The following is a 144,179-nucleotide window of genomic DNA, read 5'->3' as shown; positions in this document are numbered from 1 at the left end:
ACAACTAGAACGCTGAGTGCTCAGATCACTCTTTTAGAAATGTAGCAGAGCTTGTTATGGCTGGGTAATGCTCCTACAATATGGATGACACACAACATTGTGTTGTTTTTATTATTAGTTGTGACATTGACCGTTCATCCCTCACCCATTCTGCTGATGCTATGTGCCATTTCTGTGCAAGCTTCAGCATTTATTCTTCTGTAATTTGCACAGGGGTGTAAAACGTACTCAAAAATGGTACTAAAGTAAAATACAGATACTAAATGACTCAATTATCTTTCAAATATGCTTAAAGTATAAAAGTACAACTGAAAATTGTTGCTAAGCTTTGAAAAAAGTATAACTCCTAGCAAAAAAATAGAAATGAGACATTTGTTGTTAAATAATTTTGGGGTTATTTCACCAAATATTGATTTCGTAACTCTGAACTGTCTTGATTCTGAAATTATAACATTGGTACTCTGTAAAACCCAACAGTTAACTTTATTAAATGAAATGAGTGTAGTAAACTCAAAATTGACTGAAAGTTAATTCTACTCATTTAAAAAGAGTTTTGAACTCCGTGTTGAAGGTAATAAGTTGATTAAATACCTCATTACGTCAACTTAATTGGAATAAGTTCACAGTTAACTCAAATGGTTTGCAGTGCAATGGTTTTCCTCAAACCGTTTGAGTTGCCTTAACTTATTTGGTTTTACAGTACTCAGTTGGTTTAAGTTCTCTTCATTTATTGGGTTTTACTGTGCTCAAATTTCTTCATTTACTCAAAGGGATTAAGTTCACAGTACTCATTAGGAATAGTTTTGAACTTAAATGGTTTGTTGCAATCGGTTTCCTCAAACGGTTTGAGTTGCCTTAACTTATTGGGTTTTACAGTGATAGGAATGTCAAAATAATATGTTTTTTTGTTTGTAATAAAAATTAATTTGATAAAACAACAACAATATAATAATTTAACAATATAATCAAATATTTCTGTATTATTCAGCAGTGATTAAACTTTTTGCAATCATTTTATTTTTACATAAGGCATGAAAAATATTTATTTTTCATTTAAAAAAGTTTGATTGTTTCATTTTTCAAAATTACTTTTTTCCCTGAATTATCGCCATTCTTTTCGTTCCTTTTCTTTAATTGGGTTTTACAGTACTCAGTTGGTTTGAGTTTTCTTCATTTATTGGGTTTTACTGAGCTCAAATTGCTTCATTTACTGAAATGGATTAAGTTCACAGTACTCATTAGGATTAGTTTTTGAACTAGTAGTTTGAGTTACCTTAACTTATTGGGTTTTACAGTGTAAGAGTCTAAAAACATGGCACCATTTTAGTTCTTATATTCTCTGGCAGAAAAGAGCTCAAAATCACAATATTGCAATTTAAAATTTAGAATAAATGCCATCAGTAGTTTATAGAATAAATCAAAAATATATTTTACTCAAACACATAACAACAAATCATAAGTCCAGAGAACCTAAGCATTTTTTGTGGTCTCTTTATTTTTCCACAGTTGTTTATCAAGCTAAACCAATGCTGTCTAGTAAAATAGTAAAAAAACTATTTTACATTTTGTCAGAAAAGTGTTTATTCATACAAATTTGTACAATTTCATTTATGCAAATACGTAACAATTTTAAAAGCCAAAGTAACACTTTTCTTAATGCCAAATGCAATTGGGTGTATGAGAAATTCATACTAAAATTTGTACCAAACTCGTACTGAGAAATTCGTACCAAACGCGATCATAAAAATTTATAGGAATTCACCACCACTCAAAAAGTCACGAACTGCAGTGAGATTGCATTGGTCAAAACACACATAACTGTTTACCATATTTAATGTAAACAAGATGGAAAAACTAAATATATATAACTAGTCTACTTTTTAGGTTTAAATAAAATAGTTCAGAGTTAAAAGTTTCCTCTTCACAAAAGTCAGTTTGATTTGTAACAGCTAAAGTACAAAATTACCCAAAATAATACTTCAATACAGTAATGAAGTCAAATTACTAAAAGTATTTCACACCCCTAGCAATATGTTTCAGAACTAACGTTGCATAATCCAACAGCGGCGTTGAGTGTGTTTCTATAATGATGATGACCACATTGGTTTTCTTCTATAATCTCAGGGAGAAAGCCGATCTCGCTCTCCACCCAAACGCTGGAGCACCATCTTCTGAGCCCTTCTCTAAGCAGGAAAACACCGAGATGGAAGAGAGTGAAACGGACGAAAAGCAAAAACTTGAGAGGGAGGATGTCTGCCCTACAGACTCACCAGTTGCAGCGAGTTTAACTGACTAACATTGGCCATCTTCGCTTCCTAGATAGAGATACAATCCAAGTATCTGTTGCTACATGCCTGCAGGGTTACAGAAGCACGTGTTGACTGTATGTGTGCAAACTTGCTGTAATAATTGTCAATGGTCAGGTGATGCAAAACGTCTTGTTGTAAGTCTCCCTTCTAAATTTAGCTCAATATATCCCAAAAACAACCATCATCCAATAGGTTTGACACAATTAGACAGAATATTTATTTTTTTTAATTCCTGAAACAACCAAATGAATCATTCTGAATTGGTCTTATATGTGTTTTACACAATGAATTGCTTTTATGCTATCCAGCATTTGATGTGTGGCATTTATGTTATGTTATACAGCCTCTCCATGGTTTTGTTGAGATCACTGTTCAACCTCATGTGATTTGCATTTGTGTATGTTTGTGTTCACTGTGGTCTTTGTGTTGCATTATATATTGGTTATTTACTTTATACCAGGAATTTGTACATAGGAATCTTTATTGAGTTTTAATTAATGCAAAAAAAAATATGATGACCAGTTAACTATATTAAATTTGATTCAGTTTGACAAATGATTTAGCTCTAAATCAGGACCGTGCCTTACAATGATTAAAAACAGACTAAAAACACAATTTTGTGAACTAGGGAATAGATTCTAAGCATGTATGTGGCTTGGATTGTATGCCCTCAGATGTTGCACTGCAGTATGTGTGTTAAAACTGTCTGTAAATGTTGTCTGCGTCATTACATGTGCAATTTTGGTGTTATTTTAGAAAGGTCTCGTAATTACCAGGGGTAGGATTAATATTTAAATAACAGACATGCAGAAATCTAGGACAAAGAGTCAGTGGGAGCATAAAGGGAAAGGGTATGAAAAAAGGAAGGAAACCTGAAAGTGCAAGATGGATAATGTGGGAAATGCTAAATGAGGACTTCTGAAAGAGTTAGGTGGAGTTTATTCAGCTGTTTTTTTCCCTTTTTCTGTGTTGTATCTTATGTGTCTTAATAGTGTTCATTGTTCCGTATCTCATATACTCTTCTTGTATGAACTGTTTCTGAAATAGTAATGAATAAACATTAGGTCAAATATTCTCCCTGTCAGCGCTGGATTTTTCTTCAAAATGGTGCTACTCTTTCTAAAATACACAGGATATTCTGAAGTGGCCAGGTCTTCTAATGTAATATCTTTAACCCTCTCTAGTAATGACAAATAAAGAATCAGAAATGTATGCATTGTTTGTGTGTATGTTGTTCATCCTCTGAAAGTTCTCTGAAACATGTCTCAGGAGTGTTTGTGTTTTTTTTTTTTTGATTGCACACTTAGAAAGAAATGATGACACATTTTATGGTTATGAATATACATTATATGGAAATACAGATAAACATATACAGTCAATCTTTAAAATATATTTATAGCCCTGGTAAATTCTGAATTAAAGTTACTTTTATTCAACCAGCAAGTGTATTTTTGACCACAAATAACACAGGCTTCTGCCTAAAGATAACAAGACAATATACAAGAGACATAATTGTGGAAAGGCTTATATTTATATTTGAACAAAAAGTGGCATGTCCAAAATTACATAGCCTGTATTGGCTATTACAGCTCCCTCCAAAGATTCTCAATTGGATTTAAATCAGGACTCTGGCTGGGCCACTGCAAAATGATGATTTACTTCAAATGTTGACTCGTGCGTGTGTGTGTGTGTGTGTATGTATATATATATATATATATATATATATATATATATATATATATATATATATATATATATATATATTTATATATTAGGGCTGTCAGTGTTGACAGTTAATGCAACTGATCTAAAAAGGTTAATGCATTAATATTTCTTTAAAGTTTGAATTATACCAAAGTTTACTTATTGTAGTGAAGTACTGTCTTTGGGCCAATGACATTTTTGCAGATGTTAGCAAAATGTCAGTGAATATAGGGTCAACCAACCACATCAAAGAACTGAATAAGTGCAGCAGAGCAAGCTAACAACTGCAACGTAAACTCATTACATCACTGAATGGGTCGTCACAGACTACAAACTGTACCATGCCATTGACAAGAACTTTTGTTACAAGAAAACTGTTACAAGAAAACACTGAAAAAGCTCAAAAAAATAAAATAAAATAAAAAGATCAACAACGTGTTACGGAAGCAGACGGACAAACAAGGGGAGTAAGTATAAATGAGGTTTATTACAACAGCAGAGTAATTTGGATAATGATTGAGAGTTGAAATGGAGTTTGGATGAACTGATGATTCTCTTTGCCAGATGGGATGACAGACACAGAAGGATGACCGAATGCACACACCAGAGGACTTGCGGGGAAGACAGACTGACGAGACACACAACGTTGACAGGACAACTGGAACACTGGACAGACTGGAATGAAAACAGAGATAAGGTAAGTATATTTGCTGAGATCGTAGGGGAGTGAAACCTAGGAAGTGGTTCACTCAGAGTCCGCTTCGTAGGAACGAGACCGGACAATGAGTGAAGTGAGGTGTGTGCTTATATAGTGAATGGAAGTGATTGGGTGCAGCTGTGCGTGGTTAATACTCAGGTGAAGGTGCTCGGTGCGTGATGTTGGTGGAAGAGCCTGGCCAATCCGTGACATTACCCCCCCTCCCCAGGGCCCGCTCCTGAGGGCCTGAACCTCCGACGTCGTGGTGGTCTACCTCGTCCTCGAGGTGCTGGAAATTCTGGGTGATTGGAGTGGAACTCTTCCATAAGTGCGGGATCTAATATATCGGATCTGGGGACCCATGACCTTTCTTCTGGGCCGTATCCTTCCCAGTCGACGAGATATTCAAGCTGACCACCACGACGCCGGGACCGTAGGATGTCCTTGACCTGGTAGATGGCCCCTTCTTCTAACATCAGTGGGGGAGGAGGTTCCTCTTCATGGCCAGGCTCTGTGGAGGGAATTAGAGGATCGTGAAAGGGTTTTAGGAGGGACACGTGGAATGTGGGGTGGATTCTGTACTGTGGTGGTAACTGTAACTTGTATGTGACGGGGTTGACCTGTTCCAGGATGGTGAAGGGACCAACAAATCTGGGACTTAATTTTCGGGAGGACAGTCGCAAACGGATATCTCTGGTGGAGAGCCAGACCTTCTGTCCTGGAGTATAGATGGGGCCTGGAATCCTCCTCTTATCAGATACCCTCCTTGGCTCTGCGTACTGCCCTCTGGAGATGGTGATGAGCATCGTCCCAGACTCTCTCGCTCTCCCGGAACCAGTAATCCACTGCGGGGACATCAGATGGTGCGCCATCCCAGGGGAAGAGTGGAGGTTGGAACCCTAAGATGCACTGGAATGGCGTGAGTCCGGTGGTAGGTTGCCGCAGGGAATTCTGGGCGTATTCCGCCCAGCCCAGAAACTGGCTCCAGGAGTTTTGGTGACCGTGACAGAAGGTCCGGAGGAACCGCCCCACTTCCTGAATTTTCCTCTCTGTCTGGCCGTTGGTTTGGGGGTGATAGCCAGACGAGAGGCTTACGGTCACACCTAGGAGTCTGAAGAATGCTTTCCATAGTCTGGATATGAATTGGGGTCCTCGGTCCGAGACTATGTCCTCTGGTAACCCAAAATTTCGAAAGACGTGGTTGAACAGGTTTTCGGCGGTCTCTAGGGCTGTGGGTAGACCTTTCAAAGGAATCAAACGACAGAATTTAGAGAATCGATCTATGATGACTAGAATGCAGGTGTTACCTTCAGACAATGGGAGGTCTGTCATGAAGTCAACTCCTAGGTGTGACCAGGGGCGGTTTGGGATGGGCAAGGGATGGAGTTTACCAGCAGGTAGATGGCGAGGACTCTTCGACATAGCACATTCTCTGCAGCCTTGGACGTACCTTCTCACATCCCTCGCCATGTTCGGCCACCAAAAGCGTTGGGATAGCAGCGAGAGGGTGTTGTTGGCCCCAGGATGTCCTGTGCCCAGAGATGTATGGCTGGAATGAATGAGATCTACCCGTTGGTTTTCAGGGATGAAGCGTCGATTGGGGGGACAGCCCGGCGGAGTTCTGGATTCTGGAGTGGCGTTTACTGTAGGAGCGGACCATTGGATGGGACAGATAGTGATCTGATCGGGAAGGATCTTGGCCGGTGTCTCAATAATTTCATGCTGGTCGTGAATTCTGGAAAGTGCGTCTGCTCTGATATTCTTTGAACCTGGTCGATAGGAGATAGAGAATTGAAACCTGGAGAAGAACAATGACCAACGGGCCTGACGAGGACAGAGTCTTTTAGCATCTTTTAGGTATTGAAGATTTTTATGATCTGTGATCACCTGGAACGAATGTTTGGCCCCCTCCAACCAGTGTCGCCACTCCTCCAGGGCGAGCTTGATGGCCAGAAGCTCTCGATTTCCGATGTCATAGTTCCTTTCCGCCGGGCTGAGCTTCCGGGAGAAATAGGCACATGGATGGAGTAATGAAGGAGTACCGTGGTACTGGGACAGGATGGCTCCCACTCCGGTGGTCGATGCATCCACTTCGACCACAAACGGCAAGTCAGGATCAGGATGAGTCAGCAGTGGGGCTTGAGTGAAGGATTCTTTTAGGTTTTGGAAGGCTGCGGCGGCTTCGGGAGGCCAGGGTAGTGCTTTGGGTTTATTTCTCAACAGGTTGGTGAGCGGAGCGGTGATAAGACTGTAATTCTGGATGAAACGTCGGTAGAAATTCGCAAATCCTAGGAAACGTTGGAGTTCCTTTATGGTCTTTGGTTCGGGCCAGGAGATGACGGAAGTGACCTTCCCCTCGTCCATACGAACCCCTCTTTGATCGATGATGTTCCCCAAGAACTGAACAGATGGTGAATGGAAGGAGCATTTTTCAGCCTTGAGGTACAGGCGGTGTTTCCTGAGGGTTTTCAGGACCTCCGCAACGTGGTGGCGATGTTCGGCCTCACTCCGGGAGTAAATCAGGATATCATCTATGTATACGATGACGAAGAGATGGAGGAACTCCCGGAGAACTTCGTGGATGAAGTTTTGGAATACGGAGGGGGGCGTTAACCAGACCATAGGGCATGACCAGGTACTCGTAGTGTCCAGTAGGGGTCACAAACCCAGTTTTCCACTCGTCCCCCTCACGTATTCTCACCAGGTTATAGGCGCTGCGGAGGTCCAACTTGGTGAAAATTTTGGCAGATCTGAGTTGTTCCAGGGCCGCAGGGACGAGAGGAAGGGGATACCGGAACTTGACTGTACCTTGATTTAGGGTTCTGTAATCGATACATGGCCGCAGCCCTCCATCCTTCTTAGCCACGAAGAAGAAACTTGAGGCAGCAGGTGACGTGGATGGACGGATATACCCCTGACTCAGAGCCTCATGGATGTACTCCTCCATTGCCTTGGTCTCCGGAAGGGACAACGGGTAGATCCTACCTCTGGGCATAGGAGCATCTGGAAGCAGGTCTATGGCGCAGTCCCATGGCCGATGTGGAGGTAGCTGGGAAGCTCTCTTGGGGCAAAACACATCCTCGTATGAGGAGTAGATCTTCGGGATCTGAATGGATATTTTCTCGACAGGACTTTCGACAGACGTGACGTAGACGGTAAGGGGTCGTTGAATTGGTAAGGGTAGATCGGGAAAACAGCTGGATCTGCATTCTTCTCCCCATCTCTTAATCTCTCCTGTGCCCCAAGAGAGGATGGGATCGTGCTTCACCAGCCACGGGCGCCCTAAGATGATATCCATCGATGCACCCTCCAGAACCAGAAATTGAATCTCCTCTTTGTGGAGCAGTCCTACTTGGAGATTGACGGGTTCACATTTTCGATGGATACGTGCCTGAGAATGGATATCGTTGGTTATGGGCTGAATCTGGTAGACGTGCGTCGAGGCTTCGGTGTTAAGCTGTAGTCGGCGACAGAGGGCGTGCGAGATGAAATTTCCTGCTGACCCGGAGTCGATGAGGGCTGTGACTGAAACTGAGACAGAAGGGGTAGTTAACTGGACATTAGTGGTGAGAGGATGCATCTTTTCAATGGGAGAACTGAACAAACTCACCACAGAGCGTGCTGGACGAATGGGACAGTCCAGCCTGACATGTCCTTTGGCACCACAGTACATGCACAGACCCCGGGTCAGCCTCCTCTGTCGCTCGGTGATTGTGAGTCTACCAGATTCTATGATCATGGGTTCTAGTTCTGGAGGGACGGCTGGCTCTGGCGAACGGAGGAGGGCTTGGGATACCGGTGGAGGATCATGCTGGTAGACCCTCAGACGATCGGAACAGCGCAGAGAGTGTTGGATGAACTTCTCCAATCCCATTGTGTCGTCGAGGGCGGCTAGCTGTAACCGGAGGCTGGGCTCTAGTCCGAGCCGGTAGGTTGTGAGGAGAGATCGCTCATTCCACCCGCTAGCAGCAGCCAGAGTTCGGAACCTGAGAGCATAATCCTGAGTGGACATGGCTCCCTGTTTGAGATGGTATAACTGTTCTCCAGCTGCTACTTCGGCATCCGCGCGACCAAAAACCTCCTTGAAATATTGGGTGAATGACTGAATGGAATTTGTTACCGGCCCAGACTGTTGCCAGATGGTTTCAGCCCACCGAAGAGCCGACCCAGAGAGAAGGGAGATGATGAATGCGATTTTGGACCGATCTGTAGGGTATAACTCGGGTTGCATAGTGAATACCAGAGAACATTGTAGGAGAAATCCATTGCACTCCTCCGCCCCGCCAGAGTAGGGCGCTGGTCGAGCCATGGGACTGGATGAGTGGGTGGACGGTGAAGAAGTGCTCGGTGCTGGTGGTGCTTCGGGAAGTGGAGCAGATGGTAGTAGCACTCTCTTCAATGAATCCACCAACTCCTGAAGGGGATCGTGAGTGCTCATGCTGTTGGTAGTTCAGGTCCGGTCTTCTGTTACGGAAGCAGACGGACAAACAAGGGGAGTAAGTATAAATGAGGTTTATTACAACAGCAGAGTAATTTGGATAATGATTGAGAGTTGAAATGGAGTTTGGATGAACTGATGATTCTCTTTGCCAGATGGGATGACAGACACAGAAGGATGACCGAATGCACACACCAGAGGACTTGCGGGGAAGACAGACTGACGAGACACACAACGTTGACAGGACAACTGGAACACTGGACAGACTGGAATGAAAACAGAGATAAGGTAAGTATATTTGCTGAGATCGTAGGGGAGTGAAACCTAGGAAGTGGTTCACTCAGAGTCCGCTTCGTAGGAACGAGACCGGACAATGAGTGAAGTGAGGTGTGTGCTTATATAGTGAATGGAAGTGATTGGGTGCAGCTGTGCGTGGTTAATACTCAGGTGAAGGTGCTCGGTGCGTGATGTTGGTGGAAGAGCCTGGCCAATCCGTGACACAACGGTTTATCAAATATTTAGCTCATTTAATATTTAAATCCTATATTTAAATCTTTCAATTAAGCTAGATTATTCAGAGACCATGATTGAGATTAGTGAATTTTTTAATTGATGGAAAGCCCTAATACAATCTCACCGGCCACTTTATTAGGTACTGTTAATTTAACTCCAATATCTAATTAGCCAATCACATGGCAGCAACTTAATGCATTTAGTCATGTAGAAATGGTCAAGATGAACTGCTGCAGTTTAAACCGAGCATCAGAATGGGGAAGAAAGGTGATTTAAGTGACTTTGAATGGCATGATTGTTTGTGCCAGATAGGCTGGTCTGAGTTTTTCAGAAACTGCTGATCTACTGGGATTTCCGCGCACAACCATCTCTAGGGTTTACAGAGAATGGTCCAAAAAAAGAGAAAATATCCAGTGAGCGGCAGTTCTGTGGGCGCAAACACCTTGTTGGTGCCAGAGTTCAGAGGAGAATGGCCAGACTGATTCGAGCTGATTGAAAGGAAACAGTAACTCAAATAACCCCTCGTCACAACCAAGGGGTGCAGAAGAGCATCTCTGAATGCACAACACGTTGAACCTTAAGGCGGATGGGCTTTAAAATTGGACAAAAGAAGATTGGAAAAACGTTGCCTGCCTAATGAGCCTCAATTTCTGCTGCGGCATTTGGATGGTAGGGTTAGAATTTGGCATCAACAACATGAAAGCATGGATCCATCCTGCCTTGTATCAACATTCAGGCTGGTGGTGGTGGTGTAATGGTGTGGGGGATATTTTCTTGTCACACTTTTGGCCCATTAGTACCAATTGAGGATCATGTCAACACCACAGCCTGCATGAGTATTGTTGCTGACCATGACCATCTCATTATGACCACAGTGTACCCATATTCTGATGGCTACTTCCAGCAGGATAATGCACCATGTCTAAAGCACAAATCCTCTCAGACTGGTTTCTAGAACCTAAACCAATTCGGTACTAGAACCTAAAAAAGTGGCCAGTGAGTGTGTATATACAGTATATATACACGTATGTACATTTTATTTCATGCAGGTGAGTGGCCTTGACAAATCACCAGTAGGAAACACTCTTTTCCTCCCCATATGTGCCAGATACTTTGCATTTCTGGGAAAACACTGTACAATTGTGAATGTACTTCACACACCTAGACACCTAGTGGCCTAGACAAACCACCTGTAATTATGTTAACAGATAAGTATGTTTACAAACATTTTTTTACCTTTCTTCCTAACCAAAGATTAAAAATAAGACACTCAAATTGCATGCCATGCCAACTGGCCATTTTATTGTGTTGAATTTTAAACACTGAAATGAAAGAATAAGAGTAGAGAAAGAAAATTACTTATTTAGGAGATTCTCTCTGGAGTGAATGTTAGCAGAAGAATTGCTGTGACCTTTGCATGGTGTTCATCCTGGTCAATTGTGTACAAGATGGACAGACACTTAGAGCTTTCACTTGAAATGCCCTTAGAAAATAGGTCTCTTGAAAGGTCGCTGTAAATGTCCATAAATTGTTTCAAAATACTTTTGTGTCAATTGTCAGTGAGTACACATTAGCAAGAAGATTTAACCCTAGATTTGATAGATCGCACAAATGCCACTCATTTAATTTGCTACAAAGCTTAACAAAAACTTTACTGACTAATAAGCCCTTATTTTATGAAATAAGTTGAATAATGTAGTTATTCAAAACCCCTCCTTATTATTGACACCAGTGACTGTTGTACAGTACAAGAGATGTAATTCAGTGCACTAATATACCCTTGGGAAATCCCTACATGTATATCATTCTTTGATTAGAAACAAAAATTAATCCACCATCCATACACACCATCCACAGTGATGTATTGAGTGTGTGATTTAGAGAATGACATAGGTGAGAAAACAGCAGTAAATATTATAGAAATATACACATTTCCGCAAGCTCTGCAGTTCACCAACATCATGTCGATATATGAGTTCACTGAGTATAAAGATGCATAAATTGGAGATTAGAATTAGAGAACCTACAATTTCCTAAATATCAAGGTCACAGCTAAGTCCTATTTATCTTATCATTACTAAAAGAGCCATTTTAAGCAGTCTAAAGTACAGAATATAATGAAAACCCACATGAGATATTAAGAACAAGACTGATCAAAACTAGAGAAGATTTTCACAGTTATTGGTTTTGATCTTATTTCCTTAATTATCTGACAAACTTTCCTTAACAGGCAGCTTCACTTTACTGTTATCACTTCTAAAAATCACTAAAAGTGAATAAGACCAGAAGTCTCAAGCCAAAAAGTTTCCAATGGCTGGCCCGCTCATATGTGAAGAATAAAGTCAATTCATCTTGTCCAGATGAAGGCCAAAGAAAGAACCATTTTAGCCATATGTATTGGTTGCTCCACAGAATATTAGGCTCAAATGTCACTAAACCATTCAAATACCGCCAGAAGGCTGGTCATCCATGAAAATCTAATGTAAAAGAGGAAAGAACAATGCAGAGAATTTCAATGGTCAATTGGTTCAACACTGCAGCTGGAATGTCTCACCAGTACAGCCCTAAACAAGGTACAGGTAAGGATCTCAACATACAGTGACTTGATGTTTAAAAGGCCAAGTCAGGACAGCCAACAAAGGATTCTGCTTGGTCTTAAGCCTTTTCGATGGGTTATTTTCTCTTATTATGATGGCAAAGATTGTGGACCTTCATCAATGAGGGGTGGATCTTTTGAACAAGCCAACCCCCCCCCCCCCCCCCCCCCCCCCCCCCCCCCACCCCCAATCCTCGTTGCCACACTGGAGAATTCTGGTAATATACTGGTAGCCTAATGTGAAAACTTCTCATTCCGTAAAATTTCTGGTAATAATTTTCATCATATTTAACTTTCATCATATTTTGAACATAATAATACATACAAAAATTATAATAATCAAATGTTTATAAATCCTGTCATTTTGATATTCTCTCTAGATCTGCATAAGGCTGTTTGAATCTTTGCTTTACACAATTTTCCATACCAAAATGAGACCAAAGCATGTCCCAACATCTACATGACCAGATGATGATGAAACCAGGGTGAACATTTTAGCAAAACAATGATCTTAAACACAACCAAGGAATTTGTTCAGAAAATAATTACTCAGTTGGTTTCAGAAAAGAAAATAAAGCTGCTAGAATTGCCTAGCAAATCACCTGAACCGAATCCAGTAGAAAATAAGAACTAAAGATCAGAGTTGATAGATGAGACCCACAACATCAAGATGTGTGCATGTGTGTGTCTGTGTGTTGTTTTAAAATTACATTTTGCATTACGCTAACTTTAAAATAATGCTAACATTGCTCAAATGGTATATTTTCACATATCTGAAGCATTTCAAATAACCATTTTCACAACCAAAATAGATTTTTGATTGATTAAAATCCCACAAGCCTGCTGAGAATGTCCAAACCGCACTGAAAAATGATTCAAGGTGGTATTTCAAACCTAACCAAAGATTTCTTCTCTCATTAAAACAGCCTACATGTGAAACTTGCCTGGAAGGTGTCTCAGCGGATTCGTTTTGAACTGGAACAAAAAGCATTAATTTTTTGAAATACCGACTAAAGTGACACAGACCATACTTTGTACAAAGAAAAGTACATCTCTAATTCAAACAGCATTAAGAAATCGTCTTTTATTAAAATTAAAGAACCGCAAAACACAAGAACTAAATGAATGCACAACATGAACTAAACGAATGCGCCTCTGGAATGATCACGTGAATACTTCACTCACAATCACATAATATTTCATGACTTCAAACACACTCTTGGGACCTGAAGGGTTCACAAATGGACTTTTCATTGTACAAGCGAGGACCTGCAACGTACGATTCTTTGAACATGATCCCACACATTTTTCCCCTCAGAGTCCAAATAAATAGTAAAAACCCCAGGCGTGATCTACCCGTGAAAGAGGAGGATGTGTCAGTGGTTCCTTTGAAGAGAAAATGTTTGATCTGTTCTTGGAATATCTACAGTATATCCCATGTTAGCGTAAATCCATTATTCTGTAGCGCATGGCAACAGGTGTTCTAAAAAAAAAGCGAAACACTGCTCTCTGTTGGCGTAACTGTGACGTGCATGTTTAAAAGGAGAGCGTGGATGCTGCTTTTGTGAATATGAATTATGGCTTTTTATTTGTCCTGAAAAACGTATACGGGACAAAAAAATGCATTTTGAAAATCGTGATTTGTTAAAATTGAAGCTCTAACATTGTATTTTTTGCTGCTGTTGTTGTTGTTGTTGTTGTTTAGCATAGCTCCTAGTTCAAAAGGTGTTAAAGTAATGTTTTTAAAAATTCTTATATTTCCAGTATTTAACAGCGTATACACTGCAAATTTTTTTTTTCTTTTTTCTTTTCTTTTTTTTTTTTGCTTGTTCAAACTACTTATTTAAAATTAGCTGAAACGACAGGCTATGCAGTGGCGCAGTAGGTAGTGCTGTCGCCTCACAGCAAGAAGGTCGCTGGTCAGTTGGCGTTTCTGTGTGGAGTTTGCATGTTCTCCCTGTGTTCGCGTGGGTTTCCTCCGGGTGCTCCGGTTTCCCCCACAGTCCAAAGACATGCGGTACAGGTGAACTGGGTAGGCTAAATTGTCTGTAGTGTGTGTGAATGAGTGTGTGTGTGATGGGTTGCGGCTGCAAGGGCATCCGCCGCGTAAAAATGTGCTGGATAAGTTGGCAGTTCATTCTGCTGTGGCGACCCTGGAATACTAAAGGGACTAAGCTGAAAAGAAAATGAATGAAACAACACAATTCTTGAGATTTTTGTTGGGACAACTTAATTGTTTTATATTCAATCTACTTAAATTTGTAAAAACAACTAAGTTTATTTAATTCCTTCATGTTCTCCCAACACAAATCGATTGTGTGGAACCCAGAATATGTTTACAGTGTATGTTCTCATAACTGCTTGTTCAAACTACTTATTTAAAATGAGCTGAAACAACACCATTTTTTATTATTTTTGTTGGGACAACTTAATTGTTTTATGTTCAATCCACTTAAATTTGTAAAAACAACTAAGTTTATTTAATTTCTTCACGTTGTCCCAACACAAATCGATTGTGTGGAACCCAACATTTTTTACAATGTATGTTCTCATAACTGCTTGTTCAAACTACTTATTTATAATAAGCTGACTCAACACAATTATTAAGGTTTTTTTGGAACAATTTAATTGTTTTATGTTCAATCAACTTAAATTTGTAAAAAAACTGTTAAGTTAACTTACAGTTTTTCTCAGTGGCTTTGGTGCATTTCTCACAACACTATTTACATTTGCACAACAGTTCATTCATTTCTCAAAACAATTAGTACAAACTGCTGCAAAACCTAGTTGATAACCTGCAAAAGTGTGTCACTTGCTCAAAATGGATAGCTCATTTCTCAAAAGCAAGTATTCATGTCAATGAAAGTGTCAGTGTCATCACAACGAAAAGTTCTGACACCATTGTTTATGAACAAGATAGTCAAATGTTTGTCATGTTTTCATTATGACAGTTTACTCTGTAAATTTCTTCCAATGCAAAAAAGTCAGATTTTGGTGACACTTCCTGGACATGCTCAAGACAGCACTATATAGTATTCGCACAGCCATTTGAAAACTACAGTAAAGTTAGACATCACTGCATTTAGTTAGATATTTGAGTACAAGACACTGAATATGTATGTTGTACATGTTTTACTGCATATGCTCTTTGGAATTCTAATTTATTCACAGCATTGTGCAAAAGAATAAATGCACATGTATTTACAACAAACAAAAACTTCCTTTGGGTAGAGCTGAGCACAACTGCAAACAATATTGCAGTACATATTGGAACTGAACCTACAACATACATAGGTATATACATACATGAAATAGTTTGATAACAAGCAGGAAAATTTATGGGCCAATGACATGACCACATTGAAATGGTTTATATAATAGAAGCTATATATTGTAGAATATTGTTAGAAGGTCAAGGTTTCATGTTCATTGATTCATATTTGGTTTTAGCAAAAATATCATATAACAAATACACTTATTTTCTATGTTCAAATGGAAGGAAAATACAAAGCTTAACCATTTTTTGAGAATTGATAAAGCTAATATTATTGCATTAATTACCATTATTACAATATTTATTTGAATCAATTGCCACTTTATAAATAATGCTCTAAATGAAATGAATACAAATAAAAAAAAGCTTGTATACGCTAGCGTTGTGATTGTTCCTTTTGACTTTCAGACTGCAGCTCTGCCTCTTTTCCAGATGGCCAGGGGAGAACTGGTCCCTCGACTGACCCTGTTTCTCCCGTCAATTTTCGTCGCTCTTCAGTGAATAAACTTTCAATATTGACATTCAAATTAAAATAAACTGAATCAGTTTTTAGCAAACCAGAACTAGCATTCTGCCACTACTGTGCTTACTGCTTTACTGAATGTTCCAGAAACTAAAATTGTTATTGTCATCGATCTGACTAATAGCGGTTTTGACACGAGAAATAAAGGAGCCATGACCTAATTAAAGCAGAAATACCAGATGCAAAAATGCCAAATAAGAGAATTGTCATTCTGGAAATAAACTATGCCTTTATATATGACCTTTAACAACAGGGACCCTTGGAATCTAAACGCAAGAACTGCTGTCTTATCTTCAACCTGTTGCATTTGCTTCATAAGGTGGTTGTTATGACTGTGATCAACCACTAGAGAGCATCAACGCCGAGCACAGGTTTATCTCAATATTCAGGTCAATAAAGCCTACTAGCCTGTTTTTTAATCCGTTGACTCAGGTATCTATCTGTCTCTGTCCGTCCGTCCGTCCGTCCGTCCGTCCTTCCATCTATCTATCTATCTATCTATCTATCTATCTATCTATCTATCTATCTATCTATCTATCTATCTATCTATCTATCTATCTATCTATCTATCTATCTATCTATCTATCTATCTATCTATCTATCTATCTATCTATCTATCTATCTATCTATCTATCTATCTATCTATCTATCTATCTATCTATCTATCTATCTATCTATCTATCTAAAAAAAGGCAGATGTGAGTATAGCAGACTGACGGGGCTGTTTGTTGTCCTCCGGGGGCCGGATTGCTGCTGATAGCGGTGAGGATCTGCCTGGCCTGCCGCAGGGAGGGGGGGAAACTGTTGTCATGACACATCTCTCCCTGGTGGAGGAGGGGTGAAGCACTCAGGGATTTCCAGCGAACCAAGACTCCACACCAGCCCGACCATCTGCCCGCGCCCCTGCGATCCCTCTCTCCATCTCAGCCCTCCCTTCCTCTCATTCATCCTGATTCTCACTCCTGTGGCAAGCCGTTTGGACATTTATTCATGCGCAGGTCAGGATGCGTTCTTGCTCATTCAAATTGCACTCGTTAAAAACGCCATTTCTTCATATTATGACATAATTTCTGGAACTACTGAGATAATATCAATTCTTCTTATTAATAGTAACGTTATCATTCGCAGAAATTGAATATAAGCAATTAAATTACAGCTACACTGTAAAAAAAAAAAAGATAAATTAGTCATGACAGCATATGTTTTTAGGTTATTGTAACTTATTAAACTAAGTTAACCATGTTCTAACTTAATTTTATAATTTATGCACGCTGTTTTAAGTCAATTTAACATAATGTTAGTTCAATGGACTCATAAGGTTCATTTGATTCAGCCTAAAATATTAAGGCAACCAGGATTTTTTACAGTGTAGCAAAATATAATGAAATCATGTGATATTACAGGGGTGTCACTGTCCAAAATCAGTCCTGGAGGGCAGGTGTCCAACAAAGCTTAGTTCCAACATCAATCAGACACACCTGGGCTAGCTAATCAAGCTCTTTAATTTTCTAGAAACATCAATGCAAGTGAGTTGAGGCAAGTTGAAGCCAAACCCTGCAGGACACCATTCCACCAGGACCAAGTTTGGGTACCTCTGATGCATTAAAAAAATTAACAACACACTTTTTTGACCATAAATTACATTTCCATTACAATTTCTTTATTCCTAGAAGATATCTAAAATGAATTTCTTACGCTAATGTTGCGTTTTAAACAAATGTAGTGAGAATCCATAGACTGAGTAACTCATTTGTGGAATATTTAGAAAATTCCAATGTGTTTATAGTAAAAGTGATGTGAATTATGCATCATTTGTGTAGCCCAGCAGACATTTGCTTTTATTTGCACATTTGCATTGACTTTGTATGTGATCTACTCGCACAAATACTTAAGTTTGGATTTGGTGTGACTGTGAACCCAGCATAAAAACCAACACATAACACTATCATTATAGTTCAATTCAATTCAATTCACCATTATTTGTATAGTGCTTTTACAATGTAGATTGTGTCAAAGCAGCTTCACATAAAAGATCATAGTAAATTGAAATAGTGTAGTTCACTTTTCAAAAGTTTAAGTTCAGTTCAGTTTAGCTCAGTTCAGTGTGGTTTAATAATCACTACTGAGGGTTCAAACACTGAAGAGCAAATCCAACGATGCGCAGCTCTACAGATCCCGAACCATGCAAGCTAGTGGCGACAGCGGCGAGGAAAAACGTAACCAATTGGCGAAGGTGAAGAAAAAAAAATTGTGACAAAGTAATGATATTAAAAATAAACGATTTTACTAGCAGCAAATAAAAGACCAATATCAATAACCAACAATAGAATTAGTAACCACACATTTAACAATATCAAAAATAAAGGTGTTTGCTAGTAAGATTCCTATTTCTGGTTCGTGACATTGAATTCGTGATTTCAGCAACTGATTTTAAATGGGAGCTTATGTTGATATTTAACTAGTGAAAATAAAATTCTTGATGCCAATTTTAAACACTCCTACTAGTTGAATTTTAATTCCTGATAATGATGATTCAAGAATTATTTTAGGTGAGTGGTCACATTATTATCGATATAAAGAATTAACAATATTATAGTGGAAATGTGAGTAATGAAACATCAAAATACATTGCTCTGAGTACATTTTGTTGTATGTTTCAGATGATAAATCCACTAGAACAGGGGTGGCCAATTCATTTTTCCAAGGGCCACATTAGACCCTGGGGCAGATTTAGAGGGCCAGGCCAATACAGTTAATTTATTTTCAATAAAAAGAAGAAAAAAAACAAAAAAACATTCTACACTCTCAGAAATAAAGGTACACGAGCTGTCACTGGGAGGGTCTTGAAGGGTCCATATTGGTACCTCAAAAGTATCTATTACTTTAAGAGGAACACTTTTGTACTTTTTTAGGTACTAAAATGTACCCTTGAGTTATTAATGTGCACTTTTTTAGGTACAAATTTGTATCTTTTGAAAAGGTACAACCCCGGTGACAGCTCTTGTACCTTTATTTCTGAGAGTGTATGAAACTATTCAATAAACATTCATAAAAACTCAAACTTAAAAAAAAAAACAACTATTTTACACAGTGTTTTAAGACCAGCATGGCAATTTCAAAAATGTAACAGTGTTGTTTGTTTGATTGCTTCATCTATTTATTTATTTATTTATTTATTTATTTATTTATTTATTTATTTATTTATTTATTTATTTATTTATTTATTTTTATTTATTTATTTATTTATTTATTTATTTATTTATTTATTCATTCATTCATTCATTCAGTCCTTCATCTATTCATTCATTCATTTATTTATACTTTTTTTTATTTATGTTCAGTGAGAGATTTAGCCTGTGCTAATCTGAGGTAATCATTCTGCCTTTATTACTATGTAATTCCATATAAAGTGTGAAGCTGCCTGGTGTGTTCCTGTCACATGCCTTATGGTTCGCACTGAAAGGTTTAGATTTTTTTCAACTCGCATCACCTTGAAAACATGAGCATGACAGGATGTGCATGCGCTATTTGTGAAAGTCACTATATCAGACTTGCGCATTGCAAGGTCCTGTAAAATGCTGGGCCGTAAATGCTCAGGTCTGCACTAGTATATGCTGTCTACACTGCAAAAAAAGATCTTGTAACTAGATTTTTTGTCTTGTTTCTAGTCTAAATATCTAAAAATTCTTAAATCAAGAAGAATTTTCAGAACAATAAAAACATATTGTCTTGTTTAAGAAAAAATATGCCAAAATGAAGTGCACTGAGAGATTATTTTGCTTGTTTTAAAGAAAGACAAGACAATATGTTTTGCTTGCCTATAGAAAATGCCTCTTGATATAAGAATTTTTAGATATTTGGACTTATATATACATATAAACTGTACAGCAAATATAAAAGAAAAGAGAACTGTGATCACATGTAGATTTACCTTGATTTTACATAGCTTTTATTTGAACACTCATACAAAGTGAATTACCAAGCAAAATGACCATGCCAGAAAAGTTGTCCATCTGAAGATATTCATTTGTGAATGAAAAATGAAATTAAATGAAAAAGTGGTTGCAAACAATTGATATGGGCTGAATTTAAACCGATAAATTAATTTAAACATTAATAAATCTGATTTGTTTGTTTAGATTTGGCCCATATAAATTGTAGACTCAAGCATGTACTTCCAATAAGCCTGTGGTAAAGAACTCATCTTGCAAGTAAATAAAACTAAAAATGGCTTGCCATACCTTCCTCCCCCTCGCTCCATGTCTGAGAGGGATCAGATTTGCTGGTTATTATAGGCCAGTGTGGTGTGTTATGAATCTTTTAGACGTGAGGTTTCTGAATGAAAACTAAGAAGCTGTCATTACTCATAAAAGAGAGGTGGTGCACACACAGGTGTATGCACTGTCATTTTGCTGTAATGTGGCTCTGAAGAACATGTTCTTCATAGCCGCCAGCTTGCAGATGAATAAAAGTGTCTGCAGAATAAACATCTGTTCTCTTTGTCAGTCACCTGTGGCTGAGGCGGCACTCAATCTGTCGCTCTGTTGTCTATCATTATCAGCTCAAATCAGCTAGCTTACAGGTAAAGTTCTCTCTAAGTTATGACCAAATGTGCTTGTAACATTAACATTTTTACACTCCGAAAAATAAAAAAAATAAATACATAAAAAGCAAAAATGTTTCTTTTTAGGTACAAATAGCTGTTATAAGGGGTTTTATACCTGAAGTTTGTCCTATCATCTTATGTTTGTTTAACATTCCTTTGAGGTACAAACTTTTTTCCTATAGACCGTTTTGAGGTATGTAAACAATAACAATGGTACCAACATACAGCATTTCCTGTTTTACATTTTTAATTTCTATAGCTTTTGAGAATCCAAAAAGAGCCACATATTGAGAAATAATGTTATGATAGATGTTTTAACATTAAGTTCTGATTGAATTGCCTCTTGTTGCAGTTAGGAAATAATTTGATAACATGGAGGAAATGTTTTGGGCCAATGACATCACCACATTGAAATGGTCTATAACTATTTTAACTATAACTAAAAATTATACACCTTAAACAAATATTTTGAGTGGATGCTCCTTGGGCTACATTTAAGGACAATAAGATGTTCCACAAATCGTTATAAATTTACTTTTATGCCTTATGCAATTCGGTTACGTAAAAAATGAGGTTGATCGATGGAATATTATTCCTATTTTATTTTATTATTTGAATTTTTTTCATTATAAATTAAATATTTGTATTATTTGTATTTTTTACTTTTTAGTTTCTGTTTGTGTACTTGATGTAAAGTGTTTGAGTTTTTTGTGTTAAGTGTGTCATTTTTGTTATGCCAAGTCAAGTCTTATGAAGCTCCACCATGTCCAAACGAATAGCCCCAAACTATACACTGTGTATAAACATAAATTTGCACTTTTTTCCGTTTATTTATGCATTTGAATTGCACTATATGTGACCATGATCTCTCATTCAATGATTTTATTGTTAAAAAGTTTTAAAAGGTTAATTTTATTGACATTTTAATAGTTTGAAGTGATGTTTGCAGTGGTGTAGAAAATCATGGTACAAAATCCTGGCAATATTCTCTGGTAATTTACATAATTTTTGACTTGATATAGATATATATTATAAATATTATACATTTTTTCGATTGTCTACAGAATAAACCATCATTATACAATAACTTGCCTAATTATCCCCACCCTGCCTAGTTAACCTAATTATCCTAGTTAAGCCTTTAAATGTCACTAAGCTGTAAAGAAGTATCTTGAAAAATGTCTAGTAAAATATTATGTGCTGTCATCATGACAAAGATAAAATCAATCAGTTATTAGAAATGAGTGATTAAAACTATTATGTTTAGAAATGAGCTGAAAAATCTTCTCTCCATTAAACAGGAATCGGGGGGGGGGGGGGGGGGGGGGAAATAAACAGGAGGGCTAATAATTCAGGGGGGCTAATAATTCTGACTTCAACTGTATACATATATATATATATATATATATATATATATATATATATATATATATATATATATATATATATATATATATATATATATATATATATATATATAATAATAATTATTATTATTATTATTAAAGCATGGAATTATTTATACACTAATTAATGGATATTCTTACAGGATTTGTAGGATTTGTTCACAGAGGAACAAAATTGTACCTTTGTGGTACCTTTTATTCTGAGAGTAGAGTTGTTTGGTCTTTATAATACTCTTAAACAAATTAGGAGACTTTTACATTTTTCATGTTTTTTAAAGTTTTATTTCGATGTAAAACCAGCATTTTACAACTATTTAATTATTTCAATAGGGTGAAATAATGAAAGGATGAATTATGAAAATATACAGTTTTACTACAAAGAATTTTATTATTGTTTCATAATAAATTAAGTAGAATATTTTACACGTGTTTTTTAAGCTTGATTCTTAGTTACATCTTGTATTAAGACAAACAAAAATTAAAAGTTGCTATTTTATAGGTTGATATGTCTATGAACTATACTCTCATTCCGGTGTAATAATCAAGGAACTTTGCTGGCTGCAGCAGGTGAAATTGTATGATTCAGTGCCTGAAAATAGTCCCCAGCTAGCTAGGTAACAATGCTATGTCATTTCACAGAAGAGTCAAGCTTTAAATAGGAAAATTAAATTAAATCAAAACCATTTTTGAAATATTTAAACGAGATGCTAATGATCTAATCAGATTCAATGATTTGTGCTTAGCTAAGCTAAAAGTACTCCTGCCACATGAAATGATGTTTGCTGTTTGTTCAAACTGCTTTTAGACTAGTAGTTTTTTGGGGCAACAACTTAATTGTTTTATGTTCAGTCCACTTATATTTGTAAAAAAACAAACAAACAAAAAAAAAACCTACTAAGTTAACTTAATTCCTGCATGTTGTCCCAACACGAATCGATTGTGTGGGACCCAGCAGTTTTTAAAGTGCTCAGACATGAGCTAAATAGATTAAAAAATGATAAAACTCAACTGTTTAACTCTTGATGATTTTTTAAAAATGAGGTATGTTAACAGATGTGTGAATGATTGTTAATTCATTTCAACGAATTAATTAACTAATGCAGCCTTATTTCAATGTGTCAATTTCTCTTATCAGGATTATATTCTAACCACAAAACCATCAATGTGACTTAAGGACTTGTAGTAATAACATCCCCAGTGGCTGTGTGTTCTGCTTCTGCTCTCAGGTAATGTCATAAACAATGCAGGGCATCGTTTTCTTTCCAGCCTGACACAGCAAATCTATCAGCCATTATTGGCCAGAGCTCCTGAACTCCCATGACAAGAAAACACAAACCTCTTTATTCTCTTCTTATGCTGTTTTTAATAGAGTCGATCTCCTGTCCCAAAACTAATTACAGGTACAAAAGAGACACTGGCAGATGAAAAGCACCTGCGCTTTGATGGAAGATGAGAGGCTAAATAAATGTGATTTGTGCAGTAATGGATGACTGAGGAGTTTCTGCTGCATCTCTAAGTTCTGAGGGTCAGTCATTGAACAGGAGTAGATTTTTCTTTTTCTAACCAGCATGGAGTCGAGGATTCAGGCTATGCACACAAAGGCTGGAGGTTCAATCGCAGACTAGCAAGGGCCCCTAGAGAGTTCCCGAGATCATCATTTCACTCAGTGCCCTTGAGCAAGGCCCTTAACCTGAAGGGGCTCCAGGCAGACCCTGTTTGCTCTCAGTGAACACAAAAATCTCTTTAGATTTTTTAGGAGGGAAAGAGAGGTATAACCTTATGAAGTACAGAACGGGTTATAAATCGAATATTTTTATTATTATTATTACTATTAGTAGTAGTAGTAGTATTAGTGCTAGAACATACAGTGTGGGAAATCAACACGTCACCATTTTTCTTAGAAAACATATTTCTAAGGGAGCTGTTGACTTGAAATTTTCATCAGATGTTGATAACAACCAGAGAAATCTATATATGCAAAGAAAACAAATCTAATCTACAGAAAACGAATCTACATTGAAACGACATGCAAAAAGTTTTGAACACATGAAGAAAATGAGGTTTAAAAAGGCAGTGAAAGCCCAGTAAGCAGCTGAAATGAAGTGTAAATTAATATTAGCTGCTTCAGTCCTACATCTACGTTATCAGGATGATGAAGATGAAACCACACTCTCAGAAAAAAAAATGGTACAATGTTGTACCAAAGAAGGTAAACTCTTGTTACTGGGGCAGTACCTTTTTATGGAACAGAACTGTACCTTAAGACAAAGAAACAACTTTGTACTAATGCAGTTTGTACCTTTAAGGACATGGTTTGTACCATGGAAAACCAAAATGTACCTTTGGTTTTTAAAACCTGCAGATACAATATTGTATCAAAGGTACAATCTGATCCATGAAGGTACCACTACAGTGACAAGACACTTTGTACCTTAACAGTGCCAAATGTGTTCCTTCAAGAACTATTTAAAGAATTTTTGCTTGATCCAAAATGTGTCAATTTATTTTCAGTAAATATAAAACATCAAATACATAATAAACAATGTTTTTTTAAGTTTCTTTTTGTGTAAATGCAGCTTTTTCATTTACAATAAAGAATAAAAATTACTTTAACATTAATCAAAAGATCTATTTTTGCTAAACATTTTACAACACTTAATACAAAAATGTTACAGAAATACATTCTCCCATGTACAATATAAAACATTTTTTCTCCAATGTTCACACAATACCTTTGTAATCACTTTAACGTTCATATAATTAACTTATTTTTAAAATAGAAATAGAATTATGCAAAAGTATTGTAACAAGATGTTTGATTAGTTTTACAATACTAAAATGTCTGCATGAATGAATGAATCTAATGCTATGTCAGCGTTAACTCTTTAACACATTTAATTTATTGATTAATTGATTATTATTTATTACCTAAATAGCTCTAATCACAAAATAAATAAAATAAAATAAAAATATTAAAATATCAAAACAATATAACAGGCAAACTTTAATCAAATCCTAATAGTTTAATACAATTAAAAATGTTTCTCTAATTATTAAGTTTAAGTTTTTATTGATTAATTGGTATTTATTACATGCGTAAAAGGCCTGCAATCATCAGACCTACAATCAATCAAATAAACTAAAGGGAAAAAAAGCCAAAATATTTATATTCTGCAACTTGCACCATAAAATGTAAAACAACTACACACCATAATCAATGCAATCATTGAAATCATTTGTAATCATTGCAGTAAAACATGATAAAGAAGATAAATGGTGCCCAAAATGGGTCTAATTAATCAATGTTAAAAATAAATAAATAAATAAATAAATAAGTTACCAACACTAATTTTTACATTTTTAACTTTCTAGATCAGACTCGGAACTTCAGATGTTCAGACTGAGCCATCATTATTTCTCCATCAATATTCATATTTAAAGACAACCTCATAAACCATCTTCTCTGAACATATGAGACATAAACTACATATCTATTCATAAACACAATTACATTCAAAATAAATTACTGCATATTAATAATCGCATAAATCATTTCTGATGCCACTATGTATGGAAATTCCCAAAGAGGATATGCATTCCATAATAATAATCGCATAAATCATTTCAATATTATTGAGGCCACAATGTATAAAAAGCTCCAATGACAAAATGCATTGCTGAAATTCCACAGAGCTACAGAAACAGATGGGAATGCTTATTTTTTTTTCAATTTGTTATAAAGCTATATGTTAGATAAAATGGATCTGTCAAAACCAACATAACTATTAACCATTCACATCCTTTAACATTAAACTGAACCCAATCTTTTTTGAAATGACTGAAAAAAGTTCATTCTCAAAGTAAAAAGTGTTCCATGAACTTGTTTCCCATTGATGCAACTTCATACCTGATTTTTTGATTATTTATGTCATATAATTTATATTTTATATTTGTGCTGGGCAAAAATTAATCGTGATTAATTGCATCCAAAGAAAAGATTTGTATTGACTTAGTGTAAGTGTGTGTATTGTGAATATTTGTTATGCATATTTAAATACATGCATGTATATATTTGAGAAAAGGTTTATTTATATTTATATGTAAAAAAGGGGCAGCACGGTGGTGCAGTGGGTAGCACATTTGCCTCACAGCAAGAAGGTCGTGGAGTTCTGTGTGGTTTGCATGTTCTCCCCGTGTTTGCGTAGGTTTCCTCCAGGTGCTCCAATTTCCCCCAGAAGTCCAAAGACATGTACAGGTGAATTTGGTAGGCTAAATTGTCTGTAGTGTATGAATGGAAATGATGGGTTGCAGGTGGAAGGGTATGTGCTGTGTAAAACATATGCTGGATAAGTTGGCAGATCATTCTGCTGTGGCAACCCCAGATTAATAAAGGGACTAAGCTGAAAATAAAATGAATGAATAGATGTAAAATACAGTTGGTCAGAATTATTAGCCTCCTTTGAATTTTTTTCTATTTTAAATATTTCCCAAATGATGTTTCACAGAGCAAGGAAATTTTCACAGTATGCCTGATAATATTTTTTTCTTCTGGAGAAAGTCGTATTTGTTTTATTTTGGCTGGAATAAAAGTATTTTTAAAATGTTTTTTATAAACCTTTTTTTTTACTATCTACAGAACAAGCATTGTTATACAATTACTTGCCTATTTAGCCTAACCTGCCTAGTTAAACTTATCAACCCACTTAAGGCTTTAAATGTCACTTTAAGCTGTCTAGAAGTGTCTTGAAAAATATCTAATCAGATATTATTTATTGTCATCATGGCAAAGATCAGTATATATATTAAACATATTCTTTATAATTGCATTCCACAAAAAATGAACTCAACATTATTTCAAAGCTGAAAAAACAGCATGACTGACATGTAAACATAACACTTAAATGAGAAAACTCACAAAGACTTGACCACAGTGCACCTTAATTGTCTCAGGATAGAACTGGGGTCTGGCTGTTTTGGTCTCAATAGATTAGTCCCCAGGTCAAAGTTTGTCGGCCCACCCTCCCCCTCCCCCTGTCATGAAATATTCACCACGCTCTGCTGTCGTCAAAGACATCAAATCACAAACCAAGGGATTAAAGCAGAAGGGTTAAGTCTATAATATGTGGGTTTGAAACATTTTTAACCAATGAGAAACCAAAAACGCAAGTGCAAAGGCGCTGACCTATTTTTAGACTTCCCTTTCCTGCAACATTCTATACAAAACACAATTAATCATGTTTGGCTTCAGAACTGATGTCACTGATAGACTATATGTCCTAGATTTAAAGTAGTTTCCTGTTTTACTACAGTGCTGGAGATTGCGTCATTCCACGTGAAACGGCTCGATTTAAGCGCTCAGAGTTATAAATGAGCTGACTGAACAAGCTATTTTGTTGTCTCTATAAAGTGCACAGTCGGAGGTGAACAGGAAAAGCATTCTACACTTCTTGATGAAGCTGGTGAACTCTGACCCGCTGGAAGAATATTCACATGCATCCTCCCCCACTTCTCCTTCTTCAAACTAACTCAGAGTCAAAGTTGTTCCGCTCTGAGCTGCTGCTGCTGGGGAAAACAACAGGTTGCTGCTTTCAGATTATTCACATTGTCAAGACGTAAAAGAATCAGTCCTATCAAAAGATTAATTGTTATTAATCACATCCAAAATAAAAGTATTTTTTGATATGATATATGTTTGTGTGTTGTGTATATTTATTTTATACATAGTTTTGTTTTTGTCCATAAGTTTGTTTCACAAATTCATAATAAATATACTAAAAACACTCAAACATATTATGTCAAAACAAACTTTTATTTCGCATGCTATTTAAAGAGATCAATCTTTGGCTAGCACTAATAACAAATCATGTCAGAATTATTAGGCCTCCTGAATTATTAGCCCCCCTGTATATTTTTCCCAGCAATTTATAAACATAATAGTTTTAATAACTAATTTCTAATAGCTGATTTCTGTTATCTTAGCCATGATGACAGTACAAAATATATTATTAGACATTTTTAAAGATACTAGTACAGTATTCAGCTTAAAGTGTGATTTGAAGGGTACATAGGTTACCCCTTTTTCATATTTAATATAAGTCTTTTGTGTCCCCAGAATGTGTCTGTAAAGTTTCAGCTCAAAACACCCATCAGATTATTTATTATAGCTGATTGAAGTGTCGTTATTATAGCTGGGAAAAGGTTGTTGCTCTTTTTTTGCACTGGGCCTTTAAGGCTAGTCCTCCCCGCCCACCGTTCCCACGTGCCTATCAGCAATCGTCGCCCTCGGCTGCCTCAGGAAGCAGATCTCACGTAATGTTTGTGAGAAATACTACAGTAAGATCATTAACAATCAGTATGTGATGCATTTTTTGTAGAGTTGCAACAATGAGTCACACACAATGACATTACAAAGTTCACGCACACAAACAGCGAGGAAACACACAGCGCAGACACACACACACACACACACACACATAGCGCAGACACATACACACACACATAGCGTAGACACACACACACACATAGCGCAGACACACACACAGAGAGAGAGAGACAGCGCGTTAAGCTTTGCACTCGTTTTGCATGCATATGTGACATGATACAGGTTAATCTCCACTGCTGTATGGATATCTGTTATGTTATTGTACAAAATAAACCCGATTTAACATCCACAAACCGGGATAGAAGCGTCTTCTTTTATAATTGTTCTGACACGCGGCTGTGCTGATTAAGTGAATCTAAAGTAAATCGCTGTAATTCACTACACACGTGCTCTGTTTTAAAACATTTTAAACTTGTAAAACTCGCTCTTCTTGATCACGTTTGATGATGATTGATGATCCTAGCAAACTGAACACACCTTTTATTCCCGGCTTCTTTGCGCTCGTCCTATCTTGTTGATATGATTATACGCGTGACTACCAGGCATGTTAATGCGCGCAGCTGTCAATCAATATTGGTGGGCGGGGGTACCGCACTCCTACGTAAAGTTGCTGTCGATCTGAAAATCGCTCCAATTGGTCCACCGTTTTTAATGTTGTTAAATTTGAAAAAAAAGGACTGGGTGTGTTTATTTTACCCCAATATGACAGTTTATACACTATATTTAAACACATTTCTGTCCAAACAGCTTGAAAAGTAGATTTTTCACCATAGGTGCCCTTTAAAGGCTTAACTAGGTTAATTAAAAGTTAGCATAATTAGGCAAGTAATTGTATGAGTGGTTTGTTCTGTAGACAATTGGGGAAAAAAAAAGCTTTACAGGGCTCATAATATTGACCTTAAAATGGTCTTTAAAAAATTAAAAATTGATTTTATTCAAGCAGAAATAAAACAAATATGACTTTCTCCGGAAGAAAAAATATTATAGGAAATACTGTGAAAAATTCTTTGCTCTGTTAAACATAATTTGGGAAACATTTGAATCATGTGATTCATCTTTTGACAGCGCTGGTAAAAAGATTTTGTTTAAAGAATGTAAACACTATGGAATACAAAGTAAACATATTATAAAGTAGACGTTTTTGTAAAAAGTTTATATGTATAAATGTAATATTCATATCTAATACGATATAAATATAAATACATATGTAAATATTTTTATTTTGTATTTTTTATATATTTCTTATTTATATATACATAATATTTATGCATTGTGAGTACACACATTATGTAAATACACTTTTAATGTGCGTGTGATTAATTGTTTGGTGGCACCAGCTTTTGTGTAATGTAAACACCAATGTAAACAGTAATAAACAATGATGGTTTGTGAGGGTACAGTGGATCTGATGCTAATAATGTCACTGATTTTTATTAGCTTAACTAAACATTAGACATTTAATTAGTCTTAAAAACAAAACAATGGGGAGTGGCACGGTGTCTCAGTGGTTAGCACAGTTACCTCATAGCAAGAAGGTCGCTGGTTCGAGTCCTAGCTGGGCCAGTTGTCATTTCTTTGTGGAATTTGCATGTTCTCTCCGTATTCACATGGATTTCCTCCGGGTGCTCCGGTTTCCCCTACTCTCCAAAGACATGCCCTATAGGTGAAGTGGGTAAACAATATTGGCCGTAGTGCATGAGTGTGTGTGTGAATGCGAGAGTGTAAGCGTTTTTCCCAATACTGGGAAGCATCTGCTGCCTAAAACATATGCCAGAATAGTTGGCGGTTTATTCCGCTGTAGCAACCCCTGATAAATAAGAGACTAAGCCAAATGAAACTGAATGAATTCACATTAAAAACAAACCAATTGACTGCGATTATTAGCTCAACAAGCTGCTAATTTGCTGGTTACTAATAGTTAGTAAGTTTTGTTTAGGATTAGGGAATACGTATATATATATATATATATATAAGTCAGAATTATTAGCCCCCCTTTGAATTCTTTTTCTTTTTTGAATATTTCCTAAATGGTGTTTGGCAGACCAAGAACATTTTCACAGTATGTCTGATAATATTTTTTCTTCTGGGGAAAGCTTTATTTGTTTTATTTCGGCTAGAATAAAAGCAGTTTTTAATTTTTTAAAAACTATTTTAAGGACAAAATTATTAGCCCCTTTAAGCAATTTTTTTTTCGATAGTCTACAGAACAAACCATCATTATACAATAACCTGCTTAATTACCCTAACCTGCCTAGTTAACCTTATTAACCTAGTTAAGCCTTTAAATGTCACTAAGCTGTATAAAAGTGTCTTGAAAAATATCTAGTCAAATAATATTTATTGTCATCATGACAAAGGTAAAATAAATCAGCTATTAGAAATGTGTTATTAAAACTATTATGTTCAGAAATGTGTTAAAAAAAATCTTCTCTCCATTAAACAGAAATTGGGGAAAAAATTAAACAGGGTCGCAAATAATTCAGGGAGACTTCAACTATATATATATATATATATATATATATATATATATATATATATATATATATATATAACAACAAAATAAAACATATATTTTTAAATAATATAATATAATATAATATAATATAATATAATATAATATAATATAATATAATATAATATAGGCTGCACTGTGGCAAAGTGAGTAGCTTCAACGCAAGAAGCCTCACAGCAAGAAGGTCGCTGGTTCGAGCCTCGGCTGGGTCAGTTGCCGTTTCTGTGTGGAGTTTGCGTGTTTGCATGGGTTTCTTCCGGCTGCTCCAGTTTCCCCCACAGTCCAAAGACATGTGGTACAGGTAAATTGGGTAGGCTAAATTGTCCGTAGTGTATGTGTGTGAATGAGTGTGTCTACGCTGTGTAAAAACATATGCTTGATAAGTTGGTGGTTCATTCCGCTGTGGCAACCCAAGATTAATAATGGGACTAAGCCGAAAAGAACCTGAATGAATGAATAATATAATATAATATAATATAATATAATATAATATAATATAATATTTTAAAAGCATATTGCAAAAATTATATGACAAAATGTCATGATAAATAAATGTTTTTAACTTTAAGTTATTTTTTAACTTTAAAGTTTAACTTAATTTTATTCAGTTTGTTGTAAGTTGAGATGACTTAAAGCTCATTTGATTCAAATAAAAAAATAAAGTCTGTGTGAAATCTAAATGTTATTCATTATTATTCTTTAGGTGAACAAAATAATCTGTGCAAATTAATCCACTTGTTTTGGTAATCTGTAATCAAAGTCTGACCATGTATGAATAACAATTTTGATTTATAAAATTTTACTAGTTTTTTGTGTAATTATTTTGTTTAGTCAATATTATGAGCTATATAAACTCAAAGTGGTGAAAAAAAATCTGAATTATGATGATGGTAATAAACTTGCAAATACAACTTTGTATACCACAACCTTTAATCTCATAATTGGATCTTGCAATTACAAACTTAAAATTGAGATAAATTGGAGGGATACACTCACTTTTTGCCTCAAGAAACCCATTATAAGTTTTTTCTTCTGTTGAACACAAACAAAAATATTTTGAAGAAAGCTGAAAACTGGTATCCATCGAAATCCAACTACAAATACTTTTGAAGTCAATGGTTTCGGCCAATGGTCAATGGTTAAAAATATCATAATTTGAGTTCAACAGAAAAAAAGAAACTGAAACAGGTTTGTAGAAAAAATATTTTAAAAAATATTTTATTGCACTTTTTCCTTACAGTTTATATCTTACAATATCTCACAAAAGACTTGTAAATTCAAAGTCTATAAGCTCTATTTTAACGATCTAGGTGCAGCCTAGTCTTTCTCTTTACTTTTACTCTTTATTTTACTTTTTCACTTTAGTGGATAAAGGTGTTGTACCCACTCCACTGAAGACATACATTTTTTTAAGCACAAAGATTTGTTCCAAAACTATTTCTAAATTCAGTTCTAATTTCCAGCAATCGAATAAATGAGCAATAATAATGAAGTGTGGTCAAAAATACTTAGTTATATCCAAACTTGTTTTTATTAAAAAAAAATATCAATATGCAAATAATAATTACTACTTCTAATAATAATGACATTATAGAAATGCAAATTGTCGTGAATAAACTGAAAAAAAAACCTGAAGGCATGAAGGTAGTGGTTTTTATATGTAGAAAATAATAATGTTTGTAACATTTAAATTTTAGTTTGCTATTTAAACAACTTGGTGCAAAAAGTGAAAATTAGGGTTGCGCTGGTCTGAAAATAGCAACAAATCATGCCATACATCTCTTGGGCCTTATTGTGCCGGGTGTATAATAGGCCCCCTAGTCTCACAATTCAGAGCTTCCATATCACAATTCTGACTTTTTTTCTTCTTTGAACTGTGACAACAAAAGTTATGAATTTTAAGATATAAACTCATAATTGCAAGGAAAAAACTAATTGTAAATAAAAAGTTGCATTTACTTTTTGATTTTTATAGAATAAACCATTATTATTATCTCATTATGTTGGTGTAAACAGGCCTCCATAATAATGTTAATCTTTAGCAAACACCCTCTGCAAAAAAAAGGAAACAGCAAGAAAAGTAATAAGAAGAAGCATTCTTTTGTTAAGGCTAAAGTGGGTCTAATCTAAAATCTAATAAGGAACCGACAAAATATAAACGATAACATAAATTGCATCAAGTTTCACACAACTGAAGTATTTTAAGCCCAACCCACACATACTTAAGCTCAAAAGTATTTTGTGTTTCTGTTCAAAAGCCGCATATTTCATTTGAACCATGGAGATTTATTGTATTTCACATGTGATAATTTATATTCATCCTTTCCCCCTTCTGTCCAGACTTCTATGTGTGAGGTTTGGTGTGTGTCTGAGAGGAATAGAGGGGTGAAAGAGTTCAGAATTGCCCTTCCCCCAACAACCAAAAAAAAGAAAAAATCTATTAACTCTTTTGCCATCTTAACAACAACAACAACAACAACAACAACAACAACAACAACAACAACAACAACAAAACTAAATAAAAAAACAAGCCCTTAAAAGGGTCCCAGAAATTATGAACAAGGCCACACTAATTGTTAAGCACAGCATACAAGAGTATTAGAATGCATAAAAGATGTGTTCACTGATTCAAAATATCAAACAAAAACCAGAATGCCTGCACACTGATATGTAACATCTTTAAAAAAAAAGATTCAAGTACATGGCTGAGAACAAGTGTTTATGGACAACACATGTGATTCTCATAATACTCTAAATTCAGAAGAGAAATTACCAAATTAATATTTTTTAAGACTTATTTTTGTAATTTTTATTTTGTCTTTATTAAGATAAAACAATAGCTGGACAGGAAATGAAGCAGAGAGAAAGAGAGAGAGGTCCATGAGTTGGGACTCAAAATAGGTGTAATAGTGCTACATGTCAGTGTACTACTCATGAGGCTATCAGCACCAGCTAATCAGTTATTTACAGTAAATATAGTCTGAAATAATTCAAATATAATAATAAATAAATAAAAATACATACCATTACATGCAATCTCCAAAGATGCTAAAACATTAAAAACAACAAAAAAGATAGTATAAATGTTTTTACGAACAAAAAATGCTTAAAGAGAAAAAAAAAATTGTCATCATTTACTCACCCTTCACTTGTTCCAAACCCGTTAGAGATTTTATCTTGTGTTGAAAACAAAGAAAGACATAGTGAAGAATGTTGGCAAAGCCATGAGCAGTGGCTGGTTTACAACATTCTTCATAATATCTAATTTTCAGTTAAACGGAAGAATATGATAAAAAAGCTTCTTTTTTTTTTTTTACTTGAGTGCGAGTAAATATTGAAGACTTGTCATTTATGTGTGAACTGTCTCTTTAAAATCTAAATCTTCATTTACCCCAAATTCTCAAATCTCTTTATTTACTTTATTTACTGAGATCCAAGACATGTGAAGAGATAAGGCCAACCATCTAAGACATCAAGGACAACACATACTCTTAAAACACAAATACACACCATTGAACATGTACACAATGACATCACCTATTTACTATATAACTGCATGTAGGGGGTAACTATGCTAATACGAGTAGCAGTGCACACTGGTGGGAGGCATACCTGACAACACTTCCATTTTTCCCGGGAGTCTCCCATATTTCAGACCCATCAACCGTATTGTTCTGTCACTTGGAAATCTCCTCGAATTCAAATGAAATGCCATCAGTCTACAGAGATTTCACAGTATTTCTCTGTTGCAATCAGGAGATGACAATAATAATATGGCCGCTGAAGCGCTGAATTTCAGTTTATAAATATTTAAGACACTATCCTTTTAAATAAACTGCAGTTGCAATCTAAATTACATTCTTGCATAAAAAAGCCTCAAAAGTACATTAAGTTGTCCAACAGCTGCAATATTTGTCAAACTGTAGTGATTTTATTGATCTGCTGTCACTATATGGGCAGAGTAATAAACAAGATTGAAGAGGCTCTACGAGCTATATATCCGAAAAAAATAAACATGGGGGCTAATAATTCTGATTTCAACTGTATATATATATATATATAATAACTTTAAAAGCTGTTAGTTAAAAAGCTATTTGTTACTAGTTAATTAGTTGCAGTTATTACTAACTAATAAATTTATGGTAACTAATAACTTTAACATTTTGATTGTAATACAATAATGTGCACTTTTTGTAAAGCTGCTGTAAACCAATAATTATTGTGAAAAGTGCTATACAAATAAACTTGAATTGAATTGAAATGCATAAAGCATTTTTAACAAAACTCACAGTTGACCCAAAGTCCTGTCCAATTCAATTACATATAAAAACAAAATAAGAAAACTCAATAAATATTAATAATAATACATTATTAAAATCCAAAATTGTGTTTGCAATTATTTATCGTACTGTGAGTTCAAGTAACTATTAATGACTTAATTTTTATTAACGTTAAAGTTTGCATGAACTGGAAATTACTGATACTTTTATTTCAGTATGTCCATGTACTTCCAACTCATTCATTCATTCATTTATTTTCATTCGGCTTAGTCCGTTATTCATCAGGGGTCACCACAGTGGAATGAACTGCCAACTATTCTGGCATATGTTTTACATAGCAGATGCCTTTCCAGCCGCAACCCATTACTGGAAAACATCCATACACTCTCTCATTCACGCACTCATAAGGCCAATTTTGTTTACCCGATACATAGCGCATGTCTTTGGACTGTGGGGGAAATCAGAGCACCCGGAGAAAACCCACACGAACACGGGGAGATCATGCAAACTCCACACAAAAATGCCATCCGGCCCAGCCGAGACCTGAACCAGCGACTTTCTTGCTTTGAGGTGACAGTGCTAACCACTGATCTTACAACTGAAACTGAATATTGAGTAGTGGGCGGGGCTTTCTTTTTGCAAATCTATAGCAAACTAATAGTAAGAGAGGCATGGTTAAGAATTTTGTTGCTGAAGCCGTTAAACTGACTTCAGCAGAGAATGGCCGACACTCTATAGTCAGACTTTGATTAAAGGTGACAAAAAACAACATATTTTTCATTATTTTAACTTGCACAGACTAATTTGTTTATATAAAGAATAACAATGTGCACTAGTGAAAATAAGCATTATGACAAAGATGAATAAATACTGTTATTAAAATGTATTGTTCATTGTATGTTCGTGTTATTGTACATTAACTAACCTTAACTAGAACCTCATGGTAAAGTGTTATCATAATTTTTAAGTGAGTACTCCCAAAATCACTTTCTGCCAATATATTGCAAAGCTAACTCAAAATATGACCTATAAAACTTTAGCAAAGCATACATAGTTAGCCGCTGGATAATGGTGCGAATGTGTTGATTACTGATCAAAGCTGTGTGCCAGAGGTGTAGCGGGTGGTTAATGACAGGGTGAGTCTGGGATTAAATATGAGATGGGTAAATGGAGATGAGGGAGTCGGGTTGCATGTGTTTTCAGCTCCACTGTTCATACTGGAGCATTGTGAGCGGGCCGAGGGGGAGGCCCTGGAGCCCAGCGGCGGACGCAAGCGACAGCTGTCACAGCCTCTGCTGAGAGCCGCTAATGACCACGCTTCACATAGGTGTCCTGCAACAGCTCCAGCCAAACAGCTACTGCATTATCCCTTTCTGCATGGCAGGCCTGAACATTACGTAACCCAGGGCTGAAATTATACAATGACGATTAACTTTGACTACTGACTCAAAATTGAGGGAAAAAAAAACTAAGTAAATAAAAAAAATGGCCGGTTGAAACGTACAAATCATTTAATTTATGGACTGAAATTTTATTTTGACTTTAAGATGAAAATCTAAAATAGAAGTTAATTTGAAAAATGAATGAAAAGAAGTGAGAACGTTTTTTTGTGAGGCCAAAGTGTGTCTACACTATTAAAAAAAAATAATAAATTAGTTGACTTCATTTTAGAAAGTTAGTAAACCTGTTGCCTTAAAAAGCAAAACCCAAAACGTTAAGGTAACTCAAACCATTTTAGGAAACTGATTTTAACAAAACATTTAAGTTCAAAAACTAATCCTAATGAGTACTGTGAACTTAATCCATTTGAGTACACGAAGCAATTTGAGCACAGTAAAACCCAATAAATGAAGAGAACTCAAACCAACTGAGTACTGTAAAACTCAATAAGTTAATTTAGTGAACTCATTACCTTCAACACTGAGTTCAAAACTATTTTTAAATGAGTAGAATTAACTTTCAGTAAATTTTGAGTTAACTACACATATTTCATTTGATAAAGTTGACTGTTGGGTTTTACAGTGTATGTCAGGGGTGTCAAACTAGTTTAGTTGCAACCCTGCTTCAAAACAAATATGCCGTGGTGACACCAGAGTTTGAGCATGCAAAATCCTGTTTCACGGCACTGTGAAAAGGGGCGGGATTAAACAAGACGATTAGACATTTAAAAAACCGAGCGATTGGTCCATATTTGAAATTTCTGTCCAGATAGGTCATGTTGTGATCTTCGATTGGTCTCACGCAGTCATGTGATGCAGTTTCGCAGGTCAGAATTCACCAAGCTTGAACTTGCAATGCAGTGAACTGCGAAACTTATAGGTTGTTTTTACATGACGTCATTGATGGCGCTCGAAATTCAGATGGGGGGCAGGAAATGATTCTTCAACATAAGAATAGCTATAAGAACATCAAAATGTTTCTGTTTTATGTTATTTATAATTGTTTTAATCAGGCAAAATAAGAAAAGTCAAACAGCTTTTATATACTTCCAAACGTTTTGGCTCATAAAGAGGGGAGTTCAAGAAACTGTCTGAAAAACGGTAGAAAAGGCGGCATGTAATAAACATTTATTCAATACATCCATACAAACTTTTTTTGAGTGCGGTTATTTGTTTGAAAGCACCAATAAAGATTATATACAGGCCTAGCTATGTGTTTAAATATGTTAATGTGTTATATAAAAATCAGATAAATACACCAACACACTTATACAAAATACAGGAGAATATAAATAATGTACACTGCCATGTAATCACTGCAATGAAATCTTCGTCTTGTTTTGCAATAATACATGTCTTTACTGGTGTTTCAACAGAATAAACAACCATAACGTGAACATCAATATGCACAGCAGCGGTGAATGTTTGTTGATGGTAAGTTCATCGACAGAACAAAAAAGAAATGCAACCCTTGCGACTAAACTAGATGGTTATATAGATGTGGAGCACTTTCCCCCCCTTAGAAAATAAATAAATAAGAATCTAGACTATGTATGCTTTCATCTGTTATTTCATGGTGTCGGGAAGACATCCGCATGGGGAAAAAAAACTATAGTAATTTATAATAAACATGTTTTTGAACTACATAAATTGTATAATGCGCACAAATCATTGTTAATGAATGCTACAGAATACTGTAGCATAGTAAACTGATAAACTGTAATAAATACCGTATTATTTTGTGTAAACTGTGGTGCATTGTGATGGTGTATAATTATAACGTAGCAAACCAAAGCCTAATTTGTTTATTACTAAAGTTGTGTTCTACCACAGTAACAATATAATTATATGACAGTTTAACTCAAGTAATTGTCAATAGTACACTTCCAGACACTATAGTATTTACTATAGTATTTTTCATGTAACCTAATTATTTTAGTTCAGTAGAAAACTCGGCCTTCTCCATGATATAATGATCATGCCCAACATATGTTGTTATTTTCTATTTATATCTCTTTGAAACATGGTAAAAATGACAAAAATACAGTTACAATGGGTTTACTCACTTTTTAAGTAAAGTAAATAATTGTTTTTTACAATGTAATGCTAATTCTCTCAGAAATTAAAATAATAAAAAGTAGGTTGTCTAACATACATTTAACTATCGTTCAAAATATGAAAGTGTATAATAGACACCACACACTCATACACTACGGCCAATTTAATTCAATTCAACTATAGCACATATCCTTGGACTGTGGGGGAAACCGGAGCACCTGGAGAAAAGCCACATCAACATGGGGAGAACATGCAAACTCCACACAGAAATGCCAAGTGGCCCAGCCGGGACTCGAACCAGCGATCTTCTTGCTGTGATGCGACAGTGATAACCACTGAACCACCGTGCCACCTAGACACATACAGTTGAAGTCAGAATTATTAGCCCCCTTTGATTTTTTTTTTTCTTTTTTAAATATTTACAAAATAATGTTTAACGAAGCAAGGAAATTTTCACAGTATGTCTGAAATTATCTTTTCTTCTGGAGAAAGAAAGGGGTCTTATTTGTCTAGAATAAAATTCTATTTCTCTTATTTTAGCTAGAACAAAAGCAGTTTTCATTTTTTTAAACCATTTTAACCTAATTAACCTAATTAAGCCTTTAGATGTAACTTTAAGCTATATAAAAGGGTCTCGAAAAATACCTAGTAAAATATGATTTACTGTCATCATGGCAAAGATAAAATAAATCACTTATTAGAATTCTTAAATAACTTATTAGTTATTAAAACTCTGTTTAGAAATGAGTTTAAAAAACTCTTTTCTCAATTAAACCGAAATTGGAGAAAACAATTAAGAGGGGGGCTAATAATTGAGGGGGGTTAATAATTCTGACTTCAACTGTATGTTAAAGCTCAAATTAGTTAGCTCTGTTAACTCATTTCACTCTCCAGTTTATCCAAACCTGTTAGAGTTTCTTTCTTCTGGAAAAGGAAACTGTACTAAAGAATGTTGCAAATCAGCAGCCATTGACATCCATAATATTTATGTTCAACATAGTGGCTGCTGTTTAAAACATTCTTCAGAAATTTTTTTTTGTATTCAACAAAAGATGGGAATTTATAAAGTCCAGAACCCCTTGAGTGTGAGCAAATGATTGAGGATATTTAGTGGGAATGCAAATCTTTTTGGTTGTTTTATTATTAAAAATCAAGGAAGAACCCACAAAGCATAAATCACATATAGTGAATGAATCATGTATATTTGACAAAATTTGGATATTTGGATTATTATTCCATTTAATAATAATAATAATAATAATATTAACAATAATAGGTGGTTCATTCCGCTGTGGTGACCCCAGGGACTAAGCCGAAAAAAAAATGAATGAATGAATAATAATAATATAATTGAAACTGTCAAATTATTGTAATTTACAACATGTAAAATTTTGTCAGAAAAAAAAATATATTAATATATATTATTTTTTTGACTATATATATACAGTAATAGTCTGTGAGGTCCTAGTCTGTGAGCTGTTCTGGTGGTTCACGAGAAACAAGAAAAACTAACAAACATCATACTTCACCAAAAAAAGTTGATATTAAAATATACTCATGCTGTATCAAAATTGGATACCTTAAGTATTTTGGTTTGATCACCATGAATTTCATTCAATGGACAATGGGTGTCTCCCAATACTGGGTTGTGGCTGGAAGGGCATTCGCAGTGTAAAACATTTGCTGGAATAGTTGGTGTTTCATTTCGCTGTGGCAACCTCTGAAATAGAGACCATGAGCTGAAAGAAAATGAATAAATGAATATATATATATATATAGTTCAAGTCAGAATTATTAGCCCCCCTGAATTATTAGCCCCCCTGTTTTTTTTCCCCCCAATTTCTGTTTAACGAAGAGAACATTTTTTTCAACACATTTCTAAACATAATAGTTTTAATAACTCATTTCTAATCACTGATATATTTTATCTTTGCCATGATGACAGTAAATAATATTTTACTAGATATTTTTCAAGACACTTCTATACAGCTTAAAGTGACATATAAAGGCTTAACTAGGTTAATTAGGTTAACTAGGCAGATTCTGGTAATTAGGCAAGTTATTGTATAATGATGGATTGTTCTGTAGCCTATCGAAAAAAAAATAGCTTAAAGGGGCTAATAATTTTGTCCCTAAAATGTTTTTTAAAAAATGTAAAAACTGCTTTTATTCTAGCCGAAATAAAACAAATAAGACTTTTTCCAGAAGAAAAAATATTATCAGACATACTGTGAAAATTTCTTTGCTCAGTTCAACATAATTTGGAAAGTACATTAAAAAGAAAAAAAAAATCAAAGGGGGCTAATAATTCTGACTTCAACTACTTTTGACCTTAAAATGGTCGAAAAAGTAACTTTTTTTAATACGTCTAATAGTTTAAAGTAGTTTACCTGGGTTTATGTTAAATATAATAGTACAAAAACTTTGTAATATACTATCTGTACGTTTTCTGTCATTTTACACACTTATTTCTCTATATATTATTTCTAATGCATTGTATTAATTATAATATAATTATTTAATAATTATACAAAAATGTCAGTAAAAGTCATTTTATTAAACTGTAGAGTTGAATTTTCAACATCAAAAGTCAACAGAGAGAGATCAAGGTCGCATAATGCAAACTGCAACTGTAAATAAATGGAAAAAAAAAAACTTGTGAATAACAAAATATGGAAGCCAGATCTTTTTTTACAGTGCATATATTTTTTAAACAAACCTTTTTAAACAGTTATATCCACTAAAATAATAGTTTGGTCAGCTAACATCTTTAGTAACAGAAACACAATACATTTTATTTCAAAAATGTTGCAAAAAAAGAGAGACAAGCTACAAAATATCAAATAAATGCAACATATTTTATATTTCTCTTGCTTTTTCCTTTGTATTACAATTTTATTTAAGATTTTCCCCTGACATATTCATTTTATGTACAAATATTTGGACCGTGATCTTGAGTTATTAGATAGATTAGTCCCGTTTTGGCTTAATGTCTAATCTAATGTAAACGCACACGTAGCTATAGACTATTATTATATAGGCTATGACATATTATACTCACACAATAACTTGAAATACAGAAAAAAAGAACATCATATGTCCTTGACCCATATTAATCACAATCCTCAACTGTCAGACATCATGCATTATCGCTTTGTAGACAGAGCCTGGAGCATTCCAAGTGTTCTCAACAGCAGACTTCTGCATCACCCAACTTTATGCTGAACAAACAATAGTCAATGAAAGAGGGAGGAACCATTGCCGCTCCAGGTGTCGCACCAAACACACGGGCCACTTCGCTGTCGATCCGTCTCGATTTGGATCAACGTCGCTTCGTGTCATCACATTGTTTCCTCGAACTGCAAAACCTACGCGATCCGATCGCTTTGATTTGCGATTTCAACACCGAAGTCGTCCGGAAACTGCGGATGCCACTCAGTTTGCCATCATCTCGGAGTGTCACCTTGCGTTTGTGCCGTTGCCCCACAACTTCATTACGTCATTTTTATGGACCGAGGTAAGTTTCAAATCGTATTCTGAGAAAAGAACCGATCACAAACAGTAGGATCGCATAATCGTACCTGGTGTTATTAATAGTTCGCGACTTTGAAGGGAGATCGGACGGGAGATTCCGCTTGCTGTCGTGATGCGAATAGGCATTGTTTCAGCGCAGCTCTAATGGAGATTGGATTAAGATTAGAGATCAATCTATTGGCAACTCACTTTATATGACAGTCGCTCACGGAATCATTGCTTTCTTTGTGGTTGAATAGCATAACATATCGTGTCGCGCGCGCACACACACACACACACACACACACACACACATAACCTCTGCCATAACCCATTCTGTTTGTCCATGCGCTATTTTTAGGAAGTTTCTCTTCTGAAGAGCCTACCATTGAACCGTCTGTATATAAATGTAATTCAATGGAATTTGATGATTTGGAGTGTTTAGGTCATTGCATAATTCAATTAATGGGTCTTTTAGTACACTTTGGGGAGGACATATTTCGAAACAAGAAATTCTTATTGTGTTTGCTGCACTCTGCTGACGAGATGATTGAGATTTGTTGGCTACGTGCAACATAACGACTAAGAAAGCAAGCATTTTTAGCAAAGGGTGTGTTAGACATAATGACGTTTGCATATTTAGGAATAAAGAGTTTTCATACTTTATAGAATCGCCATAACATGCAGTTATCCAGTTGGCTCTGACTTGTTGTTTAACAAATAAAACTGGTGTGATATGGGGTATTCATTTATATAATAGCCTATTATCGTAATAGAATGTATTTTTCCCCTTGTAATATAATGAGTCAGGTTAGTGCTTTGATTCATTAAAATGAATCGACTCTAAAGAGCCGTTTGTTCAAGAGTTAGTATTAGCCTATGTTTTCATTTACTAAACACAAACGACTCGTTATAAGTGGTTCATTTGGGTATACGTATTGTTGATTAGCTAAAACAAATTGGTTCATCTTGCGGAGTCCTTGTGATTAGAACGGTGTATCATACCGACTTATAAGAGATTCATAATCAGGAATGTTTATTAGTGTTTGCTGTATGTTGATGTAATTAAGTAAACCGAGATTCTGTAAATGCACAAGAACCGAACATGTTGGGAACCATTCATTTTTTGTTTGTTGTTGTTGTTAAACCTGTTCTTTAAACCTGATTGACTTTTTATATAATATATTTGTAATCATTTAAGTCTCTTTTAGAGGTAGCTAGAATTAATTTAATATTAAGGCGACTTTGACCCCAAATAAATTTACTTGAATGTTTTCTTGATTTTTAGATTTGTACAGTGGAGAAACAACGATTTATTCACACCACTTGTACTAATACTAAATGACATCCACTTCGTGCATTTCAGATCGTACGTGCTTTAAATTTTATTCCACTTTAACTATGAACTCAGAACCGAGCTTAACTCAGAAAACAGCTGTGCATTTAAATGATAAACTTGTTGATGCAGAGCAACACACGATCCATCACTGAAAACCAATTATTTTAGATGGGAAAAACATGCCATGCAATGCCCAGCATTAAATTAGGTTATCAGCTATCTTCCATCATCGTATCGATTATTTTTTTCGACATGATTACTTTCAAAAATTATCTAGGCTTTTATTAGACATTCTGTATAGTTTTTTTCTTTCGTACAATAGCGATCAATAGCTTCGGATGGTCTTAAATCTAAACCCAATGTTACTTTGAGAGCTATTACAGACTAGGGCGGGGCTTTGCTGCTTTACTTTTTTGTTTTGTTCAGTTTTTTTTCCTCCCCTCTCCCTGAAAGCTTGTCGGATGCTTGTCAGTTCGCATTTAGCTTACCATTATCAAGGCTCAAAGCCTTTAGAGGACGACGGACTGCGATTTACAGGGAATTTTTGGATAACGGTCTTGTTGAATTGGGATCTTCGCTATACGGGGATAAGGAATATGCGAATAAAACATTTGCAAAACAGCAGAGGATGTTCGTGCTTTCTAAAGAATGTGCATGACTGATCTTTCGCAGGACACTTAATGAATTAAAACATATGGTAAGGCATTTTATGGTTTTATCAAACTAATTAGTTTGTATATTTTAAACAAATAGTAATTTTGATACGTGAAGCAGCTGTAATAAATCGTTAAAGTTGAGAAAACAGTTATTAGAATGTTTTTTATTCCAACTAAAACCTGCTACTTAAGTTGCCATGCTCATTTGCATACAATGAAGGCTACTTATTGTACGTATTAGCTTGTAAACTAACTGTTTAACTGGTTTTGGTTGTTGTTTGATAAGGATAATGAGCCGAATGAAAGAGAGGAGGGTGATACGTGTGAGCATTATTATCATGGCTGTCATGGTGCCAGGGAACATCTGCTGGTGCGAAGCTGAGAGTTCATGTAGCAGTCAAACAACTTGAGGGAGGTTTCGTGATAAATGGCCCAACAGGCATGTTCAGGGGTCTTTTGTGGTGTTATTAGGTGAATTTGCTGGCATAAGGGCTGCTGCTGGAATGGCGTCAGCATACTAGTTAATACCCCTTTGCTTTGTGATGGGCAGGAGGGGGGGGGGGGGGGGGGTTGTTTTTGACCAACACCACTTTGAATGGGATACTTTTGCATGTAAGAGAGGGTTCCTGGCTTTGCTGGTTTATATATATTGCAAGTGTGTTAGTAGGATTGTAAGTACATATGTATTTACGTTTTTGTCAAGTGACTTAAGATGGTGTTAACATCCAAAATAATTAATTTAATCTTATGTTTTTATATAAAAAAAAATAATTATATATATATATATATATATATATATATATATATATATATATATATATATATATATATATAATTATTATTATTATTATTATTATTATTATTGGAACAACAATTGCAAAAAAGTTTTTGGTAGGCCTATTTCTGAGACCCGTGAGTCATGTGAGCAACAAATAAAAATAAAATAAATAAATAAATAAATGAAAATTATGGACATGCTGCAAAGTTTAAATGATTCTAAAAAGGCACACTTGTGTTGTTTATTAACTAATTTCACCTAAAAAATGTTTGGTACTGCGCCCAAATAAATTCTTACTGAAACTTTTGAGAGATTAAACTAAAATTTTAAACATAACCTTTATATTGACTTATTTCTTCTTTATTTTATTATTATTTTATTTGGTAACTTATATATTAAATATTATTTTTTATAAATATTTATATATTATATTTGTATATATTTTACATTTTTTTTTCTAGTAATTTGTTTTGGGAAATATATTTAATACCAAATTTAAATATAGTATCTTTAGCGAATGTTTATAAACATATTGCATATAAAAAAAGATAACTGCACCAGACGTTTAAAAACATAACAAAAGTTTTAAAAACAAAACAAAACAAAAGCCATGCTTTTCTTAAAATATTTAGTGAAGATTTGTGACCTTAAAGCAACAACTGCATATTTTACCCTGTTAACAAACTTTATGGTTGTCAAGAGGCAGCTGAGTGTTTAAAAAAGCAGCTAGAGTTATTCTTTGTCGATAGATAAAATCCTTACCTTGCAGCAGCGGTGGGAGAAATTTGCATGAGCCTTTACTAAAGTCACTTCCCTATTATGTGCAGCTGGTTACTGTTCTCTGCCTCAATGAAGCAAGTTGTTTACACGGCTTCAGTTTACGCACTACACACCTTTTGACAGTGCAAATCAAACAAAACTCGAGCACGTTCATTCGGGACTGAATGAGTGGGTGTTGTACTGCTTGTTTGAGACCTAAGAAAACTATGAAATCCCAGCCGTGACTTTTCAGAAAAGGGGTACGATGTTCAATGCTTTGTTTTTCCTCTGAGAAGCACCAACATGTTGGAATGTCCAGAATTTTTGGATTTCAAGACTAGCTGCGATAGTTTTCATTCAATGAGAATGGAATGGACAGACTTAATAAATCCAAAATTTGTGGAAAACAAGGCCGAATTGTTCTTCTGTTTTGAATGGAACACAAGCTGTTTATTCAAGATATCCAGGTTTCTAATACTTTATTTTGGGTTTTTGTTTAAAAAGTGATTAACAGGTGGTTAATTTGGTTTAACTACTGCATAAATATAATAGCTCTTTATCAATCTATGTCCAATTGTTTTCCATCAATGAGCATAGAATGAACAGTCTTTTTAAATATCCAGGATTTTTTATTTCTCATTTTCTTTCCTTCAGTTTTCAGATTTTTGCTCAAAAAGTGGTTAATAGGAAATAACATTTGTTGTAAATACTGAATAAACATAATTAAGTACTGTAAACTTGCCTAAAAACATTATTGAACTCAAAATATACTGCACTCAATGACTGAAAAACAGATTTTTTATTTTATTTTAAAGACTTGTTTCAATTGTTTTTCATCAATGAGCATTGAATGAACCACTTTATTAAATATCCAGGATTTTTGGATTTCAAGACCTGCTGCGATAGTTGTCATTCCACGAGAATGTGATTAACAAACTTAAATCTACAATTAAATCTAAAACAAGGCTGAATTGTTTTTGGATTTTAAGTAGAACCCAAGCTGTTTATTTCAGATATTTGGTTCTGCAATCCCTTTTTTCTTTCTATTTTCAAGTTTTTGTTCAAAAAGGGATTGACAGGTAATAAATGTGGTATAACTACATCATAGATATAATTGAGTACTGTTCAACTCCCTAAAAACATTGTTGAACTGAATATATAGTACACATTACCTTGGGGGTGGGGGGTGGTCACGAATTGTTTGGGACTTTTGCAAGACTAGTTTCATTTTTTTTTTTTTTTTATTTGAAACGGAAACTAAGCATTTTATTCCAGATATCCTGCTCTCAAATGCCTTTTTTTCTTTTTATTGTCAAGGTTTTGTTTAAAAAGTGATTTACATCAAATAAATGTGTTAATAACTGCAGCATACATTTAATTGAGTACTACACAATCCCCTAAAAACATTATTGAACTGAATTAGTTCACTCATTAACTGGAAAAAAAAAAATTGGGATTTTTTTCAAGAATGGTTTCTATTATTTTGAATCTGAATTGAAAACTAAGCTCTTTATTCCAAATATTTGGGTCTCCAATCGTTTTTGTTTACCTTCCTATTTTCAAGTTTTTGTTCAAAAGGACTTAACAGCTAATCAATGTGTTATAACTACTGCATAAGTATAGTTGTGTGTACTATACCAGGGGTTCTCAATTTCTATCCTGGAGGTCTGGTGTCTTGCAGATTTTAGCTCCAACCCCAGTCACCTGGGCTAGCTAATCAAGCTCTTAGTAGGCTTTCTAGAAACATCCTTCCAGGTCTGTTGAGGCAAGTTAGAACTAAAATCTGCAAGACACCGAACCTCCAGGACCGAGTTTGAGAACCTCTGTATACAATCTCCTAAAACACATTATTGAGCTTAAAATATAGTACATTGATTAACCGAATTTAAAAATAAATAAATATGTGGGATTTTTTTCAAAAACAGTTGACATTTTTTAGATTTTAAATGAAAACTAACCTGTTTATTCCAGAAATCCATGTCTTCAATCCTTTTTTTTCCTTTCTATTTTCAAGTTTTTGTTCAAAAAGTGATTGTCAGGTAGTAAATGTGTTATAACTACTGCATGAATATAATTGAGTACTATACAACTCTCTAAAAAACATTACTGAATTCAAAATAAAGTACACTGATTAACTGGACTAAAAAATGTTAGGGATTTTTTCAAGACTAATTAACTTTTTTTGCATTTGAAATGGAAACTAAGCTCTTTAATTAAAATATCCAGGTTTCCAATCCTTTTTTTCCCTATGTTCAGGTTTGTATTAAACAAGTGATTAACAGGTAATAAAGGTGTTATAACTACTGCATAAACATAAGTGAGTACTATACATTCCCTTAGAAAAACTGTATTGTACTCACAATATAGGACTCAATATTTTTATTTGGGATTTTTTAGAGACTAGTTTAAATTTTTGGGGGATTTAAAATGTCAACTAAGCTTAATATAAAGCACATTCATTAACTGAATTAACTGAACTGGATTTTTTTCAAGAATAGTTTAAATTCTTTTGTATTTGAAATAGAAACTAAGCTCTTTATTCCAGAAATTCACCTCTATAATCCTTATATTTTAAACACAACCCAGTATATATATCCAGAAAATGAAATAGCGTCGAACAAGGTTCTGGTTATCTGGTTTTAATTTCACGCTGTCCTTTTGTCGTCAGACTATTTTGGCTCTGTTTATGGCTTGAACTTGCAGTGACCTTGCGTAGTTGACCCTGTACGTCCCCTCGACATTCTACTATGACTTAACAAGCATTTTCCAGTCCTCGCGCAACCCTTAATAGCCCAAGATCCGCTGGCTGTAGGAAGGGACCATTAACATTATCAGTGGCTTTGAGTACAAGCAGTGGGGAGAGGCTAAAACAAAAGGCACAAGGGTGGCATTGTGAAGGATCAGCAGTAGATTACTGGAATTCTTTTTCCATGGCCCGAATAAGCTTCTAGTTCCCCCATCTGGACACATGAGAAAAGCTTACATTTGCAACTTTAATATTTTAATGCCTTTGTTATACTGAAGCAATTCAAGGCTGCTTAGCTATTAGTGTCATTTGGATTCAGAAGATGTAATAACGGGCGTCGTGAATGTAAGATCCTTTTGCCGTAATGTTTTATGATGCAATCTGTTGATTATTAAAACATTTATAGTAGGGAAACAGATTTTATGAGTTGACTTTATTGCTACAGTACTGGTAATGCGTATTATGGCATGTCACAAAGCTGTTAAATGTTTCATTGATGCATCATTACTTCTCTTTGCTCATTAAATCAAACACACATACGCTTATGTACACAAATAGTTGAGATGAGAGATGGAGGACTGTTGGCTAAAATGCAGTTTTACCAGTTCTGGATTGATTTGAATAACTGTCTGTTTGATAAACAGCTGTTGTGTATTTCGGTGTAATAGAATCATAATCAGGAAAATGGTTTCATGTGCAGTGTTCGGTTTGAATTGCAACTTGTCGTTTATATATAGGAGCAATAATTGTGAAGTGAATATTAATATACTTTCTGACGTTTTGTAGTATTAATCAAACTTTGCTTTGAATTGTAGGCAGTGAGTTCAATTAACATGAGCAGTTGTTGCATTAAATGGATGATATTTTGCAACAGGCTCGTTCTGAAAATGTCAACACAGGCTCATGCCAAATATGTCTGAGGAGCTATGTTTTTTTTTTCAGTTTTTGTTTTCACAAACCCACCAGAGACCACTGTGTATGCTTTTTGATATCTTAAATTTCTCTCGCGAGTGCCATTCGCACCTGCTGTTCTCACATAAATCCACCAGAAGCCGCTGTCGACTGACCCAAGCCATCAACTGACGCACCCTCCACCATCCCTAAACCCAACCAAACGTATTTTAAAAAAGCACAGATTGACCCGCCTACCCACTTCCCTAAACCCAACGACCATTTAAAAAAAGAGTCCAGAAAAAGTCCTCGCTTGATTTTTACCACATTCTCACCCTGTTATTTATTTGTTTATTTTATTTTTTAGATTCTGCTTTTGTCTTGCATGCTTTCTGGAACCGTTTTTCACCAGATTTTAACCCCATTGTTGTGGTCATTTCCTCTCTGCGTCTCAAGTCCACTGATAAACATGGCGAGCTAACTGGACAAACTGGTAACAGCGGGAAAGCTGTCCATACGGAGGTAAGCGGTCAGCTGGTAAGAGTGAAAAGGAATGGTATCACACCGCCCCGTAGCATACCTTTTATAAATTAAATGCAGCCATACGTACTTCTAGTTACATAATTCGCAATCTCCAGAAATGTGTATAGGGCTAAATTTTCAGAATGATCCTGTGTTGGAAAACGTAGCCCTGTATACATTTATGGAGAACGCAAATTATGTAGCCAGTAGTGCGTATGGCTGCATTTCTTCTTTAAAACGAAAGCTACAGGGCTTTATGATGCCCAATCCTTTTCGCACTGATCAGCTGACCGCCTACCTCCATATGGATGACTTTCCCCCTGTTACCAGTCTGTCCAATTAGCTCACCATGTATGATGGCAGACTTGATATGCAGAGAAGAGTTGACCACAATGATGGGGTTTGAGTCAGGCAAAGAACAGTTCCAGAAAGCGGGTCAGACAAAAACAGAAGCCAAAAAATAAAATAAACAACAATATAGTATTACAATAAAGTACAAAAATAAAGTAATACAATAATAAACATACAAAAAAGTACATAACAGGGTGAGAATGTGGTTTTGAAAATACTGCTGGTTGAGTTTAGGGAAGGAGGTGGGTGGGACAGTCGATCAGTCAGTCAGTAAGTAATTCAGTAGAGTTGTGAACCTACACTGGTCTCACTGTTTGGTTCAGTTTCGAATATCATGCCATCGATTCGGTTAATTTTGATATCTTGGTTTATAACATTTTTTAGTTCACAGTGCAACAATTCTTGTATTAAAATGTATAAATATGTTTGTATTTATATATTATTTGTTATACAATTTTGTCTTTTAAAACAAACAGTCAGATATATAAACTGTACCTTTAAAAACTCAAGTTCAGGCAAATTAACAAATGTAAATATTATTCTGCTCGCTTCCTGAACGTTGTCGAGCGAGTTCTTGCACCCCTATGATTGGTCAGGCGCTCAACAGAAAGGGCTGTGATTAGCTCGAACGCTCTGGTGAGTGACACTGATAAATGGCAAAGGCGATTACAGCTGATCCATGATAGACGTGGTGGAGAAAACTCGCTCTGCAGAAACGCGCTCGTGTCTAGCCAGAAGTATCGCTATAACAGCAGGTGAAATGGACACAGTGAGAGAGAGAGAGAGCACGAAATTGAGTTTACTTTTATTTTCTCAAGCAGTAAAATAGTGGTTTCTGCTGTACCTTCAGTGTCAGTGAAAGACTATTCAGCAAACACACACGCAGTGAATTGTCCAGAGTTTCTGTGTTTTTAAGTAGGTGGAGTGTTTTAATTACTCACGGTCACCTCCCTTGCCATAGTAAGCTACCACAATATAGTGCATATGAGATAAATGATGTCAATACGTACTAACCGGTTATGATCTATTACTAAACTGATATTGAATCATCCATGTCTGCATTGCACCAAAGAAACAATTAGGTTGGCACCCCTATAATTCAGTCAGTCAGTCGACAGTAGCCTCTGGTGGATTTACACAAAAACAGCAGACTGGAATGGCACTCGCGAGAGAAAAAAGCACTCAAAAAGCATACACAGCAGCCTCTGGTGGATTCGCGAAACCAAAAACTGCAAAAAAAAACCTAGCTCCTGCAATGTATTTGGCGATCTCCAGAAATGTAGGTAGTAGTACGTTTTCAGGAGTAGCCTGAGTTGATGTTTTCTCTATTTCTTCAGTACTGTCAACAACAAAGGAATACAAAAAAAAAAAAAAAAAAACTTGAATATATCAGTTCTGTATAAATGAGAAAATCTGTGTGTGCCTGTGTGTAAAAAAATAGATCACGGTTGCAGTCTTCTAAAAAAAAAATCATTAATTTGAATGAATTAGCAATCAAACAGTTTGATTGAGTGACTCAGTAACTCACTTAAAATACTTCACTTATTTCATTACTGTATGATTCAGCATTTATGAATGGATCTTTTGAATAAATGATTCAGTGACATGCATTTTTAAAAGTTGCTTATAACAATACTGGCATAACAATGTAATAATACAACCTTTATATGAAGTGTCAAGATACAGTTAAGTTGATTCCCATCTCAAAGAATTACTCAATGTGAATTTAATAGAAGCAGCTTTAAAGTAAGTTTTGCTTTCAGATACAATTATTAAATCAGTTTCTGTTACAACTCTCCACTGTTTATGCTTTTACTTGGTGTCGGGAATCTACAGACTGAATAGAGAAAATGAACTGGAAAAAATCTATATACACTGTAAAACCCAATAAGTTAACTCAAACCATTTGAGGAAACCAATTGTGGCAAACCGTTTGAGTTTTGAAACCAAATGGTTTGACTACTGTAAACTCACATATATATTAAATCATACTCACTTGTACTATTTGAGTTCATATCACCAAACATTTAGACTATTAGTAACTTAAACATTTTAAGTTCAGTTATTAAATCTGTATGAGTTCAGTTAACCTAAATGAATTGAGTTTAAACAACTGTATAGCTACTCAAACGGTTTAAGGAAACCAATTGCGGCAAATGGTTTAAGTTTATTGAACTCAAATGAATAAAGTTAGTCAACTTAAATGGTTTGCTGCAATCGGTTTGAGTATCTTTGGACTTAATTTGTTCTCTTACCTGAACACAAATAGATTTTAACATAAAGAAAAAAATAGTTATACACACATTACATAACTATCAAAAACCAATAGTAGTTCAAAGATGTTTACCAACCAGAGTGGGCTTATTTTTATATGGATTAAACAATTTTTTTGGCAAACTCTTGAAGAAAATTAAAATAACATTTGATTTTGACCAAATTTTGCTCGAAATTATGTTACAGAATTTCAGTTTTGATTTGACTTTTGTCAACATTGAGTTTTACTTGTGCAACTTTAATATTCATTTATTTAAAATCATATAGTAGATAGTATTAAAAAAGTCATGGTCACCATTCACTTTCATGGTGTTGAAAGAGCAGTTTAGAAATACTACAATAAATCATCTTTGTATGTTATGTGGAATTGACTTGACAGCAAATACATTTTCATTTTAGAGTGCACAGTCCTTTAAATTATTTGTTTTTCAATAAATAGTGTGTATTGAAACATGCACTTTAAAAATAACCCCATTTGGGGTAAAATATTGACAAACCCAAATGTTCATCCCAACAATTGGGTTTGTCCATATTTGACCTAAAATGGGGCTAAAACAACCCAGCATTTTATAGACTGCTATTAGTTTTGACAGCTATAGACAGTTTATATGTTACCAAAGTTTAACAGTCCAGCATTGAATTAGTAATTGTGCCAAGGCCATGATGAACAAGTGATAATTCTAATATCACCAAAGCACTTAACAACATCTTAACTGATAACACAGCTGACATGACTATTGAATTTGCATGTAAAATAACTTAATGATTATTAGTTAGAGGTGACTATATTGGCATCAGCAATGATGACTGTGGTCATTTGCATGCAAATGACACATAAGTAATCCAGTGCTATTATACAGCATGAAGATCTCACTTGTATTCAATGCTTAATTCCTACTGGACACCACACCCTAGCACAAAAAAGTCCACAGGTGATAGTCGTAGCAGTAATAAAACTTACTATAAATGCATTCAACCATTTGTAGCTGAATAAAAGGCAGATAAATATGTTTTGACTGATGAAATGTGTGTTTTACACGTTGAGCAATCTTTTTAGGGATGTGTGATAGTAAAAAAAAGTGATATTGCACAACCTTGGGAGAAATTTTGTGATAAAAAATAAACAAAATTCTGCTGAGCATGTTTTTGAGATGGTTCTTTGATGGGTAAACGAACCCTCCCGTCTTCTGTAGTTACATGGTGTATAAAGACCAGTGGAAACGGAAAATTTGCTATTAGCTAGTTGCTGTTTTATAGGCTAGGAATTGTACTCTCATTCTTGCGTAAGAAACTTTGATATTGAATGATATTATGCAGCACTGTTATCTAGTTTTGAGCATGTTTTTGAGATGGTTTCTGGTTGGTTAAGTGAATCCCCCACTTTATTTTTTTGGAAAACTGCTCATTTTACATCTCTTCTAGAGTTAAAAAGTTTAGTTTTACCATTTTTTTAAACTATTCAGCTGAAGGGAGCCCTTTTAGCTTACCATAGCATAGCATAAATCACTGAAACAGATTAGACCATTAGCATCTCGCTCAAAAATACTATATGAAAATTGAAATGGAAAAAAGTATGACATTTTCACACATTAAACATAAATTAGATGTTGTGTCAACATTTACACACTGCCTCCAAATCCTTAGTCCATCTTTTTTCCTTTTTCCTGCAGCCGTAGCAAGCATTTGAGATTTATTTTGACAATTCAGAGAAACCGCACAACAGTAAGCCAATTTTAGAACGGCATCTGAAAAATAAATCCACATCGTCTTGCAGCACAGAGCATTTTATGACAAATAAAGTGTGGAATATAAAGACAAATTGTGGTTGATGATTGAGAGTGATTCTATTGGAGCCTATTGTATGCTGGTTTCAATGCCTGGTGTGTTCCATGCACCTTTCCCATGCCACTGTTGGTGTATGTTTGTGTGTGTGTGTGGGTGTGTGTGTGTGTGTTTGTTCATGCCATTGACATACTGCCAGTTTCTGTTCAGGATCAATTCAGTTCAATAGACACAACAATTCCTCTTTCTTTTTTCATCATTTACTCACTCATTAGATGTTTCAAAACTTTATGAGTTTCTTTCTTCAGCTGAACACAAAAGAAGATATTTTGAAGAAAGCTGGAAACATGTAACCATTGTCTTCAATAGTATTTGTTGTCTTTTTTTCCAACTCAGGCTCATTCTGAAAATATACCTCTATATACATTTCTGGAGAGTGCTAAATATGTCAGAGGAGGTACTTTTTTTTGCAGTGTTTGTTTTCCCGAATCCACCAATTACAGATGTGTATGCTTTTTCATATTGTTACGTTTTCTAACTTTGCATGGCTTCACAAAGTAGGCCAGACCCGTAATAATAAAAAAATGTAATTAAAATAAATAGGACACCTCTAAATGAATGAGGAGCTCAGAGTCTCATCTACCGTTCAAAAGAAAAAAACAACAACAAAGACGATTGACCAAAGAAGTAACTTCTAAACATCTAAACATTTAACTTTAAAGGAGACATAAAAATTTAACTAATTTCCTAAGTTTTAAACCCTTGCCGAGCAAATACAACACAAGTTTTTCCACAAATAAACAAAACAAGTCGGGTGAGAGGAGACTCTCCAAGCGATGTTCCAGTCTGGTTTAGATGGACTTCACCAAACATGCCGGTGTCATGAGAAATCGAGTCCCCCTGACAATTGGGTCCTCCTCCTATGGCCCTGGGTGATCCTATTGGTTCACTGGAGTTGTAATAGGTATAGTCTGAAATAGGTCTAGTCTAGAAAAAATAAATAAATAAATAAAACAAAAAAAAAATATATATATATATATGTGTGTGTGTATATATATATATATATATATATATATATATATATATAAATGCAGCAAAATCTCGTTTAAATGTATGTAATTTAAAAGAGCGTTATAATGACATAAAACATGGATAATTACTTTTTCATGCTTTTGTTTTAGCTAGCCTACAACATGCTACCACTTTTTATGTAAATATATAATGTTACATATAAATACATAAAACCTCAAAAATACATCATTAAATGTTTACAAAAATTTTAATTATTTTAACTATGTGTGTCTTTAACTTGTAGTTACAGATAATAATGTTACTAATATGATAAGTCTTGTTAAAATCTCAAGACTGAGAATAGACTATAAAAAGCACTTTTGATCAGGCATTCAACACAGACGATCCATTGGGGTACTAAGCGGACTTGATTGCAGGGGGACTCGATTTCTCACCACACCGGCAAACTGTGTCGACACCTGATTCACCACACATGTGCGCTCTTTATGAAACTTGTAGGAAAGACAATGGATAAAGGCTGAGAGAAGAGAACCACAACAAATATATACAACAACGCAAAGAAAATCTTACTACTTCAAATAAAATAACTTTTATTGTTTTAATACAAAAGAAATACACAACACAGATCTTAAATTTATTTCGCGAGTTCCATTCGCAGCTGCTCTTCTCGCATGAATACACCAGAGGCCACTGTCGACTAACCGATCAACTGACCCACCCACCTCCTTCCCTAAACCCAACCGATAGTGTTTTCAAATGCACCGACTGACCTGCCTACCCACTTCCCTAAACGCAACTGACAGTTTTAAAAAGCAATCGAGAAAAGAAAAGAAAAGAAAAGCCCTCACCTGGTTTTACCACGTTTTCAGGTTTTACCAAATTCTCACCCTGTTATTTACTTGTTTATTTTAGTTTTTGGCTTCTGTTTTTGTCTTAATTGCTTTCTGGAACTGTTTTTCATCAGAATCAAACCCCGTCGTCGTGGTCAACTCCTCTCTGCGTCTCAAGTTCGCCAACGTACATGGCGAGCTAATTGGACAAACTGGTATATGGAGTCCATATGGAGGTAAGCGGTCAGCTGGTAACTGCGAAAAAAGAAACGGTGCCATAACGCCTTGTAGCATTCATTTTAAAGACGGAATGCAGCCATACGTACTTCTGGCTACATAATTTGCAATCTCCAGAAATGTTTATAGGGCTACATTTTCAGAATGAACCTATGGTAGTGGCTAATGGGGATTCTGATAAATAAATTAAAATCAATAAATGTTGCTTACTTTCATAGTCAATGGTTACAGGTTTTCAACTTTCTTCAAAATATCTTCTTTTGTGTTCAACAGTAACTTGGAAGCACTTGAGGGTGAGTAAATAGTGAGTAAATTTGTATTTTTCGGTGAAATATCCCTTTAAACTTTATGTTTTATATTGTTTTGCAAATTTAATTCCACAACAGATTCATTAATATGCATTTGACTTATTTGACTCAATTGACATATTTTAAGGATTAGAAATACAAAAGCTAACCGCTCATGTTAACAATTTGACTCTTTGTCTGAATCATAGCCAGCTTGATTTGAATACAGTCAAGTTCTAACCTGAATGTTAAATGTAACATTGTAGAACTGAATAGACAATTACACTGATCAAATTACAGTTGTCAAATTGTGCCAAGCCAGCTAAATGTGATAATTATCCCAGAATCAGAGACCACTCGACTACATCTTAAATGACAACCCAGATGACATGACTAATGAGTTTGGAAATGAAGAAACTTAATGAGTTGCCAAATGCTCGCAGCCTGCAGACAGATAAGCAGACACGCGCTCAGTGTTTTTGATGTCTTCAAGCTGGCACCGCGGCCGAGCAGCACCAACATGCGTGGTCAACATGTGGGTGGTAATCCAGCTATTAGGGTAATCTGCTCAACCCACCAATCAATAGAGAGCACGCCCATCCTCCATCGCAGCTCTGTAACAGGCAAAATTAGGGCTGAAGAAAAATGATTTAATCACTGGGATTAAGTGCAGCTGAAGGGGGAGGAGAGGCTCCACGTGAAGAATTTAATTTGCCCAGTTAAGACGTTCAGGTTAAGAGTGAACAGATGTCTTTTAAAATCGCTTGATATTTATATGATTATATATCGATTTGTGCTTTTTTTATTGAGTAGGCAGCAATTTGGACTTTGGACAGTGTTTTATAGTAAATACAGATTTCGATGCATGCTGTTGGTTAAAATGTACTGTATTTGGTGACACTTATAAACTGTAATTGAGTATGAAAAACATTCTAAATAGGTCTAGCTAGAGTTATTATAGTAAAGTAATTCCAAAAAAGAATTAAATATTATATTATATTATATTATATTATATTATATTATATTATATTATATTATATTATATTATATTATATTATATTAACTTTATATAAAATATGTATAGTATATCTATATATTTTTATTTTTAATTAAAAAAATATTTATAAAAATATTATAATATTTTATTATATTATATTTAAACTTCTAATTTCATATGAAAAATATATTATAAATTTGTATATTGTTTTATTTACATTTTGAAATAAAAAAATATAATATAATATACATTATATTATTAGTGTTTGAATTATTATACATAATTTTTATTTTAATACAATTTTATATGATCTTAAAACTGTACTTATTTATAATTACATATAAATTACGCACAATTACAGTATATAATTCAGCTTCATAACCTAATTTGTTTTTTAAAGGGGTGGTCCACTACGATATCATATTTTAATCGTTAGTTCATGTGTAATGTAGCTGTGTGAACATAAACAACATCTCTGAATGTAATACGCTCAAAGTTTAATGCAAAGGGAGACATTGGCTTTTAAAGAGTTAGCTTAGCAAAGCCTACAGCGAATGAAGTTTGGGAGCTACTACAAAAAAAAATACATTCAGGTTTGTGAGATCACAAAACGCTTCAGGTTATGCGCATTCACCATGCACACATACCCTACGCAGCAAAGGGGCGTGACCAGAGCCACTGTAATGTTATAGCAGAGAAAGCTAAAATGCCGTCCAAACGCTTCTGTTTCCACAGAGCGTATTATGTTCTGTATTTTGTCTTCCAAAGGATACGACACGAAGTGCTTACAATTTAATTTTAATTATGTTCCAGAGAATTATAAAAATATATAGTTAGCATTTGACAAAGGACAGCTTCCAGAATCTCTCCCAGTTCAGTGCTGGATTCGGTTAAAACTCTTCTAACTGATGAAGCTGTGATTTGTGAGCCACAACCTGTGAGTATTTTTATTTGTTAAAATTGATCAACTACAGGCACAGTTTCTAGCGTTAACAATATGTTGTAGCAAGGATGTAAACAAGGATGTAATCTACAGGAAATGCTGTTTGGCACCACTAACAAATTCATATTTATCCATCAAACTGCTGTAAACAACCACAATCTTCAGCAGAGCTGCAGTGTCTCTCTATGCAGACTCTCTATGCGGCCGCTTTCCATGCATTCTACCTCTCAAATAACACTCGCAAAAGATATGAGAATGTGTTATATTACTTACACATGCTTATTCCAAATATATGTAAAAAACGCTTGTCAGATCTTATTTTAGAGAGCTGGCGTGAGGTTCAGCTGTGTGCTCTTCATTTTTTGTCTGATTCAGCTGCTAATAGCTGCTCTGACTGGACTGTTTACACAGTTCAAAAGCGTGTGCTTGTAGGGGCGTGATGTGGTGATGTGGAGCCAACCCACGAATCACAGCACATTGTGTTAGCTGACTAATCAGAGCCTCTTGAGAGCGGGCCTTTCAGAGGAGCTAGGAAATATGCAACCCAGGCTCATTCTGAAAACGTAGTCCCGCGGACGTTTCTGGAGACTGCGAAATACGTCCCAGGAGGTACGTATTTTTGCAGTTTTGTTTTCGCGAATCCGAGAGAGGCCGCTGTGTGTTCTTTTTCGCTTCTCAAATGTCTCTCGCGAGTGCCGTTCGCGCCCACGCTGTTCTCGCGTAAACCCACCAGAGGCTGTCGAACGACTGTCTGTCCAACTAGCTGAATGATTGACTAAACCCTGAACCCAACCAACAATTTACAAAAGCCGTCCAGAAAAAGAAAAGCCCTTGTCTGATTTTTTTACCATGTTTTCAGATTTTACCACATTCTCACCCTGTTATGAACTTGTTCACGTTTGTTTCTTGGATTCTGTTTTTGTCTTACCTGATTTCTGGAACCGCTCTTCCCCGGACTCGAACCCAGTCAAACCCAGTCGAACCCATGCCAACGTACAGGATGAGCTAACCGGACAATCTAGTTGCGGCGGGAAAGCCCTCCACACGAAGGTAAGCAGGCAGCCAGTAAGCGCTAAAAGGAACAACGTCATACCGCCCCGTAGCATTCGCTTAAAAAACGAAATGCAGCCATACGTACCTCCGGCTACATAATTCGCGGTTTCCAGAAACATCCGCGGGACTACGTTTTCAGAATGAGCCTGGGTTGGAAATATGACAGTCGTTTTCATGTTAGCTGAGTAGCTGTCTATAATCAAAGTAAGATATATGAAAAAATAACGTGATTTTCTACAAGTGAAGCATGAGCACACATTGCTTTGCATCATATAAACACAACCAAGCCTTAAAAATACACTCTGGACCACCCCTTTTAAAATGATTATTATTTAGTTTTTCATCTTAGACTGCATTTGTGATCTCGGCTACAGTAAACTAAACCAACTGTACTTGTTTTTCCGGAGTGTTAGGCCAAGAAAACATGTCTTAATATGCCCGTGCTTTGTTTTATTTGCACACAAAAGGAAGCTATCTATCTAGAAGCTATTCAAAAGATGACAGGGCCCTTATCTTTTAATGTAGTAATGCTGACTAATCAGCATTACCAGCATAATAGAAAAAAAAGGCTGGCCATAGACTTAATACTGTGAATTACTTGCAATAATATGTTTTGGAAGGAATGTGTGAGTGTGTATTATCTGTGTTTGGGCGTTCATAATGGCCAGTGTCTAGTGTTCAGGCTTGGCACATGCGTGAGCTGGCAGAGACAGAGACTGAGAGAGCGAAGCAGGGCACAGCTTTGGCACTAGAGAGCACAACAAGTGATGGCAGTGTGTATCTTCCTGTTCAGCGTTCCAACAGGAACAGGTTGGTACTGTATATACTGCACACATCCCTGTGTTTTTGACCATGACCTCACTGCCATCGTGTCCAGTTCTGCTGAAGCAATGCCTTTTTCAAAGGACGGTTTTAACCAAAGTATTACCTTTTATTTTACCTCCTGTTGTTTCAGACCTTTTTGACTGTCTTTTTTCTCCTTTTTTACAATTACTTTTTCACCTTATAAGGAAAAGTGAAAAGAGATGGCCAATAGTATCTGGTTGCAGACTTGGATTTGCAAGCTGACACTGCATATATCAGACTTGCAATGTCAGACACAATGCACTCAATGGAGCTAGTGACGTCACTGTGATTGGTAGTGTTAGGGGTGGGGTTCGGTGTGCATATTTAAAGCATTGCATGCGGCTCACCTTGCGACTGCACCAAGTCAGCATCCAGACCCTTCTTGAGACGGCAGCTGTGAAGCTTTGACATGACAGAAAACAATATTTAAAGAATATAGAATGTATTTATTTCAAGGGTGTAGTGACATTGATATTTACAAAAATCATGCTTATCTTGACACTACCTGACAGAAGTCTTGTTGTCAATCTCAGTTGTAAGAGCAACAAATAATATTGACTTCTAGTTGATCATTTGGAAAAGATGAATCATCTGTTGAACTGCATCCCAATAATCACAAATACTGCAGAATACCTATTGGAACCTAAGATTCTCACAGAAATTAGTCAAGTTTGGTGAAGAAAAAATCATGGTTTAGAGTTACATTCAGTATGTGGTCATGCGGGAGATCTGCAGGGTGGATGACAACATCAACAGCCTGAGGTATCAAGACATTTGTGCAGCCCATTACATTACAAACCACAGGAGAGGGCAAATTCTTCAGCAGCATAGTGCTCCTTCTCATACTTCAGCCTGCATATCAAAGTTCCTGAAAGCAAAGAAGGTCAAGGTCCTCCAGGATTGGCCAGCCAAGTCACCAAATATGAACATTATTAAGCATATCTGAGGTAAGATGAAAGAGGAAACATTGAAGATGAATCCAAAGAATCTTGATGAACTCTGGGAGTCCTGCAAGAATGCTTTCTTTGACATTCCAGATGACTTTATTAATGAGTTAATTGAGTCATTGCAGAGATGTATGATGCAGTCGTCCAAACTCATGGGAGTCATACACAATATTAATTCTTTTTCCACTGCACCACGACTATATATATATTCTATACTGTACATTATTTCTGTTAAGTGACAAGACTTTTGTCTAAGCAAAGTCAGACCTTACTGTCCTAATTAAATAATTAATTATAAAGACATGAGCATATTTTATTTTGGTAAAATAAGCGTAATCTAGAGGTTTTGCCTTTCATATAAGCCACTTCTGATACCAAATGATCAAATAGAAGTCAGGGTATTATTTGCTGTTCCTAGAACTTGGAAAGGTGACAAGACTTTTGTCAGGTAGTGTACAGGATAAGCTCATTTTACAAGAGTTTGTTAATAAGTTCTGCCAATCTATGGGTGAGCCAGGAGAACCTTTAGCTTAGCTTAGCATGAATCATCGAATTGGATCACACTATTAGCATCTTGGTAAAAAAAAATAGATAATTTTCGATAATTTTCCTTTTTAAAGATTGACACTTCTGTAGTTACATCATGTTCCAAGGCCGACGGAAATCGAAAAGTTTAGCTTTTTGCTACTTTTTAGGCTGATATGACAAGGAACCAACATGAGCTCATTCTGAAAATGTAGCCTTATATACATTTTGCGAATCGCGAATTATGTAGCCAGAAGTACGTATGGCTGCATTTCGTCTTTAAAATGAATGATACGTGTTGGTATGATGCCGTTCCTTTTCACGCTTACCAGCTGACCGCTTACCTCCATATGGGCAGCTTTCCCACTGTTACCAGTTTGTCCAGTATCTCGCAGCTTACATTGGCAGACTTCAGATGCAGAGAGCAGACCTAAGAATGTGGGTAAGAATGTGGTAAAACCTGAAAAATGTGATAAAAATAGGACAAGGGCTTTTCTTTGTCTGGATTGCTTTTTAAAACTGTTGGTTGGGTTTAGGGAAGTGGGTTGGAGGGTCAGTTGGTGCTTTTGAAAACACTGTTGGTTGGGTTTAGGGAACAAGGAGGGTGGGTCAGTCGATCGGTCAGTCAGTCAGTCATTCAGTGAGTCAGTCAGTTGACAGCAGCCTCTGGTGGATTTACGTGAGAACAGCAGGTGCGACTGGCACTCGCAAGAGAAATCTCAAAAAGCATACATAGCGGCCACTGGTGGATATGCGAAAACAAAAACTGTACCTCCTGGGATGTATTTGGCACTCTCCAGAAATGTACATATTGGTACGTTTTCAGAATGAGCCTGGGTTGCTAGGACCTATGCTCTCAATCTGGGCTAATTATCAAGGAATTTTGCTGCTGTACGGTGGCTGTAGGATACGTAAAAATAATAAGCAGTGTTCCCATTGTTGACATTATTGAGTGGCTCTACATGTAAAAGTAAAAAATTGATGCAGCATCTAAAAAAATTATAAGCAAATCTAAAAAAAAAAAGCAAAAGACACAAGATGCAAGTGTAATGGTCACAAACAGCAATCAAGTGTATGTTTACATATAAAAACAGCGGAAAAGTAGCATATTATAATTGAAAAACTCAATAGGAACCACAACCACAGGAAAAAAGATCTGATACCTCAAAAGACCAAATTAGACAAGACCTTATCAAACCAAACCTGGTTTAACCAGATCCTCTTATTCAGTTAGAACATAATACTTCTCCAAACCGCAGCACATCAAGCCTTGTCAATGTCATACTAGACCAGACCTGATTAAACTACACTAAGAACCAGACCAAACCCTTTATGATATTTTATTCAGTAGTGCATGATCCCACAACATCTGACAAATGTTCCTTTTGAGATTAAAGAAACAAGCCATTGTTGCCATTGGCTGGAAACCACACAAACAGTTGTGGCAACTCCACCCTTATCCAGAACTGAAACAGCTCTTTCTTTCTTCTTGAGCTTGTAGTGAAACCACCTAACTGACAGGGAATTTTAGCAGCAGTGTCACATATAGTGTTACATATAGTTTCTGACATGGTGTCAATGTGTAGGACTGATTCTACTATATAAACTTGCCTTGTTAGCTTCTTTACTGTCAAATTCTATTGTTCTGTAAACAACCAAACCAACCTTATGAAAATGCATTTACTCACCTACTTTAGTTACTTTGTGCGATTCTTTTCTACCTAATCCTGCCTTGTTAGCTTTGTTTGAGTTGTTGACTGTCATATTTTGCAGTTAGTGACAGTGCAGTATAGAATATAAAGTCATGGTGCAATGGAAAAAGAATGAATACTGTGTATGACTCCCATGAGCTAGCAGGACTGCATTCACACATCTCTGCAAAAAAATAACTTATTAATAAAGTCTGGAATGGCAAAGAGAGCATTCTTGCAGGACTCCCAGAATTCATCAAGATTCTTTGGATTCATCTTCAATGCCTTCTCCTTCATCTTACTCCAGACATGCTCAATAATGTTCATATCTGGTGACTGGGCTGGCCAACCCCGAGCACCTTGACCTTTTTTGATTTAAGTAATTTTGATGTGGAGGCTGAAGTATGAGAAGGAGCGCTATCCTGCTGAAGATTTTGCCCAGAAGTCAAGTTATTATTCGTTGCTCTTACAACTGAAATCGATGACAATACATTTGTCAGATAGTGTATATTGGATTTTTATACCGAATTTATACAAATCCTGCTTTCCAAACTTGACATGTTGGCTTTGAGTTGTTCACTTACATATCTCACTGTTAGTGACAGGTCTGAATTCACCATTAAGTGTAGATTAGTGATCAACAAAATATTTAAGCTGTATCTTAAAGGAAAACTGACATAATTTGCTCCCTATTGTGTCGATCTAAACTGCATTTGTATTCTTTCGTGACATAAACACTCAATAAAACTACATTCTCTAGAATATTCATTGTATACAGAAATGTTTCAGCAGAATAAATAATAGTATAGGTTTGAATCGTTATAGTTTGAATGAAACCAAGCTGAATAGTTCTTGTCATGATTTTTGTAAAGCTGTTTTTAAACTTCAGGCAGTATAAACATTCTTGTTCTCAGGGTTTTGCATTTCGCCACCAGACACTTTATTTTTGAAGGAACTTAAACTGATTGCTGTAAAAATAAATTTGATAAGGCCACCAGCAAAATAATTCACTGTAAAACTGTAAATAAATTAATAAATTAATTAACAAATACAAATAAAACAAATAAAATCTAAAAAAAAAAACAATATATAAAATTTTGTTCTAATAACACATATTTTTATGATGGGTACTTTTTTCTCAATAATGATAATTTAAACGATTTTAAAACGAGTGTTTTTGCTGATTTTATCTTGTCATATATAAATAGAAGTGAAACTAAAACTACTTGTCTACTACAAGTATTATTTGTATTGATTGTACAATTCATTCAAATGATTCATTCAAAACAGCTGATTTATTTAGATACAAAGCTAGTGATAGCCATAATGAATGATTCAATCACTGACACAAATGTGTTGTTCAAAAACAGATTAATACAGGATTAAATGATTATATTTTTGCTCTGAGATGCACAAATGTCCTTCTTGGCCTTTGTTTGCAACTATTTTCACATTTCAAATTCTGATGTAACAGAAAAAAGACTATAGGCCCTATCATACACCCGGCTCAATAAGGCGCAAGACATGTTTGGCGTGTTATTGCTATTATCAGTAACCCTAATTTTCACATTTTGCCTTGTTTTGCATTTTGCATTGTTAGCATGTTGCTATTTTGAGGAACTGAAATAGACTGCGCCGTTGGCCAACTGAAAGCTGGTCTAAAGTCCAGCGCCGAGCACGTTATTTCTGCTTCTATCTTAACTAAAGGAAAAAATTAAAGGATTCAAATGTACAAAGATTATTATTTTCTACATAAATATAAAAAACCCTGCCTCCATGCGTTCTTCATGTCGGGGGGCTTTTTTGAGTTTATTCATGACAGTTTGCATTTGTATAATATTATTATTAGCAGTAGTATCTGTGATATTTAGATTTGTTTTAATAAAAACAAGTTTGGATTTGTCGACCTGTCTGGTTTTGGAGAAGTATGCATCACCATATGGGGCAGAAGAGAAGGACGTGTGTTTGGATATAACTTTTTTGACCACACTTCATTATTATTGTACATTTATTTGTTTGCTGAAAATTAGAACTGAATTTAGAAATAGTTAGAAACAAATCTTTGCGCTTAACAAACTAAATTAAATATGAAGGCTAATGGATGTCTTCAGTGGAGTGCGTACAACACCGTTTCCTTATCCACAAAAGTAAAGGAGTAAAGTAAAGAGTGAAAGTAAAGAAAAGTAAAGAAACCGAAAGGAGGAGGCTCATTCTTTATCCTCGTGCTGCAGATGGTCTGTTTAAGTTTTCTCTCTAGTGAAGCATTTAGTTTTTCCTACTTACAAAGTCTGCAATGTAAATAGCAAATGCGCCATGGCGTGACGCAACTGCCTCTTAATTAGGAAATGGAGATGAGACTCTGATTGGTTTAATGCACGTTATGCTCAAAACACACCCATAACTCTTTAAGAGAATAAGCACAACCCTGTTAGACCATGCGCTGGTGTGCAAAGCATATTTTTCCATCCTTAAAATAGCAAAAGTGGATTCGGACACACCCTTAATGCTTTTGCGCCATGCACTTTTGTCTTTGTGCCTTCTTTTTTAAAATAGAGCCAAATATCTCTGTCTAAAATGTAACTTAATAATAACTTTTTGTTTGTTGAGCTGTTGTATGAAATCAAATCACATTTGATGTGATATTAGAGCGATATTTGAAAAGGTTAAATAACGTTTGTGTGATATTCATCTAATAAATATCAAAACAAAATTATTTTTGCATTCATAATTTAAGTTATTTTAACCCCATTATAGGTTTCATCATGCAGTCAACTAATTTGCATTGTCAAGATCTTTTTTCTGACTTAATATCAGCTTACGCAATGTTAAAACTGTAACACTTTACAACAACAGTACATGGATAATGATGTATTATCATGAAAAGTTAAAAAGTTAATGCATGTGCTAATCATGACTAACTTTAACTACAACATGAGTCACACGAGTTCATGAGTAAATAACAGCTACCTTAATTACTTGTTAGTACATTAATGTTTAATTAACATTTAAGTTTAAGCTAAATGTAACCAACATTAACTCATGAGATGTTAATGCTTAATTTTGTCATGAATTTACTCGGAGGGGCACATCACCATTAACTCATCCTTAACTACTGTGTTGACAGAGCACTTTTCTATTGTTATTCAGTAAGGAGTTCATGAGTAGTTAAGAATGGGTTAATGATGTTGTGTCCAAGTAAAGTCATGATATAATTATACATTTACATATCATGAGTTCATGATGGTTAAATTAAGCATAAACTAATGCGATAATTAATACATAAATTAACAAACAATCATGTACTAACAAGTAATTAAGGTAGCCATTATTCACAGTGACTCATGTTATAGTTAAAGTTAGTTGATGATTATTGCATGCATTAACTCATTAGTTCATAATAATGTTTAGCTTATATATTAAGACATCATTATTTATGTACTGTTATTGTAAAGTGTTACCCTTTAAACAATAGTTATAACAATATTTTGTAGATGATAACTATCATAAACTCCTTGCAGGTTTGAAAATAAGATACCATCTAGACCTGTCACTCTTTACAATATTATAATAAAATTTATTATTAAAATACCACTTCAATTTCATGAAAGTTAAAGTGTAAGTGACAATTAAACAAATACAACCAATCAACCAATCAATCAATCAATCAATCAATAAATAGTCACAGGTCTTGGTATAACAATTAATCGTCAACCAAAATGAATGAATCTTATTAATCTCAATTAATGATTCTATTCTACCTCATTCTTCATGGATCAATAAATTATTGTGTGATCAGTAATAAAAGTTATCACGCCACTAGTGTTTATTTAATGTACAATCTGTAGTGAAGTTTTGAAGTTATTCCAATAAGCCTATGATAGAAATATTTGCAAAACTCATTTTTCCTTAACAGCTGTTCCTCTGAGAAAGAGCTCAGAGTTTATTAATAGCTCAAGCTCGAGGGAATTTGCTTATTGAGAAAAATAAAGCGAGCATTCAGTGCCAAACCACTCATATCCAATACAGTTCAACCCTTCTGTTCAGATTACTCAAGTTGCTCAAGTCTTGAGTTCGCTGTATATTTCAATAAAACTCTATTTTGCCAGTGGATAAACTGCAGGCTGTTTTATCTGAAATCGACATATTATGCTAGAAAAAATAGTGGAATCAAAACACAGTGCAGTCATTTGTTTGTAGAGAGATGCGGTTATAAATTCAGCCTAACAAAGTCAATGTTATATCATGGATAAAACTTTTGGTATCACTTTTGATAGTCCATTTAACGCATTTTGTTGAATTTACGTTAAATTATATCTACATGCCAACTAATTCTCATTAGTTATATGTAGACTGTTGGGATTAGGGTTAGCTGACATGTAGCAAAGTTTCTTATAGTCAGTTAAATGCCTGTTGAAGGAGCAGTATCAGCACATATTAAGCTGGCAGTCTACTAATACTCAAATGAGAAGTAATTGGCATGTAGTTGCAATGCAACTTTTAGTCAGCAAAATGTGCAATAGGGACCATCAAAATAATGTGTTACCAAACCTACTGTTTAGGAACTTCTATGAAGTTTATGAACTTTTAATTAAAGGATTAACTAACAAAGAAGAGTAGCATACACTGTAAAATGCCTTTAGTTTCTGCACTTAAAAAAGTGAATAAACTGGCTTAAAAGTTGCTTGAAAAGTGAGTAATCCTGATGTTACTTGGAACTTTTAAGTAGACTTAATTTAATTAGCATAATTATGCACATAGTACATTTGCTTAATTTTAAGGCTAGGTAGTTACTCTCTTGGTTTAATACAGTGGTCGCTTGTTAATTGTGGGAGTTACGTTCTAAAAATAGCCTGCAATAGGTGAAATCCACGAAGTAGTCTGCTTTATTTTTTACAATTAAAAAAGCTATTTTTAAAGCTTTAAACCCCTCACTACACTATTTTCTCAGATAGGCATTAACACTTTCACACTTTTCTCTCGTTTAAACATTCGCGTAACTTCTACCTTCCTTTAGCATTTCCAGAAGTCCAACTTTTTGTGCAGTGTGTGTTAGCATCTTGCCTTTTGGGTGCAACCAAGGGTGCTTTTGACTGCAGAATGGTTCGTCGACATTGTGGGGTTTGTTGGGGAGAAACATACAATACAGCACTTCAGAGTCACTGAAAGTATTCTGAAACTGTACAACATAGATGGCATGGAGGAGACTGATTGACAATGTTTTTAACATTTTTGTTTTTGACACAATTAAGCAAGTCAAATAGCAAAAAAAAGAAAATCTGCAAAACTGCAAGAACACGAAAGGTGAGCCGTGACAAATCTCGTCACGAAGCCTGTTGTTAGGACACAGGGTTACAATGTAACCTGTTCACCTAATGTTATGCTTGTAATATTTATATTATTTGCTAATTAATAACCTCATGTGGAACTCTGAATCTGCGTCTCATTTCGGAGTCTGCTGCTGTCCACCGGAGGTTGCATTTCAGTCATGGACGCATGCTTTCAGAGCCTTTCTGAATGAACGAATAAACTATGCGGTTTTCCACCAAGGCAACCTGGGGTGCTGAAATATAATTGTCTAAACTGACATTGGGCAGGTTAAAATGACCAAAACAAAGACAGGCATTGCGGCACAGAAAACACATTTTCAAAGCGGAATATCTGACGTCAGCATTGGTTTTTAGATAAACAAGTATGTCCACTTGGCATGTTTCTTATATCTGCAAACATAATATGGTATTTTTATACTTTAGAAGAGTCAAAAACTTACATACAGAACCTTCACCGTAAAAATGCAGGGTTCCACACAATGCATTAATGTTGTTTCAACACAAATTGATTAAGTTAACTTAACACTTTTAGCAAATTTATATAGACTGAACATAAAAATTTAAGTTGTCCCAATGAAATCTCAAGAATTGTGTTTTTTTTTCAGCTCATTCCCCAGTGTTTATATACACTCTCAGAAAAAAATGGTATAATGTTATGTGCTATTGCAGTTTGTACCTTTAAGTACATGATTTGTACCATGGGAAACCAAAATGTACCTTTGGTTTTTAAAACCTGCAGATACAATATTGAACCTTCATCAAAAGTACAAATCTGATCCATGAAGGTACCACTACAGTGACAAGACACTTTGTACCTAAACAGTGCCAAATGTGTTTCTTCAATAACTATTTAAAGGCATTTTGCCATGTCCAATTTATTTTCAGTAAATATAAAACATTAAATACATTTTTAAACAATGTTTTAACAAAGTTTATTTTTGTGTAAATGCACCTTTTCCATTTACAATAAACAATAAAAAATACTTTAATATAAATCAAAAGATCACATTTTTTTTCTAAACATTTCACAACACTTTTGACAAAAATGTTACAGAAATACATTCTCCCATTCACAATATAAAACTTTTTTCCTCCAATTTTCACACAATACCTTTGTAATCACAAAGTTCATTTAGTTTACTTAATTTAAAAAAAGAAATAGAATTATGCAAAAGTATTTTAACGAGATGCACAACGTTTGATTAGTTTTACAATACTAAAATGTCTGCATGGACACTTTTGCACATGCAGGAAATATGGAAATTATTCATAAAATCACTTTGCCAATGTACCTTTTATATGAGAACAATTGTGTAGCTTCATTTCAATTGTACCGCAAAAGGTACAGAACAGTATCATAAGAGGTCTTTTCTGTACTATATAAGGTACAACTTTAAGGTACAAAACTGTTCCTTAAGGAACATTATTTGAACCACTGTGTACTTTTTTTTCTGGGAGTGTATAAATTAGCTTTCTAAAGCATTACCTGTTAGCAAATAAAACCTTACTTAACATAATAATGTCTGATACATGTGCTGTAAAAAAATGAATGACTAAAAGTTTACAACACATATTTTATGTTGCTTTAACTTATTTTAAGAAGTTATTCAGGATTCAACTAAATTTCTTATGTTATACAAAGTTGAACATTTTATTTTTAGCCAGTTTAATTGATATAAGCTGAGATGACTAGAAAAGTTCATTTGATTCATCTAAAAAATGTATGATTGCTAGTATTTTTTTCACAATGTGCAGTGTTGATGGATAATCCCTTTTGTTGTTGACCTTTTATGAACCCTAACAACTAAGAACTAACAAGTGGCTGCAATATTTTATGTGAAACTTTAAACATTTAATTAAAATCATGAACTGGCATACATTAGCAGCCAATACTTTTACATTTAAGTTCGTAAAACCTGTTGTTACACTTAAAAACGTACTGTAAAGAAGTGTTTTCCTACTGTAGTTCTGAAGAATTATTAATATTATACTCTCTGAGAAGCCTCCCAAGCCTTAAACCTCGTCACATGATACAGTGTAAATATATAATTCATCTCCCCTGAAGGCAAAACTCTTTTACATCTGTTTTTTGTAACATGACTAGTGATAATAGCTCTGTAGTCTCACTGTTTTGGAGAATGAAGTCTGTGGTCTGGAGGACGCTGGCAGCTTTACTTTACTTCCTTGGGGTGACTGGGATTAAAGGGTGTAATCCACCTCATTTTGGCACCAGACGTCCAGCTGGACTGACCTCAAATCCCCGAGAGGCCGACATGACGTATTTCTGAGCGAGGGGAACGATCTACGCACCACCATTTTGATCAGGCGTCAGCCAAAACAACCCTGTACACAATAACACCAGAGGCCATTGTTAAAGTTGCTGTAAGCTGTATAGTAAACAACTTGGATAGTGAATGGGTGAATAAATCAAAATTAATAAAGATAGCCAAAACATAGCAGATATATGTTTATATATTTTTTTTTACATTGAACTGATATTTCCCCAATTCTCTGTACTCTACTACTGAGAAATTGCAATGTGAATAGTTTGTATTTTTAGCAAGTGATTAAAACTATATTTAAATATATGCATTTAAATATAGTATAAATATAATTAATATTATGATAATAGTTTATTTCTTTTTACATAATATTGTATAAAATACCTTCAAAATATCATTGTCACTACTGTAATCTATAAAATATAAGAAAATTAAAAATGATAAAGCAAAATACCACTTAAAGGGATAGTTTCCTAAAAATGACAATTCTGTTCCTCACCCTTTGCTTATTCAAAATTTAAGTTTATTTTCTCTGTTAAACACAAAATAAGATATTTTGAAAAATGCTGGTATGCATTCTCTTCCATAGTATTTTTTCCCTACTATCGAAGTTGATGGGTTCAAGAAACCAGCATTGTTTAAAATATAAACTCATAATGAGTTGAAATAAGACAATTCTTAATTTTTTGGGTCGACAATTTAATTGTTTTATGTTCAATCCACTTAAATTTGTAATTTAATAGGGGTATATTTCCGAAAACCATCGTTAGCTAACTAAGGTCGTAAGTTCCATCGTTACAAACATAGTCCGTTGATTTGGTGTTTCCCAAATCTGTCGTTCCATTGAACATTCGCAAACTGCATCGCAAACTTGTACACCTCTAGAGCTGTAGTTAGAAGCATAGTTTTTTGGCTGTGTTCTATTCTCCGTTATGCCCCCTATGCCCTAACTCTACTAACTCTAACATTTAAACTTGAAATGATTTATAAATAAAACATTAAAGTCACCCCTCTTAGGTGTAATTTGCTTTGAAAGAATTTTTACTGTTCAGTTTTAGCGATCTTCATATTGACAATTGCGTTCCCTTCGTAGTGCACTTTGAAAACATTTACGTAATTTTAAACACAGCCTTGGCTCATGACGAAAGCTAAGGTGACCTATTATTTAAAAGCAGAATTTTCTCCAAAGCTTGTGAAAACAAAAATAGTTAGCATATGTTAATGCTTTTAATTTATAGTTATTATTATTAGGAAATGTATCTGTACTGTATATGACATGGGCCTGTGGGTTACATGTCATAATTGCAGTGGTCTGAATGTTTCAAATTGTAAAAGTAGACTTTTCAAAAAATCTAAAATAAATATAAATAAATAAACAATAACCTACTTAATAATAATAATAATAATGATTATTATTAAGTAGGATTTTTTTTCTATTTCTTAATAAAGAGCTTACTGTAAATTAGGGCCACAACAATTAACAATTTATATGATTTATATATGATATTAGAATACGTGTTAGCTAAGTGATTTTAGATGGAATAGGCTATTCTCAATAATATTTGTAAAGAAAACTTAGGTCCTAAATGTGTCGTTCTATTCGTTCGTATATTTCAATTATTATGGAAAACAAGTGCATGTTGTTTTTACCAAAACTAATATTGGATTTTTTTAAATGTGTGTGTGCGCGTAGAAAAACAATATAATTTGCACAAAAATTATGTTTTTTTTCTGTAAAGAAATAGTTACTCCAACCCATTTAGAGCATCATTATGAGCGTTTTACACTATAACTAAGGTGGTTCAAACGACAGATCTGCGATAGAGAAACTACAGTTTTGGCAAAGTCACCACTACATTTTTTTTTCCCAAATGATGCATTGTACTATGACAGTTCAGTCGTGAGTTATGTCATTGTTTGGGAAACACAGCCCAGATTTGTGTTGGGACAACATGAATGAATTGTGCGAAACCCAGCAGTTTTTACAGTGTAAATAATTATTCAATTCTTAATTTTAATTTTTGGGTGAACTATCCCTTTAATAGTTTTTGTGACTCTTAATTTCATGGATCTTCAAATCTGGCTCATGAGATCCACTTCACTGCAGAATTTAGTTCCAAACTCAGGCTAGATTCAGCATTAATGCTTGTCAGTGGGCATGTCTGATGCTTGAGGCTGACGCTGTCGTCATAGTGACAACAGCCAATTACACTGGCGAGCAACACAAGACAAAAAAGGCCAGCTACTCTGTTTGTCATTGACTAGCTGTCAAAAGGTGCTTTGCCTTTGTGTTTTACTGAAGCCTAGTTTTAACCTTGCTTGAATTTTTCTTCCGAATGACAAATATTGAAGGCAAAGTTTTTAGCTCGTCTGAAATTTTAATTATTATTTTTTTTCAAATAATTCCCAAGTGCTGTTTAACTGAGAGAAGATTTTTTTTCTGCACATTTTTAAACATTACGCATTACTTTTAATAACTAATTCCTAAAAACAAAGGTCTTATCTTTGATATGATGACATAATCATATATAAAGACTATTTTTTAAGAACAGTATTCAGCTTAAAGTGCAATTTAAAGGCTTAACTAGGTTAATTAGGTTAACTAGGCAAGTTGGTATATCCAATATAGTATGTAATCATGTATTATTCATTCATGGTAGTTGCTTGTACATTTGTAAAGCATATAATATATCAAGAAAACAGTAATAAGGATCAAGGTCAATGAATAAAATGTACATTTACGCCTGGTTAACTACATACAATGAAAGGAAAGGGATTTCTCTCAGTTTGTGTTGTTGTCAGCTGAATCTTGTGCTCTCCTCTAGAGGCTGTGAGCAGGGCGTCCTCGTCCTTTCTGCCAATCCACCGAAATTCCAGCTATTGTTGCGCTCCAGTGGTTGCTCTATAAACAGGAAGTGAGACCTCTCATCAGAGCAAAGGGTTCCTGCTGAAATGACAACATGCATACATGTTCTTATTCCCTCTGGTTACATGTGCTGTATGCTCACACGCACGCACACACATAGATATATGCACACATACCAGATGGGAGATGGGTGTGACGGGGGAGTTTCATTAAAAGAGACAGATCTTCTCTTACTAGAACAGGAACATGCAAAAGAAGAACAGAGACGAGGGAGGGAAAGAGAGCGATTGAGATGGCTTTCATGGTGTTAGATTACCTGTCCTTCTCTGAACTACCCAGAGTGAGAGAAACCAGCCGTTTTAAGAAACTTGAGCTTGTTCAGAGACTGTGACGGTGACCTTAAAACATGGATTCATGTTCTTTAGTGTATTACCCAGCGATGCATCAGTTAACACCATAATAAAATATAGAAAATAAATAAATAAAAATAATTTACTCCTAAACACACACACACATTTAATTTGCTCTAAAAGCTTTAATTTGAGGGTATTTACATCCAAATCAGGTGAACGCTGTAGGAATTACAACAGTTTGTATACGCTTGTTAAGGGTTCAAAAGTAATTGGACAGATTAATAATCATAAATTAAACTTTCACTTTTTAATACTTGGTTGCAAATCCTTTGCTGTCAATTACAGCCTGAAGTCTGGAACGCATAGACATCACCAGACTCTGGGTTTCTTTCCTGGTGGTGCTCTGCCAGGCCTCTACAGCAACTGTCTTCAATTCCTGCTGGTTTTTGGGGCATTTCCCCTTCAGTTTTGTCTTCAGCAAGTGAAATGCATGCACAATCGGATTCAGGTCAGGTGATTGACTTAACATCATAACATTCCACAATGTTATTAGTATAACATTCCACTTCTTTCCCTTTGAAAACTCTTTGGTTGCTTTTGCAGTATGCTTTGGGTCATTCTCCATCTGCACTGTGAAGCACTGTCCAAGGAGTTCTGAAGTATTTGGCTTGATATGAACAGAAAATATTGCCCAAAACACTTCAGAATTCATTCTGCTGCTTTTGTCAGCAGTCACAAAATCAATAAATACAAGGGGACATGCCATGCCAAGTCACTACTACCACCAAGCTTCACTGCTTAGGATCATGAGCAGTTCCTTTCCTTCCTCATACTCTTCTCTTCCCATCACTCTGGTACAAGTTGATCTTGGTCTCATCTGTCCATAGGCTGTTGTTCCAGCACTGTGAAGGCCTTTTACTCTAATCTAATCAGACCTTCCTGTTTTTGAGGCTCACCAATGGTTTACATCTTGTGGTGAACCCTCTGTATTCACTCTGGTGTAGTCTTCTCTTGATTGTTGACTCTGACACACATCTACCTCCTAGAGAGTGTTGTTGATCTGGCCAACTGTTGTAAAAGGTGTTTTCTTCAAAGGGAAAGAATTCTTCAGTCGTCTTTTGGTGTTGCTGAGCTCACTGGTGCGCTCTTTCCTTTTAAGAATGTTCCAAACAGTTGTTTTGGCCATGCCTAATGTTTTTGCTATCTCTCTGATGAGTTTTTTTTTTTTAGCCTAATGATGGCTTGTTTCACTGACAGTGACAGTTCTTTGGATCTCATCTTGAGAACTGACAGTAACAGATTCTGAATGCAGATAGCACACGTGAAATGAACTCTGGACCTTTTATCTGCTCATTGTAATTGGGATAATGAGGGAATAACACACACCTGGCCATGGAACAGCTTTAGGCCCGTGCACACCGAGACGCTTTTTGCTTGTGTTTTCCATCAACGTTTAACGTCTCGTGACTAAATAAAGGGTGCTATTGTGATCGTGCACACCAACGCGCAAAACATTTAAAAAAACGCTGACAATAAATGCAAACGAAAAGCATCCTGGTGTGTACAAGCCTTTAGAAGCCAACTGTCCAATTACTTTTGGACCGTTAACAAATGGGAAGCACATATGAAAACTGTTGTAATTCCTACAGCTTGCAATTTCCTAATGTTTATTTGGACCCAAGAAATGGGAAACTAGTGAAAATTTGGCAGGAGCACCCGTGTCTGTTTGACATGTCATCTGAGCAATACCACAACCGGGTCGAAAAAGAAAAAAGTTGAAGAGAAATTGCTAATTCCCTTCAAAACCCAGATGAGCGAAATAAGTACATTTTCTACCCTGTTAAAAGCTTTTTTCTCATTATGTAGTTAATAACAAAAGATGTTATACGTGACCTTGTGTTATTTACATGTCACTTCTCGTGTGTGTTTGGTTGTGAGACATAGTTTGGACAAAGTTGTCGTCAATTCTTCCTATTGTAAAAAAATTCAGAGTGAAACCTCTGTCACTGATCCATGTTGCAGTATAAACACAACACTCACAGAACGCTACCCCAGATAGTCATGTAGTGTGAAGTGTGAAAACATGTATGACACGACTACCTTGAAAATCGTGCAGTCTGAACTCGGCATAAGAGTGTATAACCAGTCCTCTCCCCACTCTCAATACAATGGCTGAGGTGAGTCCCTTGAGCAAGGCATCAATCCCCTAACTGCTCCCCAGGTGCCACAGCAATGACTGCCCACTGCTCCGTGTGTGTTCACTGCTGTGTGTGTACACACTTGGATGGGTTAAATGCAGAGCATAAATTATGGGTCACAATACTTGGCCAAAATCCTGACTTTGCAATCAGCAGTGTTTAAGTACATGCTCAAATTTGACCAGGAAATGCACATTTTTAACATTTAACACAGCCAAATCACCCTGCAGCTCAAGGGTGGTTACTCCCTGAAGCTAAGCAGGGCTGAGTCTGGTCAGTACCTGGATGGGTAAATGTACTACAGAATGTTACGTTTTCACACATCCACAAATTACATGTGAATGCATCAGCTTTTTACAGCATAATACTCACTACTCACTACTCTTGAGTATTTTTGAAAGGTCTTACTCATACTTTGAGTAATATTTACAGCAATTACTTTTACTCTACTTGCACTACATTTTCAGGCAAGTAATGGTACTTATACTTAAGTGTGATTTTACAGTACTCTTTCCACCACTGATCCCCATCCACCAAACTGGTTGTCATCAGATCATCCAAGTGAATGCTGCACACTGGTGGTGGTGTGGAGAGACCCCCCCCCCCCCCATGATTGGGAAGCAATTTGGGTGTATGGCCATGATACATGATGAATGCACTATATAAATACACACATTACAAAACATTTTAGTATCGATTTCTATCGGAATTCCACTGTCATGACAACACTACTGACATGCAGTCTAAACTGTCTCTCTGTCCTTGCATGCAACAGTTTTATGTCTTCTTGAATACATGTAATGCTTCCACATGGTACATGTTTGCTTTACAAGTAAATGTTTCTTGAGGTTAGTTTGTCTAATGCATTTTTTTCTATCTGCGGTTTGTATCGATACAGAACTAAAAATGTACTCAAGTAAAATTAACATTGAAAAATTAACAATGAACATTTTTATAACTACTTAGTAAAATACAATCTCTGAAAAAAGTACTTAATTACAACAATTAGAGTATTTGCAATAACTTCACACGACTGTACAGATGAACTTCAATTAGTCCTGAACTACTCTTCACTTCATGGTTCTGGTATAATAAACAGTATTTGCAGGGTGAGAGTTATCACAGTGTGAACTCGGCATTAATAAGTAAAGAGGTGGAGAGACAATACTTTGAAGGCCATGAGAAAGACATCTGGCCGCCCTGCACGATCTAACCGAGCCACCGCGATCACATCTCTCTCGCCCAGGATGCAGATATACTTACGGAGGCCAGACGCTTCTAAGGAAAACTGGCCTTTTTATAAATAAATTAATTATAAGCTTGTATGTACTGTATGTACATACAATGTGCTGAATGTGTTGAATCATTGTATGTAGGGATGTTGAATTAAGTTCTGTGTGAATCATTTATTGTGAATCAAGGTTAAAAACACTACATTTGTATTTTTTATTATTTGAATTATTTGTTATTTACTGCTCACTCACAAATTTTTTTTACAGTGCTGCATATCATTACATATCCAGATAATCCATTGTCATCCAGTCTTGCTAATCCATAGTGTTGTCAGGCATTACTAGATAGTTATTAATAAAAAATATATATTTTATGTTCTAGCTGGTTTTTGCTCATATTTGGGGATTAAAGCGTGTTCATTTTAGGCCCTGTGAAGAAATGACAATGGACTTTTCTTTCTGTAACAGTCATTTTGTTTTTATTTATTTCTTTGTGTTTGATATTATTTAACTGTCAATGACATACTTTTATCCATCCATCCATAATTAATGTATTTATCCATCCATCCATTTATTTATTTATTTATTTATTTATTTATTTATTCATTCATTCATCCATCCATCCATCCATCCATCCATCCATCCATCCATCCATCCATCCATCCATCCATTCATTTATTTATTTATTTATTTATTTATTTATTTATTTATTTATTTATTTATTTGTTTGTTTGTTTGTTTGTTTATTTATTCCTGATGACAGATTTTTCTTGTTAGTAACAGTTTCTTTAGACTTTTTTCTTTCTTTCTTTCTTTCTTTCTTTCTTTCTTTCTTTCTTTCTTTCTTTCTTTCTTTCTTTCTTTCTTTCTTTCTTTCTTTCTTTTTCTTATTGTTTTGCTGCTCTATGCATTTTTATTACATCTCTGCCAAATATGGGTGATGCAGATCTAGCAACCCAAAGCCAGGTACTTAACCCTTGCCCCAGGGGGGCCACTGCATCCCCCTCAATCAGCCATTGCTTGCCCTCTGGCTATAAACCCAAAGAAGAGCTTTAGGTCACTCTGTGCCACAACATATGTTAGACATAAAGATCAAACATTGATATCCTTTACAGAGTGAATGACCCACATTTGAAACCTTCCATGGTTTTCTTCTGATTTACCTTTATTTGTTGAGAAAGTGTTTGCCAAAAAAAGATACAGAGGGAGAGACAAAAAAAAAGAGAGGTGGAAAGAGAGTCTGAGCTGGCCTTACCATGATAATCTAATCCCTGTTCAGAGAGCTTTTTTTAGAGAGCAAGTTAATGCCTTCAGATTATAGTTCAGCTCTAGACCAGTATCTGCAAGCCACTTACTGTCACTATATCACTTCTATCGTCACCCGAAAAAAAAAACAAAAAAAACACAAGAGATCTTTGATAATGAAGCATAATTGAAATAAAAATCTATTTTTGCTAGTTGACAATTTTGTTTAATGGTGTAAAATCTAAAACAAATACTATTTCATCATTTAAAATGTTTCTATATAGTTTATTCTTGGAAATGTTCATATCATTTATAAATTAATAAACTATATAGACATAAAACTAATCAAAATAATAAATAAATAAGTAAATAATAAATAAGGGCACTACATTGGCGCAGTGGGTAGCACGATCACCTCAAAGCAAGAAGGTCGCTGGTTCAAACCCCGGCTGGTTCAGTTGGCATTTCTGCGTGGAGTTTGCATGTTCTCCCAGTGTTGGTGTGGGTTTTCTCCGGGTGCTCCGGTTGCCCGGAGTCCAAAGACATGCGCTATAGGTGAATTAAATACGCTAAATTGGCGGTAGTGTATGTATGTGAATGCAAGAATGTATGGGTGTTTCCGAGGGATGGGTTGCGGCCGGAAGGGCATCCGTGATCGGTTGTAGCTGGAAGGGCATCCACTGCGTAAAACATATGCTGGATAAGTTGGCGGTTCATTCTACTGTGGCAATCCCTGATTAATAAAGGGACTCGAGCCTCATTCACACTACAAGCGACTCGCAGCAGCAATGCAACAAGCAACCGTTCATTTCAACATAGCGCGACTTCCAGCGACCTCCGTCAACGCGTTGACCGTTATCGACCAGGTGGGCATGTCACGACAAAGTTGAGAATCCTTCAACTTCATGCAAATGAAGAGCGACTTTCTAGAGCAACAGCCAATGGTAGCACAAGTAGAGCTCACAGCTCTCAGTTCGCTCAGAGGCCGGTTGCAGCAGGTCGCTACCCAGAGCAACAGGTAGCTACAAAGTCGCTGCTAGTCTGAATGAGGCATAAGCCAAAAGAAAATAAATAAATAAATAAATAAATAAATATTAAAAATATAAGTAGAAGCATATATAATTTAATTTAAATAAAAACAAACAAATGCAAACAATAAATAAAAATAATAAGAGTACTGCATCTCAGCGATACTAAAATAACACTGATGTAAAGACAGAGATGATCCAGTGTGATTTATTTTTAAACATATAAATGAACGGACAAGGGATATGAACATTTGAATAATGACTATAAATAGTTAAATAGTTATATTTTTACTGTTGTAGTTTATTGTATTGCACATATATTTTCAACTTGTTCTTGTCCATTTTCTCATTTCAGTAAAACTAAGATATTATTGTAGTTTTTAATAATATATGGACTTGATTTTAGATTCAGCTGACTGTTTCCACAATAAAAAAAACCCGAAAATGGTTCTCTTTAATGAACCATTAATGACAAAAAAGAAGATGCTGATTATCTAATATAAGTCATATGAACTTAATTTATGATGTTTGTCATTTTGAAGGTGTGAGTTTAACAGATGCATGATTTTATTGTTGTTCACAAATGCAAATCAATAAGCAACACGTTCTAAATGTGTTCAAGACCAGATGAAAAGTCTTTGTCTGTGCAAGTGTTTGTTTCTTGGACGCGCTGTGTGGCCGCATAGGTGTTATGTCATACTGCCATCAGGAGTGCTGCAGAGGCTCGGGCAGATATTACATAAGCATTACTGCTGGTGTCCTTCTCTCATCTCTCTATCACTGCCGTCATACACACACACACACACACACAAAAATACGTGCACGCTGGCATGCTTTGGCTTGCACCCAAAAAACACACATACAGCCCCACCTGTGACCACCTGTAGATTTTCCCTTCATTCCAAACACATTCATGTAGCAGTTCATATTAAATGCATGAATTATGTACATCATATTGTGCCAGTGATAATATACACCTAATATAACTGCCTGAAGTGTCACTTCATAATCCACTCTACTAAAAGGCATCCTATTCTATATCATCACCTTTGATTTGGTTTATAGTAAATAATATAAAATGAACAAGATTGCTATACCTCAATAGCACATTTAGAAATGACCATTACACTAAACATTTACATTGTTTTCATGTGCTTAATGGCTACAGAGACATTCATCGCTGTCAGAAGTAGATTCTAAAATAAGTGTCTGAGGTAAGGCTATTATGGATGGGTTCATGAACAGTGGAAGAGCACTGTTATGCTAATGTAAAATTGTCAAAAGGATTTTTCAAATTGGCAAAATCTTTATAAATATACCAGAAACTAGAAATCTGAGTAAGCAGGCATTCTTGGCTAAAAAAGTTTCATGTGATGTCACATAATTTCCAAACTAAAATGGAAATTTTCAAAACACTCTTTTTTCGATGGTTGAAATTCCAATGTAACCATTTACATCTAGTCAATTGAGGAGGAATTCAGCGATTCAACAAGAAAAGGTAACACACACCAAAAGTACAATGGAATGGTTTGTGCTCAGAGAATTTCGGGGAAGAATTTTTTTTGAGAGAGAGAGCGAGAAAGAAAGTGTGTTTTTACAGGTGGTTTGTCAAGCCATTCACCTGTGTGAAGCACACTTCATAAATACACAATTTTTTTCGTGCAGTTTTTTATATGAAGGGTATTGTTACCATAACAATATCTCACTCACTCACTTATTCTTGCTTTATCAGGAGTCGCCACAGAGGAATGAACTACCAATTACTCTGGCATATGCTTTACCAGTGGATATAAGATGCAGAATTGTAAATAGCACCTGAGCTGTATTCTGTTCACGCACAAAACAATGACTTCAATGATCTACAATCTATTATATCTACTGACTGACAATTCACCTTTATTTACATAGTACTTTTTACAATGTAGATTGTGTCAAACAGTTATTTTATTAACATAGATGAAGAAAAGAGAATGAAAAGCTATAGCAATAATTAAAATTTTGTAACATTTCAGCATATATGTTGTATATTGTATTTTTAATATAAAAGCAAGGGGCCAAGAACTGAGCCTTGTAGTACCCCACACTATACTTTTGATTGATATGCCTCTTCATTAACTGATTCAAATTGATAATGGTCTGATAGGTAAGACCTGAACCAAGCCAATGCACTTTCAGTAATACAAACATAGGGCCCTATCATACACCCTGCACAATAAGGCGCAAGACGTGTTTGGAGCGATTTGTTGCTATTTTCAAACCAACGCAACCCTTATTTTCCCATTTTTCGCCATGTTGTTTAAATAAAAAAAATCCATTTGCACCTCTTTGTGGACTTATCAGTGTTAAGGTGCATTGGTGGCGCGCTGCTATTTTGAAGAACTAAATTAGACTGCTCAATTCACCAGCTAAAAGCTGATCCAAAGTCCAACGCAGAGCATGTTAGTTGTGCACATTATTTAATACACACAGAATATACAGCAATGGGCTTTTTCAGTTTATTCATGATCAATTTATTCCTTTTCTGCAAATTAGAGCTGAATTTAGAAATAGTTTTGAAACAAATCTTGCGCTTAACAAATGACAGTGGAGTGCATACAACACCGTTTCCTCATCCACAAAAGTAAAAGAGTAATGTGTAAAAATAAAGAGAAAGAGAAAGTAAAGAGGCCAAATGGAGGAGGCTTGTTCTTTATCCTCACTGCAGATGGCCTGTTTAACTGTTTTCTTGCGAGTGAAGCGTTCAGTTTTTCCACTTACAAAGTCCGCCATGTAAATAGCAAATGCACCATGGCATGACGCAACTGACTCCTAAAGGAAATGGGAGATGAGACTCTGATTTGTTTAATGCATGTTATGCTCAAAACACACCCAAACTCATTATGAGAATAAGCACAACCCTGTTATACCATGCACTGCGGTGCAAATTGTATTTTTCAGACCTTAAAATAGCAAAAGTGGATTCAGACACGTCCTTAATGCTTTTATGCCATATGCTTTAGACTATGCACCTAGATCATTAAAATAGAGCCCATAATTTTCAAGCCTATCCAGGAGAATGCCATGATCAATAGTATCAGGTTGTTTATAAAGGTTGAAGTTGAATTCTGCAGGAAAGTGGATTTAGAGAGCCACATTTAGGAGATCTGCTCCTGTATTTAAATTAAGTTGTCGCTCCTGAATTTTTTATGTATCCATTTATGAACTTTATAGCCAATTTCAGAAAGTGTCACATTTGTAGTATCAGTCTCCTTTCATTGATATCATCATTCAGGATTCCCAGATCCATTGGTTAGACATCATGCACACTGGCTGGAAAATAATCCCTCACTTATTGCTTGTGTAACCATGTCTGGCTTTAGGGAGTGGCGTTGTGTAGTGACGGCACTCTTGCGTCTGTAATCTCCACTAAAGAAACATAATACTGATGTCTACTCAATCTTAGCTCATTATCATTCCATTATTCAATTACGACTGCTCTTGTAAACTACAGCTTTTTGAAGAAGACCACAGCGGAGATATCTTATTAGAAAATGAGCTTCACACATCAATTGCACTGCAGTGTTGGTTGTTTCTAAGCCCACGGCTCCTCTTGATCGGCCTCTTGTGGCGTTTGGTATTTTAGGATTTATCAAACACACACACACTGACATGCAACATGTTTGCTTGGCACGGGTGCAACAATTAACATATGTGCACAGAACACACACACATACCCATAGAGGATTTTGGCTCCTGCTTTAGGGTTCAGGGTATGTTCAAAAAAAGCATGTGATGGACTGGTTTAGCTCAGTCTTTCACATGAGGATATACACACATGCACTTTTTTGTCTTTCTCTCCCATACACACACACTGGCTCAGAGCAGAGGAGTAGTGTCCAGAGCATGGGGCGTTTGTGCTGAGCTGGACTAGCCGTCAGGTTGAATAAGCGAGCAGACAGTTGATTCGCCATAGCCATTCATCAGCCAGAGAAAAGAAAGGAGGGGAAAGAATGGAGCTCTCGCTTAGGGCTGTGTCTCTCTCAGATACGGGCCCGTATATGTGCTGCTGTTTCTTTCCACTGAAAGCTGGTCTTCTTTGTGTTTTTTTGTGCCTAAGCATGTTTTTACAGGCACACATGTTGTTGCTGGTGTGTAAACAGCGGATGCTGCTTGTAAATGAAGTCATGAGGATGTAACTTCATCTTTGAAGGGTTTCCTCAAGCATATGGCTGCTAATCAATCATTGATCATTTAATTATGATTTAATTACTCCAGCAGTAATGTGTCACAGAACAAGTATGGTACTAATAAGGACAGATGACATTTTTCATTAAGCATTTTTCTCCTATTTAACGTATGTGCTATCTATGTCACATTGTAACTTATAAATCCATTTGTTTTGCCAACTATTTGTTATAAATTATTTGATATCAATTGTTATGAATTATCATATAATATGCAGCTGTATGTATGTAAGTGTAAGTGCTGTAAATGTATTTATTCTTTTTGAATATTTCCCAAATGATGTTTAACAGACCAAGGAAATATTACAATATTTCATATATAGTATATATCAATTCGGTCTGGTTCTCGAATCTGATTGGCTGATAGCCGTGCAATATTCTGCAATATCAGAACTCATACAGCCTCCTCACCCTTCTGTATTACTCCGCCCACATAAAGAGATAGCAGATCAATAAACTCACTACAGTTTGACAAATATTGCAGCTGTTAGACAACATAATGTATTTTTGAGGCTTTTTTAGAATGTAGTTGTTTAGATTGCATCTATGCAGTTTATTTATAAGAATAGTGCCTGTTTTAAATAAATATATTTATCATTTTTTAGATAGACGTCGGCATACATCAGTCTATCACTGAGCAGAGCCAAGAACCAAGAACCGTCTTGGTTGATGAGAGGCCGCTAATAAGCCATTAGAGGAAAGTGGCAAATGCTACATTTTCTGGTGCCCAAATTGTTTTTAATTTGCTTTGAATCTTTGCTTTGAGTCGCAGGCCTTAAGAAACACATCCAAGTAAAAATCTTTCACACAGTTAGATACTCAACTGTGATTCCTGATTAATTATGAACATGACATCTCAAACATGACATTGCAGATTCTGCGATGTGACTATTGCAGGTGCTCACATTGCGATATTATAGCTCAAACATTATATTGTGCAGCCCTAATAAGTGCCATGGTCAACATAAAACAAATAAAAATAAAAAGTATATATTATTAATGCTAAATTACATTTTGTTTTTCTTTTTTTTATTTATTTTATCTTAGGGATTATTACTACAGCTCATACTATACTATATACTATACTATAGTAACAAATAAATACACACCTTAAAAGGTCTTTAAACACTAAACTACATTTTCAGAAATTTTAACAACAGTATTTGTATTGCACAATAGAAAACTCATATAATTGTAAGAGAAAAACTGTTTAATGTAGTTTTTTGCACTATAAATGACTTGTTATGAGCAAACAAAATCATGTAGAATATAAACTGAGTTTTAAAGTGATTTTATTACTATTTCGATGTTGCAAATCTAAACATGCACTTAATGTACTATACTGTAGCTCCTTTCTCACACAAAACTGTTGTATAGTTTTAATATATAGTTAAAATATATTTTAATATAGTTGTATAATGCCTAATTATTCTTCAATCTTTTAATATATATTGTATAGCATTTGGTTTTATATGACAATTTGCGATTGATGGTGTTTAAATAATGCTGTAAGTGTTCCTCTAAGATCACTGAGTTATTTATTTTATTTTTGCAGTTATTACATCCTTTGTGCAGTATATATAAGTGTTTTGTGCAGTATATATAAAGGCAAAAGTGTATTAGGAATGACAGCTAAGATTTGAAGCAGGGGTAATGACCGCAGACGTGTTGTAGGAAGGTTCCTCTGGAATCTGAAATGAATGGTGGCTGTATACTAACTGTGGAAACCACCAGAATCATAAACATCCAATCATAACCACTGTCAGTGACCATATCTGGGGGCAGAGTTGTAGTCTCTATAGGGGACAAAGTTTTAGTCTCTATAAGAACATTTTTTTTTTTTTGGAGGATTTAAGTTGTAAATCTTGTTTTATGCCAATGTAACATGGACAAGCTACAATTAAGTAGTGTTCATTGTGTCTTCATTTCAGAAACACTGCGGAACAATGACACCCTTCACCCCTGTGCAAGCTGTATCGCTAAGCTTTGCATTTCAGCTGAATGGAAACGTTTGTGCCTGTTCTCCGTTTGGTTTTTTATCGTATGACCACATCTGTACTTGCATTCCTCATTACACAGACTTCAACTTTGCTGGACTTGACATTTCATGTCGGATTTCCAACTAAACCTGTTTCTCCTTGGCTTTTCTCGTTCCTCGGTTTCAAACCTGGAGGAGTTACTCCTCTAGTGCACACAAGAATATTTTCCGTAACTTAACATGACAATGTTAGCCTCAGCACCTGCTTTCCTGCTTGTATTCGCAAACTCACACAAGGGTCCCCCTTTTATTGCAGCTGTAATCAGCAGTTGAGGGTACCAAGCAGGATCTTCTCTGAAATGGGACCGGGAGGGTCTTCCTTTTGTCTTCCCCAACCAGACGTGCTTCAGACAGGCCTCTAGCGTAGGATGGACCCCTGCATCCAACAATGGCCATGCTGGACTCCCTGCCGCTCAGAGGAGGCATAGACATGAGCTGTTGTGACAGTTCTGGTGCGAGAGGCACAATGAGATTGTAGTTTGGGGGGATCCACCAAATTTAAAAAAAGATAGGAAGACCATAGCCAATATGTTCCTATGGGAGTTTGGCAATAATGATGCAAGTTGAATCGTTACATATATTTGTGATCCTGAAACCAGTTCACACTAAAGTTTTGTTTTGTTTGATTATTAGGACAGGTTATGCTTGAAAAATTCCTTCAGTCATAGTTTTAAGTGAAAAAAAAACAAAAAAAAACAAAAAAAAAAAAAACAAGTGATTTTTCTGCTGTCTGTCAAATCACAGCAAAAACAAAAGCCAATCAAGCTCTTCCATCTCTTCTTGTCAGAGTTGATGCCTGTTAGTGGTTGGTAACTGTCTCTGTGCCTTTGGACAAAATGCACAATTTGGTTTAGGATTTGAGTGCACACACGCGCACTGACACACATACACACACACCACTCAATTTGAAAAATGCACTGATCCTGCATTGATGGAGCTACAAGATGAGATGAACTGTCTGGGGATAAGTAGGTCAGCAGAGCTGAGGTAAGCCCTCTGAGAACAGCCATGTTTCAATAATAACCCCACTGCTGACGTGTATATATATATATATATATGTGTGTGTGTGTGTGTGTGTGTGTAATGTGTCTTTACACATCTCCCAAACCTCTCTGTATCCTAGTTATGGTGATTTAATGCTCAGCTCATTGGTTTGCCAAACAGCAAAACACTATTCATTACCAGCTCAGCATGTTCAGTTCCGTTATTATGCGGTTACGCACCTCATCAATTCCACTGTCATTGTGGCTATGCTGTTTACACGCTACCCAACATACAAAATCAAATAATCAAAGGAAATAACCCAGATAAGTAGGCAAACACTGGATTTAAGCCGAGGTAAATGGATGATGGGACCTCTAGGAAAACTTCCAATTTCCTAAACATCTGCACTTTAAATTTCTTACCTGCTATTTTATAGCCCGGCAAGTTAACTTACCGTAAAAGATGAACTGTGGAGAGGTGAGTGCTTTTTGTGCGTTAGAATGAGTGTGTTTGTGTGAGGGGGATGCTGGGCCAGTGGTGAAATGTAGTTGGTATATAATGGATTATTGATTGTTAAGAGAGAGAGGGCAGGAGAGAGAGAGAGAGAGACAGAGGGAGAGAGAGAGAGAGAGACAGAGGGAGAGAGGGGACCGGCCCTCAGGGTCCATCCCAACTGGCCCCTCTCTTTCCCAACACTGAATAGTGTCTTTACGCCTCAGCACACACACACACACACACACACACACACACACACACACACACACACACACACACACACACACACATGCACAATGAATTTAGGACTGAGCGGACAGTTACAGCTCATACCGAATATGAGAGAGGAATAACTGAGACTGTTGTCCTTCAGGCAAAGATTCACCCAAACACTTTCATACATAATAAATTATATCTAAATTATATGGGAGATGAGATGGGGCAAGTTACCATAGAAGCCTTAAAGTCATGAAAAAAAAAAGTTTTATATATATACACATATAAATAAATAAATAAATAAATAAATATATATATATATATATATATATATATATATATATATATATATATATATATATATATATATATATATATATATATATATATACATACAGTTATGTCTGGTTCTTGAATCTGACTGGCTGATAGCTGTGCTATAATCTCCAATATCATTACTCATACAGCCTCCTCACCCTTCTGTATTACTCCGCCCACATCGAGTGACAGCAGATCAATAAACTCACTACAGTTTGACAAATATTGCAGCTGTTAGACAACACAATGTACTTTTGAGGCTTTTTATGTGAGAATGTAGTTGTTTAGATTGCATCTATGCAATTTATTTATACGGATAGTGCCTATTTTAAATATTTATAAATTCTGAGGTACCGTGTGTCGGCATTCATTGTTTATTGACAAAATGGTGGCAGAGACCGCATAATAAGCACTTAGAGGAGAAAAAAAAATCGACATATGTCGAAACTACAGCTGATCAAAACATTATAAAATTGATGAGTGACATTCTAAGTCGATCTCTCTCTTTTTTTGTTGCAGTGAAGTATTTATACCATAGTGTATTGAGTGCGAGATGGGACTCACATATCAGGAATGCATGTATTTTGTATTGGCCACTCTTTATATAACCCTGAGTTACTTTTTGGTTACTGCAGACTAGTTCAGTGAAAAGAAAGAAAGAAGAAATGCCTGCATGTGTTTATTATTTTTCCTTCTCGCAAACACAACAGTAATCTGATGGTGTTTGCTTTTCTTTGGCTTTTTCGAGGTTAATTATTGTGATTTCCCGATTGCAACAGAAAAATACTGACAGATGTCTCTAGACTGTTTTTCATGTCGTTTAGCCTTATAATCTTAAAATCTGCGCAACATAACCCGTTTTGTCATCACTTTAGACATTACGCTAGAGAATCATTTAAATACTTGCTCTAAAAGGCATGCCTCCCACCAGTGCCGATATACTGTCATATTGCACTGCTACTCATGTCATATTGCTCATATATATAGGGGAACATGTTGTCACAATATACGACCACAGTGGGTATCTGCTGTTATACAGATACACAGAATTGAAGTTAAATTTATTTAAACATGAACAATGAATCTTTAAGTAATTATTAAATAAAAAAAATCAAAACATTACGTAAATATAACTATTAATAATACTAATACATTTAAATTAATAATTTATCAGACTTTTGACTAAATTTCCTAACATTACTGAGAAGTTTCCTACGATTTCCTACTAGTTTCCTACTATAGTGTCCACTACAGTCTAGTGTTTGTATGATTATATGTATTTTTTTCTTTCCCAAAGTGCACAAACTAGCCACCACACAGGTCATTATTAGAATAAATAAAAACATTGACTGGCATAACCTTTTTTAAGAAAGCCAAAATGAAAAGAATGTTTGCTATGTTTAGATTTGATTGAAAACAAAAAAGAATTCCAGGAAATCCTGATTCTGGACTGGGTGTGTATGCTTTTGTAGATTTGCAACAATTAATACCCTGCTTGTTGTTGTATTGAGCAGAGAATTTACTGTATCTCTGTTTATTGTCTTGTTACAATAATCATGTTAGGTAAATTGTGAGTTTAAGCAATGCTTTAAGACGTGTGGTTCTCTCTGACTCTTAAATGAGGACATCAGCAGTCCCTCTCCCACTCACTTGTAAATGGTGCAGAACATAAAACTCAATGTACTATGTCCGCTGTATTCAGCTATGCAGTATGGATCCTGCCTTAAACGAATAGTTTGGACTGAACAAAAGACTGTCAGATGACGTTATATAAAAGGACTCTGTTAGCTGGGGGTTGTCTCAAACACTGGGCCTAAGTTCTTTCCTTCTAAAAGCTATGTATCTCTACAGCTTTTGGAAACAACACTTGATTCATAACAGAACATGATTTATAATAAGATTCATTCAGACAGCAATTTTTAAAAACAAAAATGCACATGTCCTTCATTTGCTTGTAACTGTTCATTCCCATGGACTAAATAGATTAATGAATAGCCCATTTTTTACTAATTTGCAAGTCTTGTTCTCAAATTAGTTGCTTTTCTGTCTCCATTTCCTCTCAGGTGACCAGAATGAAGCAAACCCTCAGCTGGTAAGATGATTCATTGGAGAAAAAGCTCCAGACATATTCCAGACAAAACCAACACTGTCAACACAGAATTACCAACAATGACACATTTGACAAAGAGAACTTTTACCCAGACCGAATGACTACAGGCGAGACAGACTTAATAGGATCTAATAAATTGGACAACAGATAGCAGCTCAGTGGAAAATTCAAGCCTTGAAATGGAGGTGGAAAGGCCGGAAGTCTCAGAACAAGAGCCCTTCTCCAAGGGTGGCCATGACAACCCTGATGGCAAGAAGAGCCGGGGACACACTTGTGAACTCTGTGGAAGAACTTTTCCTTTCCTCAGCTCTTTGTCCCAGCACATGAGAAAGCACACCGGGGAGAAACCCTACAAATGTCCTCACTGTGAGCACCGCTCAGCCCAGAAGGGCAGCTTAAAGGCCCACATACGCAGCCATAAACTGGATGGTCTCAGCCAGAGTGGTGGGGGCGAGGAGGAAGATATAGATGAGGAAGGGGAAAAGGAAGGAGGGGTGCCAGAAGATCAAGGTAGTTGCTCCAGTCCAACTGAGAGTACCTCAGCTTGCAACAAGGTGGTGAGTGGTGAGGATGCAACCAAAATGAGGAAGAAAAGTGGAAAGAAGGAAAGAACCTCTAGTGAGAATGGTAAACAGTCAGTGCAGTGCTCTCTGTGCAGGAAAAGATTGTGCAGTCAGGCAGAGCTTGAAAAGCATATGCAGGAGCTTCACAAGGTCTTCCGTTGTGAACTGTGCCCTTATGAGACACAACAGGAGGTTCAACTGCAGGCTCATGTTGAGAAGGATCATCCAAGTGATGAGGAATCTATCACCAAAGAAGTGTCTACCAGTGAAGAAACTGATTGTATACTTGGTAAAGGCGAGTTCCCATGTGAACAATGTGACCAGGTTTTCACCCAAGCCTGGTGTCTAAAAACTCACATGAAGAAGCATCAGAACAGTATGGATCATGGGTGCCGGATCTGTGGACGTCGTTTTCGTGAGCCCTGGTTCCTACGTAGTCACATGAAGACCCACAACACTAAGGTAAAACCAAGGAGTAACTCTTACCTTCCAGCCACTGTCAACGAGGTGGCGCAGGACGAGTCCAACTTGGTGAATGAAGTGTGTCTGTATGAACTCTGTGCCAAGTGTGGTAATTTCTTCCATGACCGCAAAAGCTTGCACTTGCATGAGCAGGTTCACAGAAATATTGAACAGCCTCTTAAAAACAAAGTCTGCAATGAAAATGACTTTCCATCGGTCACCAAGACAAGCTTCTTGCAATGCCTAAACTTAAAACCTGCAGGAAATATCGATAACCCTAGTGAGGGAACTATAGGGAAAAGAATCCCAGAGCTTGATCCTGTAAGTAGCTACCAAGCTTGGCAACTGGCAACTAGAGGCAAATTGGTGGAGGTAACGGAAAGAAGCCAGGGTTGGGAAGAAAGGTTAGCTGATGCGGATGTAGCATACGACAGGGAAAAGGGCGAGTATGTCTTACTCAGACAGGACAAGAGGAAGAAATCACTTGATTCCACTGTGAGTATTCCAACCAAGAAACGGAGAGGGGCTGTTACCCAAGGCTCCATCTCAGATCAGCACAGCAATGGAGAAAAGAACAGCCAGGTTTCAACAGGTGAGCGAAGCCCTGAAAATCTGAGTGACTCTGAGTATCGCCCTACTTCTCGCCCTAGCCGTAAAAATTCCCAGAAAACTTCAGAGTGCTTGGAGTGTGGAAAGGGCTTCCGCACACAGCAACAGATGGTGATCCACATGCTTATCAGACATGGTGGCTTGGGTGAAACCATTGGTGGAAATGGACTGTTCCGGAAAACAGCATCTAGCCCGTCTAAAACAGGAGAATCAGCAGGACACTTCAGGGATCAAAGACGGGCTGGGTTCTTGGGGGACACAGGTAAGGGAATCCCTCCTTTTTTTACAAATAAAGCAAACTCAAAGCTTATGTAATCGTACACAAGTTTGTTATAAACTTCAAGTGCAACTTGTTTGCATATCATAAACCACCATTCAGCTTTCAACAAACACTTTGAGCAGGTAGTATCATTAATGAAAAGCTGTGTGGATGCTCAAATCCTGAAAGGGGTTTTATTGTTACATTGAACAGCTGTTTAAATTCGCTTAAATAAAAGTAATTTTATTATTTGAATATCTTTGTTTATTATTTATTTTTGTGTATTTTGTGCCAGGATACTTAATTTCCTGTTCTACCTCTGCTCAACACCTGCCTGCAATTTATTTTTTGAGTGAACCATAAAAATGTGATTAGTTGATATAATTAATTGACAGTTATAATTAATTATACTCATGTTGAATTAGTTACACTAACAGTGTGACAGTGCTTCCGAGAATTTGTAAACAGATACCTAATCAGAAATGATGATTCCCTAAAGGTTTGCTGTAGTCACTTTTGATTTCAGCTTTTGTCGATACTACTACTTATCCTACTCTTCAAGATACACCATCCTATGGAGTTTTTAATAAAATACAGCTGAACAAAAGCAAATCCCTGGAAGGAATGCTATCAGGAACTAACGGCAGATCTCCAGGAATAAGATATGAGATTGACTGGCTTACTAGACACAATTTGATATACTGTTTCAGTTTACATTTAAGTTAAGGAAGACAGAGACATCTTGTGGACAAATCTTGCAGCACATCTAAATGTACATTTACGCTGTAGTGTTTTTACAAAGTACTTATCTTTAATATGGTCTTTCCTATAACTATTCCTTTAATTATAACCTTCAATATAAAAAAAAATACACTTGATGAAAGTGTATAACTATAGGGACTGGGATTGTTTTGTTAAAATACATTGTGTCACTAGTTCATAGCCCTTTACATCTGTTTCCTGTGCTTTGATACACAACTCCCTCGCCCCCCTCCCATACTCAGATCACAGCCTTTGTGGGATCTTTAAAGAACATTTTTAGTTATCAAAGTGCAAAACCAGGCTCTGAATTGTTACATTTTTAGCTTGTGGCTGTAGCTGTCCAGCCCTCTTTGCATGATGCTATTTCTGGACTTCCTGTCTCAGGAAGACAAGTTCTAAAGATTTGTGTCTTTTTTTCCACTTTCCTCCTCTAAGTGCAGAGCTTCATTTAAAACACAGTGTTAAAACCACAGGAAACTACTGTACATGGCAGGTATCTCAACAAAGCCAAAATGCCATACAGAGCACTAAATCTTTCTCGAATATTGATAGCTCACGTCATATTTAGTGAAATAAAGGGTGTGATATGAATTGTTTATAATGGGCTAGAGATACACTGTAGATATAAAATCTTGTAAAATAAATATACAAAACCATATATAAAATCACCTAAAATAAAACATGTCCACTTAGAGACTAACACAGAAGGAATGTTCTAGCACAGAGGTTTCATTGTGCAAGAGTTGAAACAGATGTCCACTCAATGCTGATATTTTTGTGTAGGTGTGAAGATTGAAGAATGAATCCAGACTATTTATCTCCTTTAAATGATTCATAATCAGACCAGATTATTCTCTTGTAACTTTACGTTTGAAAGGCAGAAAATAATCTAGTTTAGGGATGCAGTCATGGCCATTATGTTTGTGTAAAGTTTATCTCAGAGGACCCCCCTCTCTGAATTGGCTCAAAAATAACCCCAGAGAGGGTGGAATGAAGGCTGCACAGCAGCTAGTGTAAGCCACCAAATGCAACCCAGATGGCTTGAGAGAGAGAATAGAAAAAGAGAAAGAGCTACTGAGAGATTGCAGACATGTTAAATGTAAACAAACATCTTGCTGACAGATGAGAAGAGGTAGTCCCAGGCAAAGTTCCCAGGCCCAGTAGTCTGTTGCTCTATTTTACTACTATTAAACAAACTTGGTGTGATTGTTCTACCACAGTTAATGTTTATTGACCTTATGTACGTATGTACATTATCATTTACAAGTAAACCTGCTCTTTAGTTTTAAATTCCGTGTCACATTTTTAATTATACAGTTGAAATCAGAATTATTAGCCCCCACACCCCCCCCCCCCCTTTTTTTTTTCCTATTTTTTTTCTTTTTTAAATATTTCCCACATGATGTTTAACAGAGCAAGGACATGTTCACAGTATATCTGATATATATATAAATAAATATATATATAAAATATATATATAAATATATAAATAAATATATATATATATTTTTTTTTTTTTTTTTTTTTTTTTTTTTTTTTCTGGACAGAGTCTTATTTGTTTTATCTCGGCTACAATAAAAGCAGTTTTTAATTTTTAAAACCCCTTTTTAAAGTCAAAATTATTATCCCCTTTAAGCTTATTTTTTTCCTGATAGTCTACAGAACAAACCATCATTATACAATAACTTGCCTAATTACCCTATCCTGCCCAGTTAATGTAATTAACCTAGTTAAGCCTTTAAATGTCACTTTAAACTGTATAGAAGTGTCTTGAAAAATATCTAGTAAAATATTATTTACTGTCATCATGGCAAAAATAAAATCAGTTATTATTATTAGAGATAAGTTATTAAAACTATTATGTTAAAAATGTGCTGAAAAATGTGCTGTTTGTTAAAAAGAAATTAGGGAAAAAATAAACAGGGGGGCTAATAATTCTGACTTCAAATATATGTATCATTAACCAATTCATATTCTATTTTCTTCATCTATTCTATTTGTTGCTAAGCATATTTTTTATAATTTATTCTATTCTATTTCATTATTATTTATATATAAATTTAATTTATCCCTTTAATCTATCTCTATAACTAGCTACTTCACCTATATTAAGTACCAATGACTCCCCATAAAGCATTCTAATATGCTGATTTGGTATAAATGTTTTTACTATCTGCTAACATCAGTTTGATTTGACCTTACTGAATGTAAATTTGTAAATATATCTCTTTATTTAAGATCTATGTAAAGAATTAGTACGTTATACTGAAATACATTTACAGTACATGGGTATGTGGTGCCATCTTGTGGTGAAACTCTGAAATTGTTTTGAATGTCATTGTTCAATGATATTCTGATTGATCATTTTAATGCATTCAGAGATAATTCATTACTGTTCTGTATTTTTTTGTTGTTCTTGTTTTGTTTATATGACAGATAAAAAGCCATACACCTGTGAGCACTGTGACTTTTGCACCTCGGAGCCCTCAGTCATCGCTGCCCATATCCAAACGCATCAATCAGGGTCAGTCAGGGACTGGGGCCAGAGGAGTGATGCCTTAACCAGCTCACTTAGCCAAAGCCAAACTCACCAAGCCAATCACACAGGCTTCCCAAGGCTGAGAAATGCTCTTCTACAGCAGCCCTACTGGCCCTACACCACCTCAACTCACCTGGAGAGGGCAGCACTGAGTGACGCCGCTTTAAAGACTGAGGAAGAAAAGAGCAAGGGTTTGGAAGAAAGCAGCTCCACAGATAAAGCGGAGTCTAATCTGCTTAATCTGTCAGTGGACGTGGATAACAAAAAAGGAGTTTCTTCTATGCTTTTGAACAATTTGGTTAAACACCAGTGCCCTTATTGCTCCTATGCAACACACTATCCAGAAGTTCTCTGGATCCACCAACGAATCGCACACAAAATTGACAGCACTACGTTGGTGCCGAAGTGGGCCCCAAAAAATGGCCTCAAGGGACCCAAAACGCTTCTTGACTTCAAGAGACGCACCGGGCCACCTCCATTTCTGGAGGGTAAGGACTGCCCGTCTCTCCCTCAGATGAGAAGTTACAGAACCAGTCCACCTGATTGCAGCCCTGGAGGGACAAAGAAATCAAAACCTCTGACAAGTACTGTAGAGTCCAGCTCTTCGCAAAACAAGAGCTGGCACACAGCCACAGCGCCAGGGGCATCATCGCACTCGTCCAAACACAAAACCAGCAAGTCCAGGACAGATGAGTTGGCAGGCAGTAAACACAAAGCAGACGTCCATCAAAACAGCTCCTCACGGCCCACGGCAAGTCCTCAGAAGACTGGAAACCCAAAGACAGGTAGCCGAGTGGTGGAGAATAGTTTGCTACCTCAAGAGGGACTTCATTTTATGCTCTCTAGCAAACACAACCTCTCGGATCAGAGGAGCTCCAAAGCTCACGCTCCTCAGACCCCCAGTAAGTCTGATTCTCAAGCTCAGGATACACCGTCTGTGGCTGGGTATGACCCCTGGAGCAGACTGGGCCTGTGTGGCCCGTCACCTCACTCCCAGTCCAAGAGACAGTCAACAGCTGATGGTCCAGAAGGTGTGACGGACATCCTGAGTTTTTTAAAGAACTGCAACCCTCACGATCTTGCTGCCCTCTACCACCACTGGGGCTACAGTAGTGCCATGACAGAGCAAGCAGGTAAAATATTTATCAGTATTATCCGATGCTGTTTTTTTTTTTTTTTTTAATCAAGTAAGCTTTGATTTTACAATGAATAATTTATATATTTATGGTCTAATTAAATGACACATCAACCTAATATTGGTTCTGTTTATACGTGGTATAAAATCTTATGTGCTGTTGGGGATGTTTTCATCCACTCTGGGGTGGATTTGAGTCTTAATTTGGCGACACCTTTCACTGTTTTAGCAAATGGAAATTATTTTTGGTCACTTATTTTGACACATATTTTGGGAAAATGCTTTGGAAATTACAAAAAAAATCAATAATACACTCTTGGCAAATTTACTACCCTTTTGTTATGTTTGTGGCAGTTTTTGCCCTATTGACTTTCATTATAATGACATTTTCTGATTGCAAAGCCATAGCCCCATTAAGTCATGCATTCCTGATTGCTGTTGGTTTTTTCCTTTTGGGATGAGGTACAATTTCTACTGTTGATCATCAGTTCAAAAAAGCTGTTTTACTCCATATAAAAACCTTTTTATTTTTCACACAGGCCTATCTAAAGGGTTAATGCTGCTGATGCAAACTAATGTTGAACAGTAAAAATGACACATTTTACCTCTTCCCAAATGGTGTCATGACTTTGCAATCGAAAAATGTCATTACAATGGACATCACGGGGCAAAAACAGCAACGAACATAACGAAAGGGTTGTCAATTTGAACAGTACACAAGGATTAACATTCCTTTTCGTCAGTCTAATCACAAATGCATGTGGCCACTTTGTAGTGTCCCAAAAGAGGGTGGTTTAGACCTAATCCTTTATCCTCCACAGACAGCAAGGTTCCCAAACAGAAGTTACAAAAAGTACAAGAAATGTACAATATAACATTCTCCAAACAGTCAAAATGGCACAACTGAAATATTGTCATGCTAATAGAATACTTTTGTGCACACATAAAACAAAAATAACAACTTATTGGTGGGACCTGACAGAATCTGCGGACAATTTTCTGAGAATTTTGTAAAAAATCTGCGGATTTATGGAGAATTATTTTGGGAATATCGTAACAAAAACGTAATAAATTAAATACAAAATTATAGCTTTTTAACTTTTATTTAATGTTTACAATGCAAATCCATCTAGATCCACTTATTTGGTAAGCAAAGCAAGATTCCGTGTGGGCCTACTTTTTGGTAATACATCACTGCACAGTGCTTGTGAATGTGCGCAATGTACTGACACTGAGGAGAAGAATCTTGTTGAATAATTATCATAATAATAATCATTATTTTTATTTCATGTGCATACAAAAGTATTCTTATAGTTTGAAATTCCGATTGCATATAGTCTGTTTCGGGGATGTTGTTTGGTACCTAAATGGACTTTGAATTAATTAAATTACTTAGATTTTTGAATTAATTAATTACCTTGTTAGTCAAGATCATATAGCTCATATTGCGAAGACCAATGAAGGTTTCAGGGGTTTGGAACAACATGGGGATGAGTTATTAATATCACAAGTAATTTTTTGGGGGTGAACTAACCCTTTAAGATGCATTGTTGTCAATCCAATCCCAAGTGGACAATGCCAAATACTATTGTAAATTGATGTTCAAACACTTTGAGCTTCCACTTTCAACCACTTCGAGAAGTAGTTGAACACACATTTGATCGGATCGCTTTTAAAATACTCAAGTGGTCAAATGTTTAAAAAAAAAAATGTCATCCTAACAATGATTGTTACAGTATGTGACCTTTTTTGAGCAAAACAAGATCCATTGTGTTGTACCAATACACATGGATTACAATCAAGATTAATTGATTATGATTAATTAATTTGCCAACCTATTAATTTGTTTGCATTCTTGCTTTCTCTTGTTACATAAACAAGGATTTGTCTATTTGTCAAATTTTATGGCTCAGACTGAATGCTCCCACAAATGTAACATAAAACGTGATGAAATAAGCAGGAAGAGTTTTGAAATTCACATGGTCAAATGACTAACAAACTGTGACTGGATAACTGATGGTGACCATGTGTATAGGATTTAAATATTGACACCCCTCTATGGTAGGGCTGCAAGATTAATCAAAGTCGATTTTCATGTGCATTGTAGTAGGAATTAGCTGTAAACATCCAGCCCCTCTCTTCAAATGAAGCAGCTTTACTACACAGACTTTACTGATAATCTACACACACACACACGCACGCACGCACGCACGCACGCACACACGCACGCACGCACGCACGCACGCACACACACACACACACACACACACACAAATCATGGACAATTTAATTGCTGCAATGTTTAAATTCAAAGATAATCCTTCTGATTCAACAGCTGTTTACGAATCTTCTCTGTTGACGTTGCTGCTGATCTGAAAGCATGTGAAAATACCACATTCAATAACATGTTTTTATCAAAAACACCTCGTATCTTCAGTCGAGTGTTTGAAATTAATAATTCTGTGAGATGATTCCATAGTCGTGTTTATTGGTCACATCGAATCAATAAAGGCAGTTAAATCAGATTTTCTTACTATGGGGGAGATGAAAAGGATTGTATTGCTATTATTTGCTATTGGAAAACTCGTTACGCTAACTTGGTCACGTGAAGCAAGTCTTAGCTAATCACATAGGAACTTTTAGTCTCCTTCCCTGCATACTGTCACAGAGGCAGCATTAGCATGTTATGCTTTTTAGCCTAATGATTTCAGGCTTGCCATCTATAGGTTTGGAGCTAGTGCTAGCATTAGCACTTGTGCTTTTTAGGCTTAAGGTTTTCATGCATCTCTTGTTTGCAACTTATTTGGAGTTTCCATCTGAGAGTGCTCTCTGAAGAAAGAAATCTACTTTTGATCACAGAGACATACTTTCCTGACAAGACGGGCATGAATGTCGCAGTTTTTGCTGAATTGTAATCTCAATTTAATTTCAATGAATCCCGCAGCCCTACTTTATAGTGTATTTTCAGCGTATTTCTCCCCTTCTGAAACTGATGACATGATCTGAATTGGCTTTGCAATAAGTTAGTACACACTTCAATATTCTCCTGTTCCGATTGTGACTCTTCAATAATTATGTAGGGCAATATGCTGAAGTACCTTTATTAAGTCAAATCCTTCATTTGCATATCCAGGTCAAGATTAAGAAACCTTCATATTGAACTACAGTTGTGGTTGAACGCTATACAGTTCAAATAAAACATGGAAGTGCCTTGAAACACAGCACTTCACAGAAACCGGAAGATAGGATAGATAATTTTGAGCAGCTCCTCACTCTTTTTTTAAATAGTCAGTAGCACGTTGTTTATATTACAGCTTGGTGTTGCATATTAGATAGCTTCAAATAGCCATTGTCTAATAGTAAGGCTAGGCCTGAGGAAACTGTAAAATTTGAATGTCCTGTTTTGAAGCTAGTTTATGAATAATCTTAAATTGAAATTTTACTCAATATTTATTCACCCTCAAATAATTCCAATCTTTTAGGAGTTTCTTTTTTTCTGCTGAACTTAAAAGAAGATGGAAACCAATAACCTGTGATTTCCATAGTCCGTCAAACATATGCTATTGAAGTCAAGACCCACTGGTTTCCAGCTTTCTTCCAAATATCTTCATTTGCGTTCAACAGGGGAAATAAACTTAAACATGCAGGTTTGTTACAAGTGAAAGGTGGGTAAATAATGGCAAAATGTTACGTTTTAAATTAACTATCCCTAAAATTTACAAAACATGCCCAAAAAATAATTAGATTTTAAGTGGAACGGAAAACCCAGCATGTATTTTCACTGAATTAGTGCTTTGTTGTTTTTATCAGCCAACATCAGAGAATATTTGTTCATTGATCGATTGATCGATTGATTGATTCATTCGTTCATTCATTCATTCATTAGTCATTCATTTATTCATTCATACTGGATATTGTGCATATTAATTTCCTATTTTTTCATTTAGTCAACCTTTGCTGTCATCTAATACTTCCATAAAGAATCTTTATTAACACTCGTAATTTAAAAACAATTACAATACTTCTTTTTCCCCACTGAATGTTAATGCTATGTTTTCACCCATATTACATTTTATTGTAACAAAATTCATTTTAAGCATTAAAGTAAATGCATGCATTATGTGTACTTTATATATACAGTTGAAGTCATAATTATTAGCCCCCCTTTGATTTTTTTTTTTTTCGTTTTTAAATATTTCCCAAATGATGTTTAACAGAGCAAGGGAATTTTCACAGTATGTCTGATAATATTTTTTCTTCTGGAAAAAGTCTTATTTTTTTCTGTTTTGGCTAGAATGAAAGCGGTTTTTATTTTTTTTTTAAATTAGCCCCTTTAAGCTATATATTTTGTTTGATAGTCTACAGAACAATCGTTATACAATAACTTGCCTAATTACCCTAACCTGCCCAGTTAACCTAATTAACCTAGTTAAGCCTTTATATGTCACTTTAAGCTGTATAGAAAGAAGTGTCTTGATAAATATCTAGTAAAATATTATTTACTGTCATCATGGCAAAGATAAAATAAATCAGTTATTAGAAATGAGTTATTAAAACTATTGTGTTTAGAAATGTGTTGAAAAAATCTTCTCTCCATCAAACAGAAAAACATAAACAGGAGGGCTATTAATTCATTATATATAGAACTATATATATATATATATATATATATATATATATATATATATATATATATATATATATATATATATATAGTTCAAGTCAGAATAATTAGCCCCCCCCCTGAATTATTAGCACCCCTGTTTAATTTTCCCTAATATATATATATATATATATATATATATATATATATATATATATATATATATATATATATATATATATATATATATATATATATATAAGCAATATCACACGAGCAGTGCGATATGGCTGTATATCGGCATTGGTGGGAGGGTGCGTTGGCTTGAGGCCGCACGACGAGTGCCTTAGTGTCCCACCAGTGATGATATACAGCCATTTTGCACTGCTACAAGTGTGGTAATGCATTTATACAACAGTTCCACTGCAAAGAGTAAATAAAATGGAAAATCAAACATGGAGAGTCTTAAAATCCTATTGTATGAGGAACTACTTTCTTCTGCCACTGACGTCAGAACAGCAGAAACGATTGCTAATCCACCAATGCCATTTTAGAGCAAGTATTTGAATGATTCTCTAGTGTAATGTCTAAAATGATGTCAAAACAGGAGATTTTACTCACATATTAGGATTATATGGCTGAATGGCATGAAATGCCATCAGTCTAGAAACGTTTTCGTGATATCACAATAATTAACCCCGAAAAAGCCAAAGCAACGCAATCACTACCAGATTACTGTTATGTTTGTGATAAGGAAAAATGCTAAACACATGCAGGCATTTCTTCTTTCTTTCTTTTTTACTGAACTAGTCTGTAGTAACGAAAACAGGAGACTCATTAGAAACAAACAGATGGCCAACCAAAAAGTAACTCAGGGTTATACACAGAGTGGACAACACAAAATACATACATTCCTGATATGTGAGTCCCATCTCACACTCAATACACTACAATTATAGGGTATAAATACAGCACTGCAACATACAAAAGAGAGAGATCAACTTAGAATGAAACTTAGTTGTTTAATAATGATTTGATCAGCCGTAGTTTAAAATTATAAGTTTGATTTTTTTTCCTCTAATGACATATTATGCGGTCTCTGTCAACTTTTAAATTATAAATATTTAAATCAGGCACTGTCCTTATAAATAAACTGAATATATGTAATCTAACCAACTACATTCTCCCCTAAAAAACCCTCAAAAGTACATTATGTTGTCCAAAAGCTACAATATTTGTCAAACTGTATTGAGTCTATTGATCTGCTGTCACTATATGGGCTGAGTAATACACAAGCGTGAAGAGGCTGTACAAGTTCTGATATATATATATATATAGCCTCACAGCAAGAAGGTCGCTGGTTCGAGCCTCGGCTGGGTCAGTTGGCGTTTCTGTGTGGAGGTTGCATGTTCTCCCTGCGTTCGCGTGGGTTTCCTCCAGGTGCACTGGTTTCCCCAGTGCATGGGGTACAGGTGAATTGGCTAAATTGTCTGTAGTATATGTGTGTGAATGAATGTGTATGGATGTTTCCCAGAGATGGGTTGCAGCTGGAAGGGCATCCGCTGTGTAAAACATGTGCTGGATAAGTTGGTGGTTCATTCTGCTGTGGCGACCCCGGGTTAATAAAGGGACTAAGCCGTAAAGAAAATGAATATATATATATATATATATATATATATATATATATATATATATATATATATATATATATATATATATATATATATATATATAAATATATATATACATATATATATATATATCATCACGTTATAGTTTTTAATTTGATGCATAAACCAAAATGTGATGTTTTATATTTGTCCTACAAGTCAGAATTCAGTCTCAAATGCTAAATTCACTCAACCGATGCAATATCTGCAAACAGGTAAAGATTGACACACTGAAAAATGGTTGTCAGGTCATGGTACCTGAATTATTCAGCAAAGGCGCATTAACTACATTTACTCCTGAGCTGAAATGACAAATGAGAACGGCGAGGGCTAAAATGGCACGTAGCACCCCGCACGCACACACGCAGTTGTGCCAGCATGCGCATATGCAAAGGTTAATGGAACTATTGAGTAATCTCTTCATCATCGTGTAACCTGCAAAAGTGTGTAAAAACATTTCAGACAGCTATCGCTGAGAGGCATCGCGAGCCTTAAACATCATAACAGCACACCGGGCGCTCTCTGAGGGGCTTCAGTGCCTCGACGCCACAAATATGCAAAGTAGCCAACTCAACGAGTGAATGAGCGAAAGAGCAAAAGGAGTCAAATTAAGCCACCAGCTGCTTTGAAAAATATTTTCGAATGCATTTTTTTCGTTCCACTTCATTTGAGGACATTTTGGCCAGGCGGTGGTCCAGTTGGCCTGCTTCGGTGAGTGTAGTTCTGCGGAAAGACAACAGAAATTTCTGTCAACTGTCTGGCCTGATATCATCAGCGCTCTCTTTAGCCCTTTAAGTCACATACAATAAAGTGACCTTTCCGATATTAGACTTTCCTTTTGTTTGTGCTGTCCGATGCTTTTCCTGTTGCGTCGCTCCTGTATGGTAATAACTCATGGACTCATGTTTACTAAACGTAGCCTTGCTTACCACTGCCACCAACACTCTCAGTCACCGACAAAGCGGGCCCTTAGGGGTCAGAGCAGGTAGGACCACCAGTGCCAGGTGACGGACAGGAGCCAAAGGGACAGCGTTTCAGCGCGTGTTCTCAAAACGCCCTGAAGGGAAACGAGATGCTGGTTGCTTCAGGTTCCACATCCGCTTCTGTTACTTCAGCGTCCTTCACTGACACACACGCGCACACACGTGTCCGAGCGAATCCCCCCACACGGACGAGGGCTGACATAGCTAGAGCGACGGGCAGTAAAAGAGCAGCGAGAGGGAAGGAGACAAGGAGAGAGGGAGGAAGGGGAAAGCAGCACACCTGACATGTGACATGGTAGCGCAGATGGGGGCACATCACAGGGCAAGGCTTTTAATTCAGTGTAATTTATGCGGTCACATGGGCCTGTGTTCATGTCAGGCTGTCGGAGATGCTCTCGTGATGCGTCGTGACAGCTCCCCATCCAAGCCCTGAAGGTAGCCTCCCATAATGACACATAAAACATACTAATGATGCTCTCTCTCTCTCTCTGTGTGTGTGTATCTGTCTCCATCTCGTAACCTCTCTTTCTGTTCCGTTTGCGTTCGCCAACATGTTTTTCCTATTTATTTTAATTTCTCTTTCTTTGTCTGTGTGCGTGAACTGTAGGGTTGGCGAGGTCAGGGTCTCAGCAGGGGGAGTACGTGTGTCCGGTGTGCAGGAAGAGCTTCAACCAGCCCAGCCATTACCGCACACACATGAGATCACACACAGGTGAGAAACACACAGTTAAAGCAAACATACACACCAGCGTTGCAAAGCTACTAACTGGAATACTAACTTATCTATGCTTTTTTAGAAGTGTTTCCAATCACAAAATATTTTTCTAATTAAAAATGCTGCTTTGGTGTCACATTTGTATGGGATTTTTATCAATTATAGCAATAGATATTTTAAATATCATGAAAATATCACTTTACAGTGCATCTGGAAAGTATTCATAGCGCTTCATTTTTTATGTTACAGCCTTATTCCAAAATAGATTAAATTAATTTATTTCTTTAAAATTCTACACACAATACCCCATAAAGACAACGTGAAAAGGTTTTTTGAAATTGTTGCAAATTTATTAAAAATAAAAACTAAATAAATATCAGTAAAAACTTAAAAAATCACATGTACATAAGTATTCACAGCCTTTGTCGTGATGCTCTAAATGGAGCTCAGGTACATTCTGTACATTCTTGAGATGTTTCAGCAGCTTAATTGGAGTTCACCTGTGGTAACTTCAGTTGATTGGACATGATTTGAAAAGGCATACACCTGTCTATATAAGGTCCCAGGGTTGACAGTGCATGTCAAAGCACAAAGCAAGATTGAAGACAAAGGAATTGTCTGTAGACCTCCGAGACAGGATTGTCTCGAGGCACAAGGCTGGGGAAGGTTACAGAAAAATTTCTGCTGCTCTGAAAGTTCTGATGAGCAAAGTGGCCTCCATCATACGTACGTGGAAGATGTTTGGAACCACCAGGACTCTTCCTAGAGCTGGCCGGCCATCTAAACTGAGTGATCAGGGGAGAAGGGCTTTAGTCAGGGAGGTGATCAATAACCAGATGGTCACTCTGTCTGAGCTCCAGCGTTCTTCTGTGGAGAGAGGAGAACCTTACAGAAGGACAACCATCTGTGCAGCAATCCACCAATCAGGCCTGTATGATAGAGTGGCCTGACGGAAGCCACTCCACCGCCAAAATGTCAATGGAGTGGCTTCACAACAACTCGGTGAATGTCCTTGAGTGGCCCAGTCAGAGCCCAGACCTAAATCCTATTGAACATCTCTGGAGAGATCTGAAAACGGTTGTACATCATCGCTTCCCGTCCAACCTGATAGAGCTTGAGAGGCACTGCAAAGATGAATAGGCAAAAGTTCCCAAAAACAGATGTGCCAAGCTTGTGGCATCATATTCAAAAAGACTTGAGGCTGTAATTGCTGCCAAAGGGGCATCAACAAACTATTGAGCTAAGGCTGTGAATACTTATGTACATGTGATTTTTCAGTTTTTTTTTATTTTTAATAAATCTTTTTCACATTGTCATTATGCGGTATTGTGTGTTGAATTTTGGGGAAATAAATTAATGTAATCCATTTTGATGTAAGGCTGTAACATAAAACAATTAAGCGCTATGAATACTTTCCGGATGCACTGTATATAATTAAAATATCCCTTTATCTAATAAATTCCCTTTAAAAAACACACAAGCTTCACATTAAAATCAAATTCCAACATATGTGAACACCAAAAACTTGAGGTTTTGGAGGATTTTCATTTGGAAAAAAAAATCATGTTATTTTACCTTTTTTTTTTTACATAATTTTAATGTGATTGCACATGAGAGCGTTTCAGTGATTCACTATAAATATAATAAATATTACTTTCATGATACCATAAGACATTTTATTCAATAATTTGCGGTGTTTACATTTTCTATGATGGAAAAGTGATTTATATTTAATCACATAAAATTTCTATATGTATTTAAAAATGTGCATGCATGTGTTTACCAGCAAGTGCATTTGTATATAACGAGTGATCGCTCTCTGTCCTTGGATGGGAGTCTTTCTTTTTTTTTTTTCCTCCACCGCAAACATATTTGCGTGTGACTCTGACCTGTGAAAATTGTATACATTATTAATCAGATGTCACTTATGGAGCTGTAATTGTGCATGCTAATAAGCTGAGCAGTCACCAGTCCAGTATGATATGCGTCAAAAGCTCGCTGAGAAAATGTGACAGTTTGCCCTTGTCTTCTCGTCAAACCGCACACCCACACACCCACCTACTCAATCAGGGGGTCTTTTTCATTTCATCACAGACAAGATTATATTCATCATTCATGTTCGACAACAAACTTTCACATGACATAAAACGGCGCACATCTTCATTAAGGATTTATTATGTTTACGTTATTTTGAATACTAAAGAACTGGAGGCTTATGCTTCATTGCCATTAATCAATTCATGTTGCACAAACTGAAATCACCTTCGGAATGAATATTTACCTCATGTTTACTATGGGAAAAGTGCTACTGCACATCATTAGCATGTACAGTAGCTGCTGTTTAGTAATATAAAAAGGTCTTGTATCATTCAGATAAATACGGTTTCTTCTTTTTAATGGGGTGCATGGTCCGCTCAGATCAGATTTTTTTGAAGAGTGTATGAAGATTGTGCACGATAGCCAGACTGATCCCCAGTGACAGAGGCCAAATGCTACATTTTATGGAGCTCTCTTTCTCTATGCACATAGACTTACAATCAACGTCATCAGTGATTGCTCTCTTCAGTGTGAGCTTCCAAATGAAGTGGGGCAGGGGCCCCCGGCCTCCATTAGCATGCACACTAACTCTGTGTGTCACTTTAAATTGGTAGTTTCAGTTCACTGTCTACCGCGGCCACGCTAACTGGTGATGCTAATTCAAGGCCTTTACAGCTAATGCTCGATGAGCGGGTGGATTCTGGGCTTGCACCTTAGCTCTTTTAATGGATTCTTGCTTTGAGGATGCTCAATACTTGACTTGAAAGTAACCAGGAAAGGCAAAAACGCCATTCACGTCAATGTGAAATGGAATTAGCCACTCGTTTACTACTGTAATTTGATGCAGGACCTAGAAACAAGGAATTCTACTGACTGGGTTGTGAAAGTTGTCTTAAGCCCAATCCAAGTTCTATTTTTGTACCCCTTCGCCTTGTATTTATCTTCAGGAAATTACTGAAGGCAAAAATAACATGTTATCATAACGATATAATGTGCCAATAAGATCTTAACTGTACTGTGTATTTACACCGTGGCCATATTCATCAATGTAAACACGCAAAAAAGACATTAACATTATACCAGACACAGTAAAAAAATCATTTTCAGCCAATAGACCTTTCTGACAGGGTATTCCAGTGTCATCGAGTGACAGAATGTTGTGGGACTGCTATACAAGAGTTATTATTAGGGATTATAGGTGGCAAAATTTAGCGTTTTTTATTTTAGCAGTTTTTTAAAAACATAATGGTAAAACACGAACAACGTTATGAATATTTTAAAACATATGCTTGTTTGTTGTAAAACTTTGTTATAATGACAAAAAATACTAATTTGTGCATCTCTTTACTTCCATGTGCAGCCATACTGCTGTTGTAGATGGTGTATTCTGTGAAATTTTCTTACCCCTTAGTTTTGAGTGTGGTCCTGAAAAATCTCTATTTCAAGGGCTATCTAGCCCTTCCCCTTAGCCCTACGCCTTCAAACTAAAGAAAATTGGGACACCCCTACCCCTTTATGTGAACGCACAAAACGAGGGGTAGAGGTGAGGGGAAGAGCTAAGGGTTAGAATTGATATTGGGCCTTAATATTTCTGAAGTGGGCTTGGTGACATCAGCCAAAAAGCAAAGCAATTTTATAGGCACATTAATGTGCACCAATGAATCATTCACAGTTACACCAGGAACATGTAATTAGAAAGTAAACTGGATAAATGTTGATTTTTATGTTTGCACCCTGCTGGGTGACAGAAAAAGGCAACGAGTTCCAATTTTTGCAAACATTTTAAATTTGATTTCCTCTTTTTAACCCGGCCACCTTGCTCCCACAGTGATGTTTGAGTCCAATGGACTCATGGGAACTGGAGTCCATCCTCTACAGAAGCCCCCAAACAAGTATGTTTCACTTTTCGTTCGGTTGTTTGCATTATTTGTGTGTATCTTGTTTTTTTTCAAAGTTTCTGTCCTGTCAATCATTTCTTCACCTTTCTTCATTCTGTGATGTGCAGTTTCTACCTGCCATCATTGTTACCATGCAGAAAACTGTAGAAACAAAAGGGATCAAATGAATTGCATCTCGTATCTACTGTACCTTAACAACCGGAGCTGCGCAGTACTGCAGCGGGGAGGCCCACCCTTAATGAATTACCCCCTTTGCATGTGTTGCATATTACAAATGGCAAAAGCAGGCCGAGAGTAAAGGTCAAATTAAATTTGTGCCGCACTCTTGGTGATGTTCTGACAATAACCTTTAATGTAATTTGGTGGGTTCTGTTTTGGATCGGGGTTTCACTTCCCACTCCTCTAGGGAACCACTGTGCCCCTGGATGAGCTCTTACTGTGCCGCAGACCTTATCAGGCAGCAAGCGCAACCCAGTCTCAGATCGTCCTGATTAATTGTGTCTGTCTTCATTTTTTTATGAGGCATGATTTATGATAATACCCCTTTTTCAGCCCCTCGGAATGACAATTATTTCCTAGTGGATAATTCATTCATTTTTCAAAAATAATAATACGGAGAAATTGAATGGCAGACTCATTTGTTTTGCTCAGGTGTGGGGGGATATTTTTATGTGATTGCACGAGGACAACGTTGTACATCAGTCTAATTAAACACTGAAACTGGGACTCTGACAATTATTCCAGTCTTGAGCACCAAACAGACATGGGCAGAAGGAGAAACTAGGTCTGTGTGTGGTTGTCAAGTTGGCCTCTCCCTGCAAAACTTGATATGCCCAGACTTTCGACATGTACCGTCGGTATGACGTCTTATTGCTCAAGGGAAGGCAGGCAGGCAGAGATTCCTGTGTCTGTGAGTTTGTGTGTTTGTACGAACAGCTGACAGAAACAGAAAACAAAAGGCTGACGTCCCCTCGGGGGGAACAGTCAACCGTCTCCATATGGCATGTCATCAGCCCATCAATCATGCCACGGCCCCTCCCCCAAACCTTCCCAACCTGCCTCTGTTCTTTCCTCTTGAAAAGAGAAGGCAGCGCTCTCAAAGCCAGCCCTCCGACATCACAGCCACGTCACCTCTCTCTCCTCTCTGGTTCCAACCTCGGATACGCTCTCACCTTCAGGTCCAGGCTCTGACCTCATCTTGTTTTTTGTGTGTCCGTTTCAGGTGAGCGACCTTTCCAGTGCCGATACTGTCCTTACAGCGCCTCACAGAAAGGTAACCTGAAGACTCATGTCCAGACCGTGCACCGTCTAGCCTTCGACAACGCGCAGTACCCGGACAGGAGACTCCGCCAAGTCCCTACCAATGAACCCACAGACCCCTCTGGATCCCTTCGAGCACCTCCTCATGACCAGCTCGAATGAAGTCTACAAGATGTCCATCAAAAACTGTTGGATGCAACTTTCAAGAAAGATGTTGTGTAATGTGCGGCATTGGATTTTTTTCGTGTTTTTAGTTTAGCTCGACTTTCCCATTTCCCTTTTTATTACCACCTGACACAAAGCTCTAGATTAAAACAAAACCATGCAGAACAGGCCGACGACAGGTTTGTGGCACGTTTACACCTCCTTTGTCCAGAACTTCTGAAACACTTGAGGGCTAAAGCCTCCTCAACATGAGGTCAGAGCTGATGGAGAATGACAGTCAAACCCAAGGACTTCAGCTGATCCCCTAAACTTGAAATGCTGCCTCCGAGTTCCTCGAATGACTAGTTGTTAATCAAAATAGCCTTAGTATGCAGCGAGTGTAGTTCATGCGTGCGTGTGCGATTGTGATTTCCACATTCTACTTCTCAGGACTTGAGTTAGACCTAATTCCAAAGCCTGCATTCATTCACACCAGTGCATAACTGCACGGAAAGGACACATGCAGTAAAATTCAGTACTTAGATTTGAGTTCTGCTGATTGTAGGCCTATATATATATATATATATATATATATATATATATATATATATATATATATATATATATATATATATATATATATATATATATATATATATATATATATATATATATATATATATATATATATATGAGTGTGTTTTGTCTCTGGTTGGACAAACACTTGGCACTATCATCAAAATATGTCCTAAACACTTCTGTATTGTGTTATACCTGGGTTTTAAAGTATTTGTGTAAGCGCATCTGTAATGTTACATGGGTGTCATATTCATAAGCAATTACTCTAAAGAGTTTCAAGCTTAAGGACACATGCCATATTTTGCTTTAGTGTCATCTGATTGGTCCAACAAAGTCAGGAATATTATTTGTGTCTGCGCTTATTTTATTTGACATTTTTTTGACGTAGCTTACAAAAGTGTTTCTCTTTTTTCCCATCAAACATGTTTGCCTCAGTGGATTCTGAATAATTGTATCTCAAAAAAGAAAGACTGATAATTCAATGGCACATCAGGTTTAAAGCCATGTTAAAATGCTCAAGTTTTTGAAGAAGGATCTATTTTAAACTTAATATGCAGAGTTGCATAGTTGTATAATCATTTAAATTATTGCATCATAGAGAGACTAGTACATAGTACAGCACTAGATTTTGGGATTTAGTGTGTTTTATAATATTGCTAAAGCTTTAGAATGCCATATATTTTAGAGGTTGAAAGCCTAAAAACAAAGAAATTCCTGGCCATATATTTCTATGGGTGTTGGATATGGTAATTAGGTATTAACAGATATAGTTCAGCACATCTGTGTATGGTTAATTACATTCAGATATGTACAACAGTAATGATCATCAGAAACGAAATTTATCTAGAGTTTTATTCTTGCCTAAATTCTTGTGTTGGAAACTAAACCAAGAAATCTGATCCTACATATACTTTCGTTTGTTTTAGAAGAACCTCCAATGTGAATTTGTGCTGATGCTGAGCAGTCAAACAGAAACATGTTGCAGGTTCTAGCAGTGGCACAAGAACTGAGTTATTGTGAACACGGTTCCATCACCACTGCCTTTGAGCACTTAAACCTTGGTTGCTCTATATTGGGACTCTATGTTCCTGCAGTTGATGTCTTGGAAGTTGCATTGGATGAAATGCGACTGCTTAATTATAATTTACTAACTAACAGTAAATCATTGTTTTTTATTGAAAAAATTGGTCTTAGGACACAAGATACATGAATAGCTTTTCCTGTTAGCTTTTATTAAATTAAAACCCCTGAGTACTAGAGCAGAAGACCTAAGAAAACCGAATAGCATGTTATGAATTAATTTGCAATTGGATTGTTTTTTCTTTATGTAACACTATTAATTTTGTGGTTTGAATAGAAGTAGTAGTTGAATGTATGGAATGTATTTTGTGTGGTTAAATACTTTCTTTTCTTCCCTCCACATATATTTTGTTCAATTAAGTACACAAAAAAGTCAGCTGTCATCCTCTGATCATTTCCATCTCATACAATGTCCATTGTTAAAGTTTTAAACTGCTTAAATTAAACTTTACCCTTTACTTGGTCTAAATTGTGTTAATATTGATCCAGTGTTATGGAACAATCAGGATGATTGTTTCAGTGTACATATATAAACTAATAACTTTTCATACTTTTCAGAATTTGTGGAAGGAAACATCACTACACATGATTTGCTCAAGTATTATCATTTATATTTGCATTAATTAAACTTATTTTAAAACAGTAATGCATAATCATAATATAATTTGTGCAGGAAAAAAACAACAATCAGTGAGCACAACACATTGTAGATCTTTAGCTCATCCATTCCTATGAAACACCACAAATGACATAATCGAGCCTCCATACAATCATTCATTCATTAAATTTCCTTAGGCTTAGTCCCTTTATAAAGGGGTTATATCAGGGGTTGCCACAGTGGAATGAACCGCCAACTTATCCAGCTTATGTTTAACACAGCGGATGCCCTTCCAGCTGCAACCCAGTACTGGGAAACATCCAAATACACACTATTTGTATACATATATGGACATTTAGTAGTACACTTGAGGTAAATTGTTATACAGCTTTATAACTTTAATAAACAGTTTAATATTTCTTCATTGCTTTTAATTCAATCCCAGGCTCATTCTAAAATCGTAGCCCTGTATATATTTATGGAGAGTGCCAAATACGTCCCAGAAGGTATGTTTTTTTTTGCAGTTTTCGTTTTCGCGAATCCACCAGATGCCTATGTGAACACTTTTTGAGATATCAAATTTGTCTTGATATATATTAATTTTATTTATTTATTTATTTTTGTACAAAAAATATTTATTATAAATAAGTAAAAGTATTATTCTTATTATACAATTATTATTCTAATTAACAGAAATTAATCCTAAATATAACTGAAAAACAATGTTAAGACACAACTGGAGTGATATGCCAAGATCATAAGAAATCTTTTGCATGAATATTAATTTCATTTGAATGAAATTCTATGAACAATTCTGTATAATACAAAAAAAGATGTTTAATAGAATTGTCTGTTGTCTTAGACACATAGCAGAGAATTAGGTTTATTAAGTCTTACCTCCCTGACTCTGACTGTCATCCCTCCTTTTTTGCTTCATACAAAAAAAATCTATCAGGAGGGCATGCTTAGTAAGATTACCATCATATTATTTAAACTTCAGTTTTGTCGACTTGCAAAACTCTGCGTGCCGACACCTCAGCATAAAAGGCTGTTACGCTGGATTTACAATGCATGAGCGGCGGGTGATGTATTTGGCACTCTCCAAAAATGTATATAGCGGTACATTTTCAGAATGAGCCTGGGTTGTTTTATATAGTGTATATTGTTAAAAGGGGAAAATAAAAAAGAATTAAGGAGCAAACACTTGAAAATGAGTGATTAAATGTACTCTATCTCTAGACATTGAAATGCATATATATATATATATATATATATATATATATATATATATATATATATATATATATATATATATATATATATATATATATATATATATATAACACTAATAACACTATATACAAAAAGTCTGTTCATACACACTGTTATTCAAGATACTTGCAGCATAGAAATACTATTATCTACATTAATGATGAACCTTCTTTACCATTTTTATAAGTATTAAATGTCTAAAACACACACATTAACCAAATTATAATATACTCTAAATTGCACTTTACTTGAAAAGACACATCTCTTTCTGTGGCTCTTTTTCTCTCTGACCCCTTCTCTGTTGCGTGCTCACTTACATTACTATTGAAGTCCCTTGCATTGAAATGGATGCTAATTGCATTGATCTCCTCTTGTGCATGCATAGCTACTGCTGATGCTCTCCGCTGTGACAAATGACTTGGGATTACATTGCTAAACAACTGCAGGAGTCTGTCTGATCTACTAGCCACACAATAGACCTCTGACCACAAGCAAACCTCTGCGGGGCGCTGTTCTAGATCACAGTTAAACTGATATAAAGCATATATAACCAAATCAATATATATATATATATATATATATATATATATATATATATATATATATATATATATATATATATATATATATATATATATATATTATAGAAACTTACCATCTGCTGGAAAGACCATCTTCTTCCCTGAAAAAGACAGAAAGAAAATAATAATTTAGCTACTTTTTATTGCCCCATTGCCCCAACGTTAGGTGACAAACACAAAGTCATTCTAATGTTCACAAGAACAACTTTTGATTTTTAACAATGCATTAGCAAATGCTGAACTATCGTTAAAAAATGATGTACTGTATTGCTATTATAGTATTGTTCATTCTTAGTTAATGTTAGTAAATACATTAACCTTATTGTAAAGTGTGACTGAAAAAAACTTCATTGTCATTGGTTTACAAAACTTCAATGTCATTAGTGAAATCTAGGCCCACACAGAATCTGCATCTGCAGAAATCACAGATTTCCCAAATAGAAATCCAGTCTATTTATTTACTTGTGTGTAAATATATATGTGTTATGTTTTTTATATTAGTTCCAGTACACTGTAATAAAAAGTATATGAAAAAAGTCATGACAAATGCTTTTTTATGCTACTTTAACTTATTTGAAAATAGCAACATAGGCTCATACTGAAAACGTAACCCTATATATGTTTCTGGAGATGTATGGCTGCAATTCATCTTTAAAACGGATGCTATGGGGCGGTATGATGCTGTTTCTTTTCATGTTTACCAGCTGACCACTTACCTCCATGTGGACAGCTTTTCTGCTGTTACCAGTTTGTCGAGTAGCTCAACACGTATGTCGGCGGACTTGAGATGCAGACAGGTGTTAACCACCGTCCGGTGAGGAACGGTTCCAGAATGCAGCTAAGACAAAAACAAAAGCTAAGAAAATAAAACAAACAAGTAAATTACAGGGTGAGAATGCTGTAAAAACTGAAAACGTTGTAAAAATCAGGGGCTTTTCTTTTTCTGGATTGCTTTTTAAAACACTGAGATTGGGTTTAGGAAAGGGGGTTTACGGGTCAATCAGTGCTTCTTAAAATGCTATTGGTTGGGTTTAGGGAAGATGGAGGGTGGGGGGGTCGGTTGGTTAGTCAGTCAGAAAGTCAGCCATTTGACACCGACTTCTGGTGGATTTACATGAGAACAGCAGGCACAAATGGCACATACAGAACAGCCTCTGGTAGATTCGCGAAAACAAAAATTGCAAAAAACATATTTTGCTGTCTTTAGAAATGTATATAGGGGTGCGTAATCAAAATGAGCCTGGTTTGCAAAAAAGTATTATTGAATATATTTTTGAACATATTATTGTATAATATGCAAATGTTTAGATGATTTTTGTACAATACAATTTGTAAAGTAATATTTTCTATGTATTTTAGTGGATCTTTTATATTAGAAAACAACTGAAGCTTTGCTTATAAAACAAGTGGTTCTAAATGGATTTGCATTGTAAACTCTAAATAATATTTAAGAAGTAACTTTTTCAGCTCCTATACTACTCTCTAAATAATTCTAAATCATTCATAATATTTTAAATTCAGCAGATTCTGTCCTGGTGAAATCTAATTCACTCAATAACTCACTCACTTATTATCTTTCGGCTTAGTTCGTGATTTATCAGGGGTTGCCACTGTCAAATATACTCCTGAAATCTAGTTCATGCAAAATAACTCAGGATTCACACTTAATCAAATTTACCATACTGACAGAGCATTTTCATCTAAATCTTTTTAAATTATTTTTTTAAATTGTTAATCAAACCTGCAAAACGAACTTCTAAAGAACAAAAATATTCTAAATCGCATATCTACAGAACCAATCTGAGCAAACTGTTGTTAACAATGTATTTGGAGGGCAAAAAAAGGAGATCAATTCTATTTACTACTGTCTTATTACATTAAGACATTGGCTATTTATTAGTACTTCTAAAGTGATCATATTCTTCATCCTTAATCCTACCCAATACCTGAACCCAACTACTACCTTACTAACTATCAATTAGCAGCAAAGTAGTGTTTTTTTTTTTTTAGCTAAAAGTCTCAGTTAATGGTTTGTTAATAGTAAGAATTGTAGTTTAAAATAAAGTGTGACCGAAAAAAGACAACAAACCCAAGTCTATAGCTGTTATGTCTGGGTGTAGTACTTTTTCCTAGTTTCCTAATGAAAAGTGCTCATTGGTAAAATCTGATTTATGCATTAAAAGCTCAGTGCCTTTATTCAGACCAGATTTAAAAGGCAAGAGGCCACCCATCTTTGGGGCATTTAGACGGTACTGTGATCCACTTCACTGGGCACTTCTCCAGGGTCAGAGCCGAACCGTGGAGCTGTCGTAGAAAAGCGAAGGACGCTGTCACTGTCATTGGAGGTGAGTAGAAAAGAAGTGCATGTGTGTATTTGTGTGTGTGCGTGGGCCTCGATCGCCACACGACAAAAAAAAAAAAGGCCAGAGAAAATTACAACACTTCAAGTGTTTCCGACACCCCAACAGTGTCTGTGGCGGGAAATATGTAAATACGCTGCTAATCAAACGATCTGGAATTGCAAATGCCACAGCGAGGTCACGACCCAGAGCCTTGCTAATGGAGGGTTTAGGGCACCGGCGGAGCAGGTTGGAGTGACGGGTACCGCGGGGTTGAGAGCGGAAAGTGGACCCCTGGCGGACGACCTCTGCCTGCAGGCCCCTCACTATGCTGACAGTAATGAATGGAGAGAGCTGTTTATGCATATCAACGATTATTTACAGCCAAACAGCTGAGAGAGCGAACGCTAGTCATCAGGGACGCAGACACTCTGTTCTGTTCGCTTTCGCATCGCTGTTGTCAAATGCTGGAAGCTGGCGGCCAAGAAAATGAAGTCTCTTGATGAGTAGGCTCTCGGTTATGGATGGATTGAAATTGTCTAAATGTGAGACATCTAAATAATTTTAACTAAAAGACATTGAAAACTCTGATTCACTTTTAAAAAGTTAATCTACATATTAAATAGGGATGTCCAGATCCGATCACGTTACCTCCCAATCAGGACTCAGGACTATATATATATATATATATATATATATATATATATATATATATATATATATATATATATGTACATTATTAGTATTCTCATTATTTTTTTAAACATTTTTTAACATCTTTCTTGACTGCACACTATTCGTTAAATGCAAGTAGAATACGGAAGCAGAAAGAGAAAAGCATGAGAATGTCTGCAGTCTGGAGGTATTATAAAGTTGATGACAACAACTTTGTCATAGCAAACTGTGAGATACGTAAACTTGGCATTGCCTGCCGGGTATTTTAAGTTGAGGTGCTATTTGTTTCATATTAGATTTTTTTTTGTACTGAAGTCCAAAAGTGAAGAATTTATATTGTTTATTACTTGATTGTTCAAGCTACCTCACAGAAGTGTTCTGTTTGTTGAACAGATTTGTTGAATGTTATAATAAGGTGAATTAAATTAAAAATAAGGAACATCCTGGTTCTGTTTCTTCGCTCTTCTTTATTCTTTTTTTAAAATGTTTATATAGAAGTATCGGACCGGGTTTCGATATCGATAGATACTAAAAATCAAATGGCTCGGTCTCGAGGGCAAAAAAACCTTAATGGGACATGTCTAATATCAAATCCCTCAGTTAAAAATAAAAATGGTATAAAGTATTTATTTATGGACATACAAAATGAAGTAGAATAACATTCTTTCAGTTTGCCTAAAGTATTAAAAATATATTTTGTTTTTACCAATTTAATACAGTATATTCAATTTTTTACTGTATGCTTTTATTGTATGTATATTATTTTTATCATCAACTTATGTTTATTTACAGTTTGTTTTTAACAATACTAAATCGTTTAAGAATTATTCAAAATATAAATTTTTTATGATATTTAATTCATTTAATTTTCCTTTGGCTTAATCTATTTCAGAGGTCGCCACAACGGTACGAACCACCACCTATGCCCTTCCACACTCTCAGAAAAAATGGTATAATGTTGTACCAAAGAAGGTACAAACCCTTGTCGCTGGGGCAGTACCTTTTTATGGAACAGAATTGTACCTTAAGACAAAAAAACTAATTTGTACCATAGCAGTTTGTACCTTTAAGTACATGATTTGTACCATGGGAAAATAAAATGTACCTTTGGTTTTTAAAACCTGTAGATACAATATTGAACCTTCATCAAAGGTACAAATCTGATCCATGAAGGTACCACTACAGTGACAAGACACTTTGTACCCTAACAGTGATAATGTGTTCCTTCAATAACTATTTAAAGGCATTTTGCTATATTCAAAAAGCGTCACTTTATTTTCAGTAAATATAAAACATCAGATACATTTTTAAACAATGTTTTTAAAAAAAGTTTCTTTTTGTGTAAATGCACCTTTTCCATTTACTATAAAGAAAAAAAATTACTTTAACATTAATCAAAAGATCTATTTTTGCTAAACATTTCACAACACTTAATACAAAAATGTTACAGAAATACATTCTTGTACAATATAAAACATTTTTTTTCTCCAATTTTCACACAATACCTTTGTAATCACTTAAAAGTTCATTTAATTAACTTATTTTTAAAATAGAAATAGAATTATGCAAAAGTATTGTAACAAGATATGCACAATGTTTGATTAGTTTTACAATACTAAAATGTCTACATGAACACTTTGCATATGCTGGACTTTTGCCAGTTCACGTGCGTAGTGGAAAGCAAACGCCAAAAGGTGTGGACATCAATAATGAAAATCTATTTAACAGAAAATGCTTACTAAATGTTTATTAAAAGTGCCTTACATGTTTAGTTTACAATACTTTTGTTTTACCAGTTGTTTAATATTATAGAACTTAATAATTAATGTTTATGAGTTTCTTTAAACATATGCTTTTAAATGATTCGTGCTTTAATATGAAAATTATTCATAAAATCACTTTTCCTTTCCAGTCATATTTATTTTCATAGATATTGTAATAAAGAAGTTGTTCAAGACTTATGTACCTTTTTATGAGAACAACTGTGTACCGTCATTTCAATTGTACCATTAAAGGTACAGAACAGTATCTTAAGAGGTCTTTTTTGTATCATATAATGAGCGTGCAGCCGCAACCCACTAAAAATGTTTATGTTATTATGATGCTTAAATTAATTTAATGCTTATAAACCATCCTTTACTGTTTTTTTTTTTTTTTCATTTCGATCAACTAGCATAGACAGATTTACAGTTAATGCATTTTGTCAACCACAATGATTCACTATTTTTTACTACTTTTGATATAGACTACCTTCAGGTTTTGACATTAACACCCGCCAAATGCCAGTAGATTTCAGCTGTTTTGGGTTAGACAGCCACTCCCACTAGCCCCTTTGGCAGGTTGAATATAATTTTAAATTCTAGTTTACTTAAACTTACCTTTTACTTACCCTTTGTTTGCTCATGCCTGCTTGAGCAGCATGACACAACATTAAAAAGTTAAATGAATGAGCACGGAGCTGCCAGTCAATTTGCGTGTATTATTTGTTATTTAAACTTACTGTATACCGGCTAATGTACTATACATATTATAATTTGGGTGGTCAGAGGGGTTTGAAATAACCTAAATCAAGTAAAATTACTTTAAATTAAGTCATTTTAGCATTCCAAAGTGAAATTCAAGAATTGAGTATTTTCCTAACAACAAAATGGTGGCTAATGAAAATGCAGAGTGGCTAGTAACTTATAAAACTAGTAGCCACAGACGCTGGTAAGCAAAAAAGTTAATGTCAAGCCCTGATTACCTTTGCCATCATCTACTGCTCACTTTTTCAATGTTCTAAAACACTAATAGTTTAATAACACTCATTTCATTCTCAAAACTCTAAATAAATATCCAATTTAAAAATCTATTTCATATTTTTTTTAGAAAATAAAATTTTATCAGTCATGTATGATCCATTACATTAAAATAATTATTTAATTAACATTTCATTTTATTAGCTATTTTATTAATATTGCCACAATTCTGTTTCCCTCCCCATTATCAGTAGTAGCAATCAGGGTTGCATAATATCAGAAAAAAATGACATTAAGAGATTTAGTTTTTCTGCTGTTTATATATAGCAATATTAATACATTTTCGCAACATAGGCTCATTCTCAAAACGTAGCTCTATATGCAATTCTGGAGATTGCGAATTATGTAGCCAAAAGTAAGTATGGCTGCATTTCGTCTTTAAAACCAATGCTACGTTACGGTGTTAGTTTTCACACTTACCAGTTGACAGCTTAGCTCCATATGGATGGCTTTCCTGTTGTTACCAGTTTGTCCAGTTGCTCGCCATGTACGTCGATGGACTTGAGACGCAGAGAAGAGTTGACCATGACGATGAGGTTCGAGTCTGGTGAAGAATGGTTCCAGAAAGCGGGTAAAACAAAAACAAAGCCAAAAAAAATAAAAAGGTAAATAACAGGGTGAGAATGTAGTAAAATCGGAAAACATGGTAAAAATTAGGTGGGGGGCTTTTCTTTTTCTGGATTGCATTTTAAAATTGTCGGTTGGTTTTAGGGAAGTGGTAGGGTGGGTCAATCGGTACTTGTGAAAATACTATTGGTTATGTCAGTCAGTCAGTCAGTCGACAGTGGCCTCTAATGAATTTTCGTAAGAAGAGCAAGCGCGAATGGAACTCGCATGAGAAATTTAAGATCTCAAAAAGCGTACATAGTGGCCTCTGGTGGATTTGCGAAAAACAAATGGGATGTATTTGGGATGTATTTGGCGCTCTCCAGAAATGTATATAGAGGTACGTTTTCAGCATGAGCCTAGATGACTGGAATAGCTCATTTGGAAATAATTCATAATTTTAGATTGACTGAATGATTTCATAGCAAATACATCTACCTAAAATATAATACATTTGAAGCATAGATATACAACAAAGCAAAGATACAAATAAAATGTTTTATTATTTTCTCATTTGGTGAGTTTCTCTCTTTAATGAGTGTTAAAGCTAGAAATGTTACAATTTCTTGTGCCTGATTTAAATTTGCTTAAAAAGCTCACAAATGAGCCACAAAACCCATGCAAATGATTGTACTTTCACTCTGTTATGTTTAAACTGGAATAATTTCACAAATATCATTCATCATAACTCTGACTTGAAAGAGCAAATCCGGCAATGTGACTATTGTGGACACACAAATTGCTATGTCGATGCTAAAACAATATAATGTGCAGCCATAATAGTAACCCATTCTGAGCAGTTTAAAGCCTTAAATACAGTCCCGTAGCCAGCCTGGTGTAAGGGGTGGTTCTTTTTTTCTCAAAATGTGGACCTTTTTCCAGTTATTTGTCTCATTTTCTATTTAATTATGAGATTTAAATACTGCATTTTAAGCACTATTTTTAGCTGGATTAGCTTGTCGGATAGTCATCATAATCACAATTTGAAATGTACCAAAATATTTCCTTAAGATTTAGAATAAAGAAATATGAATAAATACTTATTTTTAGAATCAAAATTTATTACATCATATATCATTAGACAAAATAGGAATCTGTTAAAGTTTTAAATTAAAAACTGAAGCCAATAGTCATTTATTAGGCAAATAAAACTGGGGTGCATATCTGAAAACCATCGTTAGTCAACTAAGGTCGCAAGTTCCATCGTTACAAACATAGTTCATTGATTTGACATTTCCCAAATCTGTCGTTCCAATGAACATTCGTAAACTGTGTCACAAACTTCCTCTGGAGCTGTAGTTAGAAACATAGTTCCTGGCTGTGTTCTTTCCCCAGTTAGCCTATCCCCCTATGCCCTATTCGTTTAGAACATTCTAACATTTAAACTTGGAATTATATATATACAAAAAAAGCATTTCTAAGTCATCACTCTTAGGTATAATTTGCTTTCAAAGTATTTTTACATATAATTTTTAGCGATCTTCATGTTTACAACGCTCCTTGAGTCCACTTTGAAAACATTGATGTCATTTTAAACACAGCCGAGCAGAATTTATGTTACGTCTCCAAAGCTAGTATATGTTTTACAGTCATTGTTCCAAAGCTTGTGAAAACAAAAAACACAGCACACGTTAATGCTTTTTTTTTTTTAGTAGGTTATTTATTAGGAAATGTAGCCTACTGTACATGACATGGGCCTGTTGGTTAGAACTTTTCTGCAGTGGTTTACATGTGTCAAATTGTAAAAGTAGACTTTTCTAAAAATAAAAAAATTAACAATATCCTATATAATAATAATAATAATAATAATAATAATAATAATAATAATAATAATAATAATAACAATAATAATAATCATCATCATCATCATCATCATCATCATCATCATCGTCATAATCATCATCATCATTATTATTCATATTCATATTATTATTATTATTATTATTATTATTATTATTATTATTAAAGTAGGATTTTTTTTCATTTCCTAATAAATAATAAATATTAAATTTCATTTATTTTTAAATAGCCTCATTACTTATTTATATCATTTATATATGATATATACATATATATGCATACATGAATACATGTTAGCTTTTGTGAGTGATTTTATGTGTTAGAATACATTATGGAATATTCTGAATAATATTTGTAAAAGACACATAGGCTCTATACTGTATGTGCAATTTACATATATTTAAATTAATATGGAAAAGGAGTGCATGTTTTTTATCAAAACTAATGGGTTTTTTTATGCGTGTGCATGTAAAACAATATAAGTTGCACAAATAAATTATAGGGTTCTTCTCTAAAGAAGTAGCTACTCCACCCCGATGGATTTTGGGTTTTGGGAAACACTCATCACTACATCGTTCTTTTCCCAAACGATAAATCGTACTATGATAGTTCAGCCGCGAGTTACAGTACATCGTTGTTTGGGAAACGCACACTGGCTAGCACGTTCAACTTTCCTCAGTCAGAAATGTATTAATTTAATAAAAATTAAAACATAATAATAATTCATTCATTCGCTTTTCGGCTTAGTCTCTTTATTAATCTGGGGTCGCCACAGCGGAATGAACCACCAACATATCCAGCACATGGTTTACACAGCAGATGCCCTTCCAGCTGCAATCCATCTCTGGGAAACATCCATACACTCTTATTCACACTCATACACTACAGCCTACCCAAATCACCTGAACCGCATGTCTTTGGACTGTGGGGTAAAACCAGAGAACCCAGAGGAAACCCACTCAAACCCAGAGGAAACGCAGGGAGAACATGCAAACTCTACACAAAAGCACCAACTGACCCAGCCGAGGCTCGAACCCATGACCTTCTTGCTGTGAGGCGACAGCACTACCTACTGCGCCACTGCATCACTTGATATCAAAGCCTTTTTCAAATTCTGGACCTTTGTCATTGAGGGGTGAGTCTTTTGAACCACCCGAACCCCCCTGGCTACAGACCTGAAATATAAGTCACTTTGTTTCCCCCAACACCAGAGTCAGCCACATACACCTTAAAGAAGAACAACCCCAATCTCACATACTGTATTAACCTGTCCTGTATGTTTTCTGACAGCCAGCAGCCTTTGTCTTTTAGCATCGTTGTCAAAGCTTTATGGCTCCGTGTGATTCGTGACTCATATCAGCAGAGGAGAGAATTAAACCATATCTAAAGTATGCTAATCAGAAGCTATTCAGTAGGTCTGCACTCTCAAAAGTGCAAATGGTTCCCAGGACATCCAATGACATTTAACATCACCCTCGCTAATTTGTGCTTAATAGGCAAAAAGTGATTAGCATTAACGTTAAAGACATTTCATACATCCCCCTTCCCCATTAATTTCCTTCTTCTTCTTCTTCTTTTTTTACTGATACTTAACAGTTGATGTATGTAGCTGGATCCTACAGCTTAAACTAATGCTACGCTTTTGGCAGAAATCCTTCAGAAGTATAGCAAGAGTACCAGTATAGTCTATTCTGTGACAAAAGGGACAAAATAGCAAAGAGAAACAGAACATTTTTTTAAAGAAGCCGTTTAAAGTAAATCCCGTAATACAGAGCCCGGGATATCAGTCAGACGCTCTTAACAAACCGTCCAGTGTTCGACTAAAGCGACTAGTGCGGGATTAGTCAAAAGAGCTAATGCTACAGCTCTTCGAGTTTGCCCAACAGATCCATGTGTCATTTGTTCATCTAGACAAGCAGAAGTTAAGATGAATGGACTGGCGAGGTTATAAACAGTCTCATGTACCATTTATAACTCCCTCGTCCTCTTCTGTCAACGGTGGTCTCAAAGCTGGTGGCGCAAAGATACCTAACAATGCCCTAGAAGTGATGTTCTCAAAGTCAGAGTGGTGTAAGGACAATGGTTCAATCACTTCGCCTTCAACACAAACAACTCTTCAACCTTCCGTACACTCATGGGAAATGGGCAGAGCCAATGATGACGGACAGTCCAATCTTCCAACCAGACACCTCTAAGAAGGACATGACTCTGGCCCACTACCTTTGGCCCAGCCAGAGCTGAAGGTGATAAATGTATATTGGCAAAGTGTCTGTGCCAATGCTATTAGCCTGAAGGTTTAAACTCTTGTGTAATTTTCTTTAGGGACTTCTTTATAGGCACGGCCCGCAGTATTGGCAACTGTGATAGGAAGACTCGACTCTCCCGGACCAAGTGGAGTGGAATTTCTGATTAGGCCTCTTCCCATGCGTTGAGTTGGTAATGAGCGGGAAGAAGGAAGAACGATCACTAAACAAACAGTGATGTTAACAATAGCATAAGTAGATAAGTAATGCTGATGTATTTAACTAGATGTTTAGTGGACACATGATGAATAGCCTCTGGAAACAGAGCCAAGTAGGCTCATCGTGTCTGTCTTTAAAGCAAGTTGTCCACATTCCAGATGGAATCTAAATGCTATTCAAATACTGTATACTTCCATTTAATATAGTAAACTTTCAAATACTGCTGAGTTGTTTCAACTCAGGTGACACGGTTGCTCAGTTGTTAGCACTGTCAAATCACAACAAGAAGGTTGCTGGTTCGATTCCTGGCTGGGTCAGTTAACATTTCTGTGTGGAGTTTGCATGTTCTCCCCATGTTCGTGTGGGTTTCCTCTGGGTGCTCCGGTTCCCCCACAGTCTAAAGACATGAGCTATAGGTGAATTGAACAAACTAAATTTATCCTGTAGTGTATGTGTGTGTGAATAGGTGTGTATGGGTGTTTCCCAGCACTGGGTTGCAGCTTGAAGGGCATCCACTGTGTAAAACACAGGCGGTTCATTCTGCTGTGGTGACCGCAAATGAATAAAGGGACAAAGCCAAAAGAATATGAATGAATGAATGTTTCAACTCAAATTTGAGTAAAATATGGCTAACCCAACCCAAAATGACCCTGAGGCCACATGACAGTGACAGCATGGCATCTAAATTGCATTCATACTACACTAAATCATAATATAATACTTTATAGCAGAAGTATGTGGAAGGACTTTTAATTTGTCTGTAACCTGGGTCAAGTGCTTCTGCTGAACTGTATGCCATTGTAAAATCGGCACATTTAACGTGTGTTTTCTTTAAAAATCAGCGATCTCCACTGGCTGAGTGACATAAAGTGGGTCTCAGATTGTACAAGAAGCACTGCATTAAATTACATTTTTACGTGTACAGCTCTTACTGGAGCTTCTGCGCTAGCCTGCTAATCCTGACGGGCGTGTGCATGTAAACGGCTTTTCATCTCGTTTTATGCTTAAGCAACTAAATGAATGCCAAAGTCTATTTAACTGATTATATTTAAACTACATTACAACATCGATGCTGTAAAAGGAACCAAATAAAATGGAAAAAAAAGTCAGTTCACCGGAAGTTAATCAGTATGGGAAGAAACGCTAGCTCTGCATATACCCTATGGGTCCCTAATTTAACACCATTAGCCGGTATAGACCCTTCTCACGATGAAGATGCATTTAATGGTCATCAGCATCTTAATTCCTTGAAAGTTTTTTTTTAAATGTATGTACACTTAGCTATATATAGATATACGTTATATATTCTTTGCATCAAATTACAAAAAAAGCTCTAATTACCGCTTATGTGAAGTGTTTCTATAATGTATTGTCTATGTTCAGGACAGAAAATTTGATGTTATTCTCTCTTCTGGCTGCCGTTAGCATTATCGTTATCGTTATTCCTTTTTTGAAGTTGTGATAACAGAAAAATGTTTTTTCTACTTTGATTTTTTTTTGTTTTGTTTCTAGCCCAATTATCTAAAAATTCTTATATCAAGAAGCACTTTCTAAACAAGCAAAACATAATGTCTTGTTTTCAGAAATACTATGCCAATATTAAGTGAATTTTTCCTTAAAACAAGCAAAATAATCTGCTAATAAGGTAAGCAAAATCATCTTGTTTTTCTTTTTGACATAAGATTATTTTTCTTACCCCATTGGCAAATTATTTTGCTTGTTTTAAGGAAAAACCAACTTCATTTTGGTATTATTATTTCTTAAAACAAGACAATATGTTTTGCTTGTCTAGATAATTGTTCTTGATTTAAGAGTTTTTAGATATTTGGACAAGAAAAAAATCCAAGTAAGAAAAGCATTTTTGCAGTATAGTGGAGTTTTTCTTTTATTATTTGAGCAAAAAAAAAAATTTATATATATATATATATATATATATATATATATATATATATATATATAATTTGGTACTCTTTCATTCACTGCCCTCTATACTGTAAGTTTACTCAACTGATGACTTCCAGTACTGAGATACCCAAAAATGTGAAAAGGGTCCAATTAATATGTCAGGTTGGTCTAATGTTTTCATTGTGTGATAGCAGCAATATTCTACTTTCTACATATGAAGTTGTGAATGCTTGTCAATTGCTTTGATTATGGAAAGAATAAATCCCATGTTGGTAGACAAACATCTTCAACGCACTAGTTGGACAGATTTCCAACAAGTCTGAAATTTCAGTCAAAATATTTCAGTTTTACACTGCAAAAAAATTGCTTGTTTTAAAGAAAAAACAACTTCATTTTGGCATATTATTTCTTAAAAGACAATTTGGCTATAATTCTTCTTGATTTAAGAGTTTTTAGATATTTGGATTTAAAACAAGAAGAAAAGCATTTTTTGCTGTATTGTGGAGTTTTCCTTTTATTATTTGAGCAAAAAGAAAAACAAATAAATATATATATATATATATATATATATAATTTGGTACTCTTTCATTCACTGCTCTCTAAGTTTACCCAACTGATGACTTTCAGAGCTGAGATACATAATATGTCAGGTTGGTCTAATGCTTTCTTCGTGTGATAGCAGGAATATTCTACTTAATACATATGAAGTTCCGAATTGGTTGTCAATTACTTTGATTGTGGACTGAATAAATCCCATATTGGTTGACCAACATCTAAACATTCAACGCACTAGTTGGACAGATTTCTTACAATTCTGAAATTTCAGTCAAAATATTTCAGTGAAGCACATACTCATTTCACTATTAAAAAATATACACAATCTTTCACACTACTGTCAAAAACGACAATGCAATCTAAACCAGTAAATAGGCCTGTCACAATAATCAATATATCGACTTATCGCAGAACACAAGGACATGACGTCATTATTTTTAGTGATGCAATATATATCACCCACACATAAAAAAAATAAAATTCTAGCACTATTTTAGCTGATTGTGCAACATCTCAACCTCTAATGGAGGTGTCAATGTCAGTATGTTAATTAAACAGTGTAGTATTTACTATAAATTCCAATAGTATATTTTCATGTGGGTGTCTGACGACTGAAAATAGATCTGGTAGATATCGCAGACTCTGTTACTCTTTATCTTGCACTTTTTTTATTAACATTTATTACTTGAGGTTGAGGTGATGCGTTTTCACATTCTGATTGCAATGCCTAATCCTTGGAAGAGTACGTATGCATTATGATGCTATTATATTGTCATTCTGGAATTATATAATGAGTGGCATAAAATGGTCTTAAAATGCTGAAAATGTCATTTATCACAATATATTTTGGTACAATATATCGTACAACAAAAATAGATATTGTGATAATATCTATAAATAAATATGCTAATAAATAAATAAATACATAAATAAATAGAAATACAAGCACAGCTGCAATCATTATTAAAATGTATAGTCTGCCCAACACGGAAACTCGAGTATCAAATTATCTTTTCTTTCTTTCTTTCTTTCTTTCTTTCTTTCTTAAACATGATTTCTGATGCCACTTATGTCCAATATCTGACTAGAAAATTTGTATTTATGATAATTCTGATGTAATGAGACAGCAAAACAAACAGCAATGGTTTGATTTTCATTTAACTAAAAAAAAAGAAAAAGAAAGAAAAGTATTTTATTGTTCAACATTATTTGTGCATTATATATTAGTGTATTTCCTCAACATATTGTTTATGAAAAGGTGTCTAATATTTAGCTAATTCTCATAGTTTCCATATATGCTTTTTCTATATGCATACTCTCAACATGATTATGAATCCAAGACTTATTCCCACTCCACTTCTCGTTTACAAGGAACAGAAGCAGACTTTGTCAGTCCTTAGATAAATACCCGCAAAAAAAGAAGGGGGGTAAAAACGAAACCTGAGTAATTTGAGTCTTTTGTAATACACTTGACAATCATGCTGGAATCTTTCACCCCAGAAATGCTAATTACTCACAGCGGGAAACAGTTATGGAGAAGGGCGCAGGAGTTTAATGTATTCCAGTGTTGCCGTAAAGTCGACAAAGCGGAGCATTTGCGTGCTTCTCCTTTGCCCAAATACCTTAAGCCAAATGCTGAAGGATTATTGTTAATGGGAGAACCTTTAATGAGCCAAGAGTGACTTTATGAAGGTGAACTGAACCTACGGCTATATAACCACCATCATTGCGCTCGAGTTTTTACACGGTTGTCTTCAGCGGATTAAACGCTCCCTAAATGACGTACATTAAATGGCTAAGCTGAAGTTTATGAAACAAACATGACGCTCGAACTTCTTAAAACATTTTCCAGACCCAAATAAGTTCTATGTAAAGGGATATGAAATGTATAGTTTAGACTTACCAAGAAACTTCAGCAGACTAGCCTTTTGAACTTTTTATCTTGAAACATGACAACAGGTTTTGTAGAAAACAGAATACAAGTTAGCTCGTATAATCTAGCCAACGTGTATTTAAATAATTAAGCAAATTTAAAACATTTTTGTAATATTAGATATTTCCTCAAAAGAATCACCAACGTCTCATCGACAGTTATGAAGGCAACCAGGAGATGGCGCGCTACGGCAAGCAGAGAGCCCTGAAGCGACTTAATTCTGAGGGCTGGAGGTAGTTTCAGTCAACACTGCCTCCAGAAATTTCTTCTCAGAGAGGTCAGGCTTCGCTTTGCAGTTTGCAGAAAAGCACAAGTGAGTTGTTTTTCTTTTTACACGTTTCATTTGTTGCACTGTTTAAAAACGGCTTAAAGATGTTCAAGTTTTTTAGGCCTAACTATTACCCTCATGTACTCATCTTTGAGTTTCTTTCATGTGTTGAACACAAAATAAGATATTTTTTAAAATGCTGAAAACCTCATATCCATAGCAGATACAGTAGAAAACAAATACTATGGTGGTCAGTGGTTACCGATTTCCAACATTTTTCAGGTTTGAAACAAATGAAATAAGTAAACGATGGTAGAATTTTAATTTTGAGTGAACTATTTATCCCATTTGCTGATTGGTTTTTACATTATAGGATGCTTGTAGGATGTCATTTTGACCATCCAAGCTTGTTGTATCCTCCTTATTTGTCTCAAATCTGACTGTCTGCGCCATCCTAGCCCCCCTTTACTCCCCTGCCCATGCTTCTTCACCACAGCGAATGGAGGAATCCAGCGGCGGCATGTCAGATCGGCTGAGCGTCAGCGTGTCAGGACCCAGCTCACTGGCAGTGTCAGTCAGACATGGGTTTAACAGACACGGATCATAGACGGCCCTGCCAGCTAGAGAAGACCGTGAGTTCCAGCGCTCAGGGCTCAGGGAGTAGATACCGTTACAGGGGCATATGTTCTTTGGCAGCCCAGTCAACTCAGACACTCGCCCTTTCTCTTGTTGACTCAGCCAGCTGGTGGTAGAAGAGATGGGCAGCCGGCTGATTAGAATGACAGGCATCTTGCTCTGTGAAAGGCAGACTGAGAGGCCAGGGCCTCACACACGCACACAAACACACACGCACGGGACTCATGTAAACCCAGAGCGAGCAAAAGGGGGAGACAGAGAGGATGAGAGAAAGAAAGGGACAGAGGGGCAGAGGCCTCACACATAGCAGAAGCTACACAAATACAGAGCTTAACAGCGGGTCAGCGGAGCGGACGAAGAACAAGGAGAGAGACAGAGTCCTCACATGCCTCTTTTCATCAAAATTCGACGCGACGGCTCTCCAAGACATTGAGGTATTCCGGTATAGCCAACTCTCCCAATGCATAGCTCAGTTTTCAGCAAAACCTGTAGGCTCGGCGCAATGTATTGTCAGCAAATATGGCACAATAAATGTATATCACTTGGTAAGTAAGCCATTTGTGTCAACTAAAAGCTGGGCCGTTTTCCTGTCGCTCTGATAATAGGCACTGTAATTGATCCCGCATCGGGTTATTGATGTCTGGATCAATTAGCCTTAAACTGGCTATGTTCGAGGTATTCATTTTAGGAAACAATCTGCCTTTATAATACTGCACATTAATCATTAGTAAATGCCACTTAACACAAGGTTAATTACACTCTTAACGACTCTCATAACCATTTTGAAGCTGAGAGCTCTTGTATGTGTAATTTGCTCGTCATAATCTCAAGCATAGTACATTTTAAGTGGCTGATTGATGGACAGGAAATAGAATCTGCCCATCGTTTTAAAAGATAATAGAACACCTTATACAAGGAGGTCAGACTGCGGGAACAGACGGCAGGTAAAAGAGGGAGTTCACACTCATGTTGCAATGGAAGTTTTCAGGTTTCAATTTTATAAATGTCACAGGTAAATTTGAGAGCATGGAACTTTTTGTCAGTCATTACTTAACTTGCGGTCATGGAAAACCTGGAAATGTCATGGAAACTTTTTAGCTTTCCAGGCTTGGAATGCAAATATATATACATATTTGGTCTCATGTTATATTAAGTGGCCTTAACTAATATGTACGTACACTAACATTAATCATTTGTTACTATGTACTTGTTACTATTGTGTAAATACATGCTTGATTAAATACATCTATGTAATTATATCTGTAATTATTTATTACATTTATAAGTACACTGTTGACCATCCCTTTCACATTAACCCACCCTTAAACTCACCCATACTACCAAACCTTTACCTTACCTTACCCATATTCCACCTCAATAGCTCCAGAAGTGTATATAAATAATATATATATATATATATATATATATATATATATATATATATATATATATATATATATATATATATATATATATATATACTTCTGGAGCTATTGAGGTGGAATATGGGTAAGGTATATATATATATATATATGTATATATCCAAAAGATTTATTAACAACTATATTTTATTACAAATATCTGTGAATTTTCTGAGCCAAGGCCTAGAAATCTTTTTCCAACACTGGAAGCCAAATTCATACCTTTTTCTTCTAAATTTGCTCTGTTATGAAATATATAAATGTCGATATTTCTATTGTTGAGCAATAAAAATGTATAATAATAAAATATAATAATAAATAAAGTTACATTTGTATACATTTGGAAAAAAAAATAATTAAAACTGATAAAATATATTTTCTAGTAAACAAGAATGACTTGATCGGAAAACCTGGAAAGGCCATGGAATTGTCAAGGCCTTTTTCCAGGTATGGAAAAACATCCATCCATAATGAATATCTTTTTTTTTCCTAATTATGCTCTGTGTTCTGTTTTACTGGCTAGATCTTGCTATTGTTGAGCTAGCCAAAATGCTTGACTTGTGACCAAATCATTCTTTTTGAGCCATTTGTTTTCCAACTGTTTTACAAATCACTCTGCTTGATTCATTTACCATTTTGTCTGAATATAATAAAAAATATGTATATTAAAAACAAAAGCACAACAAAACATGACTGGAAAAGTCACAAAGAAGCTGATATACAGTAGAACAAAGTCATTTTGATGAAAATGCAGTTGATAAATACTTCTCTATGTGTAGTGCAAGCTGATATACTAGAACAAAATCATTAGATAAAAATTGTATATGCCATCATAAAACAAATAATAGTAATAATACTTCTCAATATGTAGTTCAGTTTATGAATAGATAGATTATATGAAAAAACACACACATAAAGTGACTGCAATGTCATGAGGAAGTTGATGTACTAGAACAAATTCATCAGTATTAACTAAATCGGGATGAAAATGCAATTGACAAATACTTCTTAATGTTATATTCTAATTCATTCATTCATTCATTCATTTTCGGCTTAGTCCTTTTATTAATCTGGGGTTAATCACCACAGTGGAATGAACCGCCAACTTATCCAGCATTGTTTTACACAGAGGATGCCCTTCCAGCTCCAGCCCATCGCTGGGAAACATCCATACACACTCATTCACACACATAATCTTCGGACAATTTAGCCTACCCAATTCACCTATACCACATGTTTTTGGACTTGTGGGGGAAACCGGAGCACCCGGAGGAAATCCAATGCAGGAGGAACATGCAAACTCCATACAGAAACGCCAACTGACCCAGCTGAGGTTTGAACCAGCGACTTTCTTGCTGTGAGGTGAACGTGCTACCCACTGCGTCCAAATTTTAATTATAATCTTTTATTAATGGAAATGTCTTGAGGAAGCTGATATACTAGAAGAAATTCATCAGTATTAACCAAATCAGGAAGAAAATGCAATTAATAAATACTTATTAATGTTATATTGTAATAATAATATTTTACTTAAAAAAACCACAGAAAATCACTGGAAATGGCTTGAAAAAGTTGGCATACCAGAACAAATTCATCAGTATTAAACAAATCGGGATAAAAAAAATCTAATATGCCATCATAGTAATAATAATTCACAATATGTAGTTCAGTTTATGAATACACATTTAAAAAAAACACACAGATAGTGACTGGAAATGTTTCGAAGAAGCTGATGTACTTGAACAAATACATCAGAATTAACCAAATCGAGAAGAAAATGCAATTGATAAATACTTATTAATGATAAATTCTAATTATAATCTAATTATAATTTTTTTACTTTAAAAAACACAGAAAGTGACTGGAAATGTCTTGAAGAAGCCGATATACTGTTCTAGAACAAATTCATCAGTATTAACTAAATCAGGATGAAAATACAATTGACAAATACTTCTTATTATATTCTAATTATAATCTAATATACCATCATAAAACCAATAATAGTAATAATACTACACAATATGTAGTTCAATATATGAACAATAATTAGAATAAACTATTCTTCCTCCAAGTCCATTAACTGTTGGCTGTTCATGGTTGCCAAGCAGCATAAGAACTTGGCATATTAATATAGAATGTGCAGCCGTAGGTGCTGCTCGTCCAATTAAAATCAAAAGTATTAGAAATATGCATCAGACCTCATGTTTACTTAAGCTTAAGTAAGGTCACTGCTCGCACATGTCCGACTCCTAATCTGAAGATTTATCCACATTGCTCATTGACCGTGGCACTGTTTCAGCTCGACCCAACTTCAGATGAAAACTATCGATTTAAAGTCAGCTTACTCTGGATTTCATTTGTTCGGAAGAGCGAGAGCTGTTAATTCATGGTAATAACACCATAAACAGGAAACGCTACGCCGTAACTTGTCCCAGGGACTCGAATGGCAGCACAGAGTTAATCTGAAAAATATGTCCATGAATCAAAAGCAGATTGATCGGCTCCTTCATTCGAGCAACACATTACAAGGGCACAGCCAGTCAGTATACGTTTCACTTCCAGATTAACTACATTTTTAAAAGGTGCACCCGCGGTCCATGTCTCCAGGGTAAACCAAAAGAATGGCAAAAGGACAAATGAATTCTGGTAACCTTGATATTCCTGCGGATTCACGAAAAATACAATTGCATTCCTAGCATTTATCCCACCTGCCCCATTGCTCTCATTCACAAGAACACACTTGCACACACACAACTGCGTGTGGTTGTGTTATGTTTAACTTTGATAACGTAATGGGAGAATCGATTTCAGTCTTTTAAAGCACTGATTGTTACCAAAATCACAATAATGTAATATAATAATATAATAATGTTGACATTTCACACATTTCAATGTGTCCAAATTGTACATTTTATCATTAATATGTTAATCTATCATCATTTACTTGTTCTTCACAAGCCTGTTTGAGTTTCTTTCTTCTGTTGAACCCAAAAGAAGATATTTGGAAAATGCTGGAAACCTGTAACAATTTACTTCCACAGTATTTGCTTTCCCTATGAAAGTCAATGGTTATAGGTTTCTAACATTAAAAAATATATATAAATACATAAAAAGGAAACTCTGAAAGATATGGAACAACTTGAGGGTGAGTAAATTTTCATTTTTGGGTGAACTATTCCTTTTAGTTAATTCTAAAAAATATATCCATAAGTCAGAATCAGACTGACCAGCTCCTTCAGTCAAACTACAAATTACAAGTGACAGCAAGTAACTATTCATTATTCATTCATTTTCTTTTGGCTTAGACCTTTATTGGGATCCCCACAGCGGAACGACCCACCAACTATTCTGGCATATGTTTTATGTAACGGGTGCCCTTCCAGTCGCAACCCAGTTTTTTGAAACACCCATACACTTACATTCACACACACACACACACACACGCACACGCACACACACACTGACTAATTTTGTTTACCCAATTCACCTATAGTTTATACCTTTGAACTGGGGGAAACCGGAGCACCTGGAGACTTAAAACCAACACATATCAGTGATTTACCATAAACATTTAATATTGTTAAAGAGGTTTAATATGGATTATTAGATTAATTAGATTAAACCTCACAATTTCGTATTTAAATTTCTGTCGTGTTTCGTCTTTTGCAACAGCCCAATTGCTTATCACTGCAAATCTCATCAGGTAGCATGTTGTTAGGACACGGGATTACAATATAACCTGCTCACCTAATGTTTATGCTTGTAATATTTATATTATTTGCTAATTAATAGCCTCATGTGGAACTCTGAATCTGCGTCTCATTTCCGAGTCTGCTACTGTCCACCGTAGGTTGCATTTCGGCACCTTTGGTCAAGGTGTGCCTTTCACAGACAGATTAACAACATATTAAAATCTGCACCAGTGGTCCATATTCTCAGAATTCTGGTAATTCTGGTTGATTTTAACAGGAGACTTAAATTGAAAAATATATCCATGAATAAAGCAAATCGATAATCAATCTTCATTCAAGCAACACAAGGAAACAGGTCACTGTAAAAATGAAAAGGATTTGATGTTTTTATGTTGCCTAAAGTTATTGTTATAACTTAACCAACAACTATATTTAAGTTATAAAAGAAAAAATAAATAAATCTCAATGTTTTAAGTCAGTATAATGTATGTAAATTGAAATGAATTGTAAAGTTAATTTAATTCAACTTAATTTAGCAACACTTCTGATTTGAAACCCACATTAGAAAATTCTATCATCATTTACTCATCCTTCACTTGTCACAAACCTGTTTGAGTTTCTTTCTTCTGTTGAACACAAAAACCCGTAACCATTGGCTTCCACAGTATTTGCTTTTCCTACTATGAAAGTCAATGGTTACAGGTTTCTAACATTTAAACAAAAAATTTATTTTGTATTTTTAAACTAAAGCTATGGAACAACTTAAGGGTGAGTAAATTTTTATTTTTTTTATTGGGTTGAAATAGTTATTGTAGAGTTAGTCTAAAAAAAGTATTCATGAATCAAAAGCAGAAGTCCATAATCTCTGAAATCTGGTAATTCTGGTTGATTTTAACCAGAGACTTAAACTGAAAATATATATCCATGAATTTAAAGCAAATCGATAATCTGTTTTTATTCAAGCAACACAAGGAAACAACACGTCACTGTAAAGATGAACATGATTTCTTGTTTTTATGTTGCTAAAAGCTATTTTAATTTAATTTACGTTAACCAGGTTTCAACTGTATTTACATTTTACAAAATATTACTCAGTGTTTTAAGTCAGTATATTTGGCGTAAAGTGAAATGACTCTACATATACACATACAAAGCAACACTAAAAACCAGTTAAATTCATCTGTGCTTTGCATGCAAAACCCTCTAAATCCATCTATTGGTACTAGACAGTGTATTTAGTTGAAAATAACTAAAGATGCAATTAGAGATTATTTTACCAAACATAAAACACATACACAAACCACCTAAAATTAAAATATGTAATCTGTCAAGTAAGTGGCGGTTCATTCCGCTGTGATAAACCAGGGAAAAAGTAAGTCAAGTAAGTGCATTAATCAATAACATTGAAACTGACATTAATTAAATCTTAACAATCTGTTGTCATTTCTGATATTTGAGATTTAGATTCAGATTTAATGTAAGTAGAGCAATGTAAACATTGCAAACATGGTAAACTAATCTTGGTAGATTAAAAAAAATGTAGTGTAAAAACATTGTGAAATATATGTGAAATATATCTCTGCATTGTCTATTAATATAAAAAGCTTATAAGACGTATAGGTAATATGAAGTAATACAAATAATGTATAGTTTTGTACATTATATTTATCTTTTAAAAAAAATAGCGTACATTAGCAAATAAAACACAAGACAGGCCTACTGGGCAAAAAGGGGATGTCTCTCACACACTTTTAGAAGCTAGTCATTCATTCAGTCTCACCATACTTAATGTATTGGTCTCTTGTTTATTCTCATAGCATCCACATGGGATAAAAGAACAACATCTTAACTGTCTTTTGTGAAATGCAGTTGCCGTTTAATGTTTAGTAAATCAAACTCATTTAGTGAGCTGCGAAAAAAAAAAAAAACATTATGAATGCATGCTACACTTCCGACTGTACGTTGTGTTTTCTTTTTCTTATAATGCAGAGAGTTTTGAGGTAAGGGACGTTTTCATTTGCCATTTACTGACAGTCAGACAGGCTCATGCAATTCTTCAAACTTTGTCTTTTAAAATCGAAATCGAAAGCAAAATGAAACGTTCTCTTTATAAAAGCGTGTATAAAAAAGCGTATAAGTGCGCTGCTACATTGAAAACATATGATTCGATTCGCGCCTTCTGATTTTTCGCGATATATGGCTTTTGCTGTCAAAGGCAAGTGCCGTTTTGCGGCTTTTGCAAACAAACTGTTATTTCTGAATGCGCTGACGCTGGGATTTGTTGATTGTGTGCTACGTGCCTAAAGCATTCACTCAATGTCATTATCTCATTTTTGGCGGAAGTGGCATTTAGCGGTTTGTCACAGGGTATGAATGAAATGTTTATGAGTTAAAGTGAAACTGCCGAACTACAGTTAAAGTCAGGCATCATGCTGATTTGATTCCGAAGGGCACTTTTTAGTCAGACGGCTCACCGGTCAGGTATACATCCGCGCTAAAATATCAAGGTGAAAGTCATCATAGCTTGCGTAGAATAGACCCAACTCCCAACCCAACTTTGAGAATAGATTAACGGCGATTTTTTTTTATCACGCGATAAGTGTCTCACGTTAATGCAGCACGTTAATGCCGATAATGGCCCACCACTAATTATATATATATATATATGTATATATATATATATATATATATATATATATATATATATATATATATATATATATATATATATACACACACACACACAAACGAGCAATATCACACGAGTAGCAGTGTGATATGGCTGTATATTGGCACTGATGGAAGCATTACGTTGGCTTGAGGCCACAGGCCGAGTCCCTTAGTGCCCACTTACAGTGCCCTTTAGTGCCCCCAACATTCACATCTGCAGCTTACGGTCAGAACAGCAGAAACCGTTGCCAGTTCACAAACGTCATTTTAGAGCTAGTATTTGAATGATTCTCTAGCTTTATTTCTAAGGTTAATGACAAAACAGGTGATTTGCTGAAATTAAGTTTATAAGGCTGAACAGCTTGAAATGCCATCAGTCTACAGAGATTTTCCAGCATTTCTCTGTTGCAATCAGGATCTCACAATAATTAACCTCAAAAAAGCCGAAGCAAAGCAAAAACTACCAGATTACTATGGTATAAATACAACAGTTTGACATATGAAAAGAAAATCTTGAGTTTTTCTCCCTAAGGACTTATTATGCGATTGCTGTCACCATCTTGTGGCGGCCAACCATCAATTTCTTTGCTCTACTCAGTATGACAGGCTGCATATGCGCTGAATTTCCAAAATGATAAAAACTTTAAAATAGGCACTATCCTAATAAATAAACTGCAGTTGCAATCTAAACAACTACATTCTTAACTAAAAAACCTCAAAAGTACATTATGTTGTCAAACTGTAGTGTCCTCTGCTTGTCGCTGTATGTGGGTGGAGTAATACACCAGGGTAAAGGGTGACGAGGCTGTATGAGTGCTGTTATTGCAGAATATTGCACAGATATACAGGTGTGTGTGTATATATATATATATATATATATATATATATATATATATATATATATATATATATATATATATATATTTCTTTTTTTTTTAACAGTCTACATTTCATACCCACATTAACTACATTTTTAAAAGGTACACCCGCGGTCCATCTCTCCAGGGTAAACCCGAAGCATGGCAAAAGGACAAATGAATTCTGGTAACCTTGATATTCCGGCGGATTCACGGAAAAATACACTTGCATTCCTAGCATTTATCCCACCCGCCCCCTCACTCTCTTTCACACACACACACACACGCACACACACACACACACAAACACACACACACACACACACGATTCAGGCCCGTGTTCGCACCTTGCACGTTTTCATTATGTGAGGCTAAGTGGGCGGCACGCTAGTCCTCCCCCTCGCGCTCACTGCCATCTTTATATGATATTTTGGGTAATAATCACTGCTATCAGGCCATCCTCTCTCTCTTTGTTTCATTTCCTGTTCATCGGCAGGCACGCCGCCTCTCTCCGCTCATCCCTCTCCTCAGCTTTGTGTTGCACGGGGCCTTTACAATAGAGAGGCGAGGCAGAGGAGGCGTTCGGTTGGCACAGCGTGTCATTAACTCTTTACTGTTGCCGGAGAGCCAGACAGCAATCTGACTTACTGCACACGATTACACCAGGCCCTTCTCCGCAGCCTAACAGTATTTATTAACATGTCCCTCCCTGTCACCTATCAACAGGTACTTAAAGGCCTTTCACCTCGTGGAGCACTTAGCCTGTGAGAGGAACACCTGTGTTAATGTGTCACTCCCAAGCTATTTCGGTGAGTTAAAAGGCAGCTATTGTTGCCGAATGATAGCACACGACCCATCGGTAACAATGGGGGTAAAGCAGGTGTACGAGCCGCTGCGATGACAGACTAACAAAACCAGTTAAAGGAAGAAATAATAGATAATTGCTGATTTTAAACGGTGTTTTGAAATCTAAGGCGATCGAGTGAAACTTCAGGGCTGGGAAGTGCCACTTTCGAGGACCGATTGTAAAACTGTAGTAAATATTGGTTATTACAATGATATGTAAAGGATAATGAACCGATTATCAACCGTTATATTAATACAAACCTTTTTTCTATTGTTGAGCATACAACTTACAAAACTCACTGTAAACAGATGGACATGTGGACAACATGAAGTAATTAAGTTAACTTAGTAGTTTTAACAAATTTAAGTGGATTGAACATAAAACAATTAAATTGTCCCATCAAAATCTCAAGAATTGTGCTGTTTTAGCTCAATTTAAATAAGTTGTTTGAACAAGCAACAAAATCTTTTCTTTTTTGAGTGCTGTTGGTTTATGCATTTGATGTTTATTCATTTATTTATAACTTAATTGAATGACCCAAAACTTTAAAAAACTGTATTAAACAAAATATTTATTCTAAATGAAACATATACCTATACATATAAATGAAACAGATCATATTATCAGTAATCACTAGGCCCACACGTAATCTGCGAGTGCAGAATTCCACAGATTTCAGCAGATTTTAGCAGATTTTTTGCCAATCGTTGATTTGTTTATTGACTTGTGTAAATTTTTGTAAACTTATATATTTTTTCAGTTTTTATAATCATTTCAGTAATATTATTGACAAGTATTATAATGTTCATACGATTTATTTAAAAATCTGTTTGTAAAGTAATATTTTCTGTTTCTGTTGTCTTTTAGTAGAGATATTAAAAGAGAGACTTGCTTACCAAATAAAGTGGATCTAATTGGATTTGCATTGTAAACAATAAGTAAACGTTTAAAAAAGGTATTACTTTTTATTTCATATATTAAGGTTTTAGTTATGATACTCTCAAAATCATTCAGCATAAATCCGCAGATTTTTAACAAAATTCTGTGCAGAAATAGCAAAAAATGTCTCCAGATTGTGTCTGGCTCTAGTAATCTCAAATAACTATTTGGCAACTAGGAAAGGCCATAAAACTGTTAAGGTCTTTTTAAGAATGGAAAAAAAATCCATAATAAAAAAGTTATTATATATATTTAAGTATTCCTTTATGTTTTACTGGCTAGATCATGTTAACTATCCAACATGTTTAAGCAAATCACTCTTTTAGCTTTTCCCCCCAGCTTATTGATAACTGACAGCTAATCCGAATCAGATATGCCATTTTAGAAAAGCTCAGTGCTTGATAATTTAATGAAACAAAAATAACCTGAGAATGAATAGCAGTATTCATATCAAATAGTGTAACATAAAAGTACTTCAACTTTCCAGCTAGTTTTAACATATTTTGCCTTGACTCCCTTGAAGTTGCAGAGAAAAAACAAATATATACACAGTTAAAGTCAGAATTATTAGCCCCCCTTTGATTTTTTTTCTTCTTTTTTAAATATTTCCAAAATTATGTTTAACGGAGCAAGGAACTTTTCACAGTATGTCTGATATATATATATATATATATATATATATATATATATATATATATATATATATATATATATATATATATATATATATATATATATATATATATATATATATATTTTTTTTTTTTTTTTTTTTTTTTTTTTCTAGAGAAAGTCTTATTTGTTTTATTTCAGCTAGAATAAAAGCAGTTTAAAATTAAAAAAAAAAACATTTTATGGTCAAAATTATTAGCCACTCTATTTATTTTTTCGATAGTCTACAGAATAAACCATCATTATACAATAACTTGCCTAAGTACCTAACCTGCCTAGTTAACCTAATTAACCTAGTTAAGCCTTTATATGTCACTTTAAGCCATAAATAAGTGTCTTGAAAAATATATAGTCAAATATTATTTACTGTAATCATGGCAAAGATAAAATAAATCAGTTATTAGAAACGAGTTATTTAAATTATTATGTTTACAAATGTGTAACAGAAATTGGGGGAAAAAATAAACAGGGGGGCTAATAATTCAGGGGAGCTAATAATTCTGACTTCAACTGTATATATATACAGTATGTAACATAAGTTTTATGGTAGCTAAATTCACTGTTAGAAAAGATACATTTACATTAGCTAGATAGTTTTGATCCACTATACATGTAGCACACTGTGGAACCTCATATGGCTCTTTATGGCTTGGTTACTTCAGTATTTATATAATACACATATTATTATTGTTTGCTGGTGTAAATAGATAATTGGTGTATCACAAATTGCATAATTATGCACAGTTTGTTTTATTTTATATAGTATAAATGGTATAAATAAATTCACACTGAAAATTCTAAAAGGAGTTTAAGTAACTGAGTGATGCACTCATTCAGCCGACAAACAGAAGTGTGGAATATTCGACACTTCATGGACTCAACATAGATTTCATTGTGTAGCGGAAGGGGAGGATTTTATAGGCACTGAGGTTGGCTTAATTTTCCTATACATATGTTATCATGCCACCTCCCAATAGTGAATGCAGTTGTAATTATAGCAGGTATTATTTAGAAGTTTGGGCATTTATTTGACTAATTTGGCAACCATTAAACCAACTGGGTAACAGTTTGAATTTACTTTCAGCAAAAAAAAAACAAAAAACATTAGTGTTTTATTTGGGATGAAAATAAACTCATACACAGTTAAGGGCATAAGTGCATTGTAGATATTGTCATTTGGGACCCAACTGATAGTATGTATTTTATATGTTTAATTCTAATGTGTGGCACTGCTGGCACACTACACATTATAACCTCAGTACATATCTGGTCTGAAAATTACCTGTAATATCAAAGTGTAATCACAGATATAGTTAAACTGTTTTTTTTTTTTTTTTATTAATTTTAATTTCACCTGGGTAAAACAAAATTATTTATTATTTAGAGATTACATTTACACTGAGAAAAATCTGTTAATTAACAGATTGCATATTTTGTGAAGTGCTTTCTGTTTATTTACGGTTGTGAATTTCATTATGGGACCTTGATCTCTGCGTTGTTGACTTTTGATGTTGAAAATTCAACTCTACAGTTAAACATAGTGACTTTTATTGACATTTTAGCAGTTTGAAATAATTTAATGTATAAGAAAAAAAATATCAATAAAATAAAATAGCAGAAAATGTATTGGCAGTTTATTACAAGGTTTTTGTATCATAATACACAACACCATCCTAGACAATATATCACTTTAAAAATCTTATTAAAAGTAACTTTCCAAGGCTAAATGTTATTGGAAGAATGATTGTAGCCCCGTAATGCTATTCAAAACCAAAATAATAATAATAAAAACATGAATCACAATTTTTTTCAGTGTAGATAAAAAAGACAGATGGATTGGTTTGAGAGAAAGAGCTAAATATATATTATAAAAGACCTATAAAACTGAAACATGAGCCCCCAAATCACTAAATCCATCCAATCAAGGGGACAAAGTTGCCACAATGAGGGCATTCATAAACACCCTTATGAAAGCTAAAATAATGAATGAGAGTTCACAAGACAGCAGATACACACAAAGTGTTCCATTCAGCACATTCTGTTGTAAATAATGTCATCCATTATTAAATATTTATGAAATAATATGACACTCTATGTCAAAATTAGGCTGATTTCATGTAATCTGAACACAGAATAAGTGTTTAAATGGTCATTATGCAAAGCACGCAACTGTAGAATTCTGCAATCAACCAATTAGAATCAAGTATTCCAAGGGTGAATTTTCAGTCATTGTGCAATGCTCAAAACCATCAGTGCTATTTTTTTTTTTTTTTTGCATTCAAACTGTAAAAAGGTCATAGAAAGTATCTTTCTCTTTTTAATAATAAATGTGTTTATTCATTTATTCTGAATAAATAAGAAGAGCATTGCTCTGTTGGGTCATTATCTGATGATTTTTTAATTACCAGAGCTGGAAAATGTCAGTAGGTTGAAAATAAAAAAAGAAATGCTTCAAATGCATTTGGAGAATGCTTGCGAATGGGGTTGAAATATTTCAGCTGGTCCCACATCGTTTGCCATTTTCACCTTCTGGAGCTTCACAAGATTGTCAGCATTTAAAGAAGTTACTAAACAGAGAGTGTGTGGAAGAGAGAAGTCTGACAGACAGGAATTGATTTCCTCTCTGTATCAGGAGGACAATTCGATTTAGACATTTTACAGGTGTGTTTAAGCACACTAAGAATGTGCTTTTGAGAATTAGGAA

The 144,179-nt window shown here is 35.5% G+C and overlaps 2 protein-coding genes across 4 annotated transcripts in view; both read left to right on the top strand.

Moving 5' to 3' along the window:
- Positions 1–2,267, top strand: part of mbpa (myelin basic protein a) — a 16,598-nt gene extending 14,331 nt beyond the window's left edge. Inside the window, 1 exon segment of the mRNA XM_056479836.1 lies at positions 2,125–2,267. Coding sequence (XP_056335811.1) covers positions 2,125–2,175 — 51 coding nt within the window. The 3' untranslated portion in view covers positions 2,176–2,267.
- A 39,724-nt stretch (positions 2,268–41,991) lies between these two features.
- znf516 (zinc finger protein 516) lies at positions 41,992–110,877 on the top strand. 3 transcript variants are annotated; one of them, XM_056479834.1, is made up of 6 exons: positions 41,992–42,254; positions 90,605–92,547; positions 95,743–96,978; positions 104,844–104,948; positions 108,817–108,880; positions 110,109–110,199. In XM_056479834.1, the coding sequence occupies exons 2-6, from the start codon at positions 90,831–90,833 to the stop codon at positions 110,110–110,112; spliced, it is 3,126 nt and encodes a 1,041-aa protein (XP_056335809.1). In that variant the 5' UTR covers positions 41,992–42,254; positions 90,605–90,830; the 3' UTR covers positions 110,113–110,199. The 3 variants fall into 3 exon arrangements, with proteins under 3 accessions (XP_056335809.1, XP_056335807.1, XP_056335808.1); XM_056479832.1 differs by lacking the exon at positions 108,817–108,880 and having other exon boundaries at positions 110,109–110,877; XM_056479833.1 differs by lacking the exons at positions 41,992–42,254; positions 108,817–108,880 and adding an exon at positions 44,040–44,286 and having other exon boundaries at positions 110,109–110,877.
- The last annotated feature ends 33,302 nt before the right edge of the window (positions 110,878–144,179 follow it).

The sequence above is a fragment of the Danio aesculapii genome, chromosome 19 (assembly GCF_903798145.1).
Source record: "Danio aesculapii chromosome 19, fDanAes4.1, whole genome shotgun sequence".
Taxonomy (NCBI): domain Eukaryota; kingdom Metazoa; phylum Chordata; class Actinopteri; order Cypriniformes; family Danionidae; genus Danio; species Danio aesculapii.
The sequence above is the reverse complement of the archived record's forward strand: the minus strand, read 5'-3'. Positions and strand labels throughout refer to the sequence as shown.

Excerpts from the sequence above, each read along its gene's own strand:
- znf516 (XM_056479832.1), top strand. The coding sequence starts at position 90,831 with ATGGAGGTGGAAAGGCCGGAAGTCTCAGAACAAGAGCCCTTCTCCAAG. Across the intron at positions 92,548-95,742 it reads TGGGTTCTTGGGGGACACAG|ATAAAAAGCCATACACCTGT; the intron begins GTAAGGGAATCC and ends TTTATATGACAG. Across the intron at positions 96,979-104,843 it reads TGCCATGACAGAGCAAGCAG|GGTTGGCGAGGTCAGGGTCT; the intron begins GTAAAATATTTA and ends CGTGAACTGTAG.